This window comes from Liolophura sinensis, chromosome 1 (genome assembly GCF_032854445.1).
Source record: "Liolophura sinensis isolate JHLJ2023 chromosome 1, CUHK_Ljap_v2, whole genome shotgun sequence".
NCBI lineage: Eukaryota > Metazoa > Mollusca > Polyplacophora > Chitonida > Chitonidae > Liolophura > Liolophura sinensis.
Genome location: NC_088295.1, coordinates 93623904 through 93736424, shown reverse-complemented (window position 1 = coordinate 93736424; position 112521 = coordinate 93623904). Strand labels below are relative to the sequence as shown.

Below are 112521 nucleotides of genomic sequence, written 5' to 3'. Positions count from 1 at the left end.
TCACAGTGAAGAGTGACAAGGTTTTCTATCACAGTGAAGTGCGACAACGTTTTCTATCACAAGGAGGTGCGACATGGTTTTCTGTAACGATGAGGTGCGACAGGGTTTTCTATCATAATGAAGAAGTGTGACAAGGTTTTCTATAACAGTAAAGTGCGACAACGTTTTCTATAGCAACCAGGTGCGACACGGTTTTCTATAACGATGAGGTGCGACAAGGTTTTCGATCATAATGAAGAGTGGCAAGTTTTTCTATGACAGTGAAGTGCGACAAGGTTTTCTGTCACAGTGAAGAGTGACAAGGTTTTCTATCACAGTGAAGTGCGACAACGTTTTCTATCACAAGGAGGTGCGACATGGTTTTCTGTAACGATGAGGTGCGACAGGGTTTTCTGTCATAATGAAGAGTGACAAGTTTTTCTATCACAGTGAAGTGCGACATTTTCTATACCAACCAGGTGCGACACAGTTTTCTGTAATGATGAGGTGCGACAAGGTTTTCTATCACAGTGTAGAATGACAAGGTTTTTCTATGACTATGAAGTCATACAAGGTTTTGTATCTCAAGGAGGTGTGATATGGTTTTCTGTAACGATGAGGTGTGACAAGGTTTTCTATCACAATGTAGAGTGACAAGGTTTTTTAATGACTATGAAGTGTGACAAGGTTTTCTGTCACAAGGAGGTGCAACACGGTTTTCTGTAATGATGAGGTGCGACAAGGTTTTCTATCATAATGAAGAGTGACAAGTTTTTCTATCACAGTGAAGTGCAACAACGTTTTCTATAACAACCAGGTGCGACACAGTTTTCTGTAACGATGAGGTGCGATAAGGTTTTCTGTTACAGTGAAGAGTGACAAGGTTTTCTATCACAGTGAAGTGTGACAACGTTTTCTATAACAATCAGGTGCGACACAGTTTTCTGTAACGATGAGGTGTGACAAGGTTTTCTATCACAGTGAAGAGTGACAAGGTTTTCTATCACAGTGAAGTGTGACAACGTTTTCGATAACAACCAGGTGTGACACAGTTTTTATAACGATGAGGTGCAACAAGGTTTTCTATCATAATGAAGAGTGACAAGGTTTTCTATGACAGTGAAGTGCGACGTTTTCTATTACAACCAGGTGCAACACGGTTTCCGGTAACGATGAGGTGTGACAAGGTTTTCTATCATAATGTAGATTGACAAGGTTTTTTTATGACTATGAAGTGTAACAAGGTTTTCTATCACAAGGAGGTGCGACAGGGTTTTCTATAACGATGAGGTGGGACAAGGTTTTCTATCATAATGAAAAGTGACAAGTTTTTCTGTCACAGTGAAGTGCGACAACGTTTTCTATAACAACCAGGTGCGACACGGTTTTCTATAATGATGAGGTGCAATAAGGTTTTCTATCATAATGAAGAGTGACAAGTTTTTCTATCACAGTGAAGTGCAACAACGTTTTCTATAACAACCAGGTGCGACACAGTTTTCTGTAACGATGAGGTGCGACAAGGTTTTCTATCACAGTGTAGAGTGACAAGGTTTTTCTATGACTATGAAGTGAGACAAGGTTTTGTATCTCAAGGAGGTGCGAGATGGTTTTCTGTAACGATGAGGTGTGACAAGGTTTTCTATCACAGTGTAGAGTGACAAGGTTTTTCTATGACTATGAAGTGTGACAAGGTTTTCTATCGCTAGGAGGCGCAGCACGGTTTTCTGTAACGATGAGGTGTGACAAGGTTTTCTGTCATAATGAAGAGTGACAAGGTTTTCTATCACAGTAAAGTGGGACAACGTTTTCTATAGCAACCAGGTGCGACACGGTTTTCTATAACGATGAGGTGCGACAAGGTTTTCGATCATAATGAAGAGTGGCAAGTTTTTCTATGACAGTGAAGTGCGACAAGGTTTTCTGTCACAGTGAAGAGTGACAAGGTTTTCTATCACAGTGAAGTGCGACAACATTTTCTATCACAAGGAGGTGCGACATGGTTTTCTGTAACGATGAGGTGCGACAGGGTTTTCTATCATAATGAAGAAGTGTGACAAGGTTTTCTATAACAGTAAAGTGCGACAACGTTTTCTATAACAACCAGGTGCGACACGGTTTTCTATAAGGATGAGGTGCAACAAGGTTTTCTATCACAGTGAAGAGTGACAAGGTTTTCTATCACAATGAAGAGTGACCAGGTGCAACACAATTTTCTATAACGATGAGGTGAAACAAGGTTTTCTATCATAATGGAAGAGTGACAAGGTTTTCTATTACAGTGACCAATCCCAATAGTTCAGTTGGTAGAGCGTCGGGAGATCTAGGGTCACGCCTAAGACCTTAAAAGTGGAAGTTGTAACTTCCTGGCTTGGCGTTCAGCATTAAGGGGATAGTGTAGCGTCCATATCAGTATAATGGCTCGGGTGGGGCCCACAAGGTATGAGTAGCTTTCCTAACATGTCAGACAAGGTTTTCTCTCCACTTGGGGTGTGGGTAGGATTTTTTTAAAGATAACTTTTTTTTTTCGCATATTTGAATTGTTAAGACACGCTAATAAGACACAGGTTTATGTATTTAATGTGCCAGTATTGATAAAAAGTCGAAAACATCAATATTTACACCTTTGTTTGGATGTGTTGCAATAAATACAGTAAATGCATCTGTATACTTTGCATTCGCGTATAATTTGGAAGGTAAACTTGGCCATATGTATTCTGGAAAAACATCTGTACCTATGTATTTGACGCACCCCCATTATTCGCTCGGTGTATGTTCCCATAATAGTCCGCTTAGAAAAGGCTTCACAGTGTGTGGTCTCCTATCGATCGCGATCAACCGTAATCAGCTGATACATGCTGTGCGCCAGCGAGTTTTGACACCTGCCAACACGTGGTCAGCCCGCGGTGTTATAGGTACCAGGTTATATTATGAAGCCATACCTGTGTATTTATCATGTAAATACGTATATTGTATGAGTTCTGTTCTATTTTACGATAACTCAGTTTACATGTTAGACCTCCTTACAGGGCCTACCAACCTGCAAGTGACAGGTAAATTGGCAACGCAACTTAAGATGGCGGCCGCATCGATCGGCATAGGGCTTGCTGTATCCTTACAAGAGCTTCCTAAGTTAGTGGCTTCTCTATTAAAATAACTGGCTCAACGAAAACTTAAAACTGTTTGATGACGAGGACTCAAGACTCTGAAAGATTTACAACGGACGAGCGACCCGAAAAACCATTAATATGAGTGCACCCCGAAACCATGTGTTTGTGCCTATTAACACTTGACTTCGACCAACATGTAGCCTTCATATGTCTCTGACGTGTCCTTCTTTTAATATTTATTTTTGAGATTCGATCTTTTAAGAACTTCACCTTTGCCTTCTTAAAAATCTCACTTACATATCATGAATTAATTTTCTTTGTTGTTTGTTTCGAACAATTTTATTGATTACATGCCGGGAAGTACCGGGTAGCCATGTTTACTTACTGTTTCCTGGCACATTTCTGAGCACTCGTTGGAGTTATCATCTGCCAGTTTTGATGGAAATAAATCACCCGACATCCGTTCTACTGTATAGTACACACCCTTGATAAAAAGCTGAATTCTTGCGGGGGAAAGTGGGGAGTATATTGGTGTATTTACGATACTAGTTCTTTTCTAAGAATAAAGAGCATGAGTTTGATCAGTGAATATTTGGGTAGATGTAGCAGCGATGCTGACTCTGCAGGTGTGGGTGTATTTAACTGGTGACCCATCCTCTGAGGTTTAACTCCAGTCCTGGGCCTATTTAGGCATACTTGTGAACAGTGCTCGGCACCTGGCTGAAGCATGCACCAGCTGTGTAGTACCATGATGTTCGAGAACTTTCTGTTCAGAAAAGTGCAGTTCTCAGTGGAAGCTTGCTTCGTATCTCATAGGGCATGCGCACCAGTTGGGCAATCGGTGCTTTCAACAGCCATTGAATGCATTTGTGCTTGTAATGAGAAATCACGAATAAACAAATACCAAATAAACAAAGTATGGGTCTCTTTCAGAGAACTTTGAGGTGGCAGTTACAATCTATCCATTCTCAGCTATTTCCTCAGTTTTTAGCTCATGCTCCGAATTTATTCAAGACTTTTTCAAGGTTAACTTGACATTTTTCAAGACCTTTGTGACTATTTTCTTAACTAAACTAAAAAGATTTTTTAGGTCTGAAGTAAAAGTTTAATGACACAAATATGTGACACTCACTATATTGTTACCAAACTGAACTGTAGGCTATACAGTGTTATGCCAGGAGAAAACACATACATCTTTAAAGCTTTCTTTAAATAAATGCCACGACTCCGGTGCATCAGTAGTAAGTCGGCTTACGCTGTGGGTCACGTTGTCGTTCGAAAGATGTGAATACACTTTTCAATAATTATCCATGGCCGTCTTTCAAATCTCGATACATGTGTACATGATGACAAACGTTTGAGAGAGACAACAAAGCTACTACTTAAGATCAGAGATTTTCGTAACACTAACGAGTTGTGCCGAACACACTGACTGGTACCTTGCGAAGACATGCAGGCCACAGCGGGATACAGCTTCCGTGGTCTTGTCTGTCAGTCTGTACTATTTTTTTTTTTATAACTACATGTATTTCAACAAAAAACATTTGTCTCAAATACTGAATAAAAAAAAAAAAAAAAAACAAAAAAAGATGAACATAGCACAAATGTTAATTATCGAGACCTTTTGAAGGTAGTATTTGTGTTTTCAAGGCCTGTTAAGGTAGGATGTGAACCCGAAGTAAGATTCATGGCAACCAATTCCGTAGTTACACCATACTTCAACTTCAACCCTGTACCTGTTGAATGTCAGTATTTCTCCGCAACAAAACTGTGGTGATCCTTTGGAACAGCTGTGGCAGTCCCATTATATTAGAAAGCAAGATCCATTCTTATAACCGCTGAAAATCTGGCTGGAGGCTGGCAATAGCTTGGGTTGAAATTGGATGCTGGAGTTTAATATTGCACTATTATAACAGCTAGGCGGAATGCTCCGGCTATCTACACGTACATGTATGACGGGGCCGGCATGGATTTCCCTCGGGTCTAATGGTAGAAGCCCAGCTCAGTCCCAAAGGATGTTGTTCAACCCCTCCACCCCACCTTCCAAACAAGTTGCTTCGTCTCAAGTTTCTTTATAGTCTGGTGGTAGACGTGTGGGCAGAAAACCCAGAGATCACCAATTCAAATCCCCAACTGGTACAGTAAGCCCAATTACACTGGCAGCTACATGTACCAGCAAGGTTGCGAGGGTTTCTTATTTCTTTGTTGGATTCTCCTTGCTGGACAATCTGGGAGTAAAGCCATTGACCTCTGGATTAACAGTTTACGCTTCTACCACAAAAGGACAATTCCCTCCACCCCAGACGTATATAACACTTATAACCCACTATTGCACTCTCCAAACCACGAAGAAAAGGTGAGTTTTACTATGCATCTCTGTTACACGTATGCAAGTAATGCTGCTCACATACTTGTACCAGATGGAGATTTGAACCAGTGATCTCTGAAAGTTGTCTAAGCTATCACTCGCTGAAAGAAATTCAATTCAGCTCCGAGGTTGGTAAATGTACAGGCAATACCTATATTGCATGCAGTTACCGTTATAAAGGTACTTAACTTTAAACATTAATCCAATCATGTCACAACAATGTTGTACGTTAGTAGCAGGATGCTGCCAACAGCTGATCTTTTTCCCACCTGCTGAGTGCAGATCCAGAGCCGAGCCAAGACAGCTATACATCATGAAACCATCCTTCTTGGAGTTTAATCTGTCGGAGTGTTGTCCTGATTGGTGCTCCTTTTTTTCTTAGCTGTGTGAGTGGCATTTTACGCCGTTCTCAAAAGTATTTCACTTAAACAACAGCCAGGATTGTGTTCAGAGGGCACCCCTTCGGAGGATACAGGTGATCAGTTCCAGCTTACCAGCTATGTACCATTTAACTGTGGCCTATCATCTAACCCAGTCTGGACACCTAGCTTCCTATGTGCTAGAACTACTTACACTGATCGCTAAATGCTCAATAAGCACGAGGGAATCACAATGCATGATGATAAACCTACAGTAAATATACCAACACAGATATTCACAAATTTTTTTTTATTTTCTCCCTCAGCTTGATAAAAGTGGTAATCTAGATCATGCTGCTGGCTCCTCGGCGTCCGCCTTCGTGGCTCTTGTGTAAATAATCTGGGAGTGGTGCTTTGATATCAAGCGAATCAAACCTGCAAAGACAAAGATTTCACTTTTAATGCCTACCCCTATTCATGACTACAGTAACATACTGGTTAGAACTTACATGTAGCAGAAACCTAAAGCACAAACTGCCTTTAAAATTAAAAAGGCGTCAACAAACACTTCACTAGTTATACTTATCTGACTGGTGTTTTACGCTGTACTCAACAATATTTCACTTACATAACAGTGGCCGGCACTATGGCGAGAGTAAACCAAGCAGAGCATGGGGAATGTCACGACCATTCGCAGACTGCTGGCAGACCTTCCAGGCCTATCTTTGCTGGATTTGTTTCAAAGGTATGTTAACGGTACATCAGAAAAACTCACTACGACTGGTACATATGAACAGTGCAACAGAAGTAAGTTCCTCCCCAAATGTTGTTTGATATCTCCCTTGATATGTACCAGATCGCCATGAAATTTTGCTCACACCATTCCAGGAATCCGGCAGACGTGGTATATCAAGGATTAACGTGCAGGTGCAGTTGTGCTAATGGGTATGCGGAAACTGAAAATCGGTCGATAATGAAAATTTCACAAAAGGAGTCAACCAGATTTTTTACCGCCAAATTTTGATTTCATCAGAGAATTCGTGTTACCAGTCCTGAAATATCCGGAAGTCCTAAAACATTTAGGACATGACTCGCACCACAAGAAAATGGGGGGCCTCCGTGGCTCAGTCGGTTAGCATGCTAGTGCAGCATAATGACCCAGGAGTCTCTTACTAATGCGGTCATTGTGAGTTCAAGTCCAGCTCATGCTGGCTTCGTCTCCAGCTAGATGCGAGGAAAGTCTGCAGCAACCTGCGGATGGTCGTGGGTTTCCCCCAGGCTCTGCCAGGTTTCCTCCCACCATAATGCTGGCCGCCGTCATATAAGTAAAATATTCTTGAGTACAGCGTAAAACACCAACCAAATAAATAAATAAACACAAGAAATTCAGAAGGTTAAACATGACCTGCATGAGGTCTGAGATGGTCAATAAAAGGTTCTCAGACCTGACTCACCCACATTACTGTCCACAAGTCTTGGACACTCAATGCTGCACGTTTTGTGACTGCGGTATACCATGCCTTGATTACAGAATACAGACAGGGTGATTGCAATTGGCCTTGTGGAGGCTAACACCCCTGTAAAACAGGTTGCACATTGGATGGAAGTGACACCAAACGCCATTCAGAAATTTCAAGTGCAGTTTCTCGCATCAGGAGATGTCAAGGACCTGCCAAGAAGTGGAAGGTCCAGGGCAACCACATCAAGACAAGATCGGCGACCCGTAAACATCACACTAAGGGACAGAACCACATCAGGTATAAGGGTCTGAGTGTGACACACACAAAACAAATAACCAATGCAATTTTTCGACTCTAGCGCAGATTCAACTTGCTCGTCATGTCACTTAACATCCATTCTGAATTTCAGCACCAGAGGTTCAAGATCATGCTGGTGTCGGGGCAAGAGGGTTGAGTGCCCAAACAATCAGCAGACATCTACAAGCCGCCAGAGAACGTCCCGGTGAAGAAAGCCTCTGTCATGAAACAGAGCGTCTGGAGTGGGCCACAAACGAATCGCGTGTCTCCGAGATGCAGAGTGCTGCATGCAGCCACTAACGCCCTTTGATGGGGGCAGCGTAATGGCCTGGGCAGGCATCAGGTTGACAGGCAAGACCGATCTGGTTGCAACTGAGGGAAACTTGAACGCTGCTGGCTACGTTGTTCAATTTTGCCCTACGCAGCTGCCGTTGAAGATGGATTTTTCTTCATGGACGACAATGCACGTCCACATTGTGGAAGGATTGCGAATGACTTCTTCCAAACTTAAGGCATTGACAGGATCCAGTGGCCCGCATGTTCTCAGGAAGAGTGGTTAGCCATCCCGCAATGTCGGATCGCACGCCTCATCAACACAATGAAAGCACGTTGTCGAAATGTGATACAATCTCGTGGCGGCTACACACGATATTGATAATTACTGGTCATCGAGTGAACATGATCGAATTCTGTGATAAAATATTTATTTATTTATTTATTTGATTGGTGATTTACGCCGTACTCAAGAATATTTCACTTATACAACGGCGGCCAGCATTATGGTGGGTGGAAACCGGGCAGAGCCCGGGGGAAACCCATGACCATCGGCTGGTTGCTGGCAGACCTTCCCACTTATGGCCGGAGAGGAAGCCAGCATGAGCTGGACTTGAACTCACAGCGACTGCATTGGTGAGAGACTCCTGGGTCATTACGCTGCGCTAGCGCACTAACCGACTGAGCCACAGATAAAATAAAGAATTGCCTTTCAAAAATCCTTTTGTTTCCTTTCATGAAATTTTCGAAATCGACCAATTCTCTGTTTGCACATGCCCATTAGCGCACAACTACACCTGCACATTACTCTTTGACATACCACGTCCTCCGGATTACTCGGATAGTGTGTGCAGAATTTCACTGCCATTTGGTATAAACCACGGGAGATATCACAACGTTTTGGGGGGAACATACTTATATTGCACTGTATACACAGGAGTTGAGGAAAACTACTTTTTCATGGAATGCATGTAAGTTACACCTTCTCATTCACTATGAACCAATTATTCCTGGTGACATTACTGTACTTCCAGTGACTACAGAATGCTTGTGGATACACTGGTAGATCTACACAATGTCGATTCCAGTAAATTCAAACCCTGAATGCAGAAATGCCATATTACCTTTTGAATGTAATTCCTTTAGAGCTGCCCTTGCCAGAGACCCTCTGACCTTCAACCTCTCAGACACAACTGATGGTGTGATAAGCTTGTAGCTTGGAACCTCTTTGTACAGCTTGTCATATGTAGCCTTGTCAAACAAGATGAGGTTGTTCAGCTTGTCTCGCACCTTTCCCTTAGACCACTTCTACAAAACCAAAAACAAACATTTTTTTTTTCATGAAATAAAAAGTCATAACTTCACATGTAAACAACCACAGGTTTGTTTATAAAAGTCAAGTTGTATTCACTTGGCCAAGTTAAAACAAAAAAGGAAATGTGGAAATAAAAAAAGCATTTAAAGCTAAGGATATTTATCTGATTGGCGTTTCACACCGTACTGAAGAATACTTATACGATGGCGGTGAGCATTAAGGTGGGAGGAAACTGGGAAGAGCCCAGGGGAACCCATGAACATCCACAGGTTGCTGGCAGACCTTCCCAGGTAGGAGGCCGGGAAGGAATCTGGTGTGCCATGCTGGTGTGTTACCCCACTCTGCCACACAGGCCACAACCACAAGGATTCTGGTGACACTGAACATCCTCCTCTAGCCTTTCTTAACTGGCTGGGTTGTCTAGTGCATACTGAGCCATAGTGATTCTGTTATTGTAGACACACAACATCCTCCCCTTGCGTTTTTTTAACCTGCTGGGTTGTCTCAGGCCTTCACAGCCACACACAACATCCTCCCCTTGCATTTTTTAACCTGCTGGGTTGTCTCAGGCCTTCACAGCCTCAATATCTCCCCTACCCAGTCAATTTCCTTTACACAGCTCACCTTCTTCTTGGCCTTGCCACCTCCTCCTCCTTCCTTCTTCTTGGCTGGGGCAGCCTTTCCCTTTGGGTCAGGTTTCTTAGCCGGCTAAAACAGAATGTGACAACATATTACCACTCCAGCCCTAGAGGTTCAATTTTCCACCGTCATGTATTCTAATGTTTAACACCATACCATATGCAGTCAAAATAAAAATGAAAATTTCCACTCGTCAAAACTGACACTCAGAATCAGTGGAATCAACACGAGAGCAATTGTCTCATTCCACACTGAAGTCTCTAGGATCGGAAAGCTGTTTTAAACATTGAAGCCAGACCTGTCTTAACTTCTGCTAGTGTTCCTCATCATATATTTGTTATTACATTTTTAATATGAAAATCTAAGACAACCTTAACCATTAAAATAAAACAATTAAAGACAGGTAACAATTTTAGCACTGTGAACAGTTCTTCGGTTCAGACTAAATCTGACATAAGGCATTCTTGAACCTCTCAGGGGTTAAATTTGGCCATTATCTTTTTTTCATTTCACATTCTCATTTTCCATTTCCTCCTCTTTTTCTCACACTTCAAGGTAAGCATCAAATTCAGATTTAGGAATACTTTAACTCTGATAAAATGTGTCACATGTTGTGAACTAAGGCAGTGATGTTTTCTTAGTTCCCAGTGGTTATGGAGATTAACTCACCGAGGGGGATTACCTGATGCAAATAAATAGTTCTCTGGTAAATGTTGGCAGTGGTACACCACTGCTTCATTTGACCTTTGTACATGCAGGTATTGTGGATTCAAGATGCATATTAACAAAAAACACGCGCTAGCGCAGCTTAATGACCCAGGAGCCTCTCACCAATGCGGTCGCTGTGAGTTCAAGTCCAGCTCATGCTGGCTTCCTCTCTGGCCGTAAGTGGGTAGGTCTTCAAGCAACCTGCGGATGGTCGTGGGTTTCCCCCAGGCTCTGCTCGGTTTTCTCCCACCATAATGTTGGCCAACATCGTATCAGTGAAATATTCTTGAGTACGGCGTAAATCACCAATCAAATAAATAAATAAATAAATATTAATAAAAAACAAACTCAAAGGGCACATAGAAAAGTATGACACTATGTCCTCCTCTCCACCCAAATCCTACAAGTATCAGCATGTAGGATTAGTGCACTAAAATTTGCTGCCCTGTGTGTCGAAATTTACATGTTGTGAACATAGTTTACAAATGGTAGCACTAGCAAATTTTAGTCAAGGGTGGAAACAGCGCCCAATTCTTTCCTCCCATCTGTAGGAAATTTTCCTGATCATTCATCACAACAGTTACACCTTTGACACTGCTATGATTGTGGCTAAATACCTGAATTATGCATCTGGGGATTTCACTTCAAGTGAATTAATAGAAATACACGTATGAGGCTTGACCCTCATTAATTTCAAAGACAGCAAACACTAAACATGCATATTCTGTGTTATGCTGAATTTTCTGTAGCAATATCAGTCTCACTTTCATTTCAACACGATTCTCTGCAACATTAAAACACTGGGTCAAGTTCACCTCTTTCTTTGTTGTGTGCAGATTAGTCCTAAAGAGTTGATTTTAAATGGTTCCAGTTTTAACTTAACCTGGAAAATTTTACTTTTAACAGCCTATTATCTACTCATTTGAAATATCAGGTAAATGAAGACAATATGTGTAGAAGTCAAGTCAGGCCATGTCTTGTTTTTTTTGGCAAAAGAGGTGGATACTGGCTATGCCATATTAATTTTATCCATTTACAGCAGATAATGGCATGATGCAGTTCTAGTCGGAAGTTGCTCCATTAAAAATGATCAAGAATTTTGATGTGTACGACTTGTGTGACATAAGAAGTGCACATACTGGCAGGTAAAAAACAAAGCTTCAACAGAGAAGAGATGCTGAATACTCTCTTTGTCAAAATATTTCAAACTGGATTTACCAGGCAAAAAGCTAACCATAGAGGACAGGACAGTAAGAGCTTAAATGTGTGTGGGTAAAACAAGAGCATAACGTGACGGGTAATTTAGTGTTAGTAAGGCTTTTTGGAAAATCTTATTCGACTTCGAACTAGAACAAGAGCACATTACTAAGTGTATCACAATATCTTCTTTAAGTGGTTGTGAGAAAATTTGGACTAACTGAGACAGGTAAATAAAAGAGTGAAGTCCTTGAGCATTACTAATTCTCTTGACTGCCTACATAATTGATAAATTTGCAGTGGAAGTTTTGCCTTTGTGAACTCACTCCACATGTAGCAATATACCAAAATGACATTTCATGGGTGTCAGGAGTACACACAGAATTAGGCAAGAGAGCGTCGGCACTTTTGCTGCTAAAAGATTTTACTGTGTCCATGGCGTCATTGAGTCACTTTAGCAGCTACCGTAAAATCACGCCTTTTACCTACGTTACTTTGCTACAGACCTCACCTTGTCTCATCTATATCTGCATGAACTTGCCACACCCCTTCTTTCCCAGCCAACCTTCTCTTTACAGCACATGCAATTCTTAAATACAATATTGGCTGGGATAAAACTTTCAAAGTTCAAATTCCAAACATGGCTGATGTTAGTTAGACTTCTACAATTAAAAAATTCAAACAGCTGGATTACTGTGAAAAGATGGTTTGCCAATACTACCATAGATTTTCTTACATTTCGAGTTAGAGGTAATTGGGGCATAGGCCTACCAAATATATGGTAACATTCAAGTTTTTATTTTAGTGAAATTGTCCTCATGGATCTAGGTTACATCGAAGCTGGGTATTACGTATGTACGTCCTGCTTAGCTTTGGACTATACTCTATAGGGACTTACAGTAAAGTGTCTATTCTGTGCTGTGCTCCAAGATCTGGCGTTTACATAAAGCTACTGATCACTTCGAAAGTCAATAGCAGAATAAACCACACGAAGGAGAGCATATTGTGTCTAGTTCACACTCAGGTGTGTGTCGATAATCACTTTGAAAGTCAACCTTAGAACACTCTATACGCAGGATGGCGCATTGTCTACTCTACACTCACACACATGCAACAACAACAACAACAAACGCAAATTAATGGATATAGATGTTCCTTTTTCAGTAGTGAAGTTCCGACAACGATGTCAGAACAAAGCCAAAATACATTATGATCAATAGTACATGACCTTGTCATTCGAAAAATGTTGTATTTTATTGCAATAAACAACAACAATTGTAAGCCATAAGAATTTTTCGTACCATCGTGGCTTGCGGCGGAAGTGAAAAGGACGGTCCTCCGTGCACAGCCCCAAATGTTACCCTTACAACATTACAAATTATAGTCAAATATTTAAACATCACTTCGACACATATTTTATTCCACCTTTGCATTACAAATGTATTTTAACACGTTGTACTTTTACAACCAGTGGATAATTTTTAAATCTAGAACTCATAAACTGTTATGTTTATTATTGATTTAGGGAACATGCGCAGAAAGTTTGACAAGCGACAAGTGAGTATAAAAATTTAAACAAGCACCCAAAAGAGAAAGTCTGTTAGCGATCGTTTGTGTACATTAGCGTGAATTGGGAGAATACATTTCAATTAAATACTGCCTTTATGTCTGTCTTACTTTAGCCCACATATACCCAACATCAACGGTAGTGCTTTACGGGCTGTCCCTTCAGTTTTATCGTACGCTGTGTGACTTACTTTCACTTTGTCCAGGAGCCTAGGCTTAAACAAAGTTGACGTACAGATCATGGGCTATTGTTCCATGTCGTGGTCAAAAAGAGAGCTGGATGAAGTTTTACAGTTAGCTTCCAATCGAGCGTTGACAATCTACTCATACACGCACAATGATATTTGACCATTTTTTCTTTTAGGGCCCTTGTCGTGATCAATATCGTTCTTTTGCGTTTTATAGCTGTGACTTGGCACTAGGAGTCATGTCGCCATGTCTAATTTTTCTTGTTCAAAAGTTAAACTGCTTACCTCTCAACAGCAACAGCAGCATGCACCAAGGATATTGCCCAAAACATGCTCCAAGGATATTGCCCAAAACATGCTCCAAGGATATTGCCCAAAACATGCACCAAGGATATTACCCAAAACATGCACCAAGGATATTGCCCAAAACATGCACCAAGGATATTACCCAAAACATGCACCAAGGATATTACCCAAAACATGCACCAAGGATATTACCCAAAACATGCACCATGGATATTGCCCAAAACACCATGCACAAATTTGATACTGGGGTGAAGCCCAATAGCGAACGGAGTCAATCCCAGTAAGCCTTTCTTTCCGTCTTGGTGAAGCACAGCTGTTTAAAGTTTATCTTGTGACGTTGGTGAATGCCGGTTTGTGTTTTGTACCAGTTTGTGTTTTGTTCCAGTTTGTGTTTTGTTCTGGCCATGTATATTTTCCCACCATTTTGCGAAAGCATGAATGTCAGGATTCATTTTTCCTGTTTAGTATAATGAATATATCTGCTTAGAAAAGGTATGGGCAAAGCTTTTCAGATAATTAACAGTCTTATAACAGCACAAGTCATTGTGTTATTCCACTTATCCATTGGGGTACCTGTTTCTGGACTGGTACTGCAAACTGATGTTCCTGCCAGGTTGTGGGTGACAAATCAGGGTGCAATCAAGTACATGTTACCAAACATCACCATGACATAGAAGCCTGACAGGGTTGATGCATGGGCTATTTGGCTTTAACCCAGTACCAGATTTATGGTGTTTTGGGCGATATTAAGGATGCATGCTGCTGTTGTTGACAGGTAGGTAGTTTTCGACCAGGAATAAAAAACGTGACAATTAGTGTCAAGTCTGAACTATAAAACAAGTCACATTGTACTTATTATTATTATTCTTTTTCTCGTGCCTCAGTGTTTATAATTGTATGAAAACCCCAGATGCTACAGGGATAGAAAAATTTCATCTTAGAAAAAATGAGAAAATGTGCATTTATGATTGTCACATGACAGCGAACAGTTACAACTATAAAGCTGAAAATTACTGAGCTGAAATAGCTACATGCCTGCTATCTGTATGCCAAATCTTTTTGAGCTATGTTTCTAAACATAATAGTTGTTGTGCTTCAAATAATTTTAGATTCACATGCTCTCATTGTTTTCAAAATCATAATGTGTATGGCATTAAATAAGAAAGATAAAAAAAAATTAACTCTAAACTTTGAACAAAATGTGAAATAAATTCAGTATTTAGCTTTAGATATTGTTTTATGAATTTTCAGCAAGAATATTAGGTAAATATCCACATTTCAAATATAAATCAAACTAATTTGAAAGGTATGTGGTTCTGAAATGAAATAAAAAATAGGAAATTACTGCAGCTCAGTGAAACCAATCTTACACTGTATACCTAGAAGCGCATCTCACCATATATTTATACTGGCAAAGTTGTACTGATAAAGCTGCCAGGTTGCATAAGAAGGGATTTTATGTAGGTAGATGAATTACTCTTCTGATTGTAATAAGTTTCCAGAAATGTAATGGGGGTGCCCTGGAAGGATACAAAAGGTTTGTTGTGTGTGGATGCAGGCCTGTGACCTCCACATCTCCTACATATATGTAATAGTCTATGAATTGCTTCTTATATGCACATGTACCCTCTTTTTACAGATGATGCTCTGCCAAAGGCTTGTTGACTGTTAACAGTTGTCAGTGAAGAAGGTGGTGTGAACTATGGAGAATGTGCCAGAGGCAGAAGTGAAGTCATTTGCTGAGGGATGGGTTGTGTGTAGATGTATATGAATGTGATCCAAGTGTTTGTGAGGACTCAAGAACAAGATGACTGACACCGTCCGCCTGGTGACAGCGGGAATGATGAGGGGCTTCAGAGACTCTATTCTAGGCACTCTCAAGGTCTATAAAATGGATCAAGAACCAGACAGTTCTATGCAACCAAAAAGCCAGTGGAGCCTCAGACTGTTCTGGCTCAGAGACGAGCTGAGAGAATGAAGCACAAAGATTCACGGAAAGAAAGGTTTGGTCAGGGTATAGGCCTAATTAGCAGGCATAGCAGAGCATCAGGGCTCTGAGGCCAGCTCTGTGTAAACTAGACTGTACAGTACTGGGTCAGATTTTACAGTTACAATGCACCTAAGGTCCTTAGCTCAACATTGTAGACACTACAATGTCTGTCATGTGGTGATCATGCGTTCTGAGTAGAAAACAGTGGGGTTTTCTTTGTGAGAATGGTAACATGTAGAAAGAAAACGGAAGAGACGGCTTTCAAAAACTGTATTTTCAGGTACATGTGTAGACCTGGCCCTATTGCCATTACCAGTAAATACCAAATAAGAGTATCAGCAGCCTGTGGTGCAGTTTGTCTCAGATGTCAAATTAACCATCTGTCTGTATCTCAACTCAGTTAACACAAAAAGCTGCAGATTTTTTTGAAGAATCTGAGTAATGGATCGAATATAAAAAAAGTGCATTAGGAGTAAAGAGAATGGTATTTGTTCATTTAATGACAATATTTATTTAAATAATGCTGACAAGTTTATGCTGGTTTCATCGATGTTCATATGTGAGACGGTCTGACAGCAACCTGCACATGGTTGTGAGTTTCTCCTCAGGTTCTGCCAGGCTTCCTCCATCTTAAAAGATTGCTAACACAGTAGAAATGAAATATTCTTGAGTACAGTGTAAAATACCTATCAAATAAATAAATAAATCAAGTCAAATCATTTACCGTATTGGTAAGGGGATGATCAACTGCAATGATCTGACAGAGTCAATAACGATCCTTAAAACCAAAACTGTCTACACACAGATTTAAATATGGTAGAAATCAATGTGTGGACATTATATATGGAGTATAATGTGCAAGTCCTCATTGAAGAATTGGACTATATCATAAAACACTAATCAGATTATAAATAGACAAATAGTTCCACAATTTCCCCATTTTTCTCTTTCAGTGAACCCAAGGTGACCCATAGGATTATGCAGTGCTGTGCATGGAATGGCGGTGTATGCTGGGTAAGGGTTGAAGGTGCATGTTCAGATCCACCAATGATAAACTCAGTTATGGCATACAAATTATCCCCAGAATTAACACCTGCAATTGCTTCGCATTTATTTTTTTCTTAAAATAAAGTGAATGGCTCACAAGGTAATGTAAATTGAACACCTTTCATCAGTGCATAGGGCCATGTTATATTGGGAGACTGCTGTTCACAGCCAGTTGATTTTCTGCTCAGTGACCAGGTAAGGCTGAAAAGTCTACATGTAAAGACGTGCCTACATCCCTGACTGGAGACAATCCTATAAGAGTTTTATTTGCATGATGTCTGTCATTGATTTCAGCTGAGCATTATCCTTTTCAACAACTTACTTCTTCCATGTCTGCAGTGGTTCACTGAAAGTTTATTTGGTGAGTTGTATTCAATGTTGTTTCTGATTGAAATGTCATCCTACGAATGCTCTGTGTATTTTGTAAGATCTTCACACTGTGGCAGACTACATTACAAGCACATATATATGGTTATAGTTTCATATATTTCACATTATGGATAAATAGATAAATGTGGTGGCTGTGAGTTCAAGTCCAGCTCATGCTGGTTTCCTCTCTGATGGTACATGGGAAGGTCTGGCATCAACCTGCAGATGGTCGTGGGTTGCCTCCCACCATAATGCTGGCTGCTCTTTTATAAGTGAAATATTCATGAGTATGTTTTATCCTGCACAAGCTGTATTTTGTCCTTGACAGGCCCTACTTCTCCCTGTATAGGCTCTATTTTATCCTGCACAAGCTATATTTTGTCCTTGACAGGCCTTACTTCACCCAGTATAGGCCCTATTTTATCCTGCACAGGCTGTATTTTGTCTTGACAGGCCCTGCCTTACCCTGTTTAGGCCCTATTTTATCCTGCAGGGCTGTATTTCGTCATTGACAGGCCCTACTTCACTCTGTATTGGCCCGATTTTATCCTGCACAGGCTGTATTTTGTCATGACAGGCCCTACTTTACCCTGTATAGGCCCTATTTTATCCTGCAGGGCTGTATTTTGTCCTTGACAGGCCTAACTTCACCTAGTATAGGCCCTATTTTATCCTGCACAGGCTGTATTTTGTCTTGACAGGCCCTACTTTACCCTGTTTAGGCCCTATTTTATCCTGCAAGGCTGTATTTCGTCCTTGACAGGCCCTACTTCACTCTGTATTGGCCCTATTTTATCCAGGACAGGCTATGTTTTGTCTTGACAGGCCCTACTTTACCCTGTCTTGGCCCGTGTTTGACTGATCTGTACATGTAGGTTGTGATGTTTCTGTTCCATTTTACAGGGGGCTCAGGCTCTCACAGTGTTGTATGGTCATGGATAGGCCCTATTTTATCCTGGACATTCAGTGCACTGTGGATTCTTCCATTATTTGTCCTTAGCAAGATTGTCAATAGCTTCTGGTTTCAGGTAATTACCCAGCACTTCTGAGTGCATTTGATGAATTTTTCTTTTATAATACTGTAAGAGTTCTAAATAGAATTGATTGTGTCTTCAAATTTGTGACCTTGTATATCCAAGAACAAATGACTATATGTAAGGGCCGTTGTCTTACAACTAGTAACATCTTGTTCTTCTTGGTCCAGGTTACTGGCTCAGCTAATATATTCATTGATAATTCTTAGTTGTACATTTTTGTATGTTTACAGGGAGTTTGTAGATTCTCACCTATTAATTAGAAGTGGGCAATTCTTTAAGGCCCTGTAAATTCTACAGTCTTACACTTGTCAAAGGCCACATGCCCTCTACCAACATAGAGCCCTAGTACATCCCACGTGGGAAAGTTTGTCTGTTACTAGTCCTTTACCAACATAGAGCCCTAGTACATCTCATGTGGGAAAGTTTGTCTGTTACTAGTCCTTTACCAACATAGAGCCCTAGTACATCTCATGTGGGAAAGTTTGTCTGTTACTAGTCCTTTACTAACATAGAGTCCTAGTACATCCCGCATGGGAAAGTTTGTCTGTTACTAGTCTAAGGTTGATCAGATTGTCATTGAGTGTGGAACTGAGTGTGGCATGAAGCAAGAATCAGAGAAATAAGTAGCCTATATGGCTGATGCTGCGTACAGAAAGTCAAGGGTCGCCCTCAGTTACCCAGTATAAGCAAAGTTATCAGATAAACAAGTTGACTGTACTTGTTGTTCACAGGATATAGCTGATGCTGCATACAGAAAGTCAAGGGTCGCCCTCAGTTACCCAGTATAAGCAAAATTATCAGATAAACAAGTTGACTTACTTGTTGTTCACAGGATTTAGCTGATGCTGCGTACAGAAAGTCAAGAGGTCGCCCTCAGTTACCCAGTATAAGCAAAGTTATCAGATAAACAAGTTGACGTACTTGTTGTTCACAGGATATAGCTGATGCTGCATACAGAAAGTCAAGGGGTCGCCCTCAGTTACCCAGTATAAGCAAAATTATCAGATAAACAAGTTGACGTACTTGTTGTTCACAGGATATAGCTGATGCTGCATACAGAAAGTCAAGGGGTCGCCCTCAGTTACCCAGTATAAGCAAAGTTATCAGATAAACAAGTTGACGTACTTGTTGTTCACAGGATATAGCTGATGCTGGCGTACAGAAAGTCAAGAGGTCGCCCTCAGTTACCAGTATAAGCAAAAGTTATCAGATAAACAAGTTGACGTACTTGTTGTTCACAGGATTTAGCTGATGCTGCGTAGAGAAAGTCAAGGGGTCGCCCCTCAGTTACCCAGTATAAGCAAACTTATCAGATAAACAAGTTGACGTACTTGTTGTTCACAGGATATAGCTGATGCTGCGTACAGAAAGTCAAGAGGTCGCCCTCAGTTACCCAGTATAAGCAAAGTTATCGCTGACTTGTTGTTCAGTGTGCTGCTGCAGTCACTCTTCCTAATTCAGGTACGTTTATGTTCATTATAAGACCAGAGAATCGTGAAAAGAGACGAGTATATAGCAATCACTTTGTTTTCTGGGCCTTTGGTCATTGGGTCAGTGGATCCGATTGGCTTACCCGTTTATCCTTAAAACTGCCTGCCATAGAATGATGAAACTGATTTGTTGGATTCTGATTGGATGTATGTCAAGAGAAACATTAGTGAAAATCATGTTAGGAGAATCCTGACACATACAGGCTACAGGTGATCCCTTGTATGGGATTGAAAAGTCTCATAGGTGGTTGTTGATTTCTTGGCAATAACTGCTCTAAATATTGTTCACTTTTAATGAAGTTGTTTATGCAAGTTCATTTTATGTCACCACAGATAAAGTGAATTAATTGAATTATAAACTTCAGCAGATGTACATAGATGTAGCCTGGTTGTCTTTATTTCAGGGCATGTTGGCGAGTTTCCTGCCCATCCACGGGATAGGTCAGCTTGTGAGCCTCCTCCACATGTGTCTACTCTACTCCCTCTATGCGTTTGAGTATAAGTGGTTTAATATGGGTAAGTGGAACACTTACACTCTATGACTGTGCCATGGGACAATTTACACTGTATGAGTCTGTGCCATGGGACAATTTACACTGTATGAGTCTGTGTCATGGGACACTCTACACTGTATGAAGCTGTGTCCTGGGACATTTACACTATATGAGTCTGTGTCATGGGCAACTTTACACCGTATGAGGCTGTATCATCAGACACTTTACACTGTATAAGTCTGTCATGGGACAGTTCACATTGTATGAGGCTGTGTCATGGGACACTGTACACTGTATGAGTCTGTCATGGGGCAGTTTACACTGTATGAGGCTGTGTCATGGGACACTTTACAGTGTATGAGTCTGTCATGGGAGAGTTTACACTGTATGAGGCTGCGTCATGGGAGAGTTTACACTGTATGAGGCTTTGCCATGGGACACTTTACACTGTGTGAGTCTGTCATGGGACACTTTGCACTGTATGAGGCTGTGTCATGGGACACTTTACACTGTATGAGGCTGTGTCATGGGACACTTTACACTGTATGAGACTGTGTCATGGGACACTTTACACTGTATGAGTCTGCCATGGGACAGTGTACACTGTATGAGGCTGTGTCATGGGACACTTTACACTATGAGTCTGTCATGGGACAGTTTACACTGTATGAGGCTGTGTCATGGGACACTTTGCACTGTATGAGGCTGTGTCATGGGACACTTTACACTGTATGAGGCTGTGTCATGGGACACTTTACACTGTATGAGGCTGTGTCATGGGACACTACTCTGTATGAGTCTGTCATGGGACACTTTACACTGTATGAGGCTGTGTCATGGGACACTTTACACTGTATGAGGCTGTGTCATGGAACGCTTATATAAGCCTCAGCACTCATGACCATGGGACACTTAACACTGTATGTTGCTCTGTCATGGGACATTTTTCGATATATGAGCCTCTGGCATTTGCAACTTTATTCTGTAATTATGACATAGCACAGCGGGCATGGGTGATCAACATGGCATTTAGCACACTAGGGGATTAAACATGTCTCTGAATTTCATCCCACAACTTATGGGAAGGACTCTGTGTTAGGCACACATTTGTTTAATGACGTATGTCAGCATGGTGATATTGTGCAGCACAACATGTGATGGCAGTGTCCTCCTGACCTGTAGCTTACTGTGTTTTGAATTGTTGTATAATCCCAGTGAGGCATGAGAGCACTTTGTGGATCTTGAGTGGTAACAGCTACCTTAAGAGTATGCGACAGCCTGTCAACCTGCTGATGTAACGTGACTGACACAGTAGGGGTGACCAGCCTCAGCAATGATTGCCTCCCCATGCATACTCAGCCTTAACACAAGGGAGGTAATCAATAGCTGTTCACACCCAGGGTGGCATTCAGACATAATGTTTGAGATTCTACAAAGGCATCAGTGAACACAATGAACCTGACTTCACACCAGTTTTTATACCCTCTTACAAACACAGTTATTTCGTTCATTTTGATTGGCACCTCAGAATTTCTTTGTTTTTTAATGTTCAAAAAGCAAAGAGTGGTGAAAAAGACATTATTTCTTGTACATTTGCCTTTTTAATACCATATTAACCACGGGTTAAAGAAGTGAACCTTTTCTCAGTTACACAGTGCTGCAGATAAGGGGCATACAGGCGTAAATACGCCTAAAAAAGTACATGATATGCAGTGTACTGTATACACCCGAAGATTTATGTGTATGCCTAAGTTCCCAAAAACTAGTGTACTCATGAGATTTAAAGCAGACAGTGCTGTCCAAATCAAAAGTAAATCTCCACAGTGACCCATGTGCTATACCTCCACCATTGGTTAGTTTTCAGACACTGTAGCCTACAGCAAAAGATTCTTTGCCACCAGCCATAGCCGTGGAGAATGCCTATCGTGACATTTGTCTTTGTGACATCCTCCAGTGTTTGCCATGAAGAAGATGTAGTAAAGAGTTAAAAATGGTCTTTTTGGTTACTATACTGCAAGTTGTGCTTCTATTTTGCACAAAATCATCCTGATATCGCTCCCAAATGTCTGATTTCAATTCCTCATGAATCGTCAGTCTGCAGTGTTAAGGTATCATCGAGGGTCCAGTTCCTGACATATATGCGTTCCTGTGATTTCGTGAAGAGAGAAAAGCTAATCCAATGGAATAAAAAATATCATGAGAACAGCTAGCAACATATGCACAGAAACGCTTCAGATTTATACTATATATTGCCACTATTTAAAGCACAAAATAATATTCTTGTCCTCTGATGTAGGCCCTACATTTGGATTCAGCCTACAGGTATATGTTTTATCATCTTTTAACCCAAAGTCGGCAGTTGTTTGTGTGGACCAAGAAATGTCTAGACGGGTAAAAGGGAATTTACCCATCGCATCGACAGGTTACCATAGAAAAATAATACTGCAACCCTCTCTATGAAAGCACAAGGAATAAAAAGTATAGAATAAAATTGTGAGTGAGTTATTGAAATAAACCCCACACAGGTTGATGTGAAAGAAATGTATTAACTTCATTCAAATTCATTCCTCTTCCAGAAAAACTGAAAGAATTATTTTATTCTAGAATGTTTTGAGGTAATTTACATGTTGGCCTACACCTACTTGTATACCGGGTAGTCCTATATGACTACAAAGGGAAGAATCTCTGTACATGTCGGCCTGTGTATACATGTATGCACATGTCGCCCTATGTATACTTGTATGCACATGTCGGCCTATGTATACATGTATGCACATGTCGGCCTATGTATACTTGTATGCACATGTCGCCCTATGTATACTTGTATGCACATGTCGCCCTATGTATACTTGTATGCACATGTCGGCCTATGTATACTTGTATGCACATGTCGGCCTATGTATACATGTATGTACATGTTGCCCTATGTATACATGTATGCACATGTAGGCCTGTGTCTTTTATTCACTCCCGTTCACCCAATCAACCTCACACTTTCCAGGTGTATTACTGATGACTCAAAATGGTGAAGTGTTGAGTATTGAAAAAAGTGTTCTGCAGTACCGCATACTTCGAAAGTGGAAAGTAACATACTCTTTCTCTTTGAAAGTCAAGAATACCGTACTCTCACTGACAAAAAATTATCTGTAGCACTGGTTACATGTAGTTTACAAGTACCGTCCCTGGTTAGAAGTTATGTCGTTGTTACATCAAATGCAGTTTTATTTTATTCACGTCCATTTCCATTGATTCATATTCAGTCAAGATTGATTTTTCATTGACCCCACCTTCCATTCAGTACTGATGTAGATAAAGTAGGCACAATGGATTTAGCTCTGCTATAGCTCATGGATTCCTTGACTTGCACACGTGCACAGTCGTAATCAAATCAACCCTAATTTTAATTGACTCTAATGTTAATTGACTATAACAGTTGTCCTGTTGACACACAACATAAGAAAACCAAATTGAATGGATTCATATTTCTCAAACCGCATATTTATGTGGAATGAAATGCACATGCATCATGTCTGAGCACTCTTAACACGTACAGTACATGTTAACCAGTATCATATTGCAAGCCCACTTACATATTACATATAGTGAGACATGCATGCATCAGCATTTCAAATGTACATTTACATTTTTTAATAAGGAGATAAATGTACCCTAAATGACCTCAAAGTTAGCCAACCAAAGGTACAAATATTTCCTTAAACGTTATTTTTGCTTAGACTTACATTTTTCCAGTAGGATATCATACTACCATTCAAAGAAACCATACAGCATCTTTCTAAAATCAACAGAGCTTTCAGAGTCAGTGAAAAAGAACAAGTTAGTTGTGTACGAGTTTTTAGGGCATTTAGTGTATTCACATCCTTAACTAAACTGAGATTCGCTGAAGTTCCGCTGACATTCCACCAACATTCCTACACACAATGATATAGATCAGCCATAGATGTACAAGTTTAAGGATACTATAACCCCCTCTAGTTTGGGTCACATTTTACTATCAGTGCTAAAGAAAGGGGCTTACATTGCAAAGGGGGCTAGCACACCAGCACGGCGCATTGACCGAGGAACCTCTCACCAATGCAGTCTGTGAGTTCAAGTCCAACTCATGCTGGCTTCCTCTTCAGCCATATGTGGGAAGGTCTGATAGCAACCTGCAGATGGTCATGGGTTTCCCCTGGGCTCTGCCTGGTTTCTTTCCACTATAATGCTGGCCGTCGTCATAGGAGTGAAATATTCTTTAGTACGGCATAAAACACCAATCAAATAAATAAATAAATTAAACTAAAAAACAGTCTCACTGATTTTAATTTTTACATGTAACTTAGAATTTTCTGTGACATTTTTTTACTAAAATCTTGAAAAGTACAAAGATACAAAACAGTTGCAGGACTCTTTTTTTGAGCGTATATATTCATCTACAACATTCTACTGTGAGTAGACCAATATGCACCATTTTAAGAATAGGCTAGCATTTAGCATGAAATGTAACTATAAGCACTGTGTGCACAAAATATTAGCATGATAGTCACAATTATTTAGGTTACTTTATTCTTGCAGTATACATATACGCCTATACCAGTAGCCATTGCTCATGGGAAGAATGTGACCTTCCAGATTTTTTCAGGGTAATGGAAATGCCTTTATTCATTTAACTCTTATCTCTTGGAGGTGTGTAGTGGATTGTCCTCAGACTTGTATGTCATGTGTAAGTGGTTATGTAAAAGAACCAAATTACCAAATAGTATTAATCAGTGAACATAACCTGTGTTTCCAGGTCATTGGTGTGGTTCTTCCGTTACACCATACACACACCATCTCTTGAAACTATGCATACGGCATGAAACTTGGCAATTGATATTTGATGCATTATCCATTATTTTTACAAGGAATATATATTGACCTGTCAGTACATGATATACATTTCTCTCCTGATTTTACTGGTTATGTTCATATAGTGATATCTGTCATTTCTCTCCCTGAATTTACTACTGCTTATCTTCATAAATTGATATCTGTCATTTCTCTCCCTGAATTTACTACTGCTTATCTTCGTACATTGATGACTGTCATTTTTCTCTCTGAATTTACTACTGCTTATCTTCATAAATTGATATCTGTCATTTCTCTCCCTGAATTTACTACTGGTTATGTTCATACATTGATTTCTCTTGTTATGTTCACTCAGTAAACTGTTTCATTTCTCTACTGTTGACCAGGCTGGGAAGTTCACAGACGGCTGACCTATATTGAGTGTAACTGGCCCTACTTTGTTGGTTTTGGCCTCCCGTTGGCGCTCCTCACCGCTCTTCCTCCCTCGCTCGTTATCAGGTACAGTTAGCGGGTTTTTGTTGTAATTACTTTACCTGAGTGTCATAAGTAAAAATGTGATACCTATACTCTTTCAGAGTAACTTCATGGGTCTGTTGGTGAGAATCACCAGAGGCCCATTATTGAGGCATGGAAAAATGTGAAGAAATTGCCAGAAGTAGTTTCACCCAAGTATGACTGGCATTGCGCTTAACGAAATAGACCGTATGTTATGGTCATATATTAGCTTCCCGTCATATATTAGCTTCCCTTCGTTATGTTTCTTCATTGTTTTTTTGGGACTTGTATGTTATGATTATGCATTGAATAAAAATTTTAATTATGTTTGGAGTCGTGCTTTCATTTATTATTCATTCAGTCTCGTCTCATGAAAGAGAATTGAATGCGAATGTGCTTGCGCTATTTTGAGGATCGTGACGGTAAATGTCTCATACCAGTCGGTACCTTGATTTGCCTGTAATAACTTATGTAGCGAAAAGATTTACACCATGTATGGTAAGCTACCTTTAGGTATTTAAAAGCTCCTAATAATATTTACGTCTACCTTACAGCAATCGCGGTTTTCTGTCATGAAAATGGTTTAAAATAAAGAATGTGGAAGTTATCAGACGGCGGGTATGCCATCTGACCTTGAAGTGTGTTCGACCTTCCGCGCATTTCCTGCAGCGAGACAGAAAAGGAGTGTCGGTGTTTCTGTCATTTCCATTTCCTGAAGGACGGCACTTGCAGCATCTTCTCTGCATCTTTCCCTGCAATGCAGCACAATAACGTCTGGTGTTTGACAGCTAGTGGCAAAGCTTTCCGTAGAAAGAGCAGCTGACCATCTGCTTTGTCTCGCTTGGACTTTCCAGGATCTGCACATCGTCGGGAGCATTTGCACGCCCGTAGTAAAATCTAGGCCAATTTCTCCCAGTCCCATAAAACGAGGGTGTTGTAGTAAGGCATCAAGTCGTCTGATGTTCTGAGCTATTAAGCCAGGTTGACCACGTGGCAATGAACTAATGTTAGACCCAGCAACGTGGAAATCACAGAAAGGGAGAGAATTTGGTATATGTGACATTCCATCCGCCTTTAGATGTTCCTTGCCCTGTCTGTGAATTATCTCCATATCAAACTGGATAATTCTTCGATCCAACGAGCCAGTTGACCTTCGATGTGCTTAACACACATAAGCCAAACCAAGCTGTTATGGTCCGTGCGTGAGACAAAACGGCACTTCAACAGCTAGTGTCGAAATGGCGACAAAATTTGACTACGGCCAACAGTTCTTTCCTAGTTGTGCAATAGTTTGGCAAGGCAAATAAATTTTCAGTCCTATCTCGCTATTCACGAACTTTGCTAGGAATTCGACTCCTGTTCGATGCAGTGGTCCTGCTACCTCCCAGAGAGCCATGCAGCGTGTCTTACCTGGTCTTACCTGGTGCGAGGTCCTTGTATATCTTTACGACACTAACAAACCTTTGTCATGCGAAACAGATACCACTACAAACTTTTTATCAGGTAAAGTCTCAAACGGACACTTGTTGTATCTACGGAATTGGGAGGAATGACTGTCCTTTTCCTCAGTAACACTGACTAACTGTGACTTTGTCGAGTCCAGCATTTCAACTCGGGGAATCCGAAATTAGCTCCTTGTGGACGGAAATTGTGCTGATCCGCACAAATGAACAAGACATTTCTGGGAAACCAGAAAATCGAGATCCAAAATGACCTGATCAGCCATAGATGCAAAGACAAACATCCCATCGGAAGGTCTGTGAACCAAGTTTAATTTTGACATTTGGAGTGGTATGGGCTAGGACTGGCTGGTCTCCAAGTCTCTGGAGTTTGACCTGTCGAGTAAAAGACTGATTGGTCATGAGTGGTTTGGAAAGTTTCTGGTTAACCAATGTGTTTGCCGTACAACATGTTCTTCACACTCAGCGGAGACACAGTGAACGTCATCTTCAAGTCGGCCTTTACATAATGGGGGACTGGGTGTTGAGCGTGCTAGTTTAAAGATTGTGAAATCAGTGTCTTTAACCTTGTTAACGTGTGGCGAGGATGAGCTATTGTTGTATGACCTTTGCCAGCAACTGATGGTTTTGGATTCTGATCTAGCTGGAAGGGTTGGGGAACGGAAGCGTACACTTCTAAAGTTCCTTGCAGGAGTACTAGATCCGTGCTGCCTACGTGAAACGTGTGAACTGTAAGATTTAAACGGAGTGACAGGAGGGGTTTCCGGGGAGTGTAACCGTGGAGTGACCTTCCCGAGTAAGTGACTCATGTCGAATACTATCTGCTTCAGTTCACTTACCTCTTGCTCCAGTCGGGTCTGAAGTGAAGGGGAGTACGGGCGATGCCATCAGAGGCTGGTTGATCTTCTCTCTCTGCAAAGGATGTATGTCGTTGAAAGTAAGTGTGGGATCGATTTGATGTGCTTTTTTGTAGCCATAGATTGCCTTATAGTTAGCGACTGCTGCGTATTTAAGCGCCGTATGAATGCTATGGGGCTCTTTTTCTATTATAGACTGTGCAGCATTCTTGCCTTACAGTCGCGAAGGAATCACTTGGTTACTATCTTATCAGACTTGGCATAGCCATCTAGGGCCGAGAAGTGTACCCGTTGGGAGAACTCTTCTAAAGATTCTTCGTCCCGCTGTCGCAAGTGTTGCAAATGACACCTGGCTGAGTCTGGGGTTTCCTTATGACTGAAGCGTCAACGAAGCTCTCTTTTCAGAGATGGTCTCTGATACCTAATGTGTTCGTATAATTGAGGGCAGTATGAGTTAAAGTGTAAAGCAATCCATTGATCTTTTTATGTTCTCCCTTTTTCCGGCGCTATGCGATGCGTTCAAACTGAAAGATAAACGACACCCAATTACTCTTATCACCAGAAAAGGTTGACATTTTACGAGGCTGCGGACTGTGGCTGCGTTGTCGCCCACGACGGATGTTTGAGTTATCTGCAATAACTGTGGAGAATGGCGAGAGTGACTGTGTTCAGTGAACGGAAAACACGGCCGCCAGACGGACTGTGACGCCGCGTTACCTGAGAAGATGGAAGGGAGGCTTCCGTCAGAATGCCATATTCTACAGGTTTCTCCGATTTTGTGCTGGCGGGGGGAGACCGGATTGGACCAGTGGTACCTGTCCGAGTCGAAAAACATCACATGGGACCTGCCCAGATCTGACATAGCGGCTATCAGACTTGTTCATAATAGCAGATCCAAGTGTGGGGGTGATTTACAACACAGTCGTATGCGATGGCTGAGACCATAGCCCAGCCAATTCTGAATTGGGCGGGTACAAAGGGCTAGGCTCGCGATGTAACACAGGGGCCTTACTTTCTGACACTAGGTGGGATGGGGAAAATCCAGCGGTATTGGTTACACGTTGTTCAGAATCCTGCAAGTCGTGTTTAACTAAAGCCTTTTCTGCTTTCAAGGACGCCAATTCCGCATGAAGCTAATTAATTATGTCGACCATATTACTACACTCAGTAGGGGCTAGTGATATTCTACCCACCTCCAGCCAGCGTTGCCCGGTCTCATATGGCACACCGGTTTCATGGACCAGATCAGTAATAGACTGTGTATCTTTTGTAGAGCGTTGTCTAATAACCCTTTTGCCACCTATACTTTCCAGCTGAAGGAGCTCTTCTTTAGAAGCTGTCAGGGTATTTATAGTCCATATAGCAGAGAAAGATGACAGAAACTGAAAATAATTGAAGGAGAATGGAAATGACTAGTAAATGCAAGGCTATTATAGTAGTGTATTAGCCCAGTGTATTTATGGCTATGGCAATATGTGGAGAAAAAGGTCACAGAATTTCCACTTATATGCCTTATGTCTATATGTGGTGGAGTATTAGTATAATTGTCAAAATTACACAAATATGCGAATGCAAGGAAAACCAGGGGAAAAAAGAATACAAACACACTACCGGGGCAATGCGTTCAGTGTGACAGGGGTATGGTATCGTTTTATTTTTGCTGAAAATCAAATAGGTTTATTGAACCTAGGGTTTTTAAAAAAATAACTGGAGCTATAATACATGGTGATTGTACGGTGAAGAAAAACACTGGAGCAATGAGCAATAGGATGTTCACTTAAAATACAAGAGTTTGTGGGCCAAGGTCGTAAGAATCTCAAGGTCGTGTAACGCAAAAGTTCAGTTGAAAGGCATTTTGACAAACGCTGGTAAATTAAAAGCGACAAATGGAATACTGATATGGTAATACCTACGGGAAGTTCTGAATAAAATAGAAACCATGTAACTTCTCCATAAGACAGATATCCCGTACGTAGAATCTTGCAGAGTCGAAAAAAAAAAAAAATTCCGGGTGTGGCCGAGTACACAAATCGGCTCGACAGTCACGCACTTTGCAACGGAACACTTGTTTGGCGCAAACAGGGTGTCCGCTCAGGTTCATACCGACGACGCCACTGTGATGAATTTATATACTCATCAGGTTGCCTTCGGACCCTTAGATAGCCCTGGGTGACACTAATCTGCGCTAAGGTAATGCCACACGTATGTAGGTGGGAAGGTAGAGTCAAAGAGAGGTCAATCAAGGGGACAGTTCTGTGGGTCACATAGAGGTTGTCACCACTGTATCATGTTTTGGTTCCAAAACAGCAGTTCTTCGTGTATGTAGAAATGTCTTCGGTAAAAAATGACCTTTCGCATGCATTGGAGAAGACCAATGCACTGTACTAAAAGACAACTGATCATTAGTTACGAGGAAAAGTAGAAGAAGAGCAATAGACCCATTTCACAGACCCTGGACTCCAGTTATTATGATTACACCTGTTTGTGTATCATGTCTGTTTGATACATTTTTGAGAAGAGCGACGTTGAGAATGAAAATAGTGACTAATTTTCAAACACCTCCGTGACCAATATTTTGAATCATTTTGAGAGGATTATGGGGGTGTAGATAAATAATTTGCAGAGTTTATAAAACTTGCGTCTTAAGACAAACAAATAAATCCAGTTGGCATCATTTTCATAATAATTGTATATATAAATTCATATGAAATTATTATTTGTGAAGTATTAAAGTTTAAATCACATTCATCTTTCGCTTTTCTTGTCTTGCAGTGGCTGTGTGTTCTCTATTCTTTTCCCATTGTTCATCATCAGTGCAAATGAAGCACCCCCAATTGTGGATAACATGTAAGTGATGTCTCCTCCGCTGGACTCTTTAGTCGTGAAATTCGGACAGCTGCTCTGTTGCGTCCCAAGAGGCCTTTGATGGCGCAAATTCCACATTTTAGACCCTGTTCTCTCCAATAATCAACGATCTATATATTACTCTTGTGTTATAGTACCCCAAACAAGATTTTAACAACGGAGGTGAATTGGTGTTTGCGGCTTCGGGGTACTGTAAGGCTGCTGGGGAATATCACGATATTGCCGCCTCTGGGTCCACTCTTACTGCCACCTATTGTCCCAGCTGTACCTGTTCCTTTTCCCTAATATAGACGGCTGTCTTTGTTTGTGATGGTGTTTCACTTTAAACGTGTAGTGATTATTTTTACTGTATCACCTAGATTAGCTGTTTTGAAGTCCTTGACCCCTGACGTGGTTTCATCCTGAGAGCTGCCCAAAGCTTGTGTTAATACTGTGTGGTTTCCTCCTGAAAGCTGCCCACAACATGTGTTAATGCTGTGTGGTTTCCTCCTGAAAGCTGCCCACAACATGTGTTAATACTGTGTGGTTTCCTCCTGAAAGCTTCCCACAACATGTGTTAATACTGTTAGGTTTCTTCCTGAAAGCTGCCCATGGTATGTGTTAATAGTGTTTGGATTCCTCCTGAAAGCTCCCCACAACTTGTGTTAATAGTGTCTGGTTTCCATCTGAAAGCTTCCCACAACATGTGTTCATTCTGTTCAGTTTCTTCCTAAAAGCTCCCCACAACTTGTGTTAATACTGTGTGGTTTCTTCCTTAAGGCTGCCCACAGTGTGTGTTAATACTGTGTGGTTTCCTTCTGAAAGCTGCCCACAACATGTTTTAAAATTGTGGTTCCTTCTGAATACCGCCTACAATATGTGTTAATACTGTGTGGTTTTCTCCCGAAGGCTGCGCACAGCATGTGCTAATACTGTGTGGTTTCCTCCTGAAAGCTGCCCACAACTTGTGTTAGTTCTGTGGACATGGCTAACAGGTGTGTCTCTGCTTCTGTGCACCACGGGATGTTTGTACAATTCTCCAGCTGTGTAAGAGCGGGAAAGTTGGGAAAAAGCCGTTTTGATTATAGCCATGTCACACCACCTAGTTGCTGATATTGAATGGAGGCCATGTGCTTTGTGATCAGGACAGATTTTGAGGCGTGACAGGAAAAAGGTCTGACAGATGGAGTTGCCTGGTGCTTTGATACACATGTGGGATAACACTTTAATTTATGGTGTTTTAGACACTAGTAATCTGCATGTATAAATAGTTATGTATCATGTCACAACTGGGCTGAAGTGTACCATTTGTTGTTTCTCATTTCAGTGATTTCCCTTTGCGACTGTTTTCTCCAGTAGTTGGCATGAGCAATACCATTTTTCACAAATCAGTTGCTAAGGGGACGTCAGCGCCATCTAGTGGAGGACCAGGGACACCGTCCTCAGCGAGACAAGTCAGAGTGTCATCTGAGCCAGGATGATATTTACTGACAGCAGACTTTTTAAAAATTAAATAAATTATTGTAAGCATCGTGAGTTATTATTAAAGCTCGTGTCAGCCTCAATATTTTGACTTTCATAAAATGTTTTAAAAATTTTTACGGTAGTGTTTCGATATACGCTGGCAAGTGTGAAGTCAACATGGATTGTAAATGTTTTACTATCTATACAAAATCGCGTAAAGAATAAAGTGTACCAACTGGTTTGACATTTGGATTTGTGCACTTGGTGATTTGACATCTGTTTCATATACTGAGAGAGTTCAGTGTTTTAAGATCTGCCGAGGTTTATATACAGATACCTATGACAGCCGGTAACAGACATATGCAAACGGAAGTTCACTAAATATGAGTATATTCAGTAAGAAATTATGGCGGATTTATATCAAGAGAAGCAGAAGTTGTCCATGATGATGGAAAGACGGAAAGGATGTTGTAGCCAGAAGTTGTCCATGATGATGGAAAGACGGAAAGGATGTTGTAGCCAGAAGTTGTCCATGATGATGGAAAGACGGAAAGGATGTTGTAGCCAGAAGTTGTCCATGACGATGAAAAGACGGAAAGGATGTTGTAGCCAGAAGTTGTCCATGACGATGGAAAGACGGAAAGGATGTTGTAGCCAGAAGTTGTCCATGACGATGGAAAGACGGAAAGGATGTTGTAGCCGATTAAGTTAAATCTTCGTCCGAAATGTGCTCCACGCTAGTGTATAAGCTGTGCATAAAGTAAATATCCCCGTTCTGCTTTGATTGCAACTGGGAGAAATTAGACACAGTTATGAACCAACGTTCCTGAGATTCTGAACACTCTGTCTGTATTTACTCGCAAGAGAACAGGGGCCGCTTGCACAAAGTGATCGTAGTCTGAGTTGACTGTAACTAGCATGGCAACATGTGTCTTTTGCACGAGTCGCCATTGTAGTTACAATCCATTTAGGCTACGATCGCTTTATGCAAGCGGCTCTAGTACTCGTAGTAAAATTTAACAAATGTATAGTGAATCTAGGTGTACAGTGTGTGAGTGCTTGGGGTTTAACGTCGTACTTAATTTTTCAGTCATGTGACGACGAAGGAATCCTTGGAGTGCATGTAATGTGCCTCCTTGTTGCAGGACGGATTTTCACCTCTCTTTTATCTAGAGCAGCCCCGCCCAAGCCATTATACTGATACGGGTCAACCAGTCGTTGCACTATCCCCTTTATGCTGAACGCCACGCGACGAAGTTATAACTTTCTCTTTTAAGGTCTTAGGTGTGACTCAACCGAGGATTGATCCTGGATCTACCGCTTCCGAAGCGTCTATGTGTAGAAGCAGATGCCCGTGTACCAACCGTCATTTAAAATGGACTTTTTGGGTCAATCGCAACGCCAGTTTCCAAAACTACGTTCAACACAAACCACCAAAGAAGTACGAAAGTATAGGCCTATAAAATTTGGACGGATTCAAAGAATGACGACTTTTGATGAAATATCCTCAACGCTCTAGTTAATTGTGTAAAACGATGCATGTACACTTCACATTCAGGACATGTAAACGTATATTGGACTAACTACAGTCCAAACCTAAGCTCCACTGGAATGTAGTATTCTCGATTGTTGTGTCCAGCTGATGTACACTGTAACAGCAGCATAACCCAGATACCGTATGAGTGAGTGAGTGAGTGCTTGGGGTTTAACGTCGTACTCAGCAATTTTTCAGTCATATGACGACGAAGGAATCATTAGGGTGCATGCACGTGTAATGTGCCTCCTTGTTGCAGGACGGATTTCCACCGCTCTTTTATTTAGTGCTGCATCACTGAGACGACTTACCGAAGAGATACCGTATGAAGGCGCTGTAATGAGTTATCAACGCTTCTAGTTGTACACAGCCTTCATGCACGTATTATCAGTCTCTGTGATTATGCCAGAGCTCAAATGCACATACAAGTAAAACTTTAGAAATATTTGGAATTGAAGCTATAGTTATAATATTCAGTGTTAGTGTCAGTATATGAGGAAACATAACAAAAGATATTCTGAGATGCAAGTTGTCAGTGATATTTATTATTTATACTCCCACAAATTATCACACAATCTTTCGTGGCTTTGAACGACAGACGTATAAAGTTGGACTTAATACCCGCAATGGTGTCTCTAGACTTTTGTTTTAAGAAGATGTGCTCATTTGATCCAATGATCCTCGTTAAGGGCTGCCCATGACAAAACATTCCAGACTCCGGAACAATATCTGTGTCGTCTTAAGTATCCGAACCTATCCCACCTCTTTAGTCAGTACTTATATCACTGTGTCAGTGGATACCACCAAAATGACAGCGTTCACGGAGAATGGGAGGGTGGGGCGTTGTCGCACGGAACTGTTACCGCTCACCTACAGTGCACGGGGCCTCGGGATAAAGCCTCACCTAGATTGGTCAGACTACATGTGAACAGAAAACAGCTGTTGCGCTGCCAGTCGGAGTGTAAACTGTTAAAGGCTGCAAGCTAATGTGCAAGGATCGGTTGGTTGTTCGTGGATAAGTAATACCGAAAATAGTGTGGCCCTAATGTGAATGAATTCCTGATAACTTCATGAGAATTGATTCTGGACAACTGCTTGTGGATTAATCCATTACAGTGTCACGTGAGTTAATTCCTGACGTCTATTCGATGAATGTTAATTCCCGACGGAAACTTTATATGAGCTAAGTCTCAACGACAACGTCTTCCGCAAGAATTTTGTTGGAGCATTTCCGATTTCTGTTCTTCTGCGGTATTCACTTGCTACAGTGATGACTCGGGTCTTCCGTTCTTACAGACCAGATGTATGGATTTTAGTATTTGTGATATTTGTCAGCGTGGAAAGTTTTCTCATGTTTTACTCCAAACTGAGTCGGTGCAACTCGGTGACGGACAAAGCCCAACTAGTTTCCACATCGAAGGAATTGGAGGGGATTCGGCAGTTCAAAAGTATGGTAGAATCGGGACAAATGTTGGAAAACGCCAGCCAGGAAGTATATGGACCAGGTACATGTATATATATATATATATATGTTTACACTTCCATAACTCACGTATACAGTTAAAGAATGATACACTCTCCCAGTTATACTTAGGTTTACAGATGTATTATTTTCAGTTCCGACAACTGAATATAGGCTTGTTGTCCGAATCAATTTGCTTGATGTCCAAATGGAACTTCAGCTCTCGACGTCAGCAATCAATGCTTCATCGCTAGCTTCAGCGTGGAGACATTACTTTAGGGTCAACACACACACACACACACACACACACACACACACACACACACACACACACACACACACACACACACATTGCTTCGGCGCCACTATATAGAGATTGATTCGTCGTCACCGTGCATGTATTACTTCAGTGTCACCATACAGAAATAGAAATAGTATAGACATTGCTTCAGCGGTACAAGTGTCACCATATAAAACTTTGCGACAGTCAGCGTATAGACATTGCTTCAGCGGCACAATTCATACATTGACTCAGCGTCAGCGTAGACATTGCTCCAGCGGTAATATGGAGTCAAGGCTTCAGCGTCAGCGCACAGATATTGTTTCAGGTTCACCATGAAATCATTACTTCAATCTCACCTTTCATTGTCACCATGCAGACAAGATTTAAGCGTCGGCGCACAGACAGTGCGTCAGCGATGTCTTCGTAACATTGCTTCTGTGTCAAAATTCAGAAACCCTAAGCACTCACTCACTCATAATTCAGACATCGCTTTAGCATCTCCATACAGATATTGTTCCAGCGTCAACATGCAGGCAAATATTGCTTCAACGTCACCATGCAGCCGTTCCGTCAGCGTTACCATGCAAATATTACTTCAGCGTCACTATATATATATATATATATATATATATATATATATATATATATATATATATATATATATATATATATATATATATATATATATGTTGCTTGTTTCAGTGCATTCTGTTTATTGCAATGTCGAAGCACACAAATGTGGCACTGACTGTAACAGACAAAACCCCACCACCTCATGTATGACTGACAAAACTCCACCATCTCATGAATGACCGGCGATGAACAAATGTTGGTCTTGGTAGCTCGCTCGATGTTACGTTTATTTGGTCATAAAATATTTTGGTGAGAGACAAAATAGGCTGTGAAAATGTCCACAGCTGATACTACAGGTTTAGTAGCCGTGATGTCATCAAAAGTATCTCCGAGGAGGTCATTTTTTCCCTTGTGAACGAATCACGAATACGCATATATACATGATGCGATACATATACATGATACAAATATCTGACGTTATACGCCTACTCTCAGTGAGGCACCGTATCCAGTGGTTAGGCCTAAACACTTGGTTCACACCCAGGTACTTCATCTACGTATTAAGGTATGCTAATCAAAACAAAAACCGGTAATCTAGGCATAAGCATGTGGTATTTGCAGACTTGGCATAAGCATGTCGTGTCTGCAGACTTGGTAGCAGCATGTCGTATTTGCAGACTTAAGCATGTCGTATTTGCAGACTTGGCATAAGCATTTCCTATTTTAATCCTTGCTGTTAATTTACATTGTGTTAGTCAGAAACTAATCAGATAAAAAAAACCCGGAGATAAAAGGCAATTTTTTGTAACCTAAACAACGGGAATGTGGCACAACAAACTGCAGATCACTACTGTTACCTCTGACATCAACTTTGCTATCAGTTATCAGCCGAGTAATTTTAGACTAAATGAATTTAGTCTAAGTTATGAATCCGTTTTTCTCCACCTCCGAAGTAAATTGCCAGCCAGTCAGCGTAATCGTTGTTTTTTTTTCAATGATATTATGCTGGTTTTGTACTGATTTTGCTAAACCCATGTTAATATCCAGATAAATTCTGTTGCAGGGGAATATGGTCGAGCTTTTCAAATTGAGACAGATGACCTCGGCCCCATGGATAGCATCAAATATAAGGCAGGTTACGACGAGCATGGATTTAATGAATATGCCAGTGAGCTTATCTCCCTTCACCGGAAGTTACCGGCATTTTTGCAGGATTCCAGGTGAGTGCAAAGGGTTTAGAATATGAACAGGGTTTGCCGGCTTAAATATACTGCAAGCGAGTAATATAAAATAGCACCAATTGTTTTGGCAAAATATTTAGCGGCCTAGGTCTCAGAACATTACTCTGTGAGGGAATACCGATAACAAAGAATCAATTAAAGTTATTCCCTTGTGTTTGTATGGACCTATCTGCAGATGTACTGTTTTAGATTGTTTTGGCAATATATACATCAGTGAATGCATTACTGTCACTGATGTCCCACATACTGTCCCACTGACACTATAACAACAACATAACTTTTTATTACCAGACTTATCTTATTTAGACATGTTTGTTAATTATGCTTTTCTGGCAGTCTGCAAGTCTAGCGCCATCCATTCCAGTATCCTGATAAGTTACTTATACATGTACACGCATTCGCTATTAGCATTACCACTGTGCCCTGCTAAGTTAGATTTACACGCATCCTCTATTACCATTACCACTGTGCCCTGCTAAGTTACATGAACACGCATTATCTATTACCATTACCACTGTGCCCTGATAAGTTACATGTACACGCATCCGCTATTAGCATTACCACTGTGCCTTGATAAGTTACATGTACACGCATCCGCTATTAGCATTACCACTGTGCCTTGATAAGTTATATGTACACGCATCCGCTATTAGCATTTCCACGGTGCCTAGATAAGTTACATGTACACGCATCTTGATAATTTGTCTATGTCTACAGGGGTACTGCCATCCTGTACCTTGCCTATGTCACGGTGTCATTAAAACTACCTCTCTGTACCTAGGTGTAAGGCTATCCAGTACCCTAATGACTTGCCCACCGTCAGTGTCATTATTCCATTCCGTGACGAAGCCTGGAGTACTCTACTGAGAACTGTCCATTCGGTGCTTGACCGATCTTCTCCTAGACACCTCAAGGAGATCATCTTAGTGGACGACAACTCCACACTCCGTAAGTTGACAATGGATCTCAAATCATGTCCGACATTACTCCTCGCCAGACCCCACAGAAGACTTTATCTGTGTAGTGACGAGGTCCGAGTTAATATACATCTACCAGACATGGCAACCAACGTAGTTTGGTTAATGTCGGCTGAGCACTCAAGTCATAGCGATCGTTGGAGTTAAAACACAGGGTTAGCACTACATCCATCGCAATCAGTGTTGCCACTTACATTTAGCACTTCGGCCAGTATAGTTAAAATCGTGGTTAACTTCGATTGGCACATCAGCTATCATACTCAATACACTCTTAAGATGTCAACATTTAAAGTGTAAAATCATCCATGATGGTAAATGTGGTAAAATATTGTATTAGCATCATAAAAATGCTGCCTGTTCTTATTGTTAAATAACAGGATTTGTAAAATTTCCTATAAAATTTTCGGGTCAGTTGTGAAGTATTTTAGTACTTTGGAAATTGTTAACCTAACAATACAAGCCTATATGCTGCCCCTTCCACAACCCTGCCAGGCCTATATGTTGCCCCTCCCATAACCCTGCCAGGCCTATATGTTGCCCCTCCCACAACCCTGTCAGGCCTATATGCTGCCCCTCCCATAACCCTGCCAGGCCTATATGTTGCCCCTCCCACAACCCTGTCAGGCCTATATGTTGCCCCTTCCACAACCCTGTCAGGCCTATATGTTGCCCCTCCCACAACCCTGTCAGGCCTATATGCTGCCCCTCCCACAACCCTGTCAGGCCTATCTGCTGCCCCTCCCACAACCTTGCCAGGCCTATATGCTGCCCCTGCCAGGCCTATATGCTGTCCCTCGCACAACCCCGCCAAGGCTATATGCTGCTCCTCCCTATATACAACCCTGCCAGGCCTATACGCTGCCCCTCCCACAACCCTGTCCCTCCCACAACCCTGCCAGGCCTATACGCTGCCCCTTCCACAACCTTGCCAGGCCTATATGCTGCCCCTCACACAACCCCGCCAAGGCTATATGCTGCCCCTCCCTATATACAACCCTGCCAGGCCTATACGCTGCCCCTCCCACAACCCTGTCCCTCCCACAACCCTGTCAGGCCTATATGCTGCCCCTTCCACAACCCTGCCAGGCCTATATGTTGCCCCTCCCATAGCCCTGCCAGGCCTATATGCTGCCCCTCCCACAACCCTGTCAGGCCTATATGCTGCCCCTCCCACAACCCTGCCAGGCCTATATGCTGTCCCTCCCACAACCCTGCCAGGCCTATATGCTGTCCCTCGCACAACCCCGCCAAGGCTATATGCTGCTCCTCCCTATATACAACCCTGCCAGGCCTATACGCTGCCCCTCCCACAACCCTGTCCCTCCCACAACCCTGCCAGGCCTATACGCTGCCCCTCCCACAACCTTGCCAGGCCTATATGCTGCCCCTCACACAACCCCGCCAAGGCTATATGCTGCCCCTCCCTATATACAACCCTGCCAGGCCTATACGCTGCCCCTCCCACAACCCTGCCCCTCCCACAACCCTGCCAGGCCTATACGCTGCCGCTCCCACAACCGTGTCAGGCCTATACGCTGCCCCTCCCACAATCCTGCCAGGCCTATATGCCGCCCCTCCCACAACCCTGCCAGGCCTATACCCTGCCCCTACCACAACCCTGTCCCTCCCACAACCCTGCCAGGTCTATATGCTGCCCCTCCCACAACACTGCCAAGCCTATACGCTGCCCCTCCCACAATCCTGCCAGGCCTATGTGCTGCCCCTCCCACAACCCTGCTAGGCCTATACACTGCCCCTCCCGCAACCTTGCCAGGCCTATATGCTGCCCCTCCCACAACCTTGCCAGGCCTATACGCTGCCCCTCCCACAATCCTGCCAGGCCTATACGCTGCCCCTCCCACAATCCTGCCAGGCCTATACACTGCCCCTCCCACAACCCTGTCCCTCCCACAACCCTGCCAAGCCTATAAGCTGCCCCATCCACAACCCTGCCAGGCCTATACGCTGCCCCTCCCACAATCCTGCCAGGCCTATACACTGCCCCTCCCACAACCCTGTCCCTCCCACAACCCTGCCAAGCCTATAAGCTGCCCCATCCACAACCCTGCCAGGCCTATACGCTGCCCCTCCCACAATCCTGCCAGGCCTATACGCTGCCCCTCCCACAACCCTGCCAGGCCTATACGCTGCCCCTCCCACAACCCTGTCCCTCCCACAACCCTGCCAGAATGTTGGGTTCAACATTATTATTGTTCGGTACAGCGTTTCAGTTTTAATGGTGACGTGTAATCACATGCCATAGTTAAATCTAGCTCTCCAATCATTCCAATTAGCCCAGTTACAAAGGTTATTTAAATTGTATTTTGCGCTTAGCCATTTCAATGAGTGAGAAAATGTTAGTTAACACTTCAATAACCACAATGAGTGTAGTTGCATTTATGATGCATAGTTATCAGTTTAGAGAACATGAAGATAGGTTTTTGTGACTCTGCATATTCCGAAATTTAGTCAGATAGTTTTCTTCTTTTAACGGTTCAATTTATCCGCCCTGATATTTTCCACTGGCTATAGCCCATCTGAAGCAGAAACTGGACTTGTACGTGGAACAGCTGCCTACAGTCTACCTCTTACGACTTACCAAGCCCTTAGGACTTATGATGGCTAGACAAGCCGGTATTGAGCACGCGCGCTATGACGTCATCGCCGTTATGGATTCGCATGTGGAAGTTGCCGAAGGTAAGTTAAATGTACCGTCTGTAGGAATACTCCAGATATTCCTGATTATACGAGAATTCCCCGCCGGCATAATCTTCTGCACGCCAAAGAGCGGTATGCCTCTACGATGTAACCCTGCCCACGAGGACGATATTGCTATCTACAGCAGGTGTCACCCACACATACACCACTAGTCACTTATGAACTGGTTCCCTAGCTGTGTCTTAGACAGAGGCCATGAACAAACTTCCAACTTACTCCGTTTTTGTATTTGCCAGGCTGGCTGGAGCCACTACTGCACCCAATCTATCTGAACAACAAGGTCATGACCTTTTCGCGGGTTGATACGATCAACAGAGACAACTTCCACTATTCAGCAGGAGATCTGGATCGAACATTCCTAGTTCCAAATTTCGACTTTTACCTCAATATGGTATTTTCCGAGCTGACGACCGAGTATGAAGCTAAACGGGTGCGGCGCACAGATCCCGTGTTGTAAGTAAACACACAGGACCTGTATACCTGTATTATATGATGACTCTTGTCATCTTGGTCATGAGACATGTTGTCAAAGAAGTTAGAGGAAAACCTCGGTTCTATACACGGGGTCATAGGGCTCAGTATTGTTTCCTCATGATCATACAACTTATACATGGGAAGGTGTTCCAGCAACCTGCGGATGGTCGTGGGTTCCGACGGGCTCTGCCCGGTTTCCTCCCACCATAATGCTGGCCACCGTCATATAAGTGAAATATTCTTGTAGTACATGTAGGTCATAAACTGCAGTCAAATAAATAAATACTAGGTAACCAGAGTGCCCTGACTATTCATCTATAATTTTACCTCACCCAAATTAGTACTGACGTTTAACTAGCGTCTCCATACAGTAATTTGGTGTGTTAAAAAGGTAATATGTCAGGTGCCAAAATAGAAGAACCACATACGTAAATTTTCACATGACAAATCTGCTAAATCTAGGATGTAATTTAACTTCTTACATAGGTAGAGAGGTCTGTCAACAGCCTACTGATGATCGTGGGTTTTGGCCCTGCTCCATTCCATCATAATGTAGGCCGCCGTCCAAGAAGTTAGACATTCATGAGTATTGCGTAATTATGCAATGAAATAAATGATACAACGTCATTTTTAGGCAAGGGACACAAGGAGAAAGTCCGAATGTCAGTAGGCATAATGTATAATGTAAGTCACAGAAGCTTTGTACGCCATGACATCTGATCACAAGTAGACATTGGTCTTATCATATTCTGTCACCACCAAGTGTCACCTACATGCATTTCTTTTTTGTGGGTGGGTGTAGGAGGTGGTTGAGGGAGTGGTTGTGGTTTGTTTCGGGGGGGGGGGGGGGGGGGTAGAAGAATACATCATGTGAATGTCTGACATCACTGTGAAGTTCTAGTGGAGATGTGCTCACTCTAATGTGCGGAACTCGGTATTTTCTATATGAAGATCACCAACAATACAGGGATGGATGTTTGTCATGCGGAGGGACTTCTTTTTGGAGCTTGGAGGATTTGATCCTGGCATGAACGTCTGGGGAGCGGAACAATTTGAGCTATCATTTAAGGTGAGATATGTTGTTCAAGCGAACGAAAGGGTAATGTGAAAGAGGATAGTGTAGCAATCTTAGGGATCATGTTCCACGGTGATTGCTGTGTAAGATTTCTCCTGACCGACACAATGATCCAACTGTGTTGTGCCTTTGTGGATGTGGTACTAAGTGTTGTGCCTTGTGAATGTGGTACTAAGTGTTGTGCCTTGTGGATGTGGTACTAAGTATTGTGCCCTTGTGGATGTGGTACTAAGTATTGTGCCCTTGTGGATGTGGTACTAAGTGTTGGGTCTTTGTGAATGTGGTACTAAGTGTTGTGCCGACCTGAATGTGGTACTAAGTGTTGTGCCTATGTGAATGTGGCATTAAGTGTTGTGCCTTGTGGATGTGGTACTAAGTGTTGTGCGCTTGTGGATGTGGTACTAAGTGTTGTGCCTTTGTGGATGTGGTACTAAGTGTTGTGCCCTTGTGGATGTGGTACTAAGTGTTGTGCCGACCTGAATGTGGTACTAAGTGTGTGCCCGTTGTGAATGTGGTATTAAGCGTTGTGCCTTATGGAGGTGGTACTAAGTGTTGTGTCTTTGTGAATGTGGTATTAAGTGTTGTGCATTTGTGGATGTGATACTAGTGTTCTGCCGTTGTGAATGTGGTATTAAGTGTTGTGCCGTTTGTGAGTGTGGTACTAAGTGTTGTGTCTTTGTGAATGTGGTACCAAGTTTTGTGCCTTTGTGGATGTGATACTAAGTGTTCTGCCGTTGTGAATGTGGTATTAAGTGTTGTGCCTATGTGAATGTGGTATTAAGTGTTGTGCCGGCCTGAATGTGGTACTAAGTGTTGTGTCTTTGTGAATGTGGTACTAAGTGTTGTGCCGTTGTGAATGTGGTACTAAGTGTTGTGCCTTTGTGAATGTGGTACTAAGTGTTGTGCGGACCTGAGTGTGGTACTAAGTGTTGTGTCTTTGTGAATGTGGTACTATGTGTTGTGTCTTTGTGAATGTGGTACTAAAGTGTTGTGCCTATGTGAAATGTGGTATTAAGTGTTGTGCCTTGTGGAGGTGGTACTAAGTGTTGTGCCTTGTGGAGGTGGTACTAGTGTTGTGCCTATGTGAATGTGGTACTAAGTGTTGTGCCTATATGAATGTGGTATTAAGTGCTGTGCCTTGTGGAGGTTTTTACTAAGTGTTGTGCCGTTGTGAATGTGGTACTAAGTGTTGTGCCGTTGTAAATGTGTTACTAATTGTTGTGCCTTTGTGAATGTGGTGCTAAGTGTTGTGCCGACCTGAATGTGGTACTAAGTGTTGTGTCTTTGTGAATGTGGTACTAATTGTTGTGCTTTTGTGAATTTGGTACTATGTTTTGTGTCTTTGTGAATGTAGTACTAAGTTTTGTGCCTTTGTAAATGTGGTTTTAAGTGTTATGTCTTTGTGAATGTGGTACTAAGTGTTGTGCCGACCTGAATGTGGTACAAAGTGTTATGCCGTTTATTTCAATAGGGTAACTTTATTTCAATAAATGTTGCTAGTTTCAAACAGCTAGCGAGGAGGTCCATTACAAGCCGAACTGCACATATACAAATAAGCTTTGAAAACTGAAATTTTCAAACGTTCACGTTCCATCGGGTTTTTTCTGAGTGATGATAGAAAAGATTGTATCACTGCACGTAATATTATGTTATGGGAAGCACAATACTTTGTTACACGAACAAAAGTATTCCATGGCATAACATAACAAATCTTTCATATTACACACAGGTGTATAGCAATAACATAATATATTCTGTCTTGTTACCTGGAAAACAAAGTAGTCTGTCTCGTCATCTGGAAAACATTGTCTCCTGCCGATTTAACACTTTATTTTGTGTGTAGAGTATGCAATCAGTACGGTGCTTTGGCAGGTATGGATGTGTGGCGGTCGTATAGAGATGCCTCCCTGCTCTCACGCCGGCCATGTCTACAGGAATGTTAAGTGGAGGAACTGGTCAGCTCTCATGACGAACAACTACCGTGTGGCCGAGACTTGGATGGACGAATACGGGGCCATACACAAGGAGAGGACCGGCTGGTCAGGGGTAACTACTCGAGTACCGCTAATGGAGAAGTCGTTGAAGTCATTTTGTTCATCAACACTTGGTGGCACTTACCATACTGTGTTAGAAATATTGCCATTCATTTGTTCTTGCTACATGCTATTGGTCAATATCTAGTTGGTTACAGGAGAGAATAATATTGGTGAGAAACACCCGAGTTTCAAAATATCCTGCAGGACAATATCCTGTTGTTTGCTGTGTCTAACTTGATTAGCTTACTCATTTATTGCTATTATGTCCCTGTTTTTCTACCCCAGGTTGGTGGAGATGTTTCAGACCGCAGAGCTATACGTGAAAGATTAGGGTGTAAAAGTTTTTCCTGGTATCTAGATAACATCGCACAATTTGTGCGCATGTATATACCCAAAAATCGCAAGGCGAAAGGGTCGGTAAGTATTTAACCTGTCAATAACATATTGTCCAGTCGCCAGTTACAGCAGATTTTAAAGTGAATACCAAATGCACCATGTACATGGGTAAGACAATGCGATTTGCAACGCTGTGTTCAAAAACATTTTTCAAATTCAAAAAACGTGTTCAAAAAACGGTAATCACCGTCCCAATTTCCTGTGTTCAGGGGTAATCACCGTCTCAATTTCCTGTGTTCGGGGTAATCACCGTCTCAATTTCCTGTGTTCAGGGGTAAACACCGTACCAATTTCCTCTGTTTAGGGGTAAGCACCGTACCAATTTCCTGTGTTTAGGGGTAAGCACCGTCCCAATTTCCTGTGTTCAGGGGTAAAACACCGTCCCAATTTCCTGTGTTCAGGGGTAAACACCGTACCAATTTCCTGTATTCAAGGGTAAACACCGTCCCAATTTCCTGTGTTCAGGGGTAAGCACCGTCCCAATTTCCTGTGTTCGGGGTAAATACCGTCTCAAATTCCTGTATTCGGGGTAATCACCGTCACAATTTCCTGTGTTCAGGGGTAAGTACCGTCCCAATTTCCTGTGTTCAGGGGTAAGTACCGTCCCAATTTCCTGTGTTCGGGGTAATCACCGTCTCAATTCCCTGTGTTCGGGGTAATCACCGTCTCAATTTCCTGTGTTCAGGGGTAACCACCGTACCAATTTCCTCTGTTTAGGGGTAAGCACCGTACCAATTTCCTGTGTTTAGGGGTAAGCACCGTCCCAATTTCCTGTGTTCAGGGGTAAACACCGTCCCAATTTCCTGTGTTCAGGGGTAAACACCGTACCAATTTCCTGTATTCAAGGGTAAACACCGTCCCAATTTCCTGTGTTCAGAGGTAAGCACCGTCCCAATTTCCTGTGTTCGGGGTAAATACCGTCTCAAATTCCTGTATTCGGGGTAATCACCGTCACAATTTCCTGTGTTCAGGGGTAAGTACCGTCCCAATTTCCTGTGTTCAGGGGTAAGTACCGTCCCAATTTCCTGTGTTCGGGGTAAATACCGTCTCAATTCCCTGTGTTCATGGGTAAACACCGTCCAAATTTCCTGTGTTCACGGGCAATCTCCGTCTCAATTTCCTGTGTCCATGGGTAAACACCGTCTCAATTCCCTGTGGTCATGGGTAAACACCGTCCCAATTTCCTGTGTTCGGGGTAAGCACCGTCCAAATTTCCTGTGTTCACGGGCAATCTCCGTCTCAATTTCCTGTGTCCATGGGTAAACACCGTCTCAATTCCCTGTGGTCATGGGTAAACACCGTCCCAATTTCCTGTGTTCAAGGGTAATCACCGTCCCAATTTTCCCGTGTTCAGGGGTAATCACCGTCCCAATTTTCCCGTGTTCAGGGGTAAGCACCGTCCCAATTTCCTGTGTTCATGGGTAATCACCGTCCCAATTTTCCCGTGTTCAGGGGTAATCACCGTCCCAATTTTCCCGTGTTCAGGGGTAAGCACCGTCCCAATTTCCTGTGTTCATGGGTAATCACCGTCCCAATTTTCCCGTGTTCAGGGGTAAGCACCGTCCCAATTTCCTGTGTTCAGGGGTAAGCACCGTCCCAATTTCCTGTGTCCAGCGGTAACCACCGTCCCAATTTCCTGTGTTCATGGGTAAAGACCGTCCCAATTACCCGTGTTCGGGTTTATCAACGTTCCAATTTCCTGTGTCCAAGGGTAATCACCGCCCCAATTTTCCCGTGTTCAGGGGTAAGCACGGTCCCAATTTCCTGTGTTCAGAGGTAAGCACCGTCCCAATTTCTTGTGTTCAGCGGTAATCACCGTCCCAATTTCCTGTGTTCATGGGTAAAGACCGTCCCAATTTGCAGTGTTCGTGGGTAAACACCGTCTCAATTTCCTGTGTTCAGGGGTAATCACCTGTTCAATTTCCTGTGTTCAGAGTTGTTCAGAGTGGTAATATTACGTTTTTCATGGATCCATTTTAGCATTGTTTTGTAACTGTTCATAATGCAGATCAAGAACGGCGCACTGAATCTGTGCATTACAAGTGTTCATCATGGTGAGAGAGAGTACACTCCGCAGCTCATGAGATGCCAACGGGGATTTGGATTTGTAAGTTCGCCCACAGACCTGTGTACATTTCATATCTAGCAGTTTGTGTGCGCAGGGGCCTTCGTGGCTCAGTTGGTTAGCGCGCTTGTGCAGCGTAATGACCCAGGAGCCTCTTACCAATGCGGTCGCTGTGAGTTCAAGTCCAGCTCATGCTGGCTCTCCGAGCATACGGGGAAAGGTCTAGCAGCAACCTGCAGATGGTTGTGGGTTTCCCCAGGGTTCTGTCCGGTTTCCTCCCACCATATTCTGGCCGGTTTCCTCCCACCATAACGCTCGCCGCCGTCGTATAAGTGAAATATTCCTGAGTACAACGTAAAACACCAATCAAAGAAATAAATTTGTGTGTGCTACTAGATACGCATTCACCATTTATGTTCACTAACAACGAACATTCTCTGTTTATGTTAATATTATATTTACATGCTGAAGGGACATATATGTGACGTAGACCTGCATGCCTACTACATGTTTATGTACTTATGTATCTTGGATAATGATATGTAGCTTTACTAATACTGTGTGCAGGGACGGCACTGTCATTAGCTGAGACATATGTACATTACCATGTTGTTTCCGTGTTTGTGTAGTAACACGTGGTGTGAATTGGCTGACTAATGTTTGGCCTAGATCAGCGATAGACAAAAATCAACCATACCAGAAATCAGTGAACAAAAAATAATGAATCATTTTAATCGAACTAGGCATGCTGAAGGTCACGTGTCTTTTACAGGATTGGGATTTGTCTGACGAAGACGAGCTTCGTCACCAGTACCAGTGTTTTGACGTGAAGAGCGACGGTCAAGTTGTCACTATGGTCTGTGGTAACAATGGACCGAAGTCCAGTCAGAAATGGAATTACACACAAGTAAGTTGATTCTCTATCACAATCTCATATGATGTCCACATCACATTTAGAGGTATGCTGAATCCATAAAACGCATTTAACAGTGACATTAAACCTTTCTGGACAGTTTTAATGTCAGGATATTTAATTTATGGGTGCTTTAATTAAAGCTCATACTTCACCGTGGCTAAACGTCTAAATATGCCAAAATGCACTTTGCGCATGTTGTAGGCAAACACACTCCAACACGTGACCTCACGGAAATGTTTGTCTGCTCCATCTGACGCCAAACTTGGATCTGCTCTGGAAATGGTGGACTGTGACGTCACGTCGTCACGTCAGCAGTGGATATGGACGCGCATTGGCTGATGACATGGACACGGACCGCTTTGGACAGGTTGTGATACCGACTACGCGACCACAATGAAGCAAAGAGGTCCGCAAACAGGACGAACAAGACTTTTAGTGATTAGGACAGTCTATATAAACTCCATGAGAAAAACATTTGCTTTTCCATAGAACCTTCCGAACTGTCAATCAAGAACACGCAACTGACCAATCATATCCAGTATTGTTGCAAATAGGTCAATTGGATATCTCACACATGGGTTACAAATGTTTAATTTTTCTGTAACGTCATGACGTCACAAATGCTTTCACCGGAAATGGAATGAAAACCTACTGAAGCGTGCATCCCTTCGCCTCACTTCAGTTAAGTTGGCTGCTTCATGGATTGTTGTTGTAATGCCGTGCTTAGAAAGGCCATTACTACACGTATGCTGCACGTATGATGTGTAGATTTACATACCATATGGGTGGAGCTCACGTGTGTAGATATATACCCCATATTGGTGGAGCACAAGTAGTCTATACGAGCATTAGATTGCGCCAACAGCCCCACCAGTACCATAGATAGCTTATCGTTACCAAGGCTCTAGGTAGGTTGAGCAATCGGAATCAAACAATAATGGAAAAATTTTTCTGTACTGGTAATAGATATAGTCGATTTAAGGGTTTTGGTTTCGCACTTACACACGTTTCTGCCCTTGCATGTGTATGTGATATTACAGGTACAACCTTTGTAATGACATAACAGTTAAGGGCGTGTTTAAATCAAGGCACTGCCCGCAAGGTGGTAAATCAAAGGTACCGCTGTGCTGTGGATTACACTGCATCAGAAATGAACAAACTCTTTTAATCAATACTATTCTTGTATTTTCTTTATTTTATCACATGAAAGAAAAAAATCGATCTACCTTTATGTGATACTTGCAGAATGTTTGATTGTAATGAGGAAAAAATAAAACTTGTTGATGACCTGACTTGTTACTTACTTAGTCCTGTCATAATTAAGAAGTGGAGATATATAGTTCCTTAAACGAGCCGAAGTCGACGATATTCTTGGCGTAAATACGAACTCTGTAGGTTGTTTGGGAAGTAAGATCTACTAGCTCCACCAAGACGTCCTCGTCTGAAAGCAAAAACAAGACAAGTGGTAAAGAACAAACATTGCATTTAGTGTTAATTCTGATAAACAAACCATACTTACTCACATTAGAACTGCCCCAAAACCTGATATTGAGCCTCAGTCTATCTACTGCCATCAATATTTCTCTTATACGACACCGACTACTGTCATCAAACCTTGATTTGAACTCAAAACAATTTTAATTAGCTACAGGCTTTGCCAATCGGTTAGGAAGCTGTGGATGATGGTTTAAGTCTGATGCTTTACCCGTTCTAGGTTGCCTGACCAAACAAACACCCGACATGATACCTTATCCGCTCTAGGTTACCTGACCAAACAGACACCCTACATGATACCTTACCCGTTCTAGGTTGCCTGACCAAACAGACACCTGACATGATACCTTACCCGCTCTAGGTTGCCTGACCAAAAAAAAAACACCTGACATGATACCTTACCCGTTCTAGGTTGCCTGACCAAACAGACACCTGACATGATACCTTACCCGCTCTAGGTTGCCTGACCAAACAGACACCTAACATGATATCTTACCCGCTCTAGGTTGTCTGACCAAACAAACACCTGACATGATACCTTACCCGCTCTAGGTTGCCTGACAAAATAGACACCCGACATGATACCTTACCCGCTCTAGGTTACCTCACCAAACAAACACCCGACATGATACCTTACCCTCTCTAGGTTTCCTGACAAAACAGACACCCGACATAACACCTTACTCGTTCTACGAAGTCTAACACAACAAACACTGGACATGATACCTTACCCGTTCTACGAAGTCTAACACAACAACCATTATACATGATACCTTACCCGTTACCCGATAAATAAAACAACAGACACTAGACATGATACCTTACCCGATACCCGATGAATATCACAAAAGACATCAGACATGCTACCTTACCCGTTACTCGATGAATAACACAACAACCATTAGGCATGATACCTTACATGTTACCCGATGAATAACACAACAAACATTAGACATGAAACATTACCCGTTTTCCGATGAATAACTCAACAAACATTAAACATAATAATGCCTAATGAATAACAATGCATGAATAAAACAACAGACATCTGACATGATACCTCCTGTTACCCGATGAATAACATAAGAACCATTAGACATGATACCTTACCCGTTCTCTGATGAATAACACAACAGACATTAGACATGATACCTTACCCGTTACCCGATGAAAAGCACAACAGACATTAGACATGGTACCTTACCCGTTCTCTGATGAATAACACAACAACCATTAGACATGATACCTCACCAGTTTTCCGATGAATAACGCAAAACACATCTGACATGATACCTCCTGTTACCCGATGAATAACATAAGAACCATTAGACATGATACCTTACCCGTTCTCTGATGAATAACACAACAGACATTAGACATGATACCTTACCCGTTACCCAATGAATAGTACAACAGCCATTAGACATGATACCTTACCCGTTACCCAATGAATAGTACAACAACCATAAGACATGATACCTTACCCATTACCCGACGAGTAACACAACAACCATTAGACATGATACCTTACCCGTTACCCGATGAAAAGCACAACAGACATCAGACATGCTACCTTACCCGTTACCCGATGAAAAGCACAACAACCATTAGACATGATTATTACCCATTACCCGATGAAAAGCACAACAGACATCAGACATGCTACCTTACCCGTTACCCGATGAAAAGCACAACAACCATTAGACATGATTATTACCCATTACCCGATGAATAACACAACAACCATTAGACATGATACCTCGCCCTTTACCATATGAATAACATAACAACCATTAGACATGATACGTTACCCCGTTACCCGATAAATAACACAAGAGACATTAGACGTGATATCGTACCTGTTATCCAATGAAGAGCACAACTAACAACAGACACCAGACACAAGACATAAATGAACCAGTGTGGGGCCAAAACCAACCAAGACACCAGGCATCACACCATACGTAGTTTCTGTGCACTTTCATGCCTAAAACACCTTTCACCTGTCGCAACAGGACACCATAGAACGATGGAATGTGAAGTATTATCGCTTTACTATGGCTACCTGCCTCTTGTATAAAATATGATACTATAGTTTTTGCATCTAGATGAGTAAATGTTTCTTCGGTAATTCTTAGAACTATGTGAAAATCAAAGTTACTTACCGTGTTTTGCTTCAACGCTTCTTCTGGTTTGCTCGAAATTTTGCATAGAAATATATGCCACGTGATATTCTAGTACAGGCGGCCTGTTGTCTTCCTCTGGTGGGCTGATAGCCAGTGTTACTGAGTCAGGAGACACTCTTACAACTCTAACATTACCAGGTGCGGCGGGAGGACCTGCAGACAGACAAAAGGACAAGTCAGTCAAATACAATAAAAGTGGATCATTTGTAACAATACGGCGGAGACAAGCTGGATTCATTGGCGCCATATCATTATCAGGGTAACAGAAACACTACTAGCCTCATATCATAGTCAGTGTAACAGAAACACTATTAGTGTCATATCATTGTCAGGGTAACAGAAACACTAAGAACCACGTGTCATAGTCAGAAACACTATTAGTCTCATATCATAGTCAATATAACAGAAACACTATTAGTGTCATATCATAGTCAGTGTAACAGAAACACTATTAGTGTCATATCATAGTCAGTGTAACAGAAACACTATTAGTCTCATATCATAGTCAGTGTAACAGAAACACTATTAGTGTCATATCATAGTCAGTGTAACAGAAGCACTATTAGTCTCATATCATAGTCAGTGTAACAGAAAAACTAGTAGCGTCATATCATATTCAGGGTAACAGAAACACTAGTAGCGCCATTTCATATTCAGAGTAACAGAAACGGTCAAATGCATACGGCAAGAAACAATAAGATCCACAGAGCTTACGTAAAGGCTGCAGGAGGAAGCTTTTCTGTGCCCTGCCCTCCTCACTCTGCGCCACACACGTATAGTTTCCCTCGTCCTCTCCCTCCAGGGGAATGAAGATAATGGACATTGAAGATTTCCCGGCCTCCTCCAACCATTCCAGCTTAATACGATCATCCTCCTGTGTCAACATTGCTCATGATTAGAATACACCTCTACGTTATCACGACAGCAAATACACAACAATCAAATATTCAACATTACCCAGAGTTAGAACACGCCTCTACGTTATCATGACAGCAAATACACAACAGTCAGATATGCAACATTACTAACAGTTAGAACACGCCTCTACGTTATCACGACAGTAAATACACAACAGTCAGATTTGCTACATTACCCAGGGTTAGAATAGACCTCGACGTTATCACGACAGTAAATACACAACAGTCAGATTTGCTACATTACCCAGGGTTAGAATACACGTCGACGTTATCACGACAGCAAATACACAACAGTCAGATATGCAACATTACTAACAGTTAGAACACGCCTCTACGTTATCACGACAGTAAATACACAACAATCAGATTTGCTACATTACTCAGGGTTAGAACACACCTCGACGTTATCGCGACAGTAAATACACAACAGTCAGATTTGCTACATTACCCAGGGTTAGAATAGACCTCGACGTTATCACGACAGCAAATACACAACAGTCAGATTTGCTACATTACCCAGGGTTAGAATAGACCTCGACGTTATCACGACAGTAAATACACAACAGTCAGATTTGCTACATTACCCAGGGTTAGAATACACGTCGACGTTATCACGACAGTAAATACACAACAGTCAGATTTGCTACATTACTAACAGTTAGAACACGCCTCTACGTTATCATGACAGTAAATACACAACAGTCAGATATGCAACATTACTAACAGTTAGAACACGCCTCTACGTTATCACGACAGTAAATACACAACAGTCAGATTTGCTACATTACCCAGGGTTAGAATAGACCTCGACGTTATCACGACAGCAAATACACAACAGTCAGATTTGCTACATTACCCAGGGTTAGAATAGACCTCGACGTTATCACGACAGCAAATACACAACAATCAGATTTGCTACATTACCCAGGATGAGAATACACGTCGGACGTTATCACGACAGCAAATACATAACAGTCAGATATGCAACATTACTAACAGTTAGAATACGCCTCTACGTCATCACGACAGTAAATACACAACAGTTAGATATACCACATTACTCAGAACAGAACTCCACTGTATCGGGATAGGAATATGCAGCATCTAGATATTCAAAAGTACATGTACTTAGCTGCATTGCACCTCTACATCTTAACCTCAGCCAAGCGATACACCAATCAGATATCCTGAAGTTCTCATGACAGTTACATGTCTCTAAAGTCTCACGGTATCTGTTTATATATGACAGAACTCACAGTCATAATGCGCCTTTAAGTGTACATAACGTTAGGATGTACACATCAGCCAGATATATAACTACTCAGAGTTGCAGTATGTCTTTACATTATCACAACATAAAACACAGAAACATACAACAGCACCTAAGATAATATTGCATCTTTCGAGACGTCTGCTTACCTGAACAATGGGTGTTTGGTCCTTAAACCAAGACAAACGCGGCGTGGGTGTGCCAGAACCGGTACAGATGAGCGCCGAGAAGCTGCCCGCCCTCAGGTTAGAGATCTCGATCGTAACAGTCGGTGGTGCTGAAAAACAACAGCAGTAGTCAGCAAATCTATAATATAGCATTGATTTCAACAGCCAGACAATGTCCATAATAACGATCAGGCAGCGCTTCCAAAAATTTTAGACAATACTCGGAATAACAATTAGAAAATACTGAGAATAAGGACGAGACAGAAAATACTCAAAATAACGACCAGACAGACAATACACAAAATAACAACCAGGCAATACTTAGAATAAAGACCAGACAGACAATACACAAAATAACGACGAGACAGGACAGACATTTTGTTCATTGGCGGTTAAAACATGCCTCGGCACATACCACCATTGACGTATTGGCAGTCAATGTGTTATTTATCCAAAACCTCTCCCCGAAAAGCCATGGCAAAATGTCGATAAATTCTTAGAGAGACACTTGTCTAGGTTTAGCATCAATTCGCAAATCTCCCTTTTTCATTTTTATTTTACAGCAGTCTAAAACGTATAAAATTATGCAAAAACTGGGATTTAGTAATGTCTGTTTTACCCAGAACCTCCAGCTGTATGTCCCAACTACGAAATCTTCCTGTCTCCGGAACATGAGCCTGGCACGTATACACACCACCCTGAGCAGACGTAACGTTCAGCACCCGTAACCCTGATGATTCCTGTAGGTAGTTACCGCCTGAAACAACCAACAGTTACAGAGTTTATGTTCAACACCCTAACCCAGTCGCCTTCTGTAGGTAGTGATCGCCTGAAACAACCAACAGTTAAACAGTTCATGTTCAACACCCCTAACCCAGTCGTCTTCTGTAGGTAGTGATCGCCTGAAACAACCAACAGTTACACAGTTTATGTTCAACACCCGTAACCTGGACATCTCTTGTGAGTAGTTATCGCCTGAAACAACAAACAGTTACACAGTTTATGCTCAACACCCGTAACCTGGACATCTTTTGTAAGTAGTTATCGCCTGAAACAACAAACAGTTACACAGTTTATACTCAACACCCGTAACCTGGGCATCTTTTGTAAGTAGTTATCGCCTGAAACAACAAACAGTTACACAGCATATGTTCAACACCCGTAACCCAGTCGTCTTCTGTAGGTAGTTATCGCCTGAAACGACCAACAGTTACAGGGTTCATGTTCAACACCTGTCAACCGGGCGTCTCTTGCTGGTAGTGATCGCCTGAAACAACCAACAGTTACAATGCTTACGCTCAACACCCGTAATCCGGACGTCTCTTGCAGGTAGTGATCCCTTGAAACAACCAACAGTTACACACTTCTTGTTTACGGCAAGAGCCCGCAAGAGGAAGCATCTTGACACAGAGTTGATGACTTACCAGATACAATTGGTCTACCAGCCCAGCTCCAGCCGACTATCGGCGAGGGACTCCCTCTGACGTCACACTGCAGCACAACACTGTGATACGGCCGCACAGAATACTTTAGGGGTGGCGTTGGGGACAAGCGAAGATCCTCTATAATGGAAGATACAGTTAAGTAGGGAACCATGTTTCAAAGCATATATTTAAAAAAAATTACAGCTATTCTCAGTGGACAGTATTACATGTATAATCGTGATGCAGTACTGCATGGTTCCACAAGAGAACAGTACAACTGATTTCAGAGAACAACAGTCTACATTTATGTGGTAAAATAGGCAAGACTTATATACAAAACATAATTCTACGGTAAAACATAAAGGTGTTTTGCCAAAGTAAGGCAGTGTCATATTTATTATTATATATTTATTATTATCCAATAGTGCCCCTGTATAGTGAGTTGCCGTGTTGTTATACTAATGCAACATCCTGTAGTGTCACTGTAAGGTACGTTGCCGTGTTGCTATATTAATGCAGCATCAAGTAGTTCCACTGTATAGTGAGTTGCCGTGTTGCTATACTAATGCAACATCCTGTAGTGTCACTGTAAGGTGCGTTGCCGTGTTGCTATATTAATGCAGCATCAAGTAGTTCCACTGTATAGTGAGTTGCCGTGTTGCTATACTAATGCAACATCCTGTAGTGTCACTGTAAGGTGCGTTGACGTGTTGCTATATTAATGCAGCATCAAGTAGTTCCACTGTATAGTGAGTTGACGTGTTGCTATATTAATGCAGTATCCAGGAGTGCCAATGTATAGTGCGTTGCCGTGTTGCTATATTAATGCAGTATCCAGGAGTGCCAATGTATAGTGCGTTGACGTGTTGCTATATTAATGCAGCATCCAGCAATGCCACTGTATAGTGTGTTATCGTGTTGCTATATTAATGCAGCATCCAACAGTGCCAATGTAATAGCGCGTTGACGTGTTGCTATATTAATGCAGTATCCAGGAGTGCCAATGTATAGCGCTTTGCCGTGTTGCTATATTAATGCAGCATCCAGCAGTGCCACTGTATAGTGTGTTGCTATATTAATGCAGCATCCAGTAATGCCACTGTATAGTGCGTTACCGTGTTGCTATATTAATGCAGCATCCAGGAGTGCCACTGTATAGTGCGTTACCGTGTTGCTATATTAATGCAGCATCCAGGAGTGCCAATGTATAGTGAGTTGCCGTGTTGCTATACTAATGCAACATCCAGTAGTTCTACTGTATAGCGCGTTGCGTGTTGCTATATTAATGCAGTATCCAGGAGTGCCAATGTATAGTGTGTTGCTATATTAATGCAGCATTCAGGAGTACTATACAGTGAGTTGCTGTGCTGCTATATTAATGCAGATTCCAATGGTGCCACTATCTAGTGACTTGCCGTGTTGCCTATATTAATGCAGTATCTCATGAGCTTTGCTTAAGCTCACAGCCACCGCGTTGATGAGAGGCTTTTGGGAGGAAATTGGGTTGGAGTGCGCGAGGGTACACCACTTAAGTTAAGTGTGGCCTGCATATGCACCCCATACATTGTATTGGTAAAGATAAGTGGTCTTCAACAAACATTACACTGACCACACGAACTTCGCCGAGCACTTTTTGCCAGTAAGGACCCAGTGAAATCGGGGGAATCTACAAAATTTCTAGTTCAAGGCTGGAGTGAACTGAACATGCGCCCCGTGTGTCATAGGTATAAAAGGCAAGCAGTGAAGCTTGAGCATGGGCCCCTGAAGCAGTGAAATGTGGTAAGATATGGAAGCAGTTGTAGAATTGTGAGAGCAATACAGCCTAATACTTTATTCGCTGAAGAAAAGCTTAAATTCTACCTCCTTCTGACACTGTCTGCAAACAATACTGTTTACTGCTGATACTGCCCGCCACTCACCCATGACGATGAGAGTGACTGCTTTAGAAACCTCTGTGTTGGCTGTAGCGCCAGAGCAGGTCCATCTCCCGGTATCTTCCTTGCGCACCTCTCTGATGACCAGCTCCAAGGACCCCGTGGATTCCCTCACGTGTTTTCCTATGAAACGGGACGAGACCAGCGGAAATGTTACCTCTCACCATTAGCTGGAAATGCTGCCTGTGTTATAAAAGTGGGAGGCTACCATATTCCCTGATGCTTTCATCTCCCCTCGATGTACCCATCGCCCCTGATGCTTCCATCCCCCCTCGATGTACCCATCGCCCCTGATGCTTCCATCTCCCCCTCGATGTACCCATCGCCCCTGATGCTTCCATCCCCCCTCGATGTACCCATCGCCCCTGATGCTTCCATCCCCCCTCCATGTACCCATCGCCCCTGATGCTTCCATCTCCCCTCGATGTACCCATCGCCCCCTGATGCTTCCATCTCCCCGCGATGTACCCATCGCCCCCTGATGCTTTCATCTCCCCTCGATGTACCCATCGCCCCTGATGCTTTCATCTCCCCCTCGATGTACCCATCGCCCCTGATGCTTTCATCTCCCCTCGATGTACCCATCGCCCCTGATGCTTCCATCTCCCCCTCGGATGTACCCATCGCCCCTGATGCTTTCATCTCCCCTCGATGTACCCATCGCCCCCTGATGCTTCCATCCCCCCTCGATGTACCCATCGCCCCCTGATGCTTCCATTTCCCCCTCGATGTACCCATCGCCCCTGATGCTTCCATCTCCCCTCGATGTACCCATAGCCCCCTGATGCTTCCATCTCCCCCTCGATGTACCCATCGCCCCTGATGCTTCCATCCTCCCCCTCGATGTACCCATCGCCCCTGATGCTTTCATCTCCCCTCGATGTACCCATCGCCCCTGATGCTTTCATCTCCCCTCGATGTACCCATCGCCCCTGATGCTTCCATCCCCTCTTGATGTACCCATCGCCCCTGATGCTTCCATTTCCCCCTCGATGTACCCATCGCCCCTGATGCTTCCATCTCCCCCCTCGATGTACCCATCGCCCCCTGATGCTTCCATCTCCCCCTCGATGAACCCATCGCCCCTGAGGCATCTATTTCCCTTTAATGTACCAATCGCCCTAGTGCATCTAAAACCCTTGATCTACCCGTGAAGCTTCTTTACCTCCTCGATATCCCAATGGCTCCCTGAAGTTTCTATCTCCCTGGAATGTACCTATCACTGCCTGATGCTTTTATCTCCCGTGGATGTACCCACTGCTCCATAGAGCTTCTGTCTCCCCTAAATGTTCCCAACGCCCCCTGGAGCTTTTCTCCCTCTCAGTGTCAATCATCGTTCCAATTTTCCCTGTACCCACACCTCCATCCTGCTCCGATACTCCCTTCGCTTCCTCCCGATCTGGTGCTCAGAGCTTCCCATTTCTAATCTCTACAATGCTCTCATAGGGTTTTGCTTGCTATATGGTGTTTACGCACCGCTTTATACACTACCTGAGTGATGTGTCTGTGTTGGCTATGGTCTGATCGGTAAGGGTCTGTCCATGTCAACCGCACGGAATCACACGGGGATGTTCGACGAGCTCGACACGTGGAGCACCAGGCCACGCCCACTATAGAGGGTCATGTGACTGGCTGGTATCAACGACAGTATGGGCACTGCAGCAAACGAGCATACGAGGCTTGATTAGACAATGAAGGACATCTTGTGGGGCATCCTTGAAGAGAAGCCATTGACCTTCTTAAATTATGTAATTTGAAAATTTATATATAGTTTCTGCGTTTATAGCTACCCAGTGTTTGTGAAAATAAGCTACACCTTGGTAAAAACTAGTGCACACCAATATCAGTCCAGTGTCACCTAATACATCGTTATTAAAACAACTTACATTTGTGGTACCCACTTCTGCTTAAGCTATTGTGCATTGCAACTGGCAACTATTTAAACATTTACAAGGACATGGATGACAAAGATGTCTAACTGAGGCAAACTGACAAATGGCCCGGAATTCAAAGGTTATGTGTGACGATTTGCCAACTATCGCTTAGTCCCTCGTTGCTCTGCTTGTATTCTCCATGCCGTGGGCTTTTCTGTCTCACCAGAGGTCTCCTCAGGAAGAAGATCGTATTAATCAATTTGCCAGTAATCATCAGTAATGTGCAAGAACGTGCCAGGAGTTGCACGAATCTGACAATTACGAGGACTGGGATATCGGCCAATACTACTGCTGTACATGTACCAGTGATTTGCCCACTATTTGCACATCCTGCTGTCGTAGAGTTCTTTGGCCTCGTGACCCGTGTATTGTCCGTCTGACCTTGGTTATCACCCCCCAGCTCACCTGGGTACACAGAATACACGGCGATGAGAACAACGGGTTGGAAACTGTTTGACAAAACAGTGTTTACGGTGACAAGAATGTCAAACTGTTTCCCATTTGTAAAAATTCTTGGTCACTTTAGGTACATGTGATGTGATTATAACTACACCTTCACGTCACACTACACCTTCACGCCACACTACACCTTCACGCCACAGTTTCATCGAAGTCTGTGTCGTTAAAAGTAACGAAGGTGTACAAATGTGTATGTTGGTGGAGAATCAGACAATGTTATTTATTTACTTATTGATTTATAAATTTGATTGGTGTTTTATGCTGTACTCAAGTGTATCTCAAGTACGACGGCAGCCAGCATTATGGTTCGAGGACACCTGGCAGAGACCAGGTGAAACCCACGACCATCCGCAAGTTGTTGTCAGACCTTCCCACTTACGCCCAGAGAGGGAGCCAGCATGAGCCGATGTTATTGTTTTATTATGTTATACACATATAGTTAAAAGTTAAAGATCAAATCATTCAGCCAAAATGTATAGCCAGATAATAGATATGGAAACCACATTAAGACTGTCTATTAATGAAGTGGTGGGTGTGTATTATCCAGTCTTATTTACCGTCGACATAGAGAGAGATTTCTCTGGCGTCATACCGACCCGTGATCGACACTTTAGCTTCACACAGATACTTCCCAGCGTCCCCTTTCTCCAGATCGTGAATAAGTAAACCATGATGTGTATAAATATAACGGACATCTGAAAAAAGTACAGAAACGGTGGGTCAGTAGAAACGTGAGGTATGAGCGGATCAAAATGTTCAATGAACATCATCTTATTAATACAAGCGATTAAATTGGGGCCTCTCTTGATTAAATAGCACATAAACGGTGCCCATAATATATGTCCATATAATAATTTAAAAGTCTGGCACTATTTGTATAATGACCATAGTCTTTATCAACAGTTTGTCACCTCGAGGAAGTTGGTCTCCCATTGCGAGACCACGACAGATCCGGTAGAGGCGCACCGTCCAACGGAGCACATGAGGGACGACATCCTGTCCTGATACACCATTCACTGACAGCGGCAAACTTACGAAGGTGATGTCCTCTGTGAATATACAGATACGATTATACGATATAACAATTATGATGATAGGACAGGCGCATTATTAATCTATAAAATCTTAAGAGTGATAAATCTTTAGAGTGATATGTCTGGCGGAGACTTACTCCACACAGGTAATTATACAGTTAACGACGAAGACTTACTCCACACAGGTAATTATACAATTAGTGACGGACACTTACTCCACACAGGTATTTATACAGTTAGAGGACGGACACTTTACTCCACACAGGTAATTATACAGTTAACGGACGAAGACTTACTCCACACAGGTAATTATACAATTAGTGACGGACACTTACTCCACACAGGTATTTATACAGTTAGAGACGGACACTTACTCCACACAGGTAATTATACAGTTAACGACGAAGACTTACTCCACACAGGTAATTATACAATTAGTGACGGACACTTACTCCATACAGGTATTTATACAGTTAGAGACGGACACTTACTCCACACAGGTTTTTTATACAGTAAGTCACGAAGACTTACCCCCACACAGGTATTTACATACTTAGCCGTACTCAAGAATATTTCATCACTTATACGACGGCGGCCACCATTATGGTGGGTGGAAGCCGGGTAGAGCCCGGAGGGAAACCCACGACCACCCGCAGGTTGTTGCCAGACCTTCCCACGTACGGCCGGAGAGGCCAGCATGAGCTGGGCTTGAACTCACAGCGACCGCATTGGTGAGAGGCTCCCGAGTCATTGCGCTGCGCTAGCGCGCTAACCAACTTAGCCACGAAGGCCCCTCACAGGTATTTATACAGCTGGTGATGGACACTTACTCCACACTTATTCCGCACATACATTTACTTCACACGGGTATTTATAAAGTTTAGTGATGGAGGCTTACTCAAAAGAGGGATTTATACAGTTAGTGAGGGAGACATACTCCACCCAGGTATATATATAGTTAGAGACGAAGACTTCCTCCACACAAGGATTGATGAGTTAGTCACGGAGACTTCCTCCACACCGGTATTATTTCAGTTAGTGACGGACACTTACCCCACACCGTCACTTCTTAGTAATGCATGCCTACATTTACTCCACACATTTATACACTTAGTGACGAAGGCTTACTCCACACTGATATTTATTTAGTTAGTGACGGAGACATACCCCATACAGGAATTTATACACTTAGTGACGGAGGCTTACTCCACGCAAGGATTTATACAGTTAGTGATGGACACTTACTTCAAACCGGTACTTATACAGTTAGTGACGGAGACATACCCCATAGAGGAATTTATACAGTTAGTGACGGAGGCTTACTCCATGCAAGGATTTATACAGTTAGTGATGGACACTTACTTCAAACCGGTACTTATACAGTTAGTGACGGAGACATACCCCATACAGGAATTTATACAATTAGTGACGGAGGCTTACTCCACACGGGTATTTATACAGTTAGTGATGAACACTTACTTCAAACAGGCACTTATACAGTTAGTGACGGAGACATACCCCATACAGGAATTTATACAATTAGTGACGGAGGCTTACTCCATGCAAGGATTTATACAGTTAGTGATGGACACTTACTTCAAACCGGTACTTATACAGTTAGTGATGGAGACATACCCCATAGAGGAATTTATACAGTTAGTGACGGAGGTTTACTCCACACAGTGGATAATTATACAGTTTATGACAGACACTTATTTCACAGAGGTAATGATACAGTTGATGACGGACACTTAGTCCATACGGGTATTTATTCAGTTAGTGACGGACACTTACTCCACACCGGCATTTCTACTTTTAGGACTGCATACTTACATTTTCTGCTCACCGGTATTTATTCAGTTGGTGACAAAGACTTACTCGAAACAGATATTTATACAGTTTGTGACGAACACTTACTTCACACAACTATTTGTGTAGTTAATGATGCATACTTACATTTACTCCACACAGGTATTTATACAGTTGGTGACGAAGACTTACTCCACACAAGTATTTGTGCAGTGAGTGATGCATACTTACATTTACTCCACACAGGTATTTATACAGTTGGTGACGAAGACTTACTCCACACAAGTATTTGTGCAGTGAGTGATGCATACTTACATTTACTCCACACAGGTATTTATACAGTTGGTGACGAAGACTTACTCCACACAAGTATTTGTGCAGTGAGTGATGCATACTTACATTTACTTCACACAGGTATTTGTGTAGTAACTGGTTAATACTTACTCCATACAGTCAGACTAACCGTACCACATCTCATCTGACCGTCCAGAACTGCGTGGCACGTCCAAAGCCCAGCATCCTGTTGACGGACAGCCTTTATGAACAACAATACTCTATACTCGCCTTCAGACATCACCGAAACCCTGGCAACAAGGAAGTACACGTTAAAGCGTCATGGTTTATGAATGGTCACAGAATTACAGGTATATTTATTTCAAATAACATCCAAATACACATTGCGTTCAAAGAGATCCAGGCTTGATGGATGTATTTGTTTTCTTTTTAACGGAGGTATTCGTGATCTATATCTGGAGAGAGCGGGCTATACATGTAGTTTATGTGATGTCAAATCCCGCTTCTCAACCTCAGTTTAATTAAGATGATAGGACTGACACGTGAAGAAGAGTCTATCCGATAACCTGCAAATGATACGCCCAGGACAGCTAGCTACATGTATATCATTTATAACCAATGCAGAAACAGTGTGAAAATGACATGGAATTAGTAGCTAATGCAGATAGAAGCCATGAAAGAGGATCTCCTACAAAGATCCTACACCTGACACTACAAATTCCTCCTTGAAGTATCACTTACAAGGAGCTGGGGGATATTGGCCTTGTAGCATCATATCGGGACACTACAAAGTAGTCTTACTTGATAGCATATCTGAAATATGACCTACCAGGAACTAGTTTTGGCCTCCTTGTAGCATCACATCGGGATACTACACAGTAGTCTTACTTGATAGCATATCTGAAATATGACTTACCAGGAGCTAGTTTTGGCCTCCTTGTAGCATCACATCGGGACACTACAAAGTAGTCTTACTTGATAGCATATCTGAAATATGACTTACCAGGAGTTAGTTTTGGCCTCCTTGTAGGATCACACCTGGACACAACAAAATCATCTTCGGTGAGTACATGTGAAGTATCGCTTACCTTGAGCTAGTGTTGGCATCCTTAAAGGGCTGTCCTTCTGGGGTGTACCAGGTGAGGGACTGGATGAAAACTGGGTCATACCCAGAGTAATCACACGTTAATACCAGTCCGTCGCCCAACTTTGCTGCTAACTCGGTCGATGGTTTCACTTGTATATTTTGACCTGATCGGAGAACAAAGGGCACAGCGTTACGTTGCGCGAGTTTTCGTGATGCCTATGGCTTCAAACTCTTCTCATACTACTAGTATTACAAAACGAAACAATCAACCGTCTAAGTTGAATAAATGAATTTTGAACTGGTCATTCCAGGAGGAGGAACATTTGCAGAGGCTTTAGGGACATTAGAGACGCTGAAGGGACATTAGAGATGCTGGAAGGACATCACAGGCGCGGGAGGGACATTACAGACGCTGGATAGACATTACATACGCCAGAGGACATTGCGGACGCTGGAGGTTCATTACGGACGCCGGAAGGACATTACAGAGGCCGTAGGGATATTACAGAGGCCGTAGGGATATAACAGACGCCGCAGGGAAATTAAAGACGTTGGAGGGACATTGCAGAGGCCGGAGATTAGAGACGCTGGAGGGACATTGCAGACGCCCGAGGGACATTGTAGAGGCTGGAGGGTCATTATAGACACCGGAGTGACATTAGAGACGCCAGAGGGACATTAAAGACGCTCTAGAGACAAAACAGACGTACCATGTCGGCGACAGTTTGTGTTTCGGACGTCAAAAAAGTACATCTGGGTTGTCGTCTCTGTAGTGGTAAGCAGTGGGACAGGGGAGACTAGCGTCCGTTCTTCACTGTTATCGTCGGCAGATTGGTCCTTAAAGTTACCTTAAGAATGAAATGTCTTGCATTTAAAGTATTCGTATATCTTTGTTTATGACTTCATGGCAAACACTAATTCACTTGACAGAATTGTGCAAGTCATTTTAAGGTTTTTTAAAACTCTGTTCTGAAGACGACGCGAATGAAATTATTCTACTCGAAGCAATACATAATATGAGCGAATTAGAATTGTAAATCAATTTGAGGAATCAGTTTTGCTCCAATAGGTTGTTTCCCAAAAGCCGTAGATTTGGCTCTGAGTATGACTCGTTACCTGTCACTTGTAGTGTCTTCTTGGACTGCCCAAGGTAGTTGTCAGCCGTGCATTGGTATGTCCCCAGATCCTCAGTGGTCAAAGCAGCCAAAGTTAAGGTAAGTCGAGAGGTGCCGTCTATATGCTGAATGTATATCTCATGATCTTGAGTGGACTGAATACCAATGAGAAATGTATATCTCATGATCTTGAGTGGACTGAATACCAATGAGAAATGTATATCTCATGATCTTGAGTGGACTGAATACCAATGAGAAATGTATATCTCATGATCTTGAGTGGACTGAATACCAATGAGAAATGTATATCTCATGATCTTGAGTGGACTGAATACCAATGAGAAATGTATATCTCATGATCTTGAGCCGACTGAATACCAATGAGAAATGTATATCTCATGATCTTGAGTCGACTGAGTACCAATGAGAAAGGCGTTGTAAAAGAACACAGGTCACTCCCAGAAAGACTTAAATGCATAGTTGGCAAACATTTGTACTTCGGCCTTTAAGTGGTATCCATCAGGATTATTTGCAAGGCAACATCTGCTGTTACATATATACACTTGTAAAATGTAAACTTTTGTAAATTGTACATTTATCCTAATAGCGAATTGCTACTAGTGACAGTGATAGGTAAATAAGTGCAAATTTTGTAATATCTTGGCGTAACACCCTAGACCCTGGTTGCTCTTCACTGTAGCGGCCGTTATAAACACTGGGTTGCTGTGTTCACGTGTAGCTTTCTACTTCACTACTTACGTCAGTTTATTCATGCTTCCCTGAATGATGCTGCCCTGATATGGAGGAGACTCAGATGTAGTCCACGTGACAAACACACGTAACACATGCAAATGCGCAACCAACCCTCAGTATGCTCGTCTGTCTCAAACACGTCTTGGAAACACATTCTGTTACAACAACTCAAATGGTCGGGTGTTACAGGCATCCGCCTACGGACCCTAAGTCTGTATGATGGAAGTTCGAATCCAGTCCTTTTCGAAATGAACATATAACACTGAGGTATGTAGGAGTCGCGCACACGTGATGGCAGAACACTCATGGTTGACACATGACAGAGGATACTGTGAAAAACATCGTGCTTACGCTTTATTTTAAATTTTTCACCTCTCCATTCACTCTTTAACCAATGCAAAAGCCACGTGACCGTGGGAAAAAGTGACGTAAAAATGCACGTAGAAATCAACACATAAACAGCAACCCAGTCCTATTGTATCTTTAACCATTCTCTGCCGCTGCATGGACAGAGAATTACAGGATTTACCACCTCATTTCAAAAGCAGTGTTATGTGCTTGTCGCCCTTCCAGTCGTGTTACGTGTGTAAAATCTCATTAACCTTACCATGTACGATCAGAGAGGAAGCCACCATGAGCTGGACGAACTCACAACGTGCGCCTTGGTGAGAAGGTTTTGGGGCATTCTGCTGCGCTAGCACGCCAACCACTAGGCCACGGAGGCCGCTCAGGGGCTAATAGAAAGGGACAAACTCATTCGGTACAACTTTGATACCTACGAAATCTGCACATCTGCAGACATCTGCACGGCAGGCTCCTTTGGGAGATCTCACCAGCTCATATATGTTATAGTTTCCGGTTGGGCGCAGCGGTTTTACTACCAATAAGGTGACGGTTGATACCGTTGGACACTTAGTTTCTTTCAGCAAATTACACTCAAGGTGGTAGGTCAATATATGTGTAAAATTTAATTTGTAATCTGAAAGCTGATCGGACACATATTCAAGATGGTAGGTCAATGTGTGTGTAAAATTTGATTTGTAATCTGACAGGTGATCTGATAATAGCTCCGATATTAAGGGGCACTAATCTTTTACTTCCTCGAAACTTTCTAGAGCTAACGTGTACAGTTTCTGTGGTGAACCTCCTAAGTGCGATTGAGCCCAGAAGTTGAGTGTAACACGGTTAACCCACCATGAGATGGTACAATGGGGCCCCTGGGGAGGCTTCCTGCTTCCACCAGCTAATTTTCGGGGTGGGGAAACCTGTGGCCTCACACACCAGGCGCACCTCGCCGGTGTCAAGGTCAATCTGAACAACACGTGTGATCTCCGAGGCCCGGCCAGGTACCGCTGATACTATTCAAGAGAAAAGAAACAAATGATTCACCGCTGATACTGACAATGAACAAAATTATGGATCATTTACGTTGATTCTGTCCATGAACAAAAATACACATCATTCACCGTTGATACTGTCCATTAACAAAAATACATATCATTCACTGCTAATACTGTCCATGAACAAAAATACACATCATTCACCGCTGATACCGTCCATGAACAAAAATACCAATCACTCACCACTGATACCGTTCATGAACAAAAATACAGATCATTGACCGCTCATACCGTCCATGAACAAAAATACATATCATTCACCGCTGATATCGTGCATGAACAATAATACATATCATTCAGTGCAGATATCGTCCATGAGCAAAAATAAAAAAAACAAACATCGCCGCTGATACCGTCCATGAACAAAAATACAGATCATTGACCGCTCATACCGTCCATGAACAAAAATACATATCATTCACCGCTGATATCGTGCATGAACAATAATACATATCATTCAGTGCTGGTACCGTCCATGAACAAAAATGCAGGTCATTCTTTGCTGATACTGTCCATGAACAAAAATACAGAGCATTCGCTGCTGATATCCCCACGAACAAAACTACAGAACATTCACCCCTGATACCGTCCATGAACAAAAGTACAATTCATTTACCGCTGATTCTGTTCATAAATAAAAGCACAGATCACAAAATACACAGAGCCACTTCTTCAGAAAACAGAAAAATAACTTAGTCACAAGCAAGCTTTGTTCTTGCAGTGATGAAGCAAGTGTTTGACTAAATAATCTATAGACACGTTTGCTGTCGGAAAGACTACAGCTGAAATCGAGAACACAACCGCATGAGCGAAGCGCTCCGGTTTCCTGGCAAACAAGTTTGCTGTCGGAAAGACTACAGCTGAAAATAGAGAACTCAACCGCTTGAGCCCAACGCTACTGTTCTACTATTTTCAGCTGTACTCTTCCCGACAGCAAACTTGTCTGCCGGGAAGAGTACAGCTGAAAATCGAGAACACAAACCTCTTGAGCCATATCCTAGTGTTTCCCGGCAGACAAGTTTGCTGTCGGAAAGACTACAGCTAAAAATCGAGGACACAACCGCTTGAGCCCAACACTAGTGTTTCCCGGCAGACAAGTTTGCTGTCGGAAAGACTAACGCTAAAATCGAGAACACAACCGCATGAGCGAAGCGCTACTTTTTCCCGGCAGACAAGTTTGCTATCGGAAAGACTACAGCTGAAAATAGCTTGAGCCCAACGCTAGTGTTTCCAGGCAGATGAGTTTGCTGTCGGAAAGACTACAGCAGAAATCGAGAACACAAACCTCTTGAGCCATATCCTAGTGTTTCCCGGCAGACAAGTTTGCTGTCGGAAAGACTACAGCTAAAAATCGAGGACACAACCGCTTGAGCCCAACACTAGTGTTTCCCGGCAGACAAGTTTGCTGTCGGAAAGACTAACGCTAAAATCGAGAACACAACCGCATGAGCGAAGCGCTACTTTTTCCCGGCAGACAAGTTTGCTATCGGAAAGACTACAGCTGAAAATAGCTTGAGCCCAACGCTAGTGTTTCCAGGCAGATGAGTTTGCTGTCGGAAAGACTACAGCAGAAATCGAGAACACAAACCTCTTGAGCCATATCCTAGTGTTTCCCGGCAGACAAGTTTGCTGTCGGAAAGGCTACAGCTAAAAATCGAGGACACAACCGCTTGAGCCCAACACTAGTGTTTCCCGGCAGACAAGTTTGCTGTCGGAAAGACTAACGCTAAAATCGAGAACACAACCGCATGAGCGAAGCGCTACTTTTTCCCGGCAGACAAGTTTGCTATCGGAAAGACTACAGCTGAAAATAGCTTGAGCCCAACGCTAGTGTTTCCAGGCAGATGAGTTTGCTGTCGGAAAGACTACAGCAGAAATCGAGAACACAAACCTCTTGAGCCATATCCTAGTGTTTCCCGGCAGACAAGTTTGCTGTCGGAAAGGCTACAGCTAAAAATCGAGGACACAACCGCTTGAGCCCAACACTAGTGTTTCCCGGCAGACAAGTTTGCTGTCGGAAAGACTAACGCTAAAATCGAGAACACAACCGCATGAGCGAAGCGCTACTTTTTCCCGGCAGACAAGTTTGCTATCGGAAAGACTACAGCTGAAAATAGCTTGAGCCCAACGCTAGTGTTTCCAGGCAGATGAGTTTGCTGTCGGAAAGACTACAGCAGAAATCGGGAACTCAACCTCTTGAGCCATATCCTAGTGTTTCCCGGCAGACAAGTTTGTTGTCGGAAAGACTACAGCTGAAATCCAGAACTCAACCTCTTGAGCCCAACGTTACTGTTTCCCGGCAAACAAGTTTGCTGTCGAAAAGACTACAGCTGAAATCGAGAACACATCCGCACAAACCCAACGCTAGTGTTTCCCGGCAGACAAGTTTGCTGTCCTTAAAGACTACAGCTGAAATCGGGAACACAAACCTCTTGAGCCCAACGCTAGTGTTTTCCGGCAAACAAGTTTGCAGTCGAAAAGACTACAGCTGAAATCGAGAACACAAACCTCTTGAGCCAAACGCTAGTGTTTCCCGGCAGACAAGTTTGCTGTCGAAAAGACTACAGCTGAAATCGAGAACACAACCCCTTGAGCCCAACACTAGTGTTTCCCGGCAAACAAGTTTGCTGTCGGAAAGACTACAGCTGAAATCGAGAACACAACCGCTTGAGCTAAACGCTAGTGTTTCCCGGCAAACAAGTTTGCTGTCGGAAAGACTACAGCTGAAATCAAGAACACAACCGCATGAGCGAAGCGCTAGTGTTTCCCGGCAAACAAGTTTGCTGTCGGAAAGACTACAGCTGAAATCGAGAACACAACCGCATGAGCGAAGCGCTAGTGTTTCCCGGCAAACAAGTTTGCTGTCGGAAAGACTACAGCTGAAATCAAGAACACAACCGCATGAGCGAAGCGCTAGTGTTTCCCGGCAAACAAGTTTGCTGTCGGAAAGACTACAGCTGAAATCGAGAACACAACCGCTTGAGCTAAACGCTAGTGTTTCCCGGCAAACAAGTTTGCTGTCGGAAAGACTACAGCTGAAATCGAGAACACAACCGCTTGAGCTAAACGCTAGTGTTTCCCGGCAAACAAGTTTGCTGTCGGGAAGACTACAGCTGAAATCGAGAACACAACCGCTTGAGCCAAGCTGAAATCGAGAACACAACCGCTTGAGTCGAACGCTAGTGTTTCCCGGCAGACAAGTTTGCAGTCGGAAAGACTACAGCTGAAATCGAGAACACAACCGCACAAACCCAACGCTAGTGTATCCCGGCAGACAAGTTTGCTGTCGGAAAGACTACAGCTGAAATCGAGAACACAACCGCTTGAGCCAAGCTGAAATCGAGAACACAACCGCTTGAGTCGAACGCTAGTGTTTTTGGGCAGACAAGTTTGCAGTCGGAAAGACTACAGCTGAAATCGAGAACACAACCGCACAAACCCAACGCTAGTGTTTCCCGGCAGACAAGTTTGTTGTCGAAAAGACTACAGCTGAAATCGAGAACACAATATAATCCCTATATCCCTAAGAAAGCTGGGTTTCTCAAACATAAAATCTGTGTGTAAAGTAAAGCCGCATTGACGGTGTAATGTTTGGTACAGACTCGCGTGTGGTGTGTCAAGAGAAGAATGACCTACTTCCCAGATCGTTCTCCCTGGGCGGTGGGGTAGTTACATCAGTTACCGGAGTCTCCGGGCTGGGACCTAACCCCTGTGCAGGTGCTCCCAGCGGATCTGTGGAGATTAAAAAAAAGTGAGAGGAATCTCATTGCTATCCGATCGATGAGAACATGTTGCCTTATTTAATAATATTATACTAAGTAGACTAGTTTCTAAAGTTCTCATAACACAGACAGTAGCTGAACAATACACCACAAGTATATATAGCCGTTATATTTCCGTTTGAATAACATTCTTTGCCCTTTACATCACATAATTACGAAACGTTAGGCCGACCTTCTAGCTGGAGGTCCTTTATGCTCTTCCCAAACGTGTTACTGGCGATACATCGGTAATTTCCGGCATCTTGGGGTGAGGCTTGGTCTATCCGCAGGACAAGGGTGGAGTATTCCCCATCCTTCCTGTCACCGATAGTCATTCTTCCTCCAGTCTTTGTAATAAAGCCAAAAATACAAGCAAGTGTTTACAACACAAACTTTGTTTCAGCTGTTTAACTGATTGATTGATACGCTGATTGTTTCTTAACACTATACTCACAAATGTTTCATTTACACTATAGAGATCAATTTTATGGGCGAAGGAAACCGGTGTGCCACCGACCTTTATACCACCGCCAGTATGGTTGAAGACATGCACAAGGAACATAAGACTGCACAAACCAGTCCACAACGAACGTAAGACTGCACAAACCGGTCCACAACGAACGTAAGACTGCACAAACCGGTCCACAACGAACGTAAGACTGCACAAACAGGTCCACATCGAACGTTAGACCGCACAAACCAGTCCACAACGAACGTAAGACTGCACAAACCGATCTACAACGAACGTAAAACTACACAAACGGGTCCATAACGAACGTAAGACTGCCCAAACCGGTCCACAACCAACGCAAGACTTCAAAAGCCGGTCCACATGGAACTTAAGTCTGCATAAACCGGTCCATAACGAACGTAAGGCTGCACAAATCGGTCCACAACGAACGCAAGACTTCACAAAGCGGTCCACAACGAATGTAAGACTGCACAAACCAGCCCATAACGAACGTAAGGCTGCACAAATCGGTCCACAAACTGTCCAATGTGCAGCGTCGACAGATTAGCACCATCTCTCGGAAACAGAAAGCTAAGGTCATTGATGAACCTTCTGTAGGCTGTGACACGGGTGGCAAGGCTGTAAAGCAGGCGACTAGGCTGTAACATGGGCGGCTAGGCTATAACGCGGACGGCTTTAATAATGACACTGGTCTCGCCATTTGAACTCAGTATTTAGAGAAATTCTTGCCTTTGGGAAAGTACCAAACCCAGCATGTTAGTGTAGACACAGTCCCGCCTTCACAGACTACAAAATACAAGTTACTAGGGGCATGATTCCGGCTTAACCAACAAGGTAAGGTAGGCCAATAGAATCTAGAAGATTTCATTCAAAAATATCTGATAGATGATTGTAGTTACATGATATACCTCCCACTAATCAATGATCACTGTGCACGCACAACTGTGGGCATTGTTTTTGAGACAGATAAAACCTTATGGATAGGTATTCTCCGCCAGAAAATATTTATTGCCTTGACCGCTACAGACAGATGACAAAGTGATTAACCTGAAGTGACACTGTGAGACTCTTAACTCGAGTTCCACACGCCGGGTCTGATTACCAGGTCTCGTTCGTCGATCTCTGAGAAGTAACTGACAAACTCTCCGAAGTGAGGTACACAGATATCCACATAAGTGATGTCGAATGCTGTGCTCCATACCTGTAGCTGAAGAGCAGAGTAACTACACTACCTATAGCCAATGAGTAGAGTTAGTATATACCAGTAGCTGAAGAGCAGAGTAACTACATACGTGTATCTGATGAGTAGAGTTAGTACATACTTGTAGCCGATGAGAAGAGTTAGTACATACCTGTAACTGATGAGTAGAGTTAGTACATACCTGTAGCTGATGGTACTCCGTGGCCCCCGCTCTCTCCTCCACTTCCCACCACGTCATGTCCGGGGCCGGGCTCCCCGAGGCCAAGCAGTACAGGAACACACTACCATTAGCAGCGACCATAAGCTTGACAGTAATGATCCGGGGAATTACCGAGACACTGTCGTGACTTACTGTTAAAGAAATCAGTTGAAGTAAATAGCTAACATTGGTCATTATTATAAACGTAGTCTGCTAGGTTCTGCCCGGTCCTTGTGTTCATCCAACGCGGTCGACGGTATTGCATGAGCTCAGTAAGTAGAGTCATCTGTAGTATTTACTTGTTCATTCTTTGTTTAATGACCCGATTCAAGTTATCTATTCTTTACTGGTCATTGGTTAAGGAAGATCGATTGGAATTTAAATTAAATGGTCAACGTGTGTACCACTGCCCTGGACATGCTGGGTTATACACAAAACTGCGCTCTTGAGATCTCCAAAAGATTTTAAAGATGACTGTTTCTGGAAATGAAAGTTTGTGCCCTAAATATTTTGAACGGGCAGTGCTCTGGTACCTTTAATCAGCAGAGTGGCGTTCCGACTGACCACGGAGCCGTCTTCATTGGAGGCCCGGCAGTAGTAGACCCCCTCGTCTGAGGAAGGACCTCCTTTCACTCGCAGGAAGAAGAGGCTGCCATCTCTGAGCAGCAGCCGTTGAGCAGCTGGGTTCTGTTGGATAGATATATTGTACAGTGAAGGTAGAATATTGTGTCGACGCTGCGAGTCTCGAGGGTCATCTTGTACGAAATATAGTGGCTATATCTATGAAACAGGGTAGAGTAAAACTCTGGGATCTTTTCAAAGAATAATTCCTGCATCTGTTCAAGAGTATCCTTTGTTGCCGACTGTGGACACTGCATTCGGTTGACAAACTGGACAAAAGTCATCTGAACTTCTTTTCAATTACCAGCGCTCAAAATTCAACAATCCATGCCCTTGGCTCTATATCGAAGTGTCCACAAGAGTTATTATGAGTGTTGGACACTGAATAGGTGGCATGTGATTTAGGGACGTAGCCTTGTAAGCCAGTAGAACAATGGAAGAGTTGTCGCACCTGAACCGCGGTCACCACCAGGTGGCCGTCTTTATACCAACTAATTGTAGGCCTGGGCTCTCCACGTGATAGGCAGTCTAAGCTTGCTGATTCATCACTCTCTGCCACTGTATCCTGTGGGTGAATTACTATCCGAGGGTTTGGGATTGTTTGTGTAACTGTAACGAAGAGACAAACATATATAAACTGACAGCCAAAAGAAACTTTGCTACTCCGTGAATGAAATTTAACCAGCCTTTTCAGCGAATTAATACCAAATTATTATAGGAAAACATTGTACGAAGCATATTCCCAGGTGTGACATGCGCCATATTGGCCCACACGAATTTATTTTGACACAAGGAAGAAAGTTGAAAAATCACGTAACTCATGGATGGCCTCAACTACACATGTAATAAGTGTATAAAAACGTTACACAGTGTGCTGGACTTGCACACTGACTAAAACCCCACAAAGCAATGCCTCGGGTCCTGGATATGGAGTCACAGATGCCCACATTGCAAGAACCTTCGGCTGCTCTCGTGTAACTGTGTCAAACTTGATAGGGCGTTTCAGACAAACAGGGCAGACATCGGACAGGCCAAGAACAGGCAGGCCTGGGGTAACTACGTCCAGAGAAGACGGGTACCTGCGCACCTTACGCCTGAGGAACCGCTTCCTAACAGTGACTTCATCGTCAATCAATGCCTTACGTCACCGTTTTAGTCGGCAGACCCTGTCTAGGAGACCCATGGCTTACGGAATTAGGGCCTGTCGACCATTCAGAGGGCAGTTGTTGACAGCCGAACATCGTCGCCAGAGATTGCGATGGGCTCAAATTGTACGCCGTTGGCAGCAACGTGATTGGCAACGTGTTGTTTTCACGGATGAACCGACAGCGAATTTACCGTCGAAGAGGCGAGCGAACGGCTCCAAACAGTTCGAGTTGCGCAGAACTTCCTGGACGCCAACGACGTCAAAGTCTTGCCGTGGCCTGCACGTTCTCCAGATATGTCCCCAATAGAACACCTTTGGGATATCATGGGTCGTCGAGTAAGGCAACGGCCACACCTTGCAGCCAACCGACAAGAACTGGCGTTCGCACTCCAAGATGAATGACAACGAATCCCACGCATGCATGCATTGAAGCAAGGGGTGACCACACGCGACATTGATTGGTTTTGATATTGACTGATTTTAAACATAATCAACATTTTGTATACTCTGCCCATTATTAACCAAGATGGAATGGCTATTTTTGTATCCTTTTTTTTAGCTTTGGCAAAATAAATTGAAGGGGAAGGGGACACTATATAGGTTGAAAGGGCCATTCAAAGCTTGGACCAAATTTTGCGTCCTCGAAATACGCTGGGGCTATCCGAAGCGTCATCGCAGATGCAGTTAAAAAAAAACTCACAAGGCGGAGTTTTCAGCTGGTTGTGCATTGTTAGTGGGACGCGTCATGTTACATTGTCTCAAATGTCTTCTCATTCGCTGAAGCAGACACACTGCATGTACAGGGTGGATGCGGCTTATTTTGTCCTTAGCATCCGACATTTGCTATAAGTAAATTGTGCAGCTTACAGGATCGCTTGCGAAATACGCCTTCGCCAGCGTGGAGAAACTAAGTGGATTTTCGGAAATTTAAAATGTAGGCCTGATCAAACGAAAAAAAAAATTACCTAGCTTGCGTCCATGGCTTTAGAAATGCCAATATAAATGGTTTTATAATAATGATGTTACAGTTATTTGAATGGCGCTTTGTAGCAACAGCGCAGAATCTAAGATGGATCACTTATACTTTCCAACCAGCCGCTTGCAGAAGAGTCAGCTATTTAATCGCCAGTAGTGCAAGTCAACTGACCAAAGCATAAAACAAGTCTCTCACAAAACAAAAGTAGGCCCATCTCCTTCTGTATATTTGTCTACACGTTTCCCAAGCTATTAAACAAAACTCGTTCTCAAACGTGAATCACGATCTCGTCGGCATGTATCTACTGTAATTCACCAAATGTGCTTACGTTATACCCTTTTCTGTAAAGGCAAATAACGACTTGCTACACGTTATCTCCAAAATCCCAAAAAGTCTCATTCTTATTCCCCTTTTGACTTCCTTAAAGATATTTCCCTGCACACTCCCAAATTTACTGTACGTACCTGGAGTATTCACCTGCAGAAAGATATTTCCCTGCACACTCCCATATTTGCTTACGTACCTGAAGTATTCACCTACAGGAAGATATTTCCCTGCACATTCCCATATTTGCTGTACGTACCTGGAGTATTCACCTGCAGAAAGATATTTCCCTGCACACTCCCAAATTTACTGTACGTACCTGGGGTATTCACCTGCAGAAAGATATTTCCCTGCACACTCCCATATTTGCTGTACGTACCTGAAGTATTCACCTACAGGAAGATATTTCCCTGCACATTCCCATATTTGCTGTACGTACCTGGAGTATTCACCTACAGAAAAATATTTCCCTGTACATTCTCATATTTGCTGTACGTACCTGGAGTATTCACCTGCAGAAAGATATTTCCCTGCACACTCCTATATTTGCTGTACGTACCTGGAGTATTCACCTGCAGAAAGATATTTCCCTGCACATTCCCATATTTGCTGTACGTACCTGGAGTATTCACCTACAGAAAGATATTTCCCTGCACACTCCCATATTTGCTGTACGTACCTGGAGTATTCACCTACAGAAAGTTATTGCCCTGCACATTCCCATATTTGCTGTACGTACCTGGAGTATTCACCTACAGAAAGATATTTCCCTGCACACTCCCAAATTTACTGTACGTACCTGGGGTATTCACCTGCAGAAAGATATTTCCCTGCACACTCCCATATTTGCTGTACGTACCTGAAGTATTCACCTGCAGAAAGATATTTCCCTGCACATTCCCATATTTGCTGTACGTACCTGGAGTATTCACCTACAGGAAGATATTTCCCTGCACATTCCCATATTTGCTGTACGTACCTGAAGTATTCACCTGCAGAAAGATATTTCCCTGCACACTCCCATATTTGCTGTACGTACCTGAAGTATTCACCTACAGGAAGATATTTCCCTGCAGGTTCCCATATTTGCTGTACGTAACTGGAGTATTCACCTCCAGAGAGGTATTTCCCTGCACACTCCCATATTTACTGTACGTACCTGGAATTTTCACCTGCGGGAAGATATTTCCCCGCACATTCCATAACTTACTGTACGTACCTGAAATATTCACCTACAGGAATCCCCGCACACTCCAAAATTTGCTCTATGTACCTGGAGTTATTACCTACTGGAAGATATTTCCCTGCACATTCCCACATTTTCTGTATATACCTGGAGAATTGACCTACATAAAGATATTTCCCCGTCTATTCCCAAATTTACTGTACTTACCTGTCATATTTACCTGTATGAAGATATTTCACCTGCACACTCAGAAATTTACTGTACGTACCTGGGATATTCTCCTTCAGGAAGATATTTCCCCGCACATTCCCAGATTTACTGTACGTACCTGGAGTATTCACCTACAGTACGATATATCCCTGCACATTCCCAAATTAACTGTATATACCTGTACTATTGACCTACATAAAGATATTTCCCCGTCTATTCCCAAATTTACTATACTTACCTGTAGTATTCACCTGTATGATGATATTTCCCTGCAAATTCCGAAATTTACTGTACTTACCTGTAGTATTCACCTGTATGAATATATTTTCCTGCAAATTCCCAAATTTCACCTGTATGAATAGTACCAGGCGTATTCACCTACAGAAAGTTATTGCCCTGCACATTCCCATATTTGCTGTACGTACCTGGAGTATTCACCTACAGAAAGATATTTCCCTGCACACTCCCAAATTTACTGTACGTACCTGGGGTATTCACCTGCAGAAAGATATTTCCCTGCACACTCCCATATTTGCTGTACGTACCTTGAGTATTCACCTGCAGGAAGACATTTCCCCGCACACTTCCGTGTTGGTTGATGGCAGTGCACACGTACTGGCCCGAATCAGCTGGATTGACTTCTGTTACACTCAGCGTGCCAATTACTTCATCATTCATCTCCATTTTTGTTTGGATGAAATGCTGGTTTGGCTGTTGAATGATACAAACAATAGTATACCCATTTTATTATTCATTTTAAAGTACATATATCATCAAGCAAATAGTGATGTCGAAAAGATATCTTAACTGTACATGCATCATCATGTACATAGAGGTATATACATGCACACATATATATAGTTAACCTAGAGCCTCTAGTCATTTATGGCATTCTACTGACTAAACAGATTATGTACCAAATCACAGGCAAACAAAACAATAGAACGTAAGCATATCTCAGAATTCAGTCCACAAAAATAGCTACACACCGTGCAAAATGGTCCAGTGTACACCCAATAAATGTAATAAAGAAAAGACGATACCAGAGTAAATGTATGTATGCATCGATTATGTATTCCACAGGAACTTTTTAGTTTTACCGAGATATTGCAGTTCAAGGCAAACTAAAAGTTCCTCCATGTTATCATTTTCCCGCCTAAACCACAGAAATTCTGTTTTGCTTTTTAACCACATGTGCCAGGGGTACGAGTGACGCGAATTCTTGCTCCCGGTTGCTTTAACATGGCATATCACATGCCCTCGTAATCAAGTATTTCAGCAAAAATGTCTGCGCTGTTTAGGTCTGTTTTCATCCCTCTTTCAAAATAACCCATATTATGTTATTGTTGTCCTTTCTTTTAAATCTTGAAGAGGCCTCCATGGCTCAGTCGGTTAGCGCTCTAGTGGAGCGTAATAACCCAGGAGCCTCTCACCAATACGGTCGCTGTGAGTTCAAGTCCAGCTCATGCTGGCTTCCCCTCCGATCGTAAGTGGGAAGGTCTGTCAGCAGCCTGCGGATGGTCGTGGGTTTCCCCCGGGCTGTGCCCGGTTTCCTCTCACCATAATGCTGGCCGCCGTCGTATAAGTGAAATATTCTTGAGTACGGCGTAAAACACCAATCAAATAAATAAATAAACCTTTTAAATCTTTCACTATTATAAATTTATCTATTTTTGCCTTCTCAGTAAAACTCAGTTGTCAGCAATAATGAATGTTTCACATCAATGATAGTAATATATGTACCAGTTTCCACAACGAGGTTCAAAACAAACGACAAACGAACTAATAATGTGAATTAAGTAAGAAATTAGGATGGATATCCTGAATGCTTTGGCAAGGAGTATTCAGGCTGGGACGATAAACTTTCACATTTTATAACCACATCCGATAAAAGTTTGTTCACGTGGTATGTCGACCTCATTGAATTTCGTCAAAAAACCTTTAAATATCTTCTTCTTGGCGTGCAGAAGCGTTAATAAAATTTAGATGTCGGTGCCACGGGTTGTGTCATTTTCTACTTTTTAAGCATTTACATGAACACTTACAATGAAACCGTGAGGTAAGAGGACAGATTTTGCTGAACATGTGTGGCCATTTGTCAACTATCACACTGTCGTCGATGTTCTGCTTTAACTCTCTATACATGTAGTATGTAGTCTTTAACTTTAATCACCTACCAATAAAAAATATACACCCAGCGATATGAGCTGAGAAATGTATAGGTCTACATGTATCAGTATTAACTGACAAATACAGACACGTGCTAATATGAGCAAGTGTTGGTGTACTACTGGGAAGGGTATAGACCTACCTATTTTAGCTGGAAAATGTACACACCTACCTATATCAGCTGGAAAATGTACACACCTACCTATATCAGCTAGAAAATGTACAGACCTACATGTACCTATAATAGCTCGAAAAGGTATACACCTACCAGTAAGAGCTGGAAATCCTTGAGTGCCTCGTATTTCCACCACTTAATCTCCGGAGCAGGCTTACCAGAGGCCACACACGTCATGTCCACCCGGCTGCCTTCCTCCGCTTCCACATTTTCCGTCTTTCGCGTTATCACTGGCGGCGACTCCGAGTTCCCTATTCATAAAACAAACTAAACCGTCTACTCGGATCTTCGCAATTAGTGAATACAAACGTAGAGTAGGCCTGTATGGAAAACAGACCGTTAACAGAAGCAGCATTTTAAGCTTTTCTAATAATTATTGCTGTTATGGTGCCCTACATTCTGCACGTTGAACATTGCTGAACCAAAATAAATTCCTTTTATATTCCCTTTTTCTGGAAAAAATATGTATTAAGTCTCAGTAAAGGTGTGATATCAAGCCCCCAAATTATAAAGCGATCTTATGCTTCAGCTAAAATTTCAAACCACTTTAAAATTGTTATTTCTATTATAGCAAGGTCAAATATTGCCTGACAAAGCCAATTCTGGGCAAATTATTGTACATCGAATAAAATAAAGAAGCATGCCAAATTTAATGACTAAAATTTTGACCTAAGTCTAAGATAGCTTCGTAATTCCGGGAACCTGGAGCACAATTACAATAAGCCTCTCGTTTTGGTTGCCTAAAGGTTAGAGCGTCCTCCCAGAAGTTGGCATCAAACCTGGGTCGGGCCATACCAAAGACTTTAAAAATGATGCTTGCTGCCGTCGCGCTTGGAGCTCAGCACTCAGGGGTTAGAACAAGCAACAGGACTGGCTGTCCCGGTGTCAGTAGAGAGTGATTGTGTGGGGTGTCATGTGGGATGTCTTTGGCATGATAATTTATCACTTTGGAGGCATGGACTCGCCCTGACACAAGAAAACACAGTATATGTACGTACTTCTTATAAGTCTTCGTCGTCATATGACTGAAAAATTAAGTACGACGTACACCCTAAGCATACATAGACACAATGAGCCCTATGATTCCGGACATAAAGCTCTATGTATCTTTGCGATATTTGACCTGGAACCTCCGTATTGGCGTCGAAACAGACATCCATATACCAGCCGTCAACCAAAATGGAGGTTCAATAATCGCAAGGCCAATTTCCAAAACAACAAGAAAAAGTCCAAAGATGTGATATTCAGTCACATATATAGATTGCTATTTCTTTTCTCACAACATCCATCTGTCTGGTAATTATTGTGTACTTTATGTGTACCGGTACCGGAAACCATAGATGTCGAAAGAACGTGAAAAATCTAGAAAGTACGCTGAGTGGGAGCCATACTGGCTGTTCGATTGCTTTTCAGCATGCACAGAAACGTCACAGTCGGGTTTGACGAGTTGTGACCTTACTGCTATATGAGATACCAAACAGCTCACGTTATCACCATACACACAATGATTGTACATGTTTATGCATGATTGGGCTTTTACGTCATATGACGATGATGAATGAGTGTGCATCTATGCCTTCTTACGGCAGACTGCTGCTGCCACTGAAATGTCACGCCACAGACACCAGACATGACACCTTACCCAATCACATTGCACACTGACACCGAGTCAGTCTGTGCTGTTTCCTTGCTTTAACCTCTCAGTGCTGTGCGTCAAGCAATAGGTACCACTTTTTTGTCTTTGGTATCACCCAACCTGACAAACAACCGATGTCCTGCCTACATGAACGACTGAACAGTGAGCAACGGGGACGCGTGCATGAAAGATGCGGTGGTTCCAGGTGAAGTGATAAAACTTAGCGTTGCATTTCTAGTATATAGCCAACGAACATTAACCGGGATCAAAGCGTTCCGTTTTGTGTAGTGATTGTTAGATCTAAGTTAAATGGCTAAAATTTAGCTAAAGTTAGAAGTTAAACACGCTCCGCCGATTTTTTCAGCGGAAGGCTGATAGTTATATCGCTATGTAACTATAATCGTATTCTAAGGAGGTTCTACGCAGGTCCAAATATCAAAATCGTCTAGATTTTTCGCCTTTTTCAGATACCTGGTACAGACTCGCGTTGTCTGTGAAGAGAAGAATGACCTACTTCCCAAATTGTGCTCCCTTTGCAGTGGGGTAGTTACATCAGTTACCGGAGTCTCCGGACTGGGACCATACTCCCGTGCAGTTGCCCTGAGCGGATCTGTAGAAGGTAAAATCTCAATACCTCAGTTGGCCTTATCATAAATTACTAGACAAACAAAAGTGCCTGTTTTAGTTAGGGGATATGATGGAAATGACATGATGCAGACACAAAATTCCTATGACAAAAGGGTCTTCTAACATGACGATACAGGGCAAGAATGCAAAACTGATCTACATAACCGTTAAAGAAAGTATGGATAAAGACAACAAAGATGAAAAGTGAAATACATCCAGAACAGTTCATTAACCCTCCATTATTCCGATTTTAGGAAATGGAAAGTATCAGCCTTGCTGGGGTTATAAGTATATTAAGACATTTAGATCTTTTTTAAAATTACAAAAATGTTTGTCCTTTAGCTCACATGTTTACAAAATGTATACCTTTCAGTAGGAGGTCCTTTATGCTCTTCCCAAACGTGTTACTCCCGATACATCGATAATTGCCGCCATCTTGGGGTGCGGCTTGGTCTATCCGCAGGACAAGAGTTGAGTGCTCCCCATCCTTCCTCTGATCGATAGTCATTCTCCCACCTGTCTTTTTCATAAGGTCAAACATGCAATATCTCATTGATTTATTGATTTACTCAAAAATTGTACACTTTGACAGCCGGTTTTTAGTTTGAGAGATAAACCTCTAAAATGTTACAGACTAACTTTTGAAAGGCAACGCCTAACCTTTAAAAACTACAGACTGACTTTTGAAAAGTTACAGCCTAATTTTTGAGAAGTTACAAGCTATCTTCCCACGTGTGGTTGAATAGCTGTTGACACTCCATAACTGAGTAGCTAATAATACTCCGAGGCCGAGTAGCTGATGATCGTGGCTAAGCTACTGATAACATTCCGTGGGAGAGTAGTTGATCATACTCCGTGGGTGAGTAGCCGCTGATACTCCGTGGCTGGGTAGCTCATGATACTGTGCGGCTGAGTAGCCGACAATGCTCAAGGGTGTGTCCTGAGTACGGCGTAAAACACCAATCAGATCAATCAAGGGTGTGTAACTAATAATATTCCGTTGCTGCGTAACTGATGATACTCCGTGACTAAGTAGTTGATGATACTCCGTGGCTGATTGACTGACGATACTCTGTGGCTGAGTAGCTAATAATACTCGGTGGCTCAGTAGCTGATACTCCGTGGCTGAGTAACTGATGATACTCCGTGACTGAGTAACTGATGATACTCCGTGGCTAAGTAGCTGATGATACTTGTGACTGAGTAGCGGATGATACTTCATGGCTGATTGGCTTATGATACTGCACGTGTGAGTAGCTGGTAATGCTTAGTGGCTGAGTAGTTGATAATACTCTGTGGCTGAGAAACAGATAATACTCCGTGACTAAGTAACTGGTGATACTCCTTGGTCCTTGGCTAAGTAACTAATGATACTCCGTGAGTGGATAGCTGTGTAACTCCGTGACTGAGTAGCTGATGATACTTCGTAGCTAATTTACTGATGACATTCCGTGGCCAAGTTACTGATAATACTCTAAATAGTTTATGATACTCGGTGGCTGAGTAGCTGATAATATTTCATGGCTAAGTAGCTGATGATACTCTGTGACTGAGTAGCTGATAATACTCCGTGGCTGATTGGCTGATGATACTCCATAGTTGAGTAGCTGATAAAATACCGTGGACGAGTAGCTGATAATACTCTGTGACTAAGTAACTAATAAGACTCCGTTGCCGAGAAATTGGTGATACCCCGTGAGTGAGTAACTGATAACACTCCGTCACTGAGTAGCTGATTATACTCCGTGGCTGAGTACCTGATGATACTCTGTAACTACGTAAGTAATAATACCCCGTTCCTGAGTAATTGATAATACCCCGTGACTGAGAAGCTGATAATACTCCGAGAACGAGTAAGTGATGATACTCATGGTTAATTTACTAATGATACTTCGTGGTTGAGTAACTGATAATACCTCATGGCTGAGTAACTGATGATGATCGATGGCTGAATAGCTGATAATACTCGATGGCTGATTAGCTAATAATACTTCGTGGCTGTTTAAGTATTGATAGTCTGTCGTTGATTGCTTGATAATACTCCGTGAGTGAGTAGCTGATGATACTACATGGCTAAGTAGCTGATAATAATCTGTCGCTGAGTAGCTAATGATAGGCCGTGGCTGAGTAGCTGTTGAGATACCGTGGCTGAGTAACTGACGATACTCTGTGACTGAGTAGTGGATAAGAATTCGAGGCTAAGTAGCTGATAACACCCGGTGACTGATGTAGATGACGGTAACTCGTGGCTGAGCAGCCGGTGATATTCCTGGCTCCCGCCAATAAATGTGGATGAGTTTGATACTGTAATGTAGGCTTACATTTACTCTACAGTAACTACACACTTGTAGCTGATGAGTAGAGTACCTACAAACTTGCAGCTTGTCAGCTATGTAACCACATACCTGTTTCTGATAAGAGTGAATATATACCTATAACTGATAAATAGAGTATCTACATAGCCGTAGCTGATAAGCAAAGTAACTGCATACCTGTAGTTAATGAATAGAGTAACTACATACCCTTGGCAGATGAGGAGAGTAACTACATCCCTGTAGCCGATAACTACAGAAACTACACGTCTGAAGATGATGAACAATGTAACTAGTTACATATGGCTGATAAGGAGAATAACTACATAGCCATAACTGATGAGTAGAGTTAAAACATATCTGTGGCTGATGAGTAGAGGAACTATATACCTGTAGCTGATGAGTACAGGAACTACATACTTGTAACTCATGAGTAGAGGCCCTCCATACCTGTGGCTGATGAGTAGAGGAACTACATACTTGTGGCTGATGAGTAGAGGAACTACATATCTGTGGCTGATGAGTAGAGGAACTACATACCTGTAGCTGATGAGTACGGGAACTACATACCTGTGGCTGATGAGTAGGGGAACTATATACCTGTGGCTGATGAGTAGAGGAACTACATACCTGTGGCTGATGAGTAGAAGAACTACATATCTGTGCCTGATGAGTAGAGGAACTACATACCTGTGGCTGATGAGTAGAGGAACTACATACCTGTGCCTGATGAGTAGAGGAACTACATACCTGTGGGTGATGAGTAGAGGAACTACATACTTGTGGCTGATGAGTAGGGGAACTACATACCTGTGGCTGATGAGTAGAGGAACTACATACCTGTGGCTGATGAGTAGAGGAACTACATACCTGTGGCTGATGAGTAGAGGAACTATATTCTTGTTTCTAAGGAGTAGAGGAACTACTTTCCTGTAGCTGATGAGTAGAGGAACTACATACCTGTGGCTGATGAGTAGGGGAACTACATACCTGTGGCTGATAAGTAGGGGAACTATATACCTGTGGCTGATGAGTAGGGGAACTACATACCTGTGCCTGATGAGTAGGGGAACTACATACTTGTGGCTGCTGAGTAGAGGAACTAAATACCTGTGGCTGATGAGTAGAGGAACTACTTTCCTGTAGCTGATGAGTAGAGTTAGTACATACCTGTAACTGATGAGTAGAGTTAGTACATACCTGTAACTGATGAGTAGAGGAACTACATACCTGTGGCTGATGAGTACGGGAACTACATACTTGTGGCTGCTGAGTAGGGGAACTAGATACCTGTGGCTGATGAGTAGAGGAACTACATACTTGTGACTGATGAGTACAGGAACTAGATACCTGTGGCTGATGAGTAGAGGAACTACTTTCCTGTAGCTGATGAGTATAGGAACTACATACCTGTGGCTGATGAGTAGTGGAACTGCATCATATCTGTGGCTGAAGAGCAGATGAACTACATACCTGTAGCTGATGAGTAGGGGAACTACATACCTGTGGCTGATGAGTAGAGGAACTACATACGTGTGGCTGATGAGTAGATGAACTACATACCTGTAGCTGATGAGTAGGGGAACTACATACCTGTGGCTGATGAGTAGAGGTACTACATACCTCTGGGTGATGAGTAGAGGAACTACATACCTGTGGCTGATGAGTAGGGGAACTACATACCTGTGGTTGATGAGTACAGGAACTACATACCTGTGGTTGATGAGTAGAGGAACTACATACCTGTGGCTGATGAGTAGAGGAACTACATACCTGTGGCTGATGAGTAGAGGAACTACATATCTGTGGTTGATGATTAGGGGAACTACATACCTGTGGGTGATGAGTAGAGGAACTACATACCTGTGGCTGATGAATAGAGGAACTACATACCTGTGGCTGATGAGTAGAGGAACTACATACCTGTGGCTGATGAGTAGGGGAACTACATGCTTGTGGCTGATGAGTAGAGGAACTACATACCTGTGGCTGATGAGTAGGTGAACTATATACTTGTGGTTGATGAGTAGAGGAACTACATATCTGTGGCTGATGAGTAAGGGAACTACATATTTATGGCTGATGAGTAGAGGAACTACATACCTGTGGCTGATGAGTAGGGGAACTACATACCTGTGGTTGATGAGTAGAGGAACTACATACCTGTGGCTGATGAGTAGGGGAACTACATACTTGTGGCTATTGAGTAGAGGAACTACATATCTGTGGCTGATGAGTAGGGGAACTACATACTTGTGGCTGATGAGTAGAGGAACTACATACCTGTGGCTGATGAGTAGAGGAACTAGATACCTGTGGCTGATGAGTAGAGTAACTACTTTTCAGTAGCTGATGAGTAGAGGAACCACATACCTGTAACTGATGAGTAGAGTTAGTACATACCTGTAACTGATGAGTAGAGTTAGTACATACCTGTAACTGATGAGTAGAGGAACTGCATACCTGTGGCTGATGAGTAGGGGAACTACATACCTGTAACTGATGAGTAGGGGAACTACATACCTGTAACTGATGAGTAGAGGAACTACATACCTGTGGCTGATGATTAGGGGAACTACATACCTGTAACTGATGAGTAGGGGAACTACATGCCTGTGGCTGATGAGTAGAGGAACTAGATACATGTGGCTGATTTTCTTTATTGATTTAAGTGGTGTTTTACGCCGTACTTAAGGATATTTTACCTATACGACGGCGGCCAGCATTAAAGTGGGTGGAAACCGAGCACAGCCCAGGTTAAACCCAAGACCATAGGCAGACTGCTGGAAGACCTTCCCACGTACGACCGGAGGTGAAGCCAGCATGAGCTGGACTTGAACTCAGAGCGACTGCTGGGCCATCACTTTGATGAGTAGAGGAACTGAACACCTGTGGCTGATGAGTAGAGAAACTACATGCCTGTAGCCGATGAGTATAGGAACTGCATACCTGCAATTAATGAGTAGAGTTAGTACATACCTATAATTGATGAACAGCGTAACTACAATACCTGTAACTGATGAGCGGAGTAACTACATACCTGTAGCCGATGAGTAGAGTTAGTACATACCTGTAGCTGATGAGAAGAGCTAGACCATACCTCTAGCTGATGAGAATGTTTGTACATACCTGTAGCTGATGAGTAGAGTTAGTACATACCTGTAGCTAATGAACAGCGTAACTACAATACCTGTAGCTGATGAGTAGAGTTAGTACATACCTGTAGCCGATGAGTAGAGTTAGTACATGCCTGTAGCCGATGAGTTGTGTTTGTACATACCTGTAGCTGATGGGCAGAGTAACTACATACCTGTAGCTGATGGTACTCCGTGGCCCCCGCTCTCTCCTCCACTCCCCACCACGTCATCTCTGGGGCCGGCCTTCCCGAGGCGAAGCAGTACAAAAACACACTGCCATTGGCAGAAATCGCAGGCTTGACAGTAATGATCCGGGGGATTGCCGAGATAGCATCGTCACTTACTACCAAAACAATCAGTAGACGGAAATATTTACCTTGGGCTATTATGATAACGTAATGAATAGATACCTTTGTCTTGAATCAATTTGTATGTATTGAAGAAACGGTTGTTGTTTTCCCATAGGACCCGTGTGTGGAAAGATATATGTTAAATCCGAATATACATCATTAAAGCTGGGTTCTTTGGAAAGATAGACCGTTCAAACTGGGAGCTAGACCTGGTATAGGCCTCATGGCTGGCCTGATGTTGGGAAAATAGGGGTCATATTTCCCAGTTGTTTTGCCGTGAGTTACAAAAGTTATTGGGAGAGTTCTGTCACATTTGAACAATGGATTCCAGACTGATCTGGATCTGATCGGTAGCATTGCGTCACATCACCTGGGGGGGCGGGGGGAATCATCTATGTCGGTGATTTGTGAGATAACTGTTTCAGTCGGTACATCAATTAACAAAAGAGGTCATGTGCTGGATGAATCAAAGCACATGCCTATGCTACTACATTACGGACTGAGACAAAAGCCAAATATTCACCGCAGGACAAATCTGTACATGCAGTTTCCTCTGATTTCGACTTGAAACTATGATTGTGCCCATTTAAAATCTTTATAACGTCTTATAACGTTATAACCTAGCCACATGGACTTCTTGAAATCTCGGTCATGCCCACTGAAAATAGCTATCTAGCTCATTGTGTTGCGACAGACCTGCTGAAATCGGTAAAGAATATGCACTGGGAAAGTACACTGGAACTATGGACAAGGTTTCGTACGGTAATTCTCATACTGAGCTTTTATACCGGCAACAATTGTACCCCAGTTCAGGGTAGGTATCTGAGTGGAATATTGTGGCGAGTATCATGTACTTGTTCATTGTTCAATGGTACGATTCAGCTGATCATTTGTTTAGTTGCCAGTGAAAGGCTGTCTAAAATACTATACGCCACTGAAATTCATTCAAAGGCTGAATTTGAGTGTGAAAAGCCTTTATATGTAACTTGCACATTAGCCTGCATGTACCACTGTCCTCAAGTACCACTGTGCACCTAAGTCCACATGTACCACTGTCCACATGTACCACTGTTCACCTGAGTCCACATGTACCACTGTACACAAGTCCACATGTATCACTGTCCACAAGTACCAATGTGCATCTGAGTCCATGTGCACCCCTGTCCACATGTACCACTGTCCAGATGAGTTCATATGTACCTAACACACTCGATGGTTATTACCTTTAAGCAGGAGAGTGGCGTTCCGACTGACCACGGAGCCGTATTTATTGGAAGCCCGGCAGTGGTAGACCCCCTCGTCTGAGGAAGGACCTCCTTTCACTCGCAGGAAGAGAAGGCTTCCATCATTCAGCAGTAGCCGCCGCGCAGCCTGGTCCTGAAGGATAAACACTAATTATATAATTATACATATTATATACAGAGCACTAAGAACTATTTTATTTTATAACTATAAGTATTTTGGTGGAAGTTTTATTAACTTGGGGTATTACTTTGTACGCATGATGTGTCTTCAGGGATAGCGTCAAGAATGTTGCGGACATATGCATAAAACAGTAGGCCTATATAATAGCATAACATGTATCTTTTTAAATGAAAAACCGGACACCTATTACAAGAGTTATTGGGAGAGTTGAGCACATTGTAGGTGGCATACGATGGCATGGGCTATAAGCCAGAAGGACAATGGAAGAGTTGTCGAACCTGAACTTCCGCCACCACCGGATGGCCGTCTTTATACCAGTTGATTGTAGGTCTGGGCTCTCCCCGTGCCAAGCAGTCTAAACTCGTCGATTCACCTCTCTTTGCCATTGTATCCCGTGGGTGGACCACCATCCGTGGGTTTGGGATTATTTGTGTAACTGCGGAGGCAAAAATAAATATATGGAGTACCACTGTTTTGTTTGGTAGACCTCTGCCAAACACGCCACACAAGACACAGGTCATTACAAAACTTGTGTGTACAGCACACGTTCTAAGGTCCACACCTATTCCGGGGTCGAACTAGTGACTCGTGTGCTCGTTCTTAATAGCCACCAGTGTATACCAAGGGTTTAGACTGTTCCATCCACAAGTCTCAGACAAAACGGATACTGGTTCAGAGTGAAGGTTTACCTAAGCTTACACAGGCGACAGTATACAGGTACATCCACATGCTTTCGTGTTAAACCTTGTTCGTCGCAGGTATTACATGCATGACACTGTTGAATCTTACCTCCAAAATCGGATTACAAAGAAGGAAAAGTAGGATGTTTATATCCTTATCAAAGCATAATTGCGATGGGATGAAAACCACGCTCGTTCAAAAACACAAATAATACTTGAAGGCAACACATATTTGTATTTTCTCAAAGGATATTTCTACTCAAATGCATTTATTCGTTGCACAGACCAATGACATTCACCTATAGGGAGATATTTCCACGTACACACCTACATTTGCGGTACAGATTTTGGGTCTTCACCTGGACTAATATGTGTCCTCGAATGTTCACATATTTGCTGTACGAATTCCTGGACCCTTCATTTATATGGAGATATTTTCTCGCACATCACAAAATATGCAGCACGTACCTGGAGTATTGATTTGCATAAAGATATTCCCCCACACATTCCCAAATGTGCAGAATGTACCTGGAGTAACGACCTGCAGGAAGACATTCCCCCCCACATTTCCAATTTAAAGAACATACCTGGAGTAACGACCTGCAGAAAGACATTCTCCCACACATTCCCAATTTAAAGAAAGTACCTGGAGTAACGACCTGCAGGAAAATATTCCCCCACACATTCCCAATTTAAAGAACATACCTTGAGTAACGACCTGCAGGAAGACATTCTCCCACACATTCCCAAATTTGCAGAATGTACCTGGAGTAACGACCTGCAGAAAGACATTCTCCCACACATTCCCAAATTTGCAGAATGTACCTGGAGTAACGACCTGCATGAAGACATTCTCCCACACATTCCCAAATTTGCAGAACGTACCTGGAGTAACGACCTGCATGAAGACATTCTCCCACACATTCCCAAATTTGCAGAATGTACCTGGAGTAACGACCTGCAGGAAAATATTCCCCCCCCCCCCCCCCCACATTTCCAATTTAAAGAACATACCTGGAGTAACGACCTGCAGGAAGATATTCCCCCCCACATTTCCAATTTAAAGAACGTACCTGGAGTAACGACCTTCAGAAAGACATTCTCCCACACATTCCCAAATTTGCAGAACGTACCTGGAGTAACGACCTGCAGGAAAATATCCCCCCACACATTCCCAATTTAAAGAACATACCTTGAGTAACGACCTGCAGGAAGACATTCTCCCACACATTCCCAAATTTGCAGAACATACCTGGAGTAACGACCTGCAGGAAGATATTCCCCCACACATTCCCAAATTTGCAGAACGTACCTGGAGTATTGACCTGCATGAAGATATTTCCCCACACATTCCCAAATTTGCAGAACGTACCTGTAGTAACGACCTGCAGGAAGACATTCTCCCACACATTCCCAAATTTGCAGAGCGTACCTGGAGTAACGACCTGCAGGAAGATATTCCCCCACACATTCCCAAATTTGCAGAACGTACCTGGAGTAACGACCTGCATGAAGACATTCTCCCACACATTCCCAAATTTGCAGAACGTACCTGGAGTAACGACCTGCATGAAAATATTCCCCCACACATTCCCAATTTAAAGAACATACCTGGAGTAACGACCTGCATGAAGACATTTCCCCACACATTCCCAAATTTGCGGAACGTACCTGGAGTAACGACCTGCATGAAGATATTCCCCCACACATTCCCAATTTGCAGAACGTACCTGGAGTAACGACCTGCAGGAAGATATTACCAAACATATTCAAAAATTTGCAGAACGTACCTGGAGTATTGACCTGCATGAAGATATTTCCTCGCTAATTCCCAAATTTGCAGAACGTACCTGGAGTAACGACCTGCATAAAGATATTTCCACACACATTCCCAGATTTGAAGAACATACCTGGTGTATTAACCTGCAGGAAGATATTTCCCCGCACACTGCCGTGCTGGTTGATGGCAGTGCACACGTACTGGCCCGAATCAGCTGGACTGACATTTGTTACACTCAACGTGCCGAGTACTTCCTCATCCATATCTTTCTTCGTCAGAGTGTATCGGTCGTTTGGCTGTTTAATGATTCAAACAGTTCAGTATGCATTTCCCCATTCATAAGTGTGTACACATTCAGGAAAAAATGTTGCGATATTTGTTAAAAAAATACTTCTAAGTTGAGCATTTGTCGTTGCTTGTACGTATCATAGAGCATGTCCTGAAGCATACAGACCCACCAATATGAGCTGGAAAAGGTATACATCTACCAGTATAAGCTGGAAGAAGAGTACACGAGCCAAAACGAAGTTAAACAGTTATACACCTACCAATATGAGCTGGAAATCCTTGAATGCCTCGTATTTCCACCACTTAATCTCCGGAGCAGGCTTACCAGAGGCCACACACGTCATGTCCATCCGGCTGCCTTCCTCCGCTTCCACATTTTCCGTCTTTCTCGTTATCACTGGGGGAGACTCTGATTCCACTATACCCAAAACAATCCTCACCTTTTAGTTGAAACTTCTAAATTGGTGAATGCAAACGTTGAGTAGGTCTATATGGAAAATAAACCTTTACCACAAGCAGCATTTTAAGCTGTTCTAATCATTATTTCTGTTATTGTGCCCTACTTTCTGTACGCTGGACATACAACGACTCTGAGTTCATTATAACCAAAACAAACCACGCTTTTTACTTGAAACTTCGAAATTAATAATACTAATTCAGGGAAAATATGAAACAATAATTCTAAAAAGAATCGGTCTCATGATTTACTGCTGCTATTGTATCCTACGTTCTATACAATGAACAATGCTGATGCGTATGTGCACACCACGACACAACCAAGTTGATATTGCTGATTGTTTTATCCACGAGGTGATAGACAATTGTTCTAAGACACGATAAAGATACGGGCCTACCTTTGCCTGGTGTGAGAAATTAATGAACATTAAAACGGCATACATTGTTTTCGCCCCCATCAAAAATGTACAATACAATGACTTAGTCCAGCTCATTTTGGCTTCAGCAACAATCATAAGAGGGAAGCTCTGTTAGCAATCTGCGGATTGTCAAGGGTTTCCCCCGGCTCTGCCCCGTTTCCTCCACCATAATGTTGGCCGGCGTTGTAAAAGTAAAATATTCTCAAGTATGGCGTGAAACACCAATCAAATAAATAAACAAATACATCGAAGATACGTCTACCAACAAAATTTATACATTCATTTGGCCAAAATGTAAGTCGTATGTACGGGTTTGGGTTAATTTTGTGTGTGAGAAAGTTACACTTGTATGTGCAAAGTTGGCGTATACATTTTAGTGGCCAGGATGCTTAGACATGCACGCTCTTCATACACGCACTCCATACACGCACTCCTTATAGGCACTCCATACACGCACTCCATACACGTACACGCTCGGCGCATGGACGTTCTACGTACTTATGCGGGTATATAGCCCTACTCTTTGAGGTATATTCACATAGAAGTGTCCATGTATTAACGGATGGATGCTTGGATATTGGGTATGGGTATATTCACACAGAAGTGTCCATGTATTAACGGATGGATGCTTGGATTGTCCATGTATTAACGGATGTTGGGTATGGGTATATTCACACAGAAGTGTCCATGTATTAACGGATGGATGCTTGGATATTGGGTATGGGTATAGTCACACAGAAGTGTCCATGTATTAACGGATGGATGCTTGGATATTGGGTATGGGTATATTCACACAGAAGTGTCCATGTATTAACGGATGGATGCTTGGATTGTCCATGTATTAACGGATGTTGGGTATGGGTATATTCACACAGAAGTGTCCATGTATTAACGGATGGATGCTTGGATATTGGGTATGGGTATAGTCACACAGAAGTGTCCATGTATTAACGGATGGATGCTTGGATATTGGGTGTGGGTATAGTCACACAGAAGTGTCCATGTATTAACGGATGGATGCTTGGATTGTCCATGTATTAACGGATGGATGCTTGGATATTGTGTATGGGTATATTCACACAGAAGTGTCCATGTATTAACGAATGGATGCTTGGATATTGGGTATGGGTATATTCACACAGAAGTGTCCATGTATTAACGGGCAAGCCTTTAAAACTGCAAACAAGGACACCCGACATACATGTAGCTGTAAATACCTTGAAGATGGAGGTCAACAGTCTTCTGATCGGAGCCGGCCGAGTTCTGGGCCGTGCACAGGTACCTGCCGGCGTCAGTTGGTTGTAGCTCTTGTATTGTCAGGGATAATGTCGTGTTGGAGAGGTGAGTCTTCTGCGCGATGACCAGGCGTTCGTCCGGCTGGAAGGGTATTCACGGTAAGGCTTCAGCCAGTCACCGTCACAGATATATATGGTCATGACCATTCACGTGGACAAGTGACAAGTGACAATCGTGATCACGGTGGATATGAGGATAGGGAAGAAATTACCATCTTAAACATCAACGACTTACCAGACGCACATTCACGCGAAATAGGCCTACTTAAAATAAAATTACCAATGCCAATTTAAATAAAATGACGGTGCCTTATATACAAATTAAAGAATAGTATCTATAAATAGACAGTTGACTACGTATCACCAGATGAGGTATATAATTAGAAAGCTGACTAAATATCACTCGATTAGGTGTATAATTAGACCGTATCACTGGATGAGACAGATGATTAGTCCGCTGACTACGCATCTTTGGATGGGCTAGATAATTAGACAGTTAACTACGTATCACTGGATGACGTATATAATTAGACAACTGACCACGTGTCACTGGATGACGTATATAATGAGACAATTGACTACGTCTCACTGGATGAGGTATATACTTAGACAGCTGAGTATATGTCGCTGCGTAAGGTATAGAATAATCACTGCATAATGTATGGAATTAGAAAGCTACACATCACTGGATGAGGTATATAATTATACAGTTAACTTCGTATCACTGGATGAGACAGATGATTAGTCAGCTGACTACGCATTATTGGATGCGGTATATAATTAGACAATTGACTACATATCACTTGATGAAGTATATAATTAGAAACCTAACTACGCATCGTTGGGTGAGGTATAATTAGAAAGCTGACTACCTATCACCGGTTGAGGTATATAATTATACAGTTAACTTCGTATCACTGTATGAGACAGATGATAGTCAGCTGACTACGTATCACTGGAGGAAGTAAAATTAGATAGTTGACTACGCATCACTGGCTGAGGTATATAACTAGATAGCTGACTACGTATCGCTGGATGAGGTAAAGAATTAAGCAGTTGCCTACGTATCGCTAGATGAGGTCTATAATTAGACAGTTGACTACGTATCCCTGGATTAGATGTACACAATCAAACAGCTGACTACGTATCACTAGATGAGGTATTTAATTGGATGGTTGACTATGTATCATTGCATGAGGTATATTATCACTGGGGGAGGTATAATTAGACAGTTGACTACGTATCACTGGATGAGGTATATAACTAGATAGCTGACTACGTATCGCTGAATGAGGTATATAATTAGACAGTTGACTACGTATCCCTGGATTAGATGTAGGCCTACACAAGCAGACAGCTGATTACGTATCACTAGATGAGATATTTAATTGGATGGTTGACTATGTATCATTACATGAGGTATATTATTTCTGGGGGAGGTATAATTAGACAGTTGACTACGTATCCCTGGATTAGATGGTAGCCTACACAATCAAACAGCTGACTACGTATCACTAGATAAGATATTTAATTGGATGGTTGACTATGTATCATTAAATGAGGTATATTATTTCTGGGGGAGGTATAATTAGACAGTTGACTACGTATCCCTGGATTAGATGGTGGCCTACACAATCAAACAGCTGACTACGTATCACTAGATAAGGTATTTAATTGGATGGTTGACTATGTATCATTGCATGAGGTATATTATTACTGGGGGAGGTATAATTCGACAGTTGACTACGTATCACTGGATGAGGTATATAACTAGATAGCTGACTACATATCTCTGGATGGGGTATCACGGTGTATCACGAACATCGTTAAGACACGCCAGTACCGTGTCGAAGTTTTGCATGACATGCTCGTGATTCACAACTAGTGTAACTCCGAGAAAAGATTTCACTGTTACTCAGTACTTCGGCATTTTATTTAGCTATGATAAGGAGAGTGTTCGGTACTGAACGATTGGCTTGAGATTGTCAAAAAGAAATTTAGTCTAGCTATACACGGCATAGATATTGATGCTGTACCTAAAGTTAAACAGGTTCTGAAGGATCCCACTGTGCAAGAAACACTCGCTGACCTTCATAGTAAATTTGTCATCACTGTAGCAGAAAAGGCTCCTAATAATGTCATCTTTATTTGCAAGAATTATTATTATCAAATTCTTGTTCAAGAACTATGTACATCTACAGCAACATCCACGTATTCTGCTACTACATGTACTCTGGAGGAACTATTTAATAAACACAAAACCTTTCTTAAAGAAAGGTGCATAAATATATCTACCCGTCATACAGAAATACAACAATTTTACTGGATTCCTAAAATGCATAAATCCCCTTACAAGGCACGATTTATTGTGGGTTCAAGAAGTTGTACCACCAAATGCTTGTCAACCTTACTTACGAGAGCGTTACAAGAAGTAAAGTCATTTTGGAATAAGTATTGTTGCGCCATAACCAAAAATTCAGATGTCAACTGCATGTGGACTCCAAACGTCTTACAAAACAACTTGATGCTCATATGCAAATACCGTACAAAGACGTATCCACATGGGATTTCTCTACTCTCTATACTACGATTCCCCACAAAGATCTTATGGAAAGAATATCGTCGGTAATTGTCTCGGTATTTACTAGAACAGGTCAACGTTACATCAACGTCAGAAGCAATAAGGCTTCCTTTAGTTCTACTATTTATTAAGGTTAGTTAGCACTCATGGGATGTTATATTATTAATTGAATTACTTGAATTTCTCATCAATAATATCTATGTGAAATTCGGGGATACCATTTACCAACAGTGCATAGGTATTCCAATGTACCAATTGTGCGACTCTTTTGGCAGACCTACAACTGTTTTCATATGAATACGACTATATGCAGAAATTACTTAAAAGTTAGATCTTTAAAACTCTATCCTTTTCATCTACCAAGCGGTATATTGATGATCTACTGGCGTTAAATAGTACTCATTTTACTGAAGCGGTGAAGGAAATCTATTCGCCTTCACTGGATTTAAAGGAGACAACAGATAGTCCTGATGGTACATCTTATTTGGATCTATATATCTTTACAAAGACGAAGAGGGTCTCCATTCACGCCGCCTTTACGACAAGAGGGATAATTTAATTTTGATATTGTAAATTATCCTTATTTGGATAGCAATATACCAAAGGGTCCTGCATATGGCGTATACATATCTCGCCTTGTAGCATTTGTCAGATCTTGCGTAAATTGTGATAACTTTAATCTGCGTCACAAGCTGTTAGTTCAAAAACTAGTTTGTCAAGGGTACTCCATGAAACGTCTTCATTCTGAACTTCTCAATTTTGTCAATAAGTATAACACTCTCCTTGGCATGTATGGACAGAGCGTTCAGAAACTTTGGCGGTCTGCATTGTAATTAACCATGTAGACGGTGCTGTTATCCCTATGTACATATCTATCGTGCACATGGTAGTTAACAACACGGATGGCGCTGGTTGCCGAGTGTAACCGTCTGTCTTGTAGACAGCTTTTAAACAGACCAGCATGTCATGTGTAACATAGATGGCGCCTCTTGTAGTAAGAGATCCTTATATATTAACGGGAAAGACGTAATCGCCCGTTACTTTTTAATCACAATCTGTTCGGTTAAGGTCTGTAACGCTCGTCATTTTCAAACTGTATCTATACCGCTTAACCAGGGGCTAGGGGCCGTAAAGGTAGCCATGCTCATTACATCAGCATGATGAATTTATGAACAGTTGCAATTAAAGCGCGACTGAGATACCTGGTTTGATTTTTATTTGACCTAGAACTCATTCATGGACTACGAATTTGAACTCTGATATGGAATTCATGCCTGGAATATCAACTGTCTGCCCGGCATGATTGAAAACTGATGACATCTTCTCTCTTGTGTGTTATCGGCTTTATTTCCTAATTCTATAATTTCTTACATACCTTTGTCTTTGGGAGCTAGTGTTAAACATTGTTTTGGAAATGGATCTTGCAATTATCGACTTGGAGCGCCCTTTACGGGCTACGAGTGGTATATGAATGTCGGACTTGACGCTTATATTGATACGGTAATATATGTTATTGCCGTCTTTGATTAGGTCATTGATACGGTAATGGATGGTATTGCCGTTATTAATTAGATCATTGATAGGGTAATGAATGATATTTCCGTCTTCAATTAGGTCATTGATACGGTAATGGATGGTTTTGCCGTCTTGGATTAGGTCATTGGCATGGCACTTATATTCAAAATTGAACAGGCAATGACATGTATACATTGATATCGGTTGTTATGTGAATCTTGTTATGTGAATTTGAATGTGTTCTTGATGAGCTTCTTTAATGAGGCCAAGAACTTCCCCACGCCATAACAAGCAGTCCCAGTAGTATCTATGATCGGTCGCATGGGTGGAATTGTGCCGTAATCCTTGTGTATCTTAGGAAGAATGTGGGCTCTAGCCGGTCTAGCTGTAACGGGTCGGATGGAATGGAGTTCCTCTTCCGTAATATCTCCACGTTTTAGTAGGGTACACAGATAAGTTTGTATAGTGTTGGGTTGAGTCAGTATGGGATTGTTGGTTAACTTGCGGAACTTCTTATCATTAGAAAATAAGTTTAACAAGGAGTCAAAATAATCAGTCCACTTCATCAGCAGAACACCACTTCCCTTGTTCGGCTTTAGTATGGCGTACATACGTTTCATTTCTTTAAGTACCTTAATTCGTTTGGAGTCGGTTCTGAGGCGTTTATTGTCAATGTCTAGAAAGTTGACGGCCATTGCACGGAGTGAGCTCTTAACCTTTGCCTTTTTAATATCGCTGGGTGGAAGAACGTTGTTATAACGGAGTTGTTCCCAGATATTTTCCGCGATTATGATCACGTCTGAGTCCTTAAGTTGTGTAGCAAGACCGAATTTAAGTCCATAGCGCAATATTGATGTTTATTGGGCCGAACAATGGATGCTTCTCCTTTACACTGGTAAAGAAGGAACGTACCTTGCTAGAAAATGTATTTCTAAAACACGCTCTCTCTTGAACAAACCTGTTACGTTTGTCTTTCTCTGGCAGACTACCAAATCCAGTTTCTACCTGAACACAAAAGATCTGACTCCAAAATAGTTTAAAAGCTCTGTTGTATACAAGTTCTCATGTCCAGGGTATCTTTCCGAATACATAGGGAAAACTGACAGATGTCTCCTCTCTAGAATCAAGGAACACAGTGGTTTCAGGCACAGTGAAGTATTTAACCACATATCTCAATGTTCTGAATGTGCCATTACCTTGCAAATCTATTTTGCCAACCAGACTGCCTCAATAACATTGATCCTCCTAGTCTATATTATTTTAAGTAATACAAAGATTACAGACCAGTCTTATCACTGGTCAGACATCCTATTTAAAGATGCTTTGTGAGGTACAGGCCTGTTTTAAATCACGGTTTAAAAGCCTAAAAAAAATTAGTCCTTTTCCGATAATAATTACCCTGATCTTTTGAACGACCCTGCTGTGAGGTTTGTGTATGCATGTAAATATGGTCAATGATACCCTGTCTATTCCCCTGTCCCCCCCCCCCCCCCCCCTTCCTCTTCCTCCTCCTCTCCCTCGGACTTTTTCTCTTATCACATGTTTTATAATGTTTATAATCACTGGTTAGGAGCTTTGTTTGTTTAATTATTATAACAACCTATATCACTTTATATAAATCATTGCCTTTTCTATTTTGAACACTATCCTGATGATGGCTAAATAAAATGCTGAAATACTGAGTCACAATGAAGTCTTTTTTCGGAGTTACACTGCTTGTGTATTACGTAAAATTCATCAGTGGCACTGCAGGATTTGGCTCATGATTCTGTTTGGGTGTTTGACGAAATTCGCATTTAAACATGCCAGCAATGAGTCTGTCTTTTCAGTTCAAAGATATACTGCCTCTACTGGCATGTTGCAGACTGGCACAGGACATACTATAATGGCATGGATTCTAAATGTGTCACATCAGTTATGAGCTAAATGCGAGCATTATAATGCCGGGTTTCGTCCATGCCAGACGTCGCTGAGGTCAACCAAGGGCGACAACTGCTCTCAGGATGTTTTCACCAAAATAGTGGCGTTAAGAAACCGTGTACAAACTGGAGATCAGATTCAAAGAGATATTGTTCTGAGGGTAAGTGGTCAGACGAGTCGTAATCGGCTACACAGAGAATTCACACGCATGATACCCAAGGTCCACGTCTGACGTCTATTATATTGCCAAACGTCGTTGGTGTAAAAAGCGGCATTGCTGGTACATTCCCGTGACAGGGGCAACACAGTGTGACGACGACACAATGAACGTTCAAGGCGTGGTAGTTTTGGGGTGGGCCAGTTGTAGTGTAGAGCAAGATAGATCCGGCCGGCAGAACACCTTTATATAGTCCCTGGGAACAGGTCGATCCTGTGGCCAGTACTACTGTAAACACATGTGGTGCGCATGGCTTGTGTTTCAAGATAACAATACCAGAGCACAGAGGGCCCACATCATTACTGCCTACGGGTACCGGTAAATGCAAAACCTTACACCCTAACCAGGATCAGCACTGTCCACACCTTTTCACCCACCGAACATGTCATGCGTGATAGGTGGGCGCGTGTACGCCACCAGCCATGCACTGACCAGTTTTTGGTAACTTTACCTAGAGCTGGAGGAGTGGAGTGTATCGAACCAAGGTGATGTTTGACGTTTGAGCGGTGGTAAGACTCGTCGACTTCGTAAATGCATTCACACAATATTGACGACTGAAATGTGTATGGTATATGTCGTGTCAGACAACTTATTTTCCAATCGTCACATTACATTTATGGTCCATTAACGCTCAATGAAGACGCCATTCCTTTATTGCATTGATCAGTGATACTGATAAACTGCTTACGTAATTACACAGTTTGAACATTTATGGCTGCGGCTTAGTTTTACAAAACATCCCATGCTTTGTTTAACAGACACATAGTGCACGCCTGGGGTTTCACGTGGCACTTAACAATTCTCAAGTCATATTACAATGCTTGTTTAATAAAGCAGGTAGGATAGTTTACATCGAACCCGTGTGTCAATCTGGCGCAATGAACCCCACCTTTTACCCCAGTGAGAGCCCTAGGTTTTTGTAGGAACGATGCGGTTACAAATCGCTACAAGACAAACGGCCAAAATGTACAGAATCTAGGCTGATTAACGGAGAGTGAAGAGAAGTGATCCTGGGTTAAACCTCTAAGATCTTGAACACCGGATAAATATACAAGGCATTCAGATTATGTCTATAATAAGGTGTCGTGAAGCCAGTTATCTGCTATCATACTGCTCAGAATACGGTGTCGTGTTGCCAGTTATCTGCTATCATACAGCCCAGAATAAGGTGTCGTGTTGTCAGTTATCTGCTGTCATTCTGCAGAGAATAAGGTGTCATGTTGCCAGTTATCTCCTGTCATACTGTCCAAAAACAAGGTGTCCCGTTGCCAGTTATCTGTTGGTTATACTGCACTGGATAAGGCATCGTGTTGCCAGTTATCAGCTGTCATACTGTCCAAAAACAAGGTGTTCCGTTGCCAGTTATCTGTTGTTATACTGCACAGGATAAGGTGTCGTGTTGTCTGTTATCTGCTGTCATACTGTTCAGGATAAGGCGTCGTGTTGCCAATTATCTGCTGTCATACTGCCCAGAATAATGTGTGGTGTTGCCAGTTATCTGCTGTCATACTGCCCAGAAAAAGGTGTCATGTTGCCTGTTATTTGCTGCCATTTAGATTTAAGTGATGGCAGTCAGCTACTCTAATCTGTACTTTTATAAAACATTTAATTAACCAGTAATAGTTTGCTTTACACCAAAACCTATGATTCAGGTGTAAAGCCGGTTGATCTGCTGATGTATGACCCATTTTTCCCACGCTCTACGTAGGCCTACTATTCAGTAGTACGGATAACTTACAAATATGATTTCATATTCTGCCGCCAGTTGACTAGAGGCAAGTTTCCACCACTTCATCTCCGGGGTTGACACGCTGCTCACCACGCATCTGAGAACCACGTGACCTGTATCTGGGTCAGCGGGTTCAGAGGTGAGGGAGGTTATTTGCGGAAGATCAGGACTGTCTGACTGTGCAGCTACAAAGCAAATCAATGGTAAATGCATGTGATTTACACGTCTGAGTATGGTGCCTTGAGGTGAAAACAGTAACTAGCCCGCGGACATCTCATGTCAGAAAACGAACAAAACAAAATTCTTCAAGTTCAGCAACTGCTGTAACTTTTAATAAGAAAGATAGGTGGAATGATTACGGACAAGTTCGTTTCAAGTTCATATTCACAGAGTAAGTCTAGTGTCGTTCGTGGTTGTGGACAAGGGTGATAGCTTTGTCTTGAGAAAGAAACAGTATAGTTTTCCTGTGGCTTTGTACTGGAGGCTCAATATGTAAATGACATGTTGAAATCTTTTTCTGATTGATGCTTTATTCTTATTGGTGGAAGAATCATCTGCGACAGTACAGCAGTAAAACGACATTTTCTCCAGTCGCGTATAAATGTTAACCCTGCACAAAAGCGGAATACTTTAAGAATGTTTATAAAAATGGACTGCTCAGTGTCTTGTGAAATTAAGTCTTTTCAGATCAACACTAAAATCCTCAATGAAAGTGGTCTTTACGAAGTGAAATTACATCTATGTTTTGCTGACCATACTATAGAGAAGAGGCAAATCACAGGCGCAAATCAATGGTAGGTAACTGATGACATCGCCACCATAACATAAATTACATTGGTAAAATACATTGGGAGAAACAAAAAGACTTTTCAACCAAGCATTGCATGCATGTATCTCTGTTTGGAACAACAAAATGAAAACAAAACGGTACAACTTGGCTCTAGACATCTACCCAAATAGAAAAGTATATTTTAGAAATGCCTACACATATAATGCGTTCTTTGTTACACCAAAAGTTGAATATTCACCGGAAATCTTTTACAGCAGACAAAAGACAATGTTAAAGAGAAGGACTGTTCCAGAAAAAAAGAGGAGGGGGGAGGGGAATGTTTAATTTAGACAATCTTAGATTGCAGGTTTAATCTTAGATTGAAACGACGGCTTAATATTATTCTGATACTGGAACAGCCCTGTCTTAACCCCAACTTATTGTCAGTGGAATGCAGTAATTTGTCATCCCAGCCATGTACTGCCAAAATAACAAACACACCGCGTAGCCTATTTTAAAATGTTCTGTATTTCTGATCATCGTCTATAAGTGTTTAGTCCGTGAGTATCTTTGGTATTCAAGAGAACAGTTCCAATTCCTTTCTGTCTTTTTTCTGGCACAGCCCTGTGAATGAGGAGCACAGCAGGAGAGAGTGAGAGATCAACTGCCATGCGCAGTTTGCTGGTTCCCACCTTCAATGCCCCAGCGGAAGCTCTGGCGCACTGTGCCACCTGTGTTGCTGGCTTCACACATGTAAACCCCGGAGTCCTCTGGAAGTACGTTCATCACAAGTAGAGTCAATATTGTACCGCTGGCTCCCGGTGACTCGTTCAGTATCAAACGACCCCCCGTCTACAAATCAAACAAGGGTACATTACAAGTCAGAGCGTGAGACAGCATCTGTAAAACCCACAGGTATCTCAGTCAAACGCATTCTACAAAGTATCATACTTTATTTTCACAATGTGATTTAACCTAAAGAGACTTGACTATAAAATAAAAATACCGAGCAACTGGTTTATTATTTATACGGAAAAGGGAACACGCGAACTGTCAATTGAATCAAGATCACATTGGTGACAGAGCAGGGAAAACAGGTCCAATGTTCATGGATTAATGGTCACATCAGTGACTGAGGAGGGAAACATGTCCAATGTCAATGGATTAATGGTCACATCAGTGACTAACAAAGGACAACTTGTCCAATGTCCCTGGATCAATGGTCACATCAGTGACTGAGGAGGGAAACATGTCCAATGTCAATGGATTAATGGTCACATCAGTGACTAACAAGGGACAACTTGTCCAATGTCCCTGGATCAATGGTCACATCCGTGAATGGGGAGGGAAAACATGTCCAATGACCATGGATTCATGGTCACATCAGTGACTGAGGAGGGAAACATGTCCAATGTCAATGGATTAATGGTCACATCAGTGACTTACAAGGGAAAACTTGTCCAATGTCCCTGGATCAATGGTCACATCAGTGAATGGGGAGGGAAAACATGTCCAATGTCCATGGATCAATAGTCACATCAGTGTCTGAGAAGGGAAAACAAGTCCAATGTCAATGGATAATGGTCACATCAGTGAATGAGGACGGAAAACAAGTCTGATGTCAATGAATTAATGACCACATACATGCCCAATGTCAACAGATCAATGGTCACATCAGTGACTGAGGAGGGAAAACATGTCTGATGTCCATGGATCAAAGGTCAAATCCGTGACTCAGGAGGGAAAAGATGTCCAATATCATTGGATTAATGGCCACATCAGTGAATGGGGAGGGAAAACATGTCCGATGTCCATGGATCAATGGTCACATCAGTGACTGAGGAGGGGAAACGTGTCCGATGTCCATGGATCAATGGTCACATCAGTGGCTGAGGAGGGGAAACATGTCCAATGTCAAAGGATTAATGGTCACATCAGTGACTGACGAGGGAAAACATGTCCAATGTCCCTGGATCAATGGCCACATCAATGAAAGGGGAGGGGAAACGTGTCCGATGTCCATGGATCAATGGCCACATCAGTGACTGAGGAAGGAAAACATGTCTGATGTCCATGGATAAATGGCCACATCCCTGACTGAGGAGAGAAAAACATGTCCAATGTCAATGGATTAAAGGTCACATCAGTGACAGAGCGGGGAAAACATGTCTTATGTCAAGTGGTCACTGGCATAGTGACAGTTCATGTCCAGTGTAAACTGATTAAAGGAGAAGAAAATATAACAACAATGCTAACATAAAATAAAAATGTGAGAAAGTATTTACAAATGTGGTTTTTATTATCATCTTTTCAATTTTTTCTTTTAAGGTTAAAGGATATTTATGTGTGTAAGGTGTCTATTTGTCTATTTGGGATCCACCTCTTGGTATTTATCATGTTTGCATAAAAATGTTCCAAGAATGATATGGTGCATGTGTACTAAATGTACTTGAACGTAAATATGATGTTGACGTTTAAGCACATGCATTTAATCTGATTTATGATAACATTTATAAAACATAAATATAATTAAAACTCAGGTTGTACACATCTGTTAACTAAAAAGACAAAATTCTAGCACAAATATATTTTCTAAACATGAGTTTCTTCTTCACTTAGAATATTATTACGCAAAGGAAATATATATCAAGAAATGGTCCCAAACACGCAACACGCAAAGATTTTTCTTAAACGGCTTTTCCGCTTAAAGAGAAAAAAAAGACGATAATTACAACTAACTTTTCAAAGTCTTCCATCTGAAACTTCACCAGGCGATAACGTAACTTTTATATTTTCTCCACCTTCAATTCCGGTGACATCAATGAGTAGATGAATTGATTACGGTAACAAACCTCAAGCTCTTGATATTCTTTGTCCTTTTCGCTAGATATCTGTTTGTATAATTTGACATCTGGTGGCGGACTTCCTGTAGCAGAACACGTGATCACAGCGTTTTCATTGCTAGGTCCAGTCCTCACGACAGTTACATCCTCCATCTTAGGTAAACCCTTGCCGGCAACAGCATGTTCTACAAGAGGGAAGTTCATATTTGATGAAACTGGTATTTTTCAAAGCGGACTGACATTGTACAAGGTTTCTCCAGCATGCCTATGCTGTATTGTAGATTCTACCCTGCTGCTATCTACGGGCCGTGTGCAAATATACATATTAAATAGAGACGACCTTTCAAACAAAATCGACTGTGTCACGCAAGACACCGGTCGGTGCGTTTACCTGCCCGGATGATATCGGTTCATGGCTTTTCTACAAATAAAAGTATTTGAGTTTGTTTACCTGTTAGATTTGTTTCATATCAGCGATGAAAGTGTTACTCCTCACACTTAATACATATCGCCTATGTTTTCATATGTTTGATATTTTACACTCAGACGCTAGGACGTGGGAAAAGAGACATTTGTTTCAAGACGTTCCAGTCTGAGCTCATGGGTATGACGTCATAATACATGTACAGTGCAATTTTACATTTCGACATCAATCAAAAAAAAGACACGACGTCACACGTACGCAGCTGTGAAATATATAGGTCAACAGCAATTACCAAAGTTTGTCGCCAAAGTTTGTCGTTTGTCTAAAACGCATTACCTCTGCACAGGGAGTGAAAGAGAACACCTTCGTCTTGGTGTTGGTTGCGTAGCCCGATGCAGCTGAAACTTCTTACTACCGAGTCAAATCCCGAGAATGCGCACTTACACACTAATACAAATTTGTTAAACCCTTAAATAGCTCAGAAGCACTGTGTGTCGTTTCTCCAATATGTCTATAGTGACACCTCGTGACACAATGGCAGTGGAACAGAACAAAATGCCACGGTCACAACTAGAAAAGTGAGTGATAGCCCTTGACACATTGCGACAATCCGTGACACATTGACAGAGGGAAAAACAAAATGCCATGATCACAACTATAACAGTAAGTGACAGCCCATGACACATTACCAGTGGAGCATAAAGGAATGCCATGATCACAACTAGAACAGCAAGTGACAGTCCGTGACACAATGACAGTGGAACAGAACAAAATGCCATAATCACAACTAGAACAGAAAGTGACATCTCGTGACACTTTAACAATGTTGCCACGATATGGCCGAAATATTGCCATTGCCATTCATTCACAGTAACAATAAAACAGAACGGAATGCCATGATCCCATCAAGAACAGCAAGTGACAGCCCGTGACACAATGACAGTGGAACAAAACGTAAAGCCATGATTCCATCTAGAACAGTAAGTGACAGCCCGCGACACAATGACAGTGGAGCAGAACGTAAAGCCATGATCCCATCTAGAACAGCAAGTGACAGCCCGTGACACAATAAGAGTGGAACAGAACGTAAAGCCATGATCCCATCTAGAACAGTAAGTAACAGCCCGTGACACAATGAGAATGGAACAAAACGTAAAGCCATGGTCCCATCAAGAACAACAAGTGACGGCCCGTGACAAAATGAGAGTGGAACAAAACGCAAAGCCATGACCCCATCTAGAACGGCAAGTGACAGCCCGTGACACAATGAGAGTGGAACAAAACGTAAAGCATGATCCCAACTAGAACAGCAAGTGACGGCCCGTGATATAAGGAGGGTGGAACAAAACGTAAAGCCGTGATTCCATCAAGAACAACAAGTGACGGACCGTGACACAATGAGGGTGGAACAAAACGTAAAGCCATGATCCCATCAAGAACAGCACGTGACAGCCCGTGACACAATGAGAGTGGAACAAAACGTAAAGCCATGACCCCATCTAGAACGGCAAGTGACGGCCCATGACACAATGACAGTGGAACAGAACGTAAAGCATGATCCCATCAAGAACGGCAAGTGACGGCCCGTGTCATAATGAGGGTGGAACTAAACGTAAAGCCATGATTCCATCAAGAACAACAAGTAACGGACCGTGACATAATGAGAATGGAACTGAACGTAAAGCCATGATCCCGTCAAGAACAGCAAGTGACGGGCCGTGACACAATGAGGGTGGAACAAAACGTAAAGCCATGATTCCATCTAGAACAGTAAGTGACAGCCCGTGACACAATGACAGTGGAGCAGAACGTAAAGCCATGATCCCATCTTTAACAGCAAGTGACAGCCCGTGACACAATAAGAGTGGAACAGAACGTAAAGCCATGATCCCATATAGAACAGTATGTAACAGCCCGTGACACAATGAGAATGGAACAAAACGTAAAGCCATGGTCCCATCAAGAACAACAAGTGACGGCCCGTGACAAAATGAGAGTGGAACAAAACGCAAAGCCATGACCCCATCAAGAACAACAAGTGACGGACCGTGACACAATGAGGGTGGAACAAAACGTAAAGCCATGATCCCATCAAGAACAGCACGTGACGGCCCGTGACACATTGAGAGTGGAACAAAACGTAAAGCCATGACCCCATCAAGAACAGCAAGTGACAGCCCGTGACACAATGACAGTGGAACAGAACGTAAAGCATGATCCCATCAAGAACAGCAAGTGACGGCCCGTGACATAATGAGAGTGGAACTAAACGTAAAGCCATGACCCCATCAAGAACAACAAGTAACGGACCGTGACACAATGAGAATGGAACAGAACGTAAAGCCATGATCCCGTCAAGAACAGCAAGTGACGGGCCGTGACACAATGAGGGTGGAACAAAACGTAAAGCCATGACCCCATCAAGAACAGCAAGTGACAGCCCGTGACACAATGACAGAGGAACAGAACGTAAGGCCATGATCCCATCTAGAGCAGCAAGTGACAGCCCGTGACACAATGACAGTGGAACAGAACGTAAAGCCATGATCCCATCTAGAACAGCAAGTGACAGCCCATGACACAATGACAGAGGAACAGAACTGAATGTGTGATTGCAGCTAGAACACTAAGTGACAGCCCGTGATACAATGACACCAGAACGGAATGTGTGATTACAACTAGAACAGTAAGTGACAGCCCGTGACAAAATGACAGTGGAACAGAACGTAAAGCCATGATCCCATCTAGAACAGCAAGTGACAGGCCGTGATACAATGACAGTGGAACAGAACGGAATGGCATGATCTACTGAACAAATGATAATCTGCAACACAGAATATGGGAAAAAGACAACAAATACTTATTGAAGTGATTCTATATTTTTTTAGAAAATCCAAGGGGCATGGTTTTGCGACAAGAAGACGATTTATGGTTGTCACTTGTAATGAAGACTGGCGTTCAATTTTGTTTTGCCGACAAGCAGTATGTTTTACTTTTAGGTTTCTTTTAACTTACATTCGATTAAAAATTATCGTTTACTTGAAATAGTTTTAGTTAACAAAGAATTCCTGGAAAGAGAACGTGTATAGGTGCAGAAACTGTTTAAGCAGAAGACTGAGGATGTTTCCGCCGAGGAGAGGACATGGCCGAGGACAGGTGCGTACCTTGTATGGTGAGGTTAAACTGTTGGCGTACTGTGCCCTCGGAGTTACTGGCTGAGCAGATGTAGACACCAGCGTCTGCCTGGGTCACTTTTTTGATAGTCACCTTAAACACGGACTTCTTCTCTCCCCTTTGTAGATTTAGGACCACTCGGCGACTCCGCTGAAAAGACAATCACGAAGATAGGCAAATTTTGAGGTGGTTACATGACATACCAATATTCTGTTATGATATTATTATAGATTTTACAAGAAAATCAATTAAATCTACTTATACATCCTTAGATTCTTTGCAACGAACTCAAGTTTAATAACTGACTCAAAGTATTAAATTAAACCGAATGAAATCTAAGCATATATACTCACAAAATCCGTTTGATTTAAAAACCAACCTTAAATCAAAGTTTATATTTCGAAGTTGCTTAATCAGGGATTATCTTCTCTGAATTTTGATATGTAAATATGTGAAAAAAAGAATGACTATAAGACTATAAAATAAGTTTGTGGAATATTTTGGCGTGATATCGCTTTTGTATGTAATCTCCTCCCTTTTTACACACATTCCATTCGTACATGTATACGTATACTCTTGCTTGTCTTAGTGAAAACTCGTCAAGGACTGATATCAAAGACGTCAATACCATCCACTACCGCATCAGTGACCTAATCAAAGAAGACAATACCATCCACTACCGCAACGGCAGTACCTCATCAAAGACGGCAATTCCATCAACAACAGCATCAATGACCTAATCAAAGACGGCAATACCATCCACTACAGCATCAATGGCCTAATCAAGAACGGCAATATCATCCACTACAGCATCAATGACCTCATCAAAGACGGCGATACCATCCACTACAGCATCAATGACCTCATCAAAGACGGCGATACCATCCACTAAAGCATCAATGACCTCATCAAAGACGGCGATACCATCCACTACAGCATCAATGACCTCATCAAAGACGGCAATACCATCCACTACAGCATCAATGACCTCATCAAAGACGGCGATACCATCCACTAAAGCATCAATGACCTCATCAAAGACGGCGATACCATCCACTGCAGTATCCATGATCTAATCAAGGACGGCAATACCATCCACTACAGCATCAATGACCTCATCAAAGACGGCGATACCATCCACTACAGCATCAATGACCTAATCAAAGATGGTGATAGCATCCACTACAGCATCAATGACCTCATCAAGGACGGCGATACCATCCACTACAGCATCAATGACCTCATCAAAGACGGCAATACCATCCACTACAGCATCAATGACTTTATCAAAACAGCAATACCATCCACTACAGCATCAGTGACGTCATTAAAGACCATCCATTACAGTATCAATCACCTAATCCAAGACGGCAATACCGTCCATTACCGTATTAATGAAACATTTAAAGATAGCAATACCATCCATTACCGCACCAATGACCTAATCCAAGACGGCAAAACCATCCATCACCCCATCAATGACATGATGGCAGAGACGATGGATGTTATATATCTCTGCCGTGTTTTTCTAGGATATTCACTTATTGCTTAGCAAGTCAAATATTCTTGAGTATGGCGTAAAACACAAATGAAAAAAATAAATAGATATTGCTCAGCGACTAGTGTCTTGGAGAAGGGCTTGTTATCCGATGACTTGCTGTCTTACCTGTACCACCTGGTAGTTGCCGTTCTTGTATTGCCACAGCCTCAGGCTAGGCACCGGGTTACCCGTCGCCGTACACGTTATCGTCACATCTTGGTTATTCTCCCCCGTGGAGTCGACGGTCACTCCATCAATAGCCAGACCCGCCTGTTTGGATGTGGAGCCCTCTACAGTGTCAGGGGGAAGCAGTTGATCGGGATCACGTTAGGATAACATCACACGAAGTTGTCGACATTAAGATACCCTATTAGCGTATGCCTACATGTTCATTAATCTTGTGGTTTATGTCTACGTTTGTCTGATTGAAAGTCACACATCTAGAAAGTTTTAGGTCTATAACTCCACGTTCAGTATAAGCGCTCGTTCGAAATTCTTCGGCCATTTTACGGTGATCAGGTTTATCTGAAGAACAACAAAGTACGGAGCCCCTAGGGGGACATTTCCATCTCTTCCTTAAACATTTGTGTGACAGAGAAAATTATTTGTTTATTTAAAGTAAGATAAAGACTAACTATTTTGATTTCAACAATTTCTGGCAACATCATGATAAAATATATACTTTTTTATTCACTGGTAAGAAAGGAAAAGTTTTTCTCAGGAACACGAACCAAGTGGTAAACAATAAGTTTTTAGACTAAACAGAAGACAAACTATTTTCATTTTGCAGAGTGGCAACAATGACAATGTTTGTATTTGCTGGAACACGGTAGGCTACGTTTATTCAGTACATATATGTGTGAAGGAGCTAATCACGCTTCTGGTGGAAAACATGCTGTCTTAAACTGTCATTGCCACGATCAGGCATATCCAGGATTCCGTATACTCGCTATCGCGTTAGGTAAAAGATGTGGAAGATCTACCTGGCACTGACTGTCACAAACCCCACGTGCTGTCACGACAACAAACGTGGCCCTTTGATCATCGCCCCCAACCAAGCACACAACTATGATGTTTTTAGCCAGCAACCAAAACAACTCACTATGTTGCCATAAATAGCTAAATTATTTATTCCTGCCTTCCAACTCATGCTACTAAACTAGCACAATGCCAATTTTGCCCAAGCAATCAATTCTTTTTTCGTCTGTTTCTATAATAAAGCTGTTTATTGTTTTTCACTTGGCTCATGTTACTAAAAATAGACGGATAATCCCATTCGCCTTTTCAAATTCAAATAACCAGATCCATAACGTTATTATTAAAAATGGTTAAAATAAAATTAAATGGTATTTAAATAGACAAACTATCTTATAATTAACTAATACATCGCAGTACATTGAACACTGTGATTGTATTTATAGTAAATCTAATATGATCAGGGATAAATGCTTGAAAAAGGAATTAAAGAGCATTTGGGCGGGATTTAATTTAAAATGGTGATTTCCGCAACGAAGGCAAGGAGCGACAGCACGCAATGCTAAAGAGCATTTGCTTGACGGCGCCTCTTATATAACGTTGATAACTGATGAACACTGAAAACAATACCTTGAACAGTGAGGTTGAACTCTTGCTAACGGTTCCTCTAGCGTTCATGGCGGGCACATAGATAGGAGCCTGCGTACTCCGGCTGTCACCCGTCGTATGGTAACGGTTACAAAGCCCTGTCCCCTTCTTGTCGCTTTTGCAAGGTGACACGGTCACTTCCCTGTGTGAACAGAT

At 42.4% G+C, this 112521-nt stretch overlaps 6 protein-coding genes and 2 long non-coding RNA genes across 8 annotated transcripts in view; 2 read left to right on the top strand and 6 right to left on the bottom strand.

Moving 5' to 3' along the window:
• Nucleotides 1-6111: 6111 nt before the first annotated feature.
• Nucleotides 6112-13040, bottom strand: LOC135462137 (small ribosomal subunit protein eS25-like). The gene is made up of 4 exons (XM_064739507.1): nt 13007-13040; nt 9786-9869; nt 8971-9154; nt 6112-6251 (listed from the first exon to the last, which is right to left on the bottom strand). Exons 1-4 carry the CDS (start codon nt 13007-13009, stop codon nt 6166-6168), a joined length of 357 nt encoding a protein of 118 aa, XP_064595577.1. The 5' UTR covers nt 13010-13040; the 3' UTR covers nt 6112-6165.
• Nucleotides 13041-13242: 202 nt separating this feature from the next.
• Nucleotides 13243-32409, top strand: LOC135462136 (etoposide-induced protein 2.4 homolog). Its single transcript, XM_064739506.1, is given in 11 exon segments — nt 13243-13262; nt 15405-15683; nt 15686-15768; nt 16709-16769; nt 17097-17163; nt 18075-18199; nt 19553-19669; nt 20103-20214; nt 25424-25535; nt 30622-30696; nt 32021-32409. Coding segments are annotated over 10 exon segments (1017 nt in total). The 5' UTR covers nt 13243-13262; nt 15405-15572; the 3' UTR covers nt 32175-32409.
• Nucleotides 32410-34961: 2552 nt separating this feature from the next.
• On the top strand, nt 34962-48578 carry LOC135465849 (polypeptide N-acetylgalactosaminyltransferase 5-like). Its single transcript, XM_064743215.1, has 11 exons — nt 34962-35196; nt 37073-37229; nt 38032-38198; nt 40760-40924; nt 41182-41398; nt 42371-42488; nt 44367-44540; nt 44816-44947; nt 46935-47033; nt 47764-47898; nt 48109-48578. Exons 1-11 carry the CDS (start codon nt 34962-34964, stop codon nt 48244-48246), a joined length of 1737 nt encoding a protein of 578 aa, XP_064599285.1. The 3' UTR covers nt 48247-48578.
• A 97-nt stretch (nt 48579-48675) lies between these two features.
• On the bottom strand, nt 48676-57923 carry LOC135465840 (hemicentin-2-like). Its single transcript, XM_064743204.1, has 8 exons — nt 57581-57923; nt 57285-57422; nt 55366-55503; nt 54561-54698; nt 53924-54051; nt 52302-52461; nt 51567-51740; nt 48676-49348 (listed from the first exon to the last, which is right to left on the bottom strand). The coding sequence occupies exons 1-8, from the start codon at nt 57921-57923 to the stop codon at nt 49227-49229; spliced, it is 1341 nt and encodes a 446-aa protein (XP_064599274.1). The 3' UTR covers nt 48676-49226.
• A 2318-nt stretch (nt 57924-60241) lies between these two features.
• LOC135465832 (hemicentin-2-like) lies at nt 60242-80418 on the bottom strand. The gene is made up of 16 exons (XM_064743191.1): nt 80343-80418; nt 79719-79876; nt 77827-77992; nt 73890-74047; nt 73351-73504; nt 72800-72969; nt 72520-72624; nt 71139-71292; nt 70821-70916; nt 66979-67142; nt 65033-65186; nt 64627-64764; nt 63918-64080; nt 62980-63119; nt 60604-60741; nt 60242-60387 (listed from the first exon to the last, which is right to left on the bottom strand). Exons 1-16 carry the CDS (start codon nt 80416-80418, stop codon nt 60242-60244), a joined length of 2280 nt encoding a protein of 759 aa, XP_064599261.1.
• Nucleotides 80419-82295: 1877 nt separating this feature from the next.
• Nucleotides 82296-88956, bottom strand: LOC135473422 (uncharacterized). Its single transcript, XR_010444595.1, has 3 exons — nt 88911-88956; nt 87511-87680; nt 82296-82408 (listed from the first exon to the last, which is right to left on the bottom strand). It is a non-coding gene; the product is annotated as an uncharacterized LOC135473422 (long non-coding RNA).
• Nucleotides 88957-89415: 459 nt separating this feature from the next.
• On the bottom strand, nt 89416-92248 carry LOC135472648 (uncharacterized). Its single transcript, XR_010444541.1, has 3 exons — nt 92121-92248; nt 91703-91868; nt 89416-89548 (listed from the first exon to the last, which is right to left on the bottom strand). It is a non-coding gene; the product is annotated as an uncharacterized LOC135472648 (long non-coding RNA).
• Nucleotides 92249-102293: 10045 nt separating this feature from the next.
• LOC135465823 (hemicentin-2-like) overlaps nt 102294-112521 on the bottom strand; it is a 12548-nt gene continuing 2320 nt past the window's right edge. Inside the window, exons 3-6 of the mRNA XM_064743181.1 lie at nt 110869-111032; nt 109193-109352; nt 105614-105789; nt 102294-103613 (exon numbers count right to left, since the gene is read on the bottom strand). Of these exons, the coding sequence (XP_064599251.1) occupies nt 103422-103613; nt 105614-105789; nt 109193-109352; nt 110869-111032 (692 nt within the window). The 3' untranslated portion in view covers nt 102294-103421. The remainder of the gene's footprint in view (nt 103614-105613; nt 105790-109192; nt 109353-110868; nt 111033-112521) is intronic.

Bases quoted from the DNA above. Each gene is read 5' to 3' on its own strand.
- LOC135462137 (XM_064739507.1), bottom strand. The intron at 9,155-9,785 runs GTGAGCTGTGTA...TTGGTTTTGTAG, and splicing joins GTGGCAAGGCCAAGAAGAAG to AAGTGGTCTAAGGGAAAGGT. The intron at 6,252-8,970 runs GTAATATGGCAT...TTGTCTTTGCAG, and splicing joins AAAGGAATTACATTCAAAAG to GTTTGATTCGCTTGATATCA.
- LOC135465849 (XM_064743215.1), top strand. From the start codon at position 34,962: ATGACTCGGGTCTTCCGTTCTTACAGACCAGATGTATGGATTTTAGTA. The intron at 38,199-40,759 runs GTAAGTTGACAA...CACTGGCTATAG, and splicing joins GGACGACAACTCCACACTCC to CCCATCTGAAGCAGAAACTG. The intron at 44,541-44,815 runs GTAACTACTCGA...TTTCTACCCCAG, and splicing joins AGAGGACCGGCTGGTCAGGG to GTTGGTGGAGATGTTTCAGA.
- LOC135465840 (XM_064743204.1), bottom strand. From the start codon at position 57,923: ATGGGTACATCCGAGGGGGAGATGGAAGCATCAGGGGCGATGGGTACA. The intron at 51,741-52,301 runs GTAAGCTCTGTG...GTCTGTCTGCAG, and splicing joins CTTCCTCCTGCAGCCTTTAC to GTCCTCCCGCCGCACCTGGT. The intron at 49,349-51,566 runs GTAAGTAACTTT...TTTTGCTTTCAG, and splicing joins AAGCGTTGAAGCAAAACACG to ACGAGGACGTCTTGGTGGAG.
- LOC135465832 (XM_064743191.1), bottom strand. From the start codon at position 80,418: ATGGCCCGACCCAGGTTTGATGCCAACTTCTGGGAGGACGCTCTAACC. The intron at 63,120-63,917 runs GTAAGCGATACT...CCTTGTTGCCAG, and splicing joins GATGCCAACACTAGCTCAAG to GGTTTCGGTGATGTCTGAAG. The intron at 60,388-60,603 runs GTGACAAACTGT...TACTTTTTTCAG, and splicing joins GGGAGACCAACTTCCTCGAG to ATGTCCGTTATATTTATACA.